Genomic DNA, 144,179 nt, shown 5'->3' with positions numbered 1-144,179 from the left:
GGCACTAGTATCTCCTCGGAGAGGGTCTTCTCTACCGCCGGAGATATCGTCACTGCTCAGAGAAGTGCACTTCTCCCAGACCACGTTGATCAGATTATATTCCTGAACAAAAATCTGAAGAGAATGTAGATGCAGTTATGTAGAGAGGAGCCTTTCTGTTTAGTGGTTTTGGCTTAAATGTTACTCCTTTGGACTTGTATTATTGGCAGTTACATTTTACATTAAATGTTGTTCTTAGTGACTTGAATTATTGGCTACCTCATATTCTGTGTTAAGCTAAAAATGCTGTAAAATAATCTGTTCAGAACAGGCCACCTGCTGCACCTTTTAATTCTCCATTGTCCATTGTGATACTGCACTTTTACGGACCACTATTGCGGTAAGCATGTTGTAACTTCCGGTTGTTGTTGTTGTTGTTGTTGTTGTTGTTGTTGTTGTCATCTCCGGGTATCCCGTGTGCCTGTTCTGTTGCTGATAGCTTATTAATAGTGTTGTCAAAATTATCGCGTTAACGGCGCTAATTAATTTTTTGAATTAATTGCGTTAAAATATTTAACGCATTTAACGCATGTGCAGAATGGCCCGCCCCATACGTGACACCGGTGGCAGCGCCAGGGTATGGCTGGGGTAGGCTACACCCATACCAAGAAATGGCTTAGCCCCACCATGAAAAATGATGTTAAAGTAAGCAAAATAAAGTCTGCCAACTCGCGCGGAGTAAATTGCACAGACAGCAGTTAGTAAGATTGATTTCAGTCGCCACGGTTTTGAAAACTTTTGTCACGTAGTGATCGTCTTCTCAATAGAACATCTTTGATAACGGCGTGGTGTTGTTGCAGGAAGTCCCGACGCAGAATACTTTTGCTGTAGTACAGGGCAGAGCCATATAATAGTAATAATATGGCTCTGGTACAGGGGTGCACATAACTGGTACGCAGGTTATGTGCGTAGTCTGAAATGCGTACCGTCACTTGTGTCACAAAGCGCATTTGCGTACCGACGTACTTGTGAAGCTTTTCCAGAAGGCGGTTATCACCGGACGACAGAGTCGGTCTCCGTGTGCACAGACAGGGCTGCTGTTAACGTCGGTCTGTACAACGGAACTGTGCCAAAACTACGCCAACCGGCTGCGGAGGGAGACTCCCCCCATCACTGGAGAACTGCGCTAAAACAGCTGATCACAACGTTCACAGTAGGCTTGTTTGAGACACATTGCGGCTCGCCTCGAAAGTAGACGAGAGTAGCCGATCGCAGCCGGGGGAGGTGTCAAAAAGCTCGCCTGAAGTTGGACAGGTCCGAGTCGGCTTCTTCTTCTTCATCTTCTTCTTCGCATTCTTCTTCTTCTTCTCTCGGTTTTTTGGCGGATTGCAAACAACTTTAAGGTGCATACCGCCACCTCCGGAGTCGGCTTGACTCGGTTTGCATTTATAAAGAATGCACACATGTGTTTAATCCTTAATGTCAGATATGTACTAAGTAAATACATTTGTTCCTGCTCAAGATTAGATTCAACTTTATTGTTATTGCACAGATTACAGGTACTGAGACAACGAAATGCAGTTTAGCTTCTAACCAGGTGCAACAAGCAGTGAAGTGGAAAGTAATGTACACAATCTACAGAATAACATATAGAATGAATTGAATGATGAATAAACAGTGGGGTATGAATACACTAGATATCAGCCTGTGAGCAGTATGAACAGTGGGGTATGAATACACTAGATATCAGCCTGTGAGCAGTATGAACAGTGTGTATGAATATGCTAAGATATATAAAGTATGAAAACGGTAAGCAGTATAGTATAAAATATATAGATATTAATTTCATGATGATAAACATTGTGGAACAATGATGAAAAATGGGAATGGATGTGGCGACGTAAAACTGACACAAAACAACAACACACTTTTGCCAGCCAATTGGAGAGTTTCATCAGCAGCACGTGGTAAAAACCACCAATGAGCGCTCAGCTCGAGATACCAGCGAGCCGTTTCCCATCAAGCATTTCGCTTCCGCAGCTCGTGGAGAGCAACTGCGCCAACTCGCCTCGCCTCGCTCTCAAGGCTGCGGGCGTCTTTGTCCCGCGAGATTTCAAAGTCTCATGTGGGCGAGCCTCCAGAGCAAGTCGGACAAAATGACTAACCATCATGCAACGCACTAGCAAGACGTTGATCGCAACTGCGCAGGTCTTGCTTGTCTCAAACAAGCCTACTCTGTGGTCACGAAGTACTCCACTAGCCCCCCCCCCCCCTCTGTCGACTTTCCTGAAGTACTCCCCCGTTGATAGAAATCAACACGTAATGAATTAAGACCCCACGGTTTGATGATTGATAGGTGTGTGGGTTGTCTTTCATTTTGACATGCAGAAAAATGTTATAATAAACATAGATACTGTATGTTAAATTGATATATCCGTCTTCTTTCATTTATCTTTCCATTCCCACAACAATATACATAAATAAATGGCATATTTTGGACGTAGTTCGAATGGTGATTAATCATGATTAATTAATTTTTAAGCTGTGATTAATCTGATTAAAAATGTTAATCGTTTGACAGCCCTACTTATTAACTTAACTTAATCGATCGTTTTAAAACTCTTGATCACGGCAACTGCCTGACGTTGTAATCACACGTTACTACAGCTTAAGCACTCACAACTCTCCTTCTCTTAGCGACTGTAACTCCACAGTTGCCTACACTCTTTTTGGGGTTGCTAACGGTAGCTACTTTAGCTTGATAGCTAGCCATGGCTCTTTCCCCACCCTCGGGTGTTATTTCCTGCTCTTCCTGTCTCATGTTTGGTTACTTCCCTACCTCCTTTACTGGTACCGATACATGTGTTAAACGTAGTATAGTTGTTAGGTTGGAGGCGGGAATCATAGCCATAGAAGCCCGGCTCCGCATCTTAGAAAGTAACTCAGCTACAGTAAAGCCCATGTTAGCCGGTGCGGACCGGCCAAAGGTAGCTCCTCTTAGCCGTCCCCCGGGAACTCCCGAGCAGCAGGGAGACTGGGTGACTGTTCAGAAGGGGCATAACACGAAACCCGCAGGTCCCCACCAACCCGTTCACGTATCTAACAGATATTCCCCACTCAGCGAGACACCCGCTGAGAAGCCAACTCTGGTTATTGGTAGCTCTATTATGAGACACGTGAATTTAGAGACCGAAGCCTCCACAGTCACATGCATTCCGGGGGCCAGAGCGGGCGACGTTGAGGCGCATCTTAAACTGCTGGCTAAAAATAAACGTAAATACAGTAGGATTGTTATTCACGTCGGTGGTAATGATGTTCGTTTACGCCAATCAGAATGCACCAAACTTAATGTGGAGTCGGTGTGTAGTTATGCTAAAACAATGTCGGACACCGTAATCTTCTCTGGTCCCCTCCCCGATCTGATCAATGATGACATGTATAGCCGCATGTCATCATTTCAGCACTGGTTGTCTTGGTGGTGCCCAGCAAACAATGTGGGCTTCGTAAATAATTGGACAGCCTTCTGGGGAAAACCTGGTCTGATTAAGAGAGACGGCATTCATCCTACTTTGGAATGTGCAGATCTCCTTTCGGCAAACATTTCAGGGCTTTGTGGACTTAATCCATGACAAACTGGAGTTGAGACCAGGAGGCGGAGTCGCAGTCTTACACACTTCTCTGCGCTCTCTCCTAGGCAGTCATCCATAGGAATCCCGAACCCAATAAAATACCTAATATTAGCGGTGTGTGTGTCTGCCCAAGGACAATTTAAGGTAAAACCTAATAGAGGTGTCATACATAATAACTAGGGCCGGGACTTTAACGCGTTAATTAAGATTAATTAATTACACAAAAATTAACGCGTTAAAAAAATTAACGCATTTTAATCGCACTTATTTTTGCACAGCGGAACGTTTCTCACTGGATGAGTTTCAGGCGGACCGATTATACTGGAGCACCAACTAACGTTCATGACTTCAGCATGGGACTTCAAACAACAACAAACCCCGGTGAACAATAGTCAAACATGAACGAACAAGCTGATGAGACCGCTTTGGTCGGCCCCGTGGATGGGACATTTTGTTTTAAAAAACGGACGGATGGAAGCGTCGATAAGAGCACGGCTGTGTGCAAATTATGCAAAAAAGAATTTGCATATCACCGCAGCACATCAAGCCTAAAGTATCACCTAAATGCAAAGCATGTAGCAGCTAGCGTGGACGTTAGCCCGACTCCGAGTGCAAGGAACCACACCCTGACCCAACCCACACTCAACCAGATGACTGGTTTCAGGGCCAGGATAAGTAAGTCCACGTCTGAGAAAATAACCAACTCCCTGGCTCACTGGATTTCACTCGACTGTAGACCACTTGGAGTAAAATCCATGTGAAAATTGCTTCTCACTGTTCTCAGGTCAAATATGTATATTTGATTAAAAATGCGATTAATTTCGATTAATTAATTACAACGCCTCTAATTAATTATATTAATTGTTTTAATCGAGTCCCGGCTCTAATAATAACCTAATAAAAGTAAATGTAACAACTACTACAGTGCAACAAAACAGGAAGATTAAATGTGGTCTCTTAAACATAAGATCTCTAGCATCTAAAGCAATATTGGTAAATGATTTAATATCAGATTATAATATTGATATATGCTGTCTCACTGAAACTTGGTTGAGACATGAAGAATATGTCAGCATAAATGAGGCCACTCCACCCAGCCATATCAACACTCATATTGCTCGAGGCACGGGCCGAGGAGGTGGAGTTGCAGCAATCTTTGACTCAAGTTTACTTATCAATGCTAAACCAAAATTAAATTATACCTCCTTTGAAAGCCTCGTTGTTAGTCTTACGCATCCGACCTGGAAAACTTTGCAGCCAATCTTATTTGTTACAGTGTATCGTGCAACAGGTCCTTATTCAGAATTCTTATCAGAATTCTCTGAGTTCTTATCAACTTTGGTTCTTAAAACAGATAAAGTAATTATCGTAGGTGACTTTAATATTCATGTTGACGATGATAACAATAGCCTTACTGTTGCATTTAACTCTATATTAGATTCTGTTGGTTTCTGTCAGAGTGTAAATAAACCAACCCACTGCTATAATCACACTCTCGACCTTGTTCTGACTTATGGTATTAAAATTGAGCAACTATTAGTCGAACCGCATAATCCTGCTTTATCCGACCATTTCTTAGTAACTTTTGAAGTACTATTACGAGACTACAAAGCATTAGTCAAAAGCTCTTGCAGAAGAAACCTATCTGTTAGTGCTATAGCCACATTTAAGGAAGAGATTCCACCAATACTCAACTCGATAGCATGTCTGCATGTAGGGGAGGAAACTTATACAAAATGTACACCACCCCAAATTGATCATGTTGTTGATAGTGCTACAGATGCGCTGTGAATAAAATTAGACTCTGTTGCTCCTTTGAAAAAGAAGAAAATAAAACAACATAGACTAGCTCCATAGCATAATGCCGAAACCCGCAAAATAAAGCAAAAGTCGAGACAACTTGAAAGGATATGGCGTTCCACTAAACTTGAATAATCTCGTTTAATTTGGCATATTACTCAATGAATATAAGAAAGCACTGCGTAAAGCGAGAGCAGCCTACTACTCTTCATTAATAGATGAGAATAAGAATAATGCAATATTTCTTTTCAGCACTGTAGCCAGGCTGACAGAGAGCCACAGCTCCATTGAGCCTTCTATTCCCATAGCACTCAGTAGTAATGATTTTATGTGCTTTTTTAACGATAAAATTAGAAACAAAATTAATGACCTCTTGCCTTTGACCAGTATAGTGTTATCAACAGCTCCCGGAAACGTAAGTTCTAATATTACACTAGATAGTAAACTAGAATGCTTTTCAGCCATAAACCTTGAACAATTACATTCAATGATTCTCTCTTCTAAACCATCAACGTGTATGTTAGACCCAATTCCAGCTAAGCTGTTGAAGGAAGTTTTTCCATTAATTAGCACTTCTTTATTAAATATTATGAATATGTCTTTATTATCAGGCTATGTTCCACAATCATTCAAAGTAGCAGTGATAAAACCGCTTCTTAAAAAACACAACCTCGATCCAGAGGTTTTAGCCAACTATAGACCTATTTTTAATCTTCCGTTCCTCTCAAAAATTCTTGAGAAAGCGGTCGCAAAACAGCTGTGTGATTACTTAAAAAACAATGATTTATTTGAAGATTTTCAGTCTGGCTTTAGAACACATCATAGCACAGAGACAGCTCTGGTTAAAGTCACAAATGACATTCTAATAGCCTCAGACAAGGGACTTGTCTCTATTCTTGTTTTGCTCAATCTCAGTGCTGCATTTGATACTATCGACCACGATATCCTATTGCAAAGACTAGAGCACTTAGTTGGCATACAGGGAACTGCTTTAGGCTGGTTTAGGTCCTATCTATCTGAACGCTCTCAGTTTGTATGTGTTAACGAGGAATATTCCACGCAAACCAAAGTTAGCCATGGAGTGCCACAGGGCTCAGTGCTCGGACCTATTTTGTTCACATTATATATGCTTCCGTAATATTATAAGGAATCATTCTGTAAACTTTCATTGTTATGCGGATGATACTCAACTATATTTATCAATCAAGCCTGATGAAATTAATCATCTAAATAAAATTCAAGACTGCCTTAAGGACTTAAAAACGTGGATGACCTTAAACTTTTTGATGTTAAACACGACCAAAAGTGAAGTTATTGTACTTGGCCCGAAGAATCTACGAAACAAATTATCTAAAGATATACTAACTATGGATGGCATTAATTTGGCCTCCAGTGAGACTGTAAGGAATCTTGGTGTTATATTTGATCAGGATTTATCCTTTAACGCCCACATAAAATCAATTTCAAGGACCGCCTACTTCCATCTACGTAACATTGCAAAAATCAGGCATATCTTGCCTCAAAACGATGCAGAGAAACTAGTCCATGCATTTGTTACTTCTAGGCTAGATTATTGTAACTCTTTATTATCAGGGAGTACCAAGAAGTCAGTCAAGTCGCTTCAGCTGATTCAAAATGCTGCAGCTCGTGTACTAACCAGAGTTAGGAAAAGGGACCACATTACTCCTGTTCTGGCTGCCTTACACTGGCTCCCTATAGAACACAGGATAGAATTTAAAATTCTTCTTCTCGCCTACAAAGCCCTTAATGGGCAGGCGCCATCTTACCTTAAAGCACTATACCCTACTGTGCTACTAGGGCATTGCGTTCCAAGAATGCAGGGTTGTTGGTTGTTCCTAGAGTCTCTAAAAGTACAATGGGAGCCAGAGCCTTTTATTATCAAGCTCCACATTTGTGGAATCAGCTTCCAGTTCGTGTTCGGGCGGCAGACACCCTATCCGTTTTTAAGAGTGCGCTTAAGACCTTCCTTTTTGATAAAGCTTATAGTTAGGGCTGATTAGATTCAGCCCCTAGTTTTGCTGATATAGGCTTAGTTTGTCGGGGGACATCTTACTTCTTCCCTCTCTCTGTCTATACCTGTGTACTCTCATGTTCCGATTAACCCAGCTTCCCCAAATGTCTTTCTTTTTGGTGTCTATATACGCCGGGATCCGGAGTCATGGATGATCCTGCGGTCCTGTGTCCTGGATCGCGATCCCTGGATCGCGAGTCGTGGCTGTGGTCCTGGATCATCGGTCCTGGATGGATATCCTCGTGGATTCATCTTCCTATTATACACACATGCATTTCCAAACATTTGGACTACCTATGTTGCAAATGTATTATCTTTTCAATTTACACACGGCATCTATTGCACGTCTGTCCGTCCTGGGAGAGGGATCCCTCCTCTGTACTCTCATGTTCCGATTAACCCAGCCTCCCCCAAATTTATTTTTGGTGTCTATATCCACACCGGGATCCTGAGTCGTGGCTGATCCTGTTGCTGTGGTCGTGTGTACTGGATCCTCTATCCTGAGTACTGGATCTGAGTCCTGGACTTCGAGTCGTGGCTGAACCTGTCTCTGTGGTCCTCCCTGACTCTCATCATACTACTTCCCTGATGGCTCCCACAGGATTGCTGACATCCTCGTGGATTCATCTTCTTATTATAGACACATGCATTTCCAAACAATTGGTCTACCTACACTGTAAAATGTATTATCTCTTCGATTTACACACGGCATCTATTGCACGTCTGTCCGTCCTGGGAGAGGGATCCCTCCTCTGTTGCTCTCCCTGAGGTTTCTCCCATGTTCCCCTTTAAACTGTGGGTTTTCTCCGGAAGTTTTTCCTTGTACGGTGTGAGGGTCTAAGGACAGAGGGTCTAAGGACAGAGGGTGTCGTATTGTCATACTGATATTCTGTACAAACTGTGAAGTCCACTGAGACAAATGTAACATTTGTGATATTGGGCTATATAAATAAACATTGATTAGCACTGTAAAGAGGACTGTAAAGAGGACGACCAATCATTTTAGCCGGCCCGGCTAAAATAACTGGATGGCCTACCTGCCTGTCAGCCTTCCATCTGTGCACAAACTTATCTTGTGCCCTCATTGGTCATGTGCGCGTTCGTGTGTGTTGGAGGAGGGGCTCTGTAAGGAAGTGGCAGATTTTTTCCGGTTGCGTATTTTCAAATTCTAGCTCACTCGAGCTGGTTTCTCTAAAATTGCCTACCCCAAGTGTAATTTGGCTTGGCTTCCTATTTTATATGGACATGCTTTTATTTTTGAAGGAGAGTTTACGCTGTTGACAGGAAATTGTTGTTGCTATGGAAATCTTGACCCGTTGTTATAACCAAGCGGCAAACTCTGGGGCAGAGCCGGGACGCCAATAAGGAAGTGCCATAAACTGCAGTTCATCGATTGGCCGATAGGCGATGACAGCAGAAATAAACATGTTTCGTCCCCTGGATTCAATAAAAATTATTCGGGATATAGTTAGATTCCACCTTAAGGATTATTAATTGTTGAATGAATTGTTTTATAACGCAACCCTTTTATTTATATTAGGTCTTGACGTTTTTGCATAAATTAGGGCGTGGTCACTTTGATGGACAGTTACGTGATGATGATAATACATGTTAACCCCGTTAGCAGGTGTTTGTGTGCCTGTTAGCTTAGCTTGTTATATAGCTTATTAGCCATCTAAGGACGTAACCCTTTACACATATATACATATACAGTGTAGTTTATGATTCAGCCTTGGGTAAGACTTTTATAGTCTATGGCAGGTGTGGGGAACTTTCGGCCCCCGGGTCGTATACGGCCCGCGAGACCTTTTAGTACGCCCTCGAGGTAATTTATAAACACACGCAAAAAAGAAAAAAATTAAAGAAATCTAGACCGCAACAAAATTAAACAAGTGAGTACCTGTTTTTCCTGGCCAAGGTCAGGGTCATTGAACACAACACGAGCCTAACGTGTCATCACGTGGTATATGTCTCGTCTGACAGGGATGCAGTTCGGCTCCGGGCCAGGACTTTTCAAATTGCAGTATCCATAAGGAGCCATACACATGCCGCAGTTTTTGCGTGACTGTGTCTTTAGTTGAGAGCCCAGTGTTCATCTGTCATACTGATCATACAGTCAATAACTTTGTTGTTATTAGCATCTGGTTAACCAGCTATGCTAACGAATATAAGAAGCTTTTTCTACAACCAGTGAGGTAAAGGCACATCTTTATATGATCATTATAGTTCTAAAAAAAATAAGAGACTAAAGGAAAAACAGGTATAAAATACTATATGACAGTAAAAAAAAGTTGTTATTAATAAACAAGAATACAGTTTGAAAGGGGAGTGATTTGTAAAATATCCAAGAATAAAAATAAATCTGCTTCCAGTTCTGTCTCATGGGTGTTGAGAGATGATGTATCCATAGATCTCTTAATTTTGCTCTCAAAGTGCACTAGATTGGTGCTTTTAACTTCAACATTTTAAAAGAAAATCTTCCCGGGGGAGCATCACCCCGGACCCCCCTAGAGGAGGTGAGGACCCCCCCCCCCCCACCCACTTAAATCATGTCTACATTGATAGGAAAGTCATGGTAAGATATCTGAGTAGTAGTACACATGTTCCTCTCGTCAAAAAAGTGACAGGTGGTGTGACAGTTCATACCTCTCCCTACTTATGCAAATGAGCTAAGTCCTTTGATGTCAGATTGGCGTGAAAGACCCCCCGGAGTGATTATTTTATTGTAGCAATTAAGATAGTTAAGGTATTTGACCCCTGACCCCAAGAGTGGAGTAATTGCCCCCAATTAGATTAGCCCCAGGCACCCCCTTTGTGTATAGGCCTTTTATTGTATCAATTAAGATAGTTAAGGTATTTGACCCCTGACCCCAAGAGTGGAGTAATTGCCCCTCAATTAGATTAGCCCCAGGCACCCCCTTTGTGTATAGGTATTTTATTGTATCAATTAAGATAGCTAAGGTATCTGACCCCTGACCCCGAGAGTGGAGTAATTGCCCCGCAATTAGATTAGCCCCAGGCACCCCTTTGTGTAGAGGTCTTTTGTTGTATTGATTAAGATAGTCTCTTTGACCCCTCCCCCTCAGAGCCCTTTGTTGTCTAATCTAATTAGCCTTTGATGCCTCCCCCTTTGATGTGGAATTTCACACTGATGAAAGCCTCTGTATAAATGACTAGGATAAGACCATATAGAGATATGCTCAAAAATAAATTTTAAAAAAAGACAGACAATTCAGCTTACCAAGTCAACCGTCTGAAGCGCCAGTCAAGAAACGAATGCGACGTAGGGGTGGGGTGGGTTCAGAGTACAGCCTCTTTCTGGTCACGTGTGTTGGAGGAGGGGCTCTGTAAGGAAGGTTGAAGGAACGAGCAGGATTTCTCCGCCGGTTTGACTGCAAAAGACTCTGACTTTTCTCCAAGGGGATCCGCCTACCCCTCAACATAACAAGCCCCACCTTTCCTCATCAGATCATTTAAAAATCGAGAACCCTACAAGGACATTACAGTTTTCCAGCATACTCTTTAATTGTAGGTTTGTGAACTAATGTATAATTACTTTTATTAACTATAGGTTATGCATCCATTAAAGTGTATCTTACAGTTCCTTTGTGAGTGAATTACACACAAATCTGCAGAGTTTTATGTTTTGGCTATAGGGGGTGGTAGGTTAAGAGACAGATTCTTAACTAAATCTTTACACATAAATCTGCCGAATGTCTGTAAAAAAAGTCTTTAAATCAAAAAAACTTGCTTAGAGTCAGAAGCCTAACGAAATCTCATCAAACAGAGTACTTTATGTTAGTGATCCTCCTTCTGCTGTAGGGGTGTACTATTAGATTTTGTTGTACCCGTAAAGAATCTGGTTTCTGCCCCAATTCACTCCATACGGCTCCAGGCCGATCTGAACAAAAGTGTTCATAGCAGACACACTACGGGGGGGCGAGAAAAGACACATAGATAGCTACATTGATAAGGAATCATTGATAGCTTTTTTTTGAGGTAAGACCTGACATTGTATCTGAGGGGTTTATAAGACAGGCTCATGTTGGCAGTTAGTGAAAAACAGACGATGAGTTATCCTGACGTCCCTGCTATACGCTTTATTGATCTGGACCTCATCACAAACCAATGTGGTGAGTACTTTTTTATAATATCATGTATATTATGGGTATGGTATATTATTAGATACTTTAAATGTTATGTTTTTTTGTATTTTGCAGTAGAGAATCTATGTGCTGAAAACCCCAATGTGAGGGGTCATAGGATTATTGAAATACTAGGTGAGTTTCTGGTTTTATTTTATTTTACTTCTTTAACATGTTTTACTAAAAAGTATAAAATAATGTGGTGTAGATTCTAATCAAATATTTTTTTGTGTGTCTCAGCTCAGGACACTGAGTCAAATAGAACCTCTGGTAATAGAAAGGATCGGAGCCTACCTTGATTCATACCCTGCAGAGAGTGAGTATATTAAAACTATTTTGTATTTTATTTTTATGAAATCAAATATGTTTTATGTGTAAAATGCCCTCAAATAACGTTTTTTATCTTTTGGTTGAAAATGTATTGAAATCGCCAGCACAGATATTCAACCACGATCTCCATACCCTACAGATAGTGAGTATATTTAAACTAGTTGTATTTTATTTTTATGAAATCAAATATGGTTTATGTGTAAAGTACCCTCTAATAACGTTTTTTATCTTTTGGTTGAAAAGGTGGTGTATTCGTCAGCACAGATATCCAACCAGGATCCCAAGGCCTCTCCTATGAATCCGGCCGCACTCTACTTTTTGAGATAACTGCCGAACCCCAGGGGGCACCAGTCAGACACACCATCCCCCGTGACTCAGATGACCAGGCAGACTGGAATATTTCCAATGCTATCCATCAGAACCAGCAATACGATCAGCAGCGGCAGCAGCATACATCTGAAACCGTCCTACTACAGATCCCCCCAGAATTGCAGGCCGAATTTGATGTGTACAGTGTATTTCTAGACAATTACGAGTTGCAATCCGTCCCAGACACACTCCTAACGAGTCAGACAGACTCACCCCGTAATCAAGCAGCGGGGGAATTATCCGCCCAAACGCATCGTAATATACAGAGCGATATCCTGCTCCTGACAGATCCCTTACTGACGAGATATCATACAGGTGAATAAGTTGTATGGTTATTTTACAAGATGTTTTGATAAATTAATAGTTGTTAAATGTATAATCATGTGTTTTAAAAATACTTATCCTTCTTTTTCTCTGTCTTTTTTTATATACAGATCAGACAAGCCATTATCGAGAGGAACCCCACTGCTGCTACTGCGAACTTTTCTGGACACACCAATGAATAAATTGGAAGGGTCTCATGTAAATTGATGCTGATGTAACCGTACGGTATGTTTCTTCAACTGTGTCAATTGTACTTGTGATTTTGTTTTTTCATAAACGGTCAAACATGGGTGATTTAGCAGATAGAGAAATCTCTTCAGTCTATAAACGACATAAATGAACTAAACAGTGATGAGGAATTTGTGTACGGAGATATGCCATTTCCTCAGTGTTTGGGCAATATCAGTGAGTTAAACGACGAAGAACCTTTCATCTCATCACAAACAAATTCAATCAATCCAACAACATTAGACAGCACTCTAGACTGGGTGATAGATTTCTATAAAAACTCTGACACCTACCCGGGTCTGGGGCTTTTAAATCAGCTCGCGGATGGAGTGCGCCAACTGCATGGAGTAAGTAGCCTAGCTCTACCCGTAGTCGAGTCCCCAGTTTCTGCAGTCCAGAATGGTGAATGTGTTAATGCCAGCAGGGGTTACTCTGAATTACCAGTTTGCTCCAGGCAAAATGGTGGTGGTAGACATTTTGAACAGAATGCTTCAGAAACCGCAGGACCCTCCATACAACACGGAGGGGGGGCTAATCGAAATGCCACACCGAGTGTTTTGTCTCGACCTGTATTCAATAACACAGAATTGCGTCAGTCTCTAGCCCTAACTCCTCCTAACGATGAAGCAGACTTTACAGCCTATTATAGGGTTCTGATGAACAATGTCCAGGATATGGTAAATGAGGCTTTTTCACTGGCAGAGAGGGAAGATATTGTCCAGATTGAACTCCGGGGCGAGCAACTACAGGCTAATGTGTCTGCTATTTTAAATGTAAACGGGGATGATAATTTGAGCGATTTTGAAGATGCGTTATTCAATGCAGTGCAGTCAAATTTGGAGGTAATGGCAGACAGCAACCTTGAGTTAATGGTGCAGATTGTAAAATCCCCCGTGGCGGTACTAAAAGATTGGCTGTTAAAATGTTGGACAATGAGATTGTTAAAAAGAAGAGGCGTTTTCTTTACGTTGTACAGAACCCCTCCAACCAGCTGTGTTTTGCTATTAATTTAGCACTGTTGTTGCATGACAACCTCACTGATAACGAAGGTTTAGAACGTGGCAAAGAGATTCAAAGGAGGGTGGGTTTGACAGACCAGACAGCTGTGACATTCAACGACATTGCTAAATTCGAAGAGAGTTTAAAATGCAAAATTGTGGTATTTTACAGAGGCAATGAAGAACGTACTCATTGTAAATTCCAGACAGACGGTCCCAAACGAGACAAAACTGTGTTTTTGTTTCTCCTCAATAACCATTACTATGGGATTAAAAACTTGAAGGGGTTTTTAGGCTCTCCATTTGTATGTGAACATTGTTACAAGGGCTACAGCTCTCAATGGAGTCATTCCTGTACCGGTCATTGTTATGTCTGCCTTGACCCCTCATGTACTCTGGATGAGTTTAAACCCATCTTTTGCAAAGACTGTAACAAAACGTGCCGTACACTCGGCTGTCACTCTCGACATAAAAAACAGACACAGAGATCTTCAAATGTTGCCAGCAATTGTGATTTACACAAAAAGTGTGTAGATTCTAAATTGTCATACTACACTCCCAAGAATAGTGTAGATATAACACACAAGTGTGCGGTGAAAAAATGTAAGACATGCGGGGGAAAACTACCCTCTGCTTCTACAACCGATGCTGAAAAACATCTGTGTTACATCGGAGTCCTGCCCAAAGAGACGGAACACAATGACAATATTGTGTTTTATGATTTTGAAACAATGGCGGAGGGGGCAGGGGGTGTACATGTCCCCTTTATGGTGTGCACAAAAACCCTTGCGGGTGAAATATGGGTCGCGGAGGGCACCGACTGTGCATTGCAGTTTCTGGCACACTTTAGGCGTCCAAAGTTCAAAAATGCAACCTTCATCGCTCACAATGCCAAGGGTTTTGACAGCTATCTCATTATCAATGCCATGATAGAGCAGGGATTAAAACCCTATTTGATAATGCAGGGAAGTAAAGTGATCTCTTTTACTGACCAGGATTTTGGGCAAAAGTACATAGACTCATTGTCTTATCTCTCGATGCGCTTAGCAGCAATGCCTAAAGCTTTGGGATTTGAAGATAAAATCAAGGGGTACTTTCCCCACGGTTTCAGCTCTAAGGCCAATTTGAAATATATAGGCCCTTATCCTTCAGCCCACTACTATGGGATTGAACGAATGAGAACTGATGAAAAAAGTGACTTTTTGACTTGGTATGAGACGGTATGCACTGGCACTTTTGATTTTCGAAAGCAGGCATTGCTTTACTGTAAAAACGATGTGGACATTCTGGCCCAGGGCGCCAATTTATTTCGAAAAGGGTTCCTAACAGAGACTGGAGTAGATCCTTTTAGCCGTGCGACCATAGCTTCTGCGTGTATGAAAGTTTTTACCACCAACTTTCTACCGCCTAAAACCCTGGCAATACCCCCGCCCGACGACTATCGCCGTGAAAACAAGACGTACTCAGATGCAGGTGTCCAATGGTTGGAGTGGCGAGCTCAAACAGAAGGTGTATTTATTCAACATGCGTTGAACGAAGGAGAAAAACGAGTGGGGCGTTTTGCCGAAGTAGCAGGGACCAAGATTGTTTGGGAATTTCTCGGCTGTTTCTATCACGGCTGTCCATCTTGTTACAAGGGACACGAGAAAAACCCCTTGACAGGTGATACATTTGAGCGGCTCAATGCTGTTAGTGAGGAAAAGCTGCATGAGCTACAGTCTGTTCACGGGGCCAAAGTGATTGTCATGCGTGAACATACCTGGGTTGAGATGAAAAAAACCAACCAAGATTTAGAGGCTTTCCTCAGGGAGTACAAAGCACCGGAACCATTGACCCCCCGCGATTCTCTTTACGGAGGAAGGACTTGTGCTGTAAAGTTGAGGCACACGTCAGCTGCAGATGAATTGGTTCATTATTGTGATTTCACATCCTTGTATCCATATGTCAACTGCACAGGCTTATACCCACTTGGACACCCCCAGATCATATTCCGAGATTTCAAAGACCCTCGCAGTTATTTTGGGTTAATCAGAGCCACAGTGGATCCGCCCCGAGGACTTTACTTTCCTGTCCTGCCCTACCGAACTGCAGGGGGTAAGCTAGTGTTCACCCTATGCCGTACATGCGCAGAGCTTAACAACCAACAAGGGGCCTGCCTGCATAGCAAGGAGGAAAGAGCATTAACAGGCGTTTGGGTGACCACAGAATTCACCAAAGCCCTGGACCTGGAGTACAAGATGACTCGGATCAAGATGAAAGGCATCACACAAACGCACGAATGTTGCAAACGAGTGAACTTTGACAGTCTGACAGATCTGGTAGAGGGTTACGTCCAAAACTCTGAGAGGGGGAGGGTAATTGTGACTCCGCAGCACAATATTGTACGTAATAAGAAGGGGTTCGTTTTGAGAAATGTGTCATTCATCAAAAAGTTCCGAGTTGTGTTTGATAAGAGACGTCTGCTAGCTAGACGGAGGAAATACTTTACCTTTTGGGTATTGAGAAATAATAAGAAGAGACAAAATGTTTTCACCCCGTCAAATTGATTTTGAGCCCAGACTACGAGTTCCTTTTTCCTGTTTAGTAGTGGGCCCTAGCGGGTGTGGTAAAACTTTTTTTGTCAAGAATGTATTGCAAAATTGTATTCACGTGATGGATGTACAGCCTCAGAATATTGTATGGATTTATACTTCTTTTCAGCCACTATATACAGAAATGCAGGAAAAGAATAAAAATATAAAGTTCATCAAAGATTTGCCTGAGTCATTTCAAGACGAATCCCTGTTTCCGCCTGATCAAAGTCATTTGATTATACTGGACGATGTTATATTTCAGGCCTCGGAGCATCCTGAAGTAGTCAGACTTTTCACCCAGTACCGTCATCATAGAAATATGAGCGTTATGATGCTTACTCAAAATGTTTTTCATCAAGGGAAAAACAGTCGTACCATTAGTTTGAATACTAATTACATGGTATTGTTTAAAAAACATACTTGCTCAGCAAATACACCCGGGTAATAAATCATTTTTCCTACAAAGTTTTGAGGACGCTACCAACGAACCTCACGGTTATTTAATCGTAGACATGACCCCCAGCTGTCCAGACATCTACAGACTTAGGTCGGGGGCACTACCTAATCAATGGCCAGTTGTTTATGTACCAAAAACGAAAACTTGAAACAGTATGTCCGCCCGTTTAAAAAGAAACATGCCTCTGCTGAAGGCCTTGTGTCACGCCAAGCCGTCGAAGCGCAAGGATATTCTCAATAACTGCTCCCCGGATTTTCTTCAATCACTCTGTGAGCTGTCTTTAAATCTTTTAAAAGGTAACATCCCCCTGTCTGGCGTTCAGTATAAGAAGCTCAAAAAGAATAAGACATTTTTCAAACTCTTGGCCAATAAAAAGAACAACTTAAAAACTAAATTCAAGGCCTTAAGAAAGCAATCTGGAGGTTTTCTTTTGCCTCTGCTTGGGGCTATTATCCCCATTTTAGGGCAGCTTTTAGGAGGACTCGCTCGATCATGAGTCAAAAGATGTTTTTGTTATCACCTCATCAGTTTAATCAGCTCAATCAGAATGGTGTAACTAAACCCCATAGTAAGGAATCAATGAGACGCACTGCCGAAGACGTTCTGGATGAAAAAATGAGAGCAGTGCTAAACGAAACAGGATTACCCCCTTATGAAAAAATTTAAAAATACAACACCTTGCTACAGAGATATCTCGCCTTACTCAAACAAGACGGGGAGGAGGAACGACATATTACTTTAACTCTACCTGAAGACACGGGTTTGGTAAAAGGAGAAGAAAAGGATGGCACGTCCGATGATAAAATAAAGAACGAGGTACTTCATAATCTCCCTACGCGCAGCCGTAAGAATGCCGAGTACATTATGAGTAAATTAATAACGAGTACAGCTGGATGGACACCAGCGGGGGAATTTGTAGAAAAGGGGATAGTTGTAAAAGGTTCTCATATGCTAGATTTATTAAAACATTTATCCTGTTCGTATAAAACAGATGCCCGGGAGCCTAAAGGCTGGCGGGTTTTTTTAAATAGTCTGAATGAGCTCAACATTTCTTTAACAGCCTTTCAAAACTTGCACGCTCGTGAACAATATCGTATAATCAAAGAGGGTGAACCATATGGAGAAAATATGCTCAGAAAAAGAAGAGGAATTAATAAATCATCTCCTCCGATCCTCAGCTGGGAGGTGGCAGGAACCCCAGCCCCTTCAAAAGAACCTTTGAGTGCCCCGCTTAAGAAGAAAAGGATAAGGAAAGACAGAATATTAAGTCCTAGCTGCTTACAAATTACCCCCTAAATTGTATTATATTTTATTCTCCTAATAAAGACAGAGTCATATGAATTAATTTTGTCTTCAGACCTTTTTTATTTTCTACATGTTATAACAATCTTTAAAGGAATGGTCCACTCATTAGATAATTAATCAAAACTTCAGTATTTAGTGAAACGTTATGTTTAAACCATACCCTGAAGAAATCAGCGATATTCCCCGGTAAATAATGATTTTATAGCTCTTTTTTATCAAGACCTGTATATTCCGTCTGGCCGCCGCCATGTTTGCCATTTTCAGTAGTCACGTGATGGTCATGACGTCATCCATGCGTTCACTTTGTCAACACACGGAAATATGGTGGAGTATCTCAGTTCGGACTCGTCAGCAGAGGAACAAGTTTTGACCAATGTGAAGAGATTGGATGGGGGAATTCATCCATACATATCAGTATGACAATACGACACCCACTGTCCTTAGACCCTCACATCGTACAAGGAAAAACTTCCGAAGAAAACCCACAGTTTAAAGGGAACATGGGAGAAACCTCAGGGAGACGTGCAATAGATGCCGTGTGTAAATTGAAAAGATAATACATTTGCAACATAGGTAGTCCAAATGTTTGGAAATGCATGTGTGTATAATGGGAAGATGATATAAGATACTATATGTATGCATGTAGTACCACCCTTGCTAGCGATTCCCTCTCTAATTTAGCATACTCAGCTTCGTTGTCCCTGGCCATAGAATCACGATTTTATGGGGCCGGAAAAACTGGGGGGAAATACACACTAGCCGGTACTACGCTATATGGAAAGGCCACCAAAAACTGTCCTGGCCTGGACGCTAAAGGACGTTAAAACGGGGCTAGCCGCTGCAATGGAAATGCGCTATAACATACCTTATTCTTACTCCGAGCACTACATCTGCTCCTCCGTCGCTTCACACTTGCAGAGGGCGATTTCTCTCCTGGCCGAACTGGTGTCCTGGTCGGTGATGACACCAGAAAGACCGATGGTACTGCATCTCCATTGAGTAATGGTTGTTCTTTAAATCCCATGTTATGTTTGATCATACTCTCAGAGTAGTCGTCCGGAAATGTGAAATGTTCGCTGCATACATGAGCCTGTAAATCTCTCGGTTCGGGCCGGCCACATTTCGCTAGCCACTGCCTCCGAATGTACTTCTTATGCTTACCTTTTGGCAACAGATGGAACCGAGCATTCCGTGGATTGTTCCTATCCGAATTATGGCAATATTTCGCGATACAGTGAGGCATATTTGAATAGAGAAACTACAGTAAATAACATGGAGATCAACGTGTCTTCGAAAACCAAACGCATGGATTACGTCACGTCCGGGAAATGGCGGCGCCCACAGTGTTGATGTTATTTCGGTATATAATCAGTTTAAAATCACTGATAATGTCATTGGATTAAAAAAAAAAAAAAAAGAGAGAGAGAGACTGGCAGAGACTGGTCTGTTTTATCGGATGATAATTTTTAAAAAATGAGTGTCATGAGCATACCATTCCTTTAAACATTTGTAGAGAGCAGACACTGTGATTAAAATGAGTGTCTTTATGGCCTCTTTCACACCGTTGGTATTTTCTCACAAAATTAGTAACGGCAGCATCGTTTTTTATCACATCATCTTGATATAGAGATAGCACATCTTGGTAAGACAAGCCCGACGCTCTTTTACATAGATAAAAAATGCAATGTTGACCACAGGCTGTAGACATGACATTCTGAAGTTGTCGATTATGGTATAAAATAGTTTTACATTGTTTTTCTAGAAAATGTAATATGGTTTTTGGATAATAATCAAGATATGGAGGAAGCCCAAATGAATCAAAAAAGGTTCCAACCCCTCCCTCTTTCTCCAAAGTCAATGCTAGCCAGTGTTCTCCGGGCATGTGGGAGGGGTGGGTGTTTACAATAATGTATACAGGATATCTAAATATTTGTTTTACTCGGGGGAGCTGGTCTGAGGCCCATACCCCCCCAAAAGAGTCCCCCACCATATGACGCAGGAGACTGTCCAATTGATGATTATTCATGTTGTAGTCTTCTTAGTAATAATCTACCAACACTTGACGTTTTGAATTAATCTCCAGAATCGAATCAAAACAAGAATATACGATTAAAGTGGTAGTCTGGGGCAGCGGTACTCTGAATCTCATTTCCAGTCTTAAACTACCGCTTGTAATGGGAGACAGGGCTTCAGCGTCTTCCGCCGCAGTTAAATTAAACACAAATAATGAGTATCCTTGTTCGAAATCATCTCTGTCAATACTCAGAGGTAAGTCTTTCATGTGTCTCCCTGTAGCAGTGAGCATGTTGTAAAACTCTCTGACTGACGACCCCCGGTTAAATTGAGGCTGAAATGCTTTGGCCGGTACCTGCCTACCATCTTGACACAGAGCCATGTATTCCATATCATTATGAAGAAAATTAAAAGGTGAAAGCGTTCTCCTTCCAGTGAAGGCTTCGTGATTTACCATACCCAAAACTAAATATTTTGGCATATTACCCAAAAAGAGATTTTCTTGGTTGCATATTCTGGAATTCACGGGCATACTATAGGTTTTGATATTCACCCTTGATAAGGGGTAGAGGGCGTTACCTCTCATCAGAGCTGCAGCGTGTCCCAACCGCACGGCAGGGGAGATGGTGGCTTTCTTGATAAAAAGTGAAGCCCCCAGTATTTTTAGACGGTATGTAGAATCATTAGCACACATGAGAGTAAAGGCATCGCTAGATCTGGTGAGCTTGATTCTCAAATCAACAGAGTTCAGGAGAAGCCTCTCGCTGAAAAATATATCCGTGTGTAAAGCTCCCATCAGATGAAGCTCTCGAGATTCTGATGTGAATGTAGATCTCTTTACCAAACCCTTGTTTGGTCCATCGGCGATCACTACAGAGTCCATAGCCCCCGCGGTGTCTTTATAAAATAAGCCGGCAGTGAACTGAGTTTTTAAAGTAGAATCAGAGTAATTCAATAGCGTTTCAATCATAGCTCTGTAAGGATGAGTCGAACTGGATTGAGAAATTAGCCTGTCCCCTAGAATAACGTCGCATTGACTAAAAATGGTATTCAGAGGATAATTAACCAGGGCCACGGGGGCATCAGCGGCCAGATTAGACCCGTCGGCGTTGGTTATTTTGATCCTGAGATGTATCAATGTGTCATTCATATCTAGGTATTTATCCCGTCCCCGGGAATAAAAAATTCAATCGGTCCGTCCCCCGTAATGGCAGACAACGGAAGGACCTCTGTATAGTGTTTTTCGTCGATAGAAAGTTGTGTCATGGGGGCAGAAAATAAATCTAGCTCTGCCATGCTGCATTCAGCAGATTTGTGATGTAAAAGAGCCATATTTAACACTCTAAAATATATCTCCCCCAAATACGTTCCTTCTCCGAGGGTGTTTTTTCCCTAATGATTTTTTTAACTGAGTGCTTTCCTTTTTTAACACCCCGCGGAATCCTTCTGCCTGGAGGTCTCTTCCGGGGCCTTCTGGCCAAAACCATCAGACCACCTGCTCCTTCTTGAGATCCGGGGTCTGACTGGCGGCCAAATGTATGTACAGCCTTACTGATAACATCTGAGGCAATATTTTTGGCCGCCGATTTCAGATGAGGTTTAGCTATGGCGAACCCTTTTCTCACCAGGGGTGCTACAAAACGAAATAATCTCGAAAATATAGAGCCAATGCCTCGCCCGTACATCACCGGGGCTCCATAAAAACCTGGCAGGGATCCCCCCGCTTGATTTTCATAATAACTCACAAAACGCTGGGGGTCGTGATCAATCATCGTTTTGTAAAAGATTGTCCTGCTTTTGACGGTCGGAAATGAAGTTTCACTATACTCTTTCCGTAGGTGAAATTTACTGGTTTGTTCTGATCGTTTTTTATTTCTATCTGTATATTCTCGATGTGCGTTTTGGTTACCGGTAAGTAATACGCAGGATTAAAATACTGAGTTACGGTATCGCCGAATGATCCTCTTATATCTACGGTTCTCAATAGAGGAGCAAAAGCGTCGCCAACCCTCTGATGACTGACCACATTGGTATAACAGTACAGATGTGTTGAGCCAGCATTTATATCCGCGGGGTAGGCTGCTGATTTATCATCAAATTTGAGCCACTGGTCTGGTTGTATTCCAAGCATGTAAGCGAGGGTTTTTGGAAAGCGGAAACGATATTGGGCCCCTCCTAGAAATTCGATTTTCCTGTGAATCGGACTATAGTATAAACTGACATCAGAGTCAATTTTTTTGAAGCAGGACTCGAGTTCCTCCATGAGTTGAGTTATGCTACTATAGTAACCAGCTCTAAACATATGAAGCCTTAACTTGCCAATCGGGGACATGTCGGGGGGTTTTGATTTCTTTATCCATTCAAACCAAGCTACTTCCAAAGGTAAGTTATACCAGGTGTGTGGGTATGACATTTCTGTCAGGGCAACCTGCCACGAACCATCCAAGTGTAAAGGTTGTGCCAGGTGTACCTGATAACTAGAGCTTGTATTGTTTTGAAATACATCAATGCTGGCATTGGACGGCAGCGTAATGTAGAACCCTTCATTTATCTCCATGGCTGTAATGAAGAACTGAGCGTTGATTCTGTTTGCTTTTATACATCTTTTATCTCGCCTGCATCAACCCAGCTGTTGAATTTTTCGGGCCAATTATGCCAAGATACAAACATTTGTTTTTTCCCTCTCACCACACACCTTTCTAGAATTTTCTCAACTTGAAAAGCCTTGTCATTGGCTATCTTCACTTTTTGTAACTCTTTCTCATAAAAAGTCCCCTTGATCTCTTCTCCATCATAATCTTTGAGTTTGTAAACAGGTGGCTGCCGAGGTAAGCCTTCAGACACCGTAAATAGTTCGTCAGTATAACTCTGCTCATATTTTTTATCAAATACCCCTCTCAATTTGGATATCCTTACAAGTTCGCCCTCCTTAAAGCTCATTTTGGCAGCAGCTTTTTTACGCTGGCTAGAGGGGGTATACAGGTTCCGAAATACTTGAGCCGCATTTTCCTTTGTCACCTGCATTGGCGTCATTTTAATACTTCGGTGATAACTATTATTGTAACTTTCAATTAGTTCAGGTAAGACGTCTATATATCTATGAGTGTTTTTAGCTGTAAAATACCTCCACATTTTAGTTTTCAGCGTACGGTTAAATCTCTCTACCACACAGGCCTTCATGTCACTGGCTGTTGCATAGTGTGCAATACCTCTTTTCTTCAACAAGTTTTGAAAAACTTTATTAAAGAACTCTTTCCCCGCGTCTGTTTGTATCTTTTTAGGAATCTCGCTGTGTGTTAAAATTGTATCAAAAGCCTTGGTAACCTCAATTCCCGACTTCTTTTTTAATGCTTGAGCATAGGCTTTTTTCGAAAATACGTCAACGACTGTTAACAAATAATTAAAACCATCATTATATTCGGACAGCGACTGCATATTGCAGAGATCTGCTTGAAATTGTTGTAGCGGTCTGAGTACAAAAACTCTGTTTCTTACAAAATGCACTCGTGCCGGTTTATGCAAAGTATATGCATCCTGCTCCGATAAATATTCTCTGACTTTCTCTACATTTACTTGTTTACCCATTTCATTCTGTACAGCTCTATGGAGTTTATCCACACCTCCTAAACTCCCTGGATTAGATGGAGTGTAATACACCCTATGCATAACACGTTTCTCAGACATGTTTCCTGTTACAGCCCGATGAGGTAATGAGTACAACAGTTTTTCTTACAATGCATTTTATTGATATGTATATACAACATTTCTCCAAGCAGAGAATAATAGAAAGGAAGGACATACTATATCAAGTAAAATAAAAAATAAAACATACTTTAACGAAAAAGTATCAAAAAAAAAAAAAAAACTCTTCCTAATGCTGCCAGAAGGCCCAAGCTGCTCTTGTAATCTTCATTTGGGTCTCGTCGTTCTCTACAAGCTGTTCGTATAGCTTCTCGATTTTAGCCTCAAAGAGTCTGGTGTTTCTGAGGTTGTGCAGAATCGCCACGGTAGCTCCAAAGACTCTCCTCTCCGACACATGAAGGTGGTTCTGGTTCAGAGCGTCCCGAATGGCTGGAATGAAACGAACGGTCCACAGTCTCTTTACCACTTCATCATAGTTTCGATCCAGATAGTATTCACCGGTAGGGAATAAACACTCGTGCTGCATCTGACTGGGGTGATTGATTTGACATCCATTACATGTTTCCTTTCTGTAAAGGTATACGACTCTATCCAACAGATGAACTACAACTGCTTTTACCGTATTCAGGAATGCCGATGCCCTAACACGTTCTGTAGCATCACCCTCGGGAGCCCAAGGAAAGCATGGCGAATCAATGCCTACTTCTGTTGATTCCTCTGGAGAGTCGTGAGTAGATGGAGGTTGAGGCATATTCAACCATCCTGTAATATCAATACCAGCCATAGCGCTGTCCAGATCTGGTGTCCAAATTGTAGGTGAGGATGGAGGTCCTCCAGACGTTTGCTCCAGGCTGCAGATCGTGGGGAGAGACTTGGTTTTTCTCAGATCCATAGTTGCTGCTCTCTAAAATGTCCTTGAAGGGTTCTCGTTTTTAAATGATCTGATGAGGAAAGGTGGGGGTTGTTATGTTGAGGGGTAGGCGGATCCCCTTGGAGAAAAGTCAGAGTCTTTTGCAGTCAAACCGGGGGAGAAATCCTGCTCGTTCCTTCAACCTTCCTTACAGAGCCCCTCCTCCAACACACGTGACCAGAAAGAGGCTGTACTCTGAACCCACCCCCCCCCTACATCGCATTCGTTTCTTGACTGGCGCTTCAGACAGTTGACTTGGTAAGCTGAATTGTCTGTCTTTTTTTTTTATTTATTTTTGAGCATATCTCTATATGGTTGTAGCCTATTCATTTATACAGAGGCTTTCATCAGTGTGAAATTGCACATCAAAGGGGGAGGCATCAAAGGCTAATTAGATTAGACAACAAAGGGCTCTGAGGGGGAGGGGTCAAAGAGACTATCTTAATCAATACAACAAAATACCTCTACACAAAGGGGTGCCTGGGGTTAATCTAATTGCGGGGCAATTACTCCACTCTCGGGGTCAGGGGGTCAGATACCTTAACTATCTTAATTGATACAATAAAAGGCTATACACAAAGGGGTGCCTGGGGCTAATCTAATTGGGGGCAATTACTCCACTCTTGGGGTCAGGGGTCAAATACCTTAACTATCTTAATTGCTACAATAAAAGAATCACTCCGGGGGGTCTTTCACGCCAATCTGACATCAAAGGACTTAGCTCATTTGCATAAGTAGGGAGAGGTATGACCTGTCACACCACCTGTCACTTTTTTGACGAGAGGAACATGTGTACTACTACTTATCTGGATTAGGAGGTTGCTTTTTCTTTGCACAGCATGAAATAAAGGCTAATGGGCTGTGATTTTAGTATTTTTAAGCAGAGGTCAATAATTTGTACCGCCCTCGGAGGATGTTGAAAAAATTGAAATGGCCCTTGAGAGGAAAAAGGTTCCCCACCCCTGGTCTATGGCTATGACACCCATAATGCTAAACGGGAGCAAATGTTAAAAGGGGACCCAATTATCCCAGTGGTGGCAGCCGGAGCTAACGGAGCCGCAGGGGGCTAGCTCCAGCCCGCGTCCCGGAGCTAGCCTCCTGTGGCTCCGTTAGCTCCGGGCGGCGGAGTCCGGCATTATAACTGGAGATCAAGGAAATGTAGCGAAATGTGGACTTGGATCGCCTGCAGCCCACTGTAGTATTAGCTAAATGAATGATGTTGAACAAGGCTTATTAAAGAGCAACTTGCAGTTTTTTTTTTTACTAGATTTATGCTTAACCTTGCCTGAAAATTACAATTAAAAAAGTTAATGCAGGATTTGTTATTTTTTACAAGACATAAGGGCAGGAATTCAGAGGGAAAGGAGCCGTTTTGAGCTCTGCTACTAAAAACTGCTTTTTTTAACGTCATATTACATCACATGGGGGAGCAACTTTCTCAGACTCGTTCTCTGCCCAATCTGCGGTAGCAGTTTGTAGTTGGTTAGAGCGGTTGTGATTTAGTGAGCTGGGATTTTTTCGGTAATTTTACATTGCATTTCACCATCTGTAACCATGGTGAGCTGGAGTTTGTGCAGGTTGTCAGGACATCGAGTCCACAGTTTCAGGAAAAGGACCGGAGCTAGCTTTCGTTCCTGGGTGCATCCAGCCGATCAAACAAAACGTTTATCAGGAAACCATATTATATCTCTCTCCCCCCTTCGCTCCTCTCTCTCTCCCCTCCGGTACACAGCAAGACGTAGTGTGGAGTTGCATTAGCCTAGGTAACGCGAGATACGGCTGATACTTGCGCATTCGTTTCTGCTATGGATCAGTATCAACAGTCCTGCCAGTAACGTTACTATATTATCAATACTACTTTAGTTATAGCCTGATATATGATAGCTAACTTTACAATGTTGTGATGTGACGTTAGCTAACATTAACTGTAGCTAACGCTAAACGCCGGTGTTCCGGATCAACTGGTTTACAGAGGTGGGGGGCGTGGCCTTCGACTGAAATACACATTTCGATCGCCTCTTCTGTCGTTTACATAAATCTTTTGGTATATTTGGCTCGGTAGGAACACTTTGATGCACATTCAGTACCAGTGTGTGAGGTTGTGGTTACGATGGCGATATCCGGACGCGAACAGCGGGGACTACAAAAAGAAAAACGAGTTGACTGGGGATGTCTGTTCAAAACATTGCGAACTCCAATAAATCATTTAAACCAGCTATTGTTGCCAGACTAATGACTGAATATCGTTCTTAATGTGATGCCAAGTCCATCTGAGACCTGTGTACACCTTCAGACAGCCTCCAAGTGAAGGGTACGTACTTTGTTTACTCACAGTTTGAAAGCAGCGTGGAGAAGTCTTCAGCTGTGGTAAACTGTGATCCTCTCAGGTAAACTGCGATCCGCCAAGGGAAAAATGGGTTCCGCCAAGGTTAAACCCTTAGAGATTTTCTCTCATAAATGTCCGATGAGCCACAACTTTTCTTTCAGAACAACGATGCCAACTGGGGTGGCAGCTGGGGTGGCAGCTGGGGTGGCAGCTGGGGTGGCAAGGCTATTTTTTAGGGTGGCAGTTGCCCGCCCGGTAGATCCACCCCTGATTTGTTGACCAATAAACCAAGAAAAGACCAAGACCAAGAATATCCGTCTCCTTTAAGCTCATGAAGCCCTTCTTCTTTCCTACAGCTGAGGGAGCTGGTCAGCACGTGCATCAACCCGGAGCCAGACCAGCGGCCGGACATCGTCTTCGTGCTGCAGATCGCCAAACAGATGCACGTTTGGACTTCCAGCAACTGAGCCCCCCCCCTCCTTCTTCTTAATCTGAGGACTGTCTCATGTGCACAGGAGCACCATGGCAGCGTCACCCCCTCTCCTCTCCTGTCATGGAGGATGTGAAGAGCCCAGTTCAAAGTGGACTTTCTGAAAGCAAAGGAGACTTTTCTGCAGCTCAGGATGAAGAGCTGTCTCAGTCTGATCAGATTTCTTCGAGGGTGCATTCCATACAGACGGGGACTTTGAGTATTGATCATCTGTCGTTGTAATCTATTTTATATTGTCAATTTAAGTACATTCTGTAGGGGTCAAATGAGCCATCTGTGTATTAGCAATTACTGAGTCAAATTTGTCGTTTACATGCAGTGTGTATTCATTGTATTTCCTGTTTAGAGCCCATTGTGACTGCTTCCTTATCATATAACTTCTCTGGGCCTGGTGTTGTTATTTAGTTGCTGGCACCTCTCTCTCTCTCTCTCTCTCTCTCTTCTCTCTCTCTCTCCTCTCTCCTATTCTCTCTCTCTCTCTCTCTCTATCTCTCTCTCCTTCTCTCTCTCTTCTCTCTCTCTCTCTTCTCTCTTCTCTCTTCTCTCTTCTCTCTCTCTCTATTCTCTCTCTCTCTCTCTCTCTCTCTGGTGTGCCGTGAGGCAAGTCCGGGTGTGCCGTGGGATTTTGTGACAACCATACATTATTATTGCAATATACAACTACACAAAAATAATTATTTTTTAATTTACTATATCAGTACTTTGTAGGTTTATATGTACGTAATCTGCACGACTTGCGCGTCCACATCTCCACGTGCAGTGCTGCATAAACATGGCTGAGTCAGCGATAACTCTCGGGTGGAGGTGTGCCCATTATTTTGAGTTCATCCGAAGAATAGACAGGAATGTGACGGTGAGGTGCAAACTGTGTCCAGGCCAGAAGCTGTTATCCACTGCTGTAAACACCACGTCAAACCTCAACAAGCACCTGCAAAGAACACTTGCTAAGGTGGAGCTACCGCACACGCCATTTGTTGTTTATATCACAGTCTGTTCTTCTTCTCTGTCTTCCGGTTGTTGCCTGTTTTGAATGACGAATACACACTCCCGCCACCTGCTGGTAAGGAGAGTTATTGTACGTGCTCGGCTGAAGTCTTTGCGGTGTCTGGTTCCAGTGCAACACATGGCCAACACGCAGGAGAACACGCCGACGCAATAGCGTGAGCAGAGATAGATAGACTGCGCAAAATATACAGATAGCAGGAGACAGAGAACAGCCATGGTCAGATAGGAAAACATTCAGGATCTGGATCAGTCTTATGCGACAATGGAAACTGAACTAAAGAGAACATTTGAAACTTTAGCAGTCTGCGTGATCTGCCTGCAGGGAGCGGCGGGCCGGCCCTGCGAGTAAAGTAACGAGTAAAGTAACGAGTTACTTTATGTAGAGAGTAACGAAGTAGTGTAATATATTACTTTTTTTTAAAGTAATATGTAATATATTACTTTTTTTTTAGTAACGACCCCATCTCTGCTGAAATGTTACATTTATAATTTGTAGTTCAGGACCATGGACAATGCAGCTTCCTTGCATTGACAGTTCTCTGTGCTGAATGTCCTTTGTCTCATGTTTAATGTTGTGACCTGTCTGGTTTAAATGAGTGTGTTGCTGCTTTGATGAAGCCTAATTTGATAACGTTTCAAATTAATTTCTGAAATATTTCGTTAATAAATATTTCATGAGTAATATAGTTGTCTTTGTCACATTTTATTTGGCATTAGTAAATAATTATGCACATAATACAGATATTTTACATGATATGAGTGATAACACGTGTTATAAGGGCTATTTTGCACAATAGGTGTGCCTTGAGATTTTTACTTGTCCTTTGGTGTGCCTTGGGCACAAAAAGTTTGGGAACCACTGCTCTAGTGTCATGATGAGGTTCAGGTAAAGCACGGTTAATGTATTATATTATTGAGGGAGAATTGTCCGGGGCTAAAGAAAAAACATTCGGGGCTAACTGCTGTAGCATATTATTTTCTAATCAATCATTTTTCAAATTATGGATTTCACACATAAAATAAAAGACACATACTGTACATTTATTGGGGTGCTTAGGGGGTGCTATGACTATCCTGGGGGAGCTGCAGCACCCCCTAGCGCCCCGAAAAGTACTTTAGCTAAGTTTACCTGTCTTTCTAGGACTTTTTTGGTATCCTTCCGCGAACCAGGGGGTTGAAACCAAAACGATTCCTGTATTGACGTTCTCTCCTCTCCTCTCCAGCGAAACCTGGCCCCCCTATTTACCAAGTTGTTTCTTTGTAAATTAAACAAGGCAGGGGTCTTTTTCTAAGAGTCCTCGACTCCTTGTGCACAGTGTCAGGCTCGTTTGTCTGGAGAAAAAAGGAGGTCCTGGATCCGGCTCGAAGGACCAATTATGTTAGGAAAATATCACTCGACACCAGGTTGAGAATCAATAATCGGGTCCTAATTTATTCTTGCAAGAAGGAGCAGAGTTAAATCACATACAAAGGATATGGGTTAACTCACACACATGGGGTATGTTGCTCAACGGAGCAGGAAAAAACATCAGGCTTATATATTAGAAATACGGAGATAACAACAAAGTCGTAAAATTGAGGTGGCGCTAATATCATCAGCAGGTGTCGGAAAGGTGACAGGGACATCTGCGACGTCTTCTTGAAAGAGTCACGTACTTCTTTCACGCCTCATAGAAGTGGGATATTTAGGAGACAACAAGTATGTGTCTTATAAATATCACCAACCTGAAATGCCCTGCCTCCTCCTATCATTAGAAGAGACAAGGTCATACACAGTGCAGAGTCACACATAGTATCAATGCATTAAAACAACCCAAAGAGGAGACAACTTGTGTTTTCTCCAACAGTGTGTGTGTGTGTGTGTGTGTGTGTGTGTGTGTGTGTGTGTGTGTGTGTGTGTGTGTGTGTGTGTGTGTGTGTGTGTGTGTGTGTGTGTGTGTGTGGTGTGTGTGTGTGTGTGTGTGTGTGGTGTGTGTGTGTGTGTGTGTGTGTGTGTGTGTGTGTGTGTGTGTGTGTGTGTGTGTGTGTGTGTGTGTGTGTGTGTGTGTGTGTGTGTGTGTGTGTGTGTGTGTATTTGAGAGTTTTAAAGACCCCCATATGTCAGATTTGGGGAAAATAGGACCCAGGTGCAGTTCAAAATATAAAAAGGTTTGGTAACAAAAAGCGAGCAACAGTGCACTTTCACCCTGACTGTTATTGGTTGTTGTTTGTTACTGTCTCCATTTCCCCTACACTTTATTAGGGATGTAACAAACACATGAATATATCGAAAATGAAATAATCCTAAAATGGGACAATACGCACAATAAGTAGTGAGTAGTGGTTGATGCCAGATCTGGAGGGGCGCTGTGCTGAGAGAAAAAAATAATAATAAAAAAAATATATATTAAAATTAATTTGTTTTTAATTAATGTTCTGCCCTTGATGTAATACATTTACATTAATAATTGAATAAAGTAAACACCCTTTGCACCCCGGGCCGGCAATATTTGCCCTGTAAGATGGGCGCTCTAAGTGATGAAAGTGGGGATGTTGACTTATCAGGCGCCCATAGCTCACAGCCAAAGTGCGAGCAAGAGAGAGAGAGAGAGAGAGAGGGCGCGCAACGGTACCACGGATTGTTGTTGGATTGAGGCTGACAACTACAGCTCAGTGAGGTAAAGGACTCTGAGTGTTTAGATAGTTCACTTTAGTCTAGTTATCTCAGTGGGTCTCAAACGGTTTGGTCACAATTTATGTAAACAAATATTTCTAAGGCACTCCTTTATAATTATTAGGATAAATAAAAACAGGTTTGAAATCATTCCAATGTAAACTATAGGACAGTAACCAAAAATATCGTTTAACACTGGAGATATTAAAAAATATGCATAGATAAATAAATGTTAACTGGTCAAATAAGATATGAATGAACAAAAATAAAATACGTTAAATATTTGTTATTGGCTATGGTAGGTTATTGGTTATCTTCACATACTTATTTGATTATTAAAATGTAAACCGATCTTTTTCATATGGCTGCTTTAGAGTTGTACCCCCTAGATTTAGTCTCTAATAATTCTGCTCAAAGTGCACCAGATTGAAGCATTTTACTTTAAAATGTTAAAACAAATCTTTCCAGGGGGGCATACCCCCGGACCCCCCTGGAGGATGTGACGTCCACCCCCCAATTAAAACATGTTCATACAATAATGAATACATTTGAAACCTTCTTTATGTATATAACCAACATGTCAACACGTTTCAGTTGTTGTAGTGTATTTGTCTTTTGTAGAGATTTTTCATTTATTCTTTATATATTCTATTGTGTATATTGTGTATTGCTTGGAGGGGGGGGGGGGGTTATTCCAATCAGCTCTTCATATACTAACTGTGATAACACACATCAATAATCATTATAGTAACCCAGTAACTCAATATATATAGGATTCTGAAAAGGGCCTTTATGCATAAGGAGTACTTTTGGTATTTTAAGTATATTTAAGTAAGTATATTTTGATACCAATGTTTTTGTACTTTTACTTTTAGTGTAGAGTTGTGTGCTACAAAAGCCTGCATTTCAAAAAAATATTTTACAGCTGAAGACTGTTTTCAAATGTAGAGCAGGTTGTCAGTGAGGCTCCGTTTGTAAATGAGGAAACAGTTCAGAGCGTCTGCTCCTCCTCCTGGAATGAATCAGCGTTTTATGAGCCCTCCCTCTTCTTCCTGCTCTCAGACACAGCCAGCTCCACTCTGTATTTCCTCCTTCCTCCCCTCCCGTGAAATGGCGCAGAAAGGAATTCAGCTGGACCGGGAGACCTTCTCTTGTCCCATCTGTCTGGATCTACTGAAGGATCCGGTCACTATTCCCTGTGGACACAGCTACTGCATGGACTGTATCAAACACCACTGGGATGGAGAGCTAATCCACAGCTGCCCTCAGTGCAGGCAGAGCTTCACACCGAGGCCTGTCCTGCTGAAAAGCACCATGTTAGCAGCTTTAGTGGAGGAGCTGAAGAAGACTGGACTCCAAGCTGCTCCTGCTGATCTCTGCTATGCTGGAGCTGGAGACGTGGCCTGTGATGTCTGCACTGGGAGGAAGCTGAGAGCCTGTAAGTCCTGCCTCGTGTGTCTCGTATCTTACTGTGACCAACACCTCCAGCTTCATTATGACGTAGCTCCATTAAAGAAACACAAGCTGGTGGAGCCCTCCAAGAAGCTCCAGGAGAACATCTGCTCTCATCACGACACGGTGTCAGCTGCAGCAGAGAGGACTGAGAGGCAGAGAGAGCTGGAAGGGAGTCGACTCAACATTCAGCAGAGGATCCAGGACGGAGAGAAGGAGGTGAAGCTGCTTCAGCAGGAGGTGGAGGCCATCAACGGCTCTGCTGATAAAGCAATGGAGGACAGTGAGAAGACGTTCACTGAGCTGATCCGTCTCGTGGAGAAGAGAAGCTCTGATGTGAAGCAGCAGCTCAGATCCCAGCAGGAGAGAGAAGTGTGTCGAGTCAGAGAGCTCCAGGAGAAGCTGGAGCAGGAGATCTCTGAGCTGAAGAGGAGAGACGCTGAGCTGAAGCTGCTGTCTCACACAGAGGACCACAACCAGTTTCTGCTCAGCTACCCCTCCTCACTGCCAGCCCCCCTCAGTGAAGCTACACACTCCTCCAGCACCAACATCCGTCCTCTGAGCTACTTTGAGGACGTGACGGCGGCCCTGTCAGCAGTCAGAGACAAACTACAGGACGTCCTGAGAGAGGAATGGACACACGTCTCATCGACTGAAGTGGATGTTTTACTGCCAGCAGCAGAGCCCGCCACCAGAGCTGGGTTCTTAAAATATTCACAGGAAGTCACTCTGGATCCAAATACAGCAGGCACACATCTGGTATTATCTGAGGGGAGCAGAAAAGCAACATACATGGGACAAGAACAGTCTTATTCCAGTCACCCAGACAGATTCACTGGTTATTATCCTCAGGTCCTGAGCAGAGAGAGTCTGACTGGACGGTGTTACTGGGAGATGGAGCGGAGAGGGGGAAGAGTTTTTGTAGCAGTCGCATACAAGAATATCAGCAGAGCAGAGGGTGAAACTCGATTTGGATTCAATGACAAATCTTGGTCCTTAGATTGTAACCAAAACTGTTATATATTTCATTACAACAGTATCCTCACTCCCGTCTCAGGTCCTCCGTCCTCCAGAGTAGGAGTGTACCTGGATCACAGAGCAGGTGTTCTGTCCTTCTACAGCATCGTTTCTGAAACCATGACTCTCCTCCACAGAGTGCAGACCACATTCACTCAGCCGCTACATGCTGGAGTTCGGTTTTATGGACTTTTTCATCGTGGAGCCACAGCTGAGTTTTGTAAACTGAAATAGCCTGAAGTCACTTGAGGACCTCTTGTACTTCTTAAACTCACCGTGTGTCCTTCAGAGCTGATGGCTCATGTCTTCACTGCACAGAGATCAGCTGTCAATCAAACATGATGGGATGCGCTTTAACATATTTTCACGAGTTGTTCTGTGTCGTGTGAAATTATCATATAATCATTTAAAACATATATTCTTATCCTCTGATTGCCTTTTACTCTGCTCAATTGTATTTGTAGTCTTGTATGTGTTTAACAGAGACGTGTGTTAATGATTTACATTTCAGGAGGGCAAAGGAAGTCAAAGGTGGATTTGCAAACGGTTAATGACGAGGGGGTTTGATGGTTTAATGGTGGGGGGTAGGACCAGTTTCTCTTCATGAATATATATTAGAAAAGCTAACGGGTCGAGTGCCACATGTCTGTATATTTTTTACTGTTTGGGTTTTTCTTGTTAATAAAATAACTAAGACGACAAAAGTGAAAATCTCTGTCTTTTGCTTTTTTTTTCATTATAAATATATATTTAAATTATTTTTCTGAAACAAGTTATTTACCAGAAGCATCAAAGGTGCATTGTTACATGAATAAAGACTTGTTAATAAATTATTTATCAGTTTCTCTTAAAGGAAAATCACACAGACGTCAGCAATCCTTCTGAAATGTCACATGCATGCACTTCTCATGATCGATAGCACACTGAATATGTCAGATCAGTAACACCGAAGAAACTGTCTCTCAAAACATGTATCTGTAAAACATTTTAATGACCGAACTCGCAGGATTCCTGTAAATGGCGGTGTTTCTATTTAGCTAACACCCTTCATGTGGACCTTATGCTTGATGCTTATTATTTGATTTAGGGGACGAGGCTCAATCAAGATCAGAAGTTAATTATTACTTTTGAATGATTAGTTACAGGCAGTGGCGTGCACAGACAAAAAAAGGGCACCTTCTGAGTCGTCGTGGCGGTCGCGCCGAAATTGTGCGCTCCGAAATTGTGCGCAAATATTTGCCGGATAATGGCGGATTTTGTTAGTTTATTTTCGGTTTTTGGTTACTTTATTTCGGTTTTAGGGTTATGGTACGTTCACACAGCAGCTTCAGAAGAATCTTCCACCGCTTCCAACGCTTCTCTGCCCATTGACTTTGAATGGGGATGACGTCACTTTGCCTCGCTTTTCGCCGAACTGCATTGTGGGGGAGCGAAGCGAAGATGTCCAGGATGTCCAGGATTTCCAGGATTCCAAAGTTGAGCAATGTTCAACTTTTGAAGCTGAGCAGGAAGCGCCAGCCAATCAAACACGTGTATGCAAATCTGACAGTAGAAGCGCTAGCCAATCAAACCGCGTGTAAACAGGAAGAACCAGACCGCAGTTCATTTCCTCATATTCCAAACGAGAAATTACGGTAGCAAATCACCCGGTTCTTTACGACCAGAACTATTAACGGGATACAAACCGGAGGAACCAGGCATGGAGGGAGATGGCAGAGACAGTGTAGGAAACTGGTAGGTTTTCGCCTGTTTGGGGAGTTTATATATATATATATTGCTCGCATAAAATCCCCGGGGTTTTTTGCTTTGTATATCGGGGGTGGGAGATTCATGTGATTGGTTGTTGGTCGCATTCCTCGCAAAAAATCCCCAAGCTGACAGACACGCCCAGCTCCAAGATTTTCAAGATTTTAGGTTAGGTTAGTGTTATGTTATTTAATTCTTATTTTTGCCTGATTTTACTGATTTATTATCAAAAAATTAATTATTTTAACATTTATTTTTATTATTCTAAATGACTTAGGGGAGTCCAATCTGAAGCTAGGGGGGGACGAACCCCCCCCCCCGGTTATTGACGCCCCTGGTGGAACCGCCGGCTGCCTTGTGAGATTTATTAAAGGCACATCTTGTATGTCGTAATTGCATATATATTTATTTCAATAACCATATGCTGTCTGATGCCTATCTAAAACAAATCAAATAGTAGGCTTACTAGCTTCTACACGCTCAAGCAACTGTAGTCAGGGATGCAAACTCATCAGGTATGAAAAAGGTGACAAGGATCCGAGCCCCACGGAATACTAAAGCAGCAGGTAATAATAACAGAAACGCCAAAGAGTCACATCTAATATAAATATATAAAAGCATTTATTTTAATTGTGTAGCAGTCAATTTTGGCAGCACTGTTGAGCATTTTGAAAATGTATTTTCATGCCTCTTAGTATTTGTATAATACTTTTCTACTTTCACTTGAGGAATATTTTGAATGCAGGACTTTTACTGTAACACAGTATTCCTACACTCTGGTACTTCTACTTTTACTCAAGTACGAGTACTTCTACTTTTATTAAGTACAAGATCTGAGTACTTCTACTAAAGTACAAGATCTGAGTACTTCTACTAAAGTACTTCTATTTTTACTCTAGTACAATCTCTATACTTATACCACCTCTGTGTATAGCCTATGAAAAAAACTATTAGAAAACGAAGGCTAAAGCTAACTTTAGCAGATAGTGACAAACAATGTATGCTAGATAGCGACCATAGCATTGCGACAGAAAAACGTTTCAGTTCACATCACGCTCTGCCGCTCTGCCGCTCTGCTCTGAACACCGGAACGGCCCGTTCTAACAGCTGTTCACCAGCGGCTCAGTCTGTGCCACAGTGACTCCGCACAGTTAACGAACGCACCGTAGATAATGTAGCTGACCCTCATCCCGGAGCAGCAGAGTTCAGCCGTTCCGACAGGCAAGAAGACTCGAGCACACAGATCGCGCTTCATATAGGGTGACCAGATGTTCCGCTTTGCGCGGGACTGCACAGCATTTTCCCAACTTTTGGTGCGTCCCGCAAATTGAGACGATGTCCCGCATATTTCATTTTGATTGGCCAAAACGCTTTTCTTTAAAATCAGATTCATCCAATGGCTGTTGAGAAAGCAGGGAAGGCTATCATCAGGGGGCTGTGTTTGCTGTCAATCAAACTGTAACACACGGCGGGTACTGGTCAAGTGTTAACCAATGAGAGTAACTCACTCACACACCCCCCCCCCCCCCCCCCCGCGCCAAACAACAACAACGAACGCAGGCGACGCAGCAGGTTATGGAAAATGGAGGAAACTGAAACTACAGCTAAGAAGATGCACATACAACAAAGACTGGGAAGACACTTACCCGTGGGTGCAGCCAGTGCAGGGCGACTCTCAGAGTTTTGCAATCTTTGCAAGAGTAATTTTTAAATTTCACATGGTGGTGAATACGACGTCAAAAGACACAGAGAATGCGATTCTCACAAGAAACGTGTCGCTCAAAAAGAGACATCCCACTCTATGGAGACATTCCTACTCAAACCAAAACATGATGGTCACTCAGACAAGGTAACAGCAGCAGAAATAACCAGTGTTTACCATACAGTGCAACACTCCCATTCATACCGGTCAAATGACTGGTAACAAGCTAGCGCCGACCATGTTTCCAGACTCTGAGATAGTAAAGAAAATGTCATGTGGTCGTACAAAAGCAGCGTCCATAATAACAGATGTGCTTGCCCCTGCCTCTGTGGAGAGTTGTTTGACAGAGTCAAAGACACCAGTGGTTCTAGGTGACAAAATAGCCCACACACTGTGTGTGGGGGCCCACCTTCTGTTGCTGTGATGGACAAAACTGAAAGCTATTTTATTTTATGTATTATAATTTATTATGTTTCTGTTCCCTCCTGGCCAGTGTTGGTCTTATTCTATCTATTAATTTATGTTGTGCCTACTTGTACAGGTAATACACTAGTTGAATTAAGAAGATGCATTTCTAAACACTTGAAGTGAATAATGCCTGCTGCCTTAGTTTACTGTTCTTTATTAAAAAACTGCATTTTGACTTCACTTTCTGCTCAGTTGTTATATATTTGTTCCGTTTTTTTTCTTCCGGGAGTTGGGGGGTGCTGTTGAGAGGGTGTCCCACATTGTCCCACACAACCATACTCCTTGTCCCACATTTGGTTTGTTGGGATCTGGTCACCCTAGCTTCATATATTAAAAAAGAACACCATGCGCGTCATGATGGCACATAACAGCTCGCGACCGCAGATTATTTCGGCGATTAGATAAAATGTAAATTATATTTGACGCAACTTTAGTTACATTTCCATGACTTTTCCAAAACTTTGGGAAAAATATTGTTTTCCAGAACATTTCCAGGGCCTGGAATTTGCATTTTGAATTTCCATGACTTTTCCAAGTTTTCAATGACCGTACGAACCCTGTATAGTTTGGCATCTGATTTAGGGGATTAAACAATACACTCGTTGTATTTGTTACCTGGTGGTTACTTACTTGGTCGTCACTAGGGCACTTTTAATCGTGCTGCTGCACCACACACCCGCCGTGGCCTGTCTGACTGACTGTCAGCTCTGCGCGCTGCGCGTTCACGTTGAGAGCAGGGAAGGGAGGGGCTGCAGCTAGGGCATGTACGGGAGTGCCGCGGGGCACGTCTGACAAAATTACAACGCGCATTTGGGGCATTGTTGTATATATTAGAAGTTTTTAATCCAGAATTGATCTATGTTACCATGAGCCACATACAGTACACTGTAAAAAAATAAATAAAAAAACTGTAAAAAATGAACTTTCAAAAGGGCACATTGCTGTCCAGAGAGCAAAATGGGCAGGTGCTCAAGCACTACCTAGAGTCTATGTGCACGTCTCTGTGTCCACCGTTTCCCCGCAGCGAGGCTGCTAGCGGTACCACTCACGTTATACTGCAACAGGTGTTGCAGTATAACGTGAGTCATGACAACTGGCGACATTCTATTATTTTCGTCATAGGAATCCGGGGCGTGTACATTGAGGACCCATTGTTGATTTACCATGTCGATCGCCTCGTTTGTCGTTTACGTTCATCTTTTGCTATATCTGCCTTCCTAAGATCACTTTGATGCACATTCAGTACTCGTATGTGAGGTTGTGGGTGAGAGGTGGATATCGTGACGCTTACAGGGAGGTATCGAACATTACAAAGTAGGTGACTGTGTGGATGCCTGTTCAAAATATTGCAAACTTGAATAAATCATTGAAATTATATAATTGTGTCCGACTTTCATTTGTACATCGTTCTTAATGTGATGTATAGTAGCTCTGATAGCTGTCCATACCTTCAGACAGCCTCAAAGTAAAACACAAGTCGTTTATTCACAGCCCGAGCGCTCATCGAGATGACTGGATCACTCATGACAGGTTGTGATCAGCTCCGATTAAATTGTGATATCAATGCTGTAGCCTACCTATTCTCCAGGGATCACGTTTTTTATGAAATACCTGTATCCCTCTCATCACAACAAGACTCTACACTGTGCAGGAAAAACAATTACATACATGAAAATAACCTTGATGCATGGGAATGAATCACACAAACTATCTTCCGTGGCTATACTGATATGTCACAGCGGTCAACCACAGAAACATAAGTCCAGCGGGGCACACGTTGAATACATATAAAACATGTTTACATCGTTCTTATTGTGATGTATAGTTGCTCTGATAGCTGTCCATACCTTCAGACAGCCTAAAAGTAAAACACAAGTTGTTTATTCACAGCCCGAAAGCAGCATCGAGATGACTGGATCATCTGCAGTGTTGGGCAAGTTACTTCCAAAATGTAATACAGTAGCTACATTACTTATTACTGTCTTTTTAAAGTGATAGGCTACGTTACATTACAATATTACTGTCTCTGAAATGTAATGACTTACACTACATCCAGTGAAGGACAATGTGGTATAGCATAACAACTGTGTAGGCCCTTAAGGCTACTAACAACTTGTATTACACGGCTTAGTTGAATACTCCAACATGTGACACGTTGTTAATACAGTAGTAGCCTACAGACCACTGTCAAGGACTACAATGAAGGTTGCTAAGGAGGATCAAGAAAGAGAAAGCAAAAGAGGTTAAAAGACGGAGCGCTGAACGTCAGATAAATCACCAGAAGAAGGCAGAGAGGAAGTAAACAATAACAGGAACACGGAATGGGCTCTGTTTGTTTAGTATGGCCGTGTAATAAGCGGGATATTTATGCAGCGAGGCGGTCATGGGGGAAAGAACATCCGACAGCCTGGATCTTGATGAGCCTGAAGGGTAAACGCCAGGTTTACTAATCTACCCGCACAATTTGTCTCTGGTGTCAGAATATCTTGCGATGTTGGTAAATGGTTCAAAAACAAAATACCATTTAATTTCGGGTTAAAATGTGTTGTAACTGCGTTACTGAGAATTGTAACGGGTAATATATTACCCACATTTCATTAGAAATGCATTACATTACTTCGTTACAGCAAAAGGTTATACATTACTGTAACTCCGTTACTTTTGTAACGGAAAACTGTAACTGAAGCACATGTTCATCACACGGATCGATCACAGCTGACCACCTGGGACAAACTGTGATCTGCTCCTTGATTGTCTCTAGGGCTATATAAACTGGTGGAAATTACACAACTGCATGAGGATAGCGAGAGAGACATAGCGAGAGAGACATTTAGAGTTAGAGCGAGAGATACAGCGAGAGAGACATTTTGAGAGAGACATTGAGAGCGAGAGAGACATTTAGAGTTAGAGCGAGAGAGACATTTTGAGAGAGACATTGAGAGCGAGAGAGACATTTAGAGTTAGAGCGAGAGATACAGCGAGAGAGACATTTAGAGTTAGAGCGAGAGAGACAGCGAGAGAGACATTTAGAGTTAGAGCGAGAGAGACATTTAGAGAGAGAGACAGATACATAGCGATATAATAGTGAGATTCGACAGAGAAAGATTGATTGTGCGTGAGTACTGAATGTGATTGTTTGTTTGTCCTTGTTTGTTGTGTGGTAATTTAGTGAGTAGTTGTTTGCCTGTGTGTGTTGGAGGGACAGCATTTGTGTAGGGCTTCATATTAGAGAGGGCCAGCAAACCATGGATGCAAACATGGTGAAAGAACTGTTGGATTTCCATATCCGTCATATATATCCTGAAGGCTTGACTAGCAAACAAAGGTTTGGTATCAAGAGAAGAGCTGAGTCCTTCAGGATTAAAGGTAACCATTTCAGACATGTGGTCTTCAGAACATCATCTGCTTTGATAACACTGTTAATATGTATAATTATCACATTTCAATACCAGACGGAGACCTGCACTACATATGCAGGAGGAAAAAAAACGGGAGTATGCACCTTGCAAAAGTGGTCTTATCAAGTGAAGAAGCCAACGAGCTCTTCATAGAGTTCCACTGCAGCCTAATTGGTGGACATGCTGGAATGGAGAAAACTCATCTGGCCATCATTCAGCGGTTCTATTGGCCTGGCATGACGGAGGACATCCGCAAGTGGGTGAGTTCAAAATAATGAGGTAAATTACACATTATGGTACAAAAGTGCAACACATAAAAGTGTATCGTGTGTTTTTTTGTTCAGATTGCTCAGTGTCCCCAGTGCCAGTCAAAGAGGGCCTTTATCAAAGAGAAGAAAGAGTACACTCCTATTGAAGTACAGGACACATTTGCAGACAGTTTCAGCTTTCAAACATGCCAACAGTAATGTACTGCAATGCTCATGTGTATTTTCTTCTTCTCAGGTAACAGAGCCTCTGGAGCTTGTCGGCATGGACCTAGTGGGTAAACTCACAGTAACCGATGGTGGCAATCAGTACATTTGTGTAATGGTTGATTATTTCACCAAATGGGCAGAGGCATACCCACTTAAAAATAAAACAGCAGATGAGGTGACCAAGTGTATTCTTGATTTTTTTTACAAATTTGGTGCACCCAAAAGACTGCTAACAGATCAAGGCAGTGAATTTTGCAATAAGGTACTACTTTGAAGAATTATGACTCCCCATTATGTAACTGTGCTGTGCTAACAAACTTATTTCCTGTTTGTCCCAATGTTCACTTGAAGGTGAACCCACAAACAAATGGTTTGGTGGAAAAACTAAATGGCACAATACAAAGGTATATTTGTTCATAGAATAACAAACATTACTGTTCCTATATTAACTAATCAGAATTGATAGCTAAAAATACAACAAAAGTCAATAAATCAGCTGCTTTATCATATATTAGAAACCAATTTCTGTTTTACCTTCTTGTGTTTGTACTTTACCTGAATTTAGGTCCCTGAACAAACTGGTGGAGGGTGAGCCCAAACGGTGGGACCAACTCCTCCAAGGGACGATGTTTGCTCTGAGAACAAAAACTCAGCTGACCACCAAGTTCAGCCCTTATTTTCTTATGTTTGGGAGGGAGGCGAGGTACCCGTCAGAGGTGCCCAAGGAGTATGAAGTAAGATCTGATAATGTCCTCATCCTTTTTAATTATTCATAGTATTTCAAACATCTATGTTTTCTCAACATTCTAACGCTTTTCTGTGGCAGATAACGGAAGAGAAAGTTAGCAGCTTGGTGCAAATGGAGGAAGTCTTCGAGGGACTCAAAAAACAGGAGGCAGTTTTCGCGGAGGTGAAAAGTAACATAACAAAAAGCCAGAACAAGATCCGCAAAAAGAAAGAAGGTGGGCAAGTGGACAATTTTCAAGTGGGGGATTTGGTTTTACAACGCAACAAAAGGTCGGAACAGAGGAAAGGAGGAAAGCTAGACGCAGACATGTTGGGACCATTCAGGATCCTAAACATTGAGGGGAAGGTAGCGGACCTTGCTACAAAAAAAGGAAAGAAGACAAGGAGAGTGAACATTGATCATTTGAAACACTATATCCAGCCAGAGGAGAGGATCCCTGCTAAATTACAAAAAGTGTTGGATCCTTCTCCTCTGGCTGCTCCACTGCCCTCCACACCCACCTCCACACCCACCTCCACAACAGAGTGCCAGGCACGAGGAGCATCCTCTGATGTAGAGACTTGTAAGTAAACTGAAACAAAGTACACCTTAAAGTATGCATTTCATTCATAACTAACATGCCTTTCTTTATAGTAATCCGAGACATATGGTCAGGGAGGAGACGAGAGACACTGTGGGCCAAATATGGCCCATACAAAATATACAGTCACAATCTGTTGGTCTTGGCCCCGGGAGAGGAGTTGGAGGGAGAGGTAAGCGTACTGTATATGAAAAATGTAAGGGCAAACTGATCATTCTGAAAATGAGTTCAAAAGATACTGGTGTTTTCATAGATTGTGAATGCCTATCTGGCATGGGTTGGGGCCAAAGCTGGCGTCTTCATTCTGGACTCCTACCTGATGACTTCCCTCTGGAAGGGAACCCACAAGGGAAGCTTAAGAAAGGTGAGTAGAGTAATAGAAATAAGTGTATATATGAACATATGTATGTACTGATGTATGTACAAATATTTTTCAGTTGGACTTGTCAAAACATGAGGTGGCAGCCGGAGCTGTCTGTGACGGGGCACATTGGACCCTCATTGTAAGTAATCTAAAAGGTTAATGGGTCAAGACATTTTTATTTATTTAATAATATGTGATAGCAATACATTTTTTTTTATTTAACACTAAACACTTTAATAATTTCTTTTCACTTCCATAGATCATGTATCTGAACGAGAACAGGTCGCTGTTCTTGAACCCATTGGGGGCCACGGAAGAGCAGTTAATCAGATGCAAAGATGTAACAAGGTGAATAAAATATAAGCTCCAATGTGTTTACTAGACATATTCAGGATTTTGGATTATATTAAGGGGGAGCAACACAAAGCCACATAAATCATGTTCCTGATTACTACGGTTTTACTTGAATACCATTAGATTGTCCTGTGTGAACATGCAGCTCTTCTTGACTTCTAAAAGGATCTGAATTGGGCTTATATACAAAACCCAATCTATCTGTTTCCTATGTAGATCGCTGGTCCGGAAACACATACCTTCAGTTGGGAGATGGGCCTGCACGACAATCGCTCATCCCAAACAGATGGATTCTACGTCCTGCGGTGTTTTGGTTCTGAAGGTAACATTTAGTAATGTGTGTGTATATATATAACCATCTGTAATTAAGAAATATTACAAAGATACTTATGACAGACCTTTTAAGCTTGCAGAGCAAATACTGCAAAAACAACAGGTCCAGTACCCAGTGGACCAGGAAGGAGTGGCCTCAATGAGGTTCCACATGGCAATGGCTCTGGTGAACAACTCAGGTATACAGGACTAGACAGGGGAAACAGAAATATTGTATCTTATTTGGCATTTCACTTCCTTAATGCCTGTATTTCTGAATTATGTTTTTACAGATGACCTATCCGAGCTGTGTCGGGCCTGTGGGGAACATAGCATAGGGCCTAAGGTTGACCAGTGGGTAAGAAGTTGTATTAATTTCCTGACCAACATTTGGCTGGAAGACTGGGATACACCCTGGATTGGTTACCTCTACATCACTGGGTGAACACTCTCTATAACAGATATTATAAATGTTTACTTTAATTCACCACACTTGCATGTCTTTGCACTTTGGGAGGACACTGGAGCAGTTGAAGAAACTTCTGAGCATGGACTCTAAACAGAAAAGAAAACAGCTAAGATCTAAACTATACATTGCTTTCTTAATGAAATGAAACAACTTCATTACTGCTTACTCTGGATGAGTGATGTAAAATGTTTGTCAATATTCTAACATGTCTTTTTTCTGTTTATTTTAAGATCGAGTGCACTGGGTGCGCTATGTGGTACCACACGTACTGTGTTGGGGAGCCCTCTGTCAATGCAGATTTCTTTTGTAAAGGCTGCACTTCTTAGACACACACACACACACACACACACACACACACACACACACACACACACACACACACACACACACACACACACACACACACACACACACACACACACACACACACACACACACACACACACACACACACACACACACACACACACACACACACACACACACACACACACACACACACACACACACACACACAGTTTATTATTTCTGTTGGCAATATCCTGAATGTCCTCTTCCAGCATGAGAGCAACATGATAACAGAGGCATCAACTGCAGCTGTGAACATGACAGGATGTATGAGGACCCAGAAGAGCATCAGGACTGCTTGAGGCAGATGATAGCTATGTGATGAACATGATGACTCAGCCTCTATGGAGAGAGACATCAAGCATGCTCATTTCTGACGTGGAGCTAATCTGAAGTAAACATTGAATACTGCTTTCTACTCCTCCATCTTGTGACTGTGTGACTCCCTCTCTTGATATCAGCATGTGAAGGACACTGTGAAGGAACTAGTCTCTGTATGTGATGACTACTTCCCTTCAGAGAGGATCACAGACACATGGGTCCTGAGACTGAAGCTCAAGCCGGGGACCAGGGAGATTGTTCTAACAATTTCCAATAAATGTTATTCTGAAACATAACTATCACTGTTGTCTTTCCTTCTATAAATGAATCCAAAAAGATGTGAAGCTGGCGCTTAGCCCTCCACAAAGTGCATGGTTGCAACTTAGACAGTTAAGCATTTTATATCAGTGGGTCCTCATGGTGCAACACGGAAGGCAGACAGAATTGCTTAGACACAGGTGTCACATGAACTTTAAATGTTCTGGAAAGTTCCTTATACAGCTTTAGCCTTTTTGATCTCATGAAGTCCCTAAGTGACACACCCTGAACAGTCTGGTGGGTCATGGTCCTTGTCATTTGGTTTTGTGTTCCCATAACAACATGTCCAAGATGTCCATGTGCCAGGCTAACACATGTGACAGAACTAGCTACATCTGGAAAGGTTTTTTGTTGCTAAAGTTAACATTCAAGCCATTTAAGAATACAAATGCTTACATGACATGTCATTTGTTAAACATTAAGCTGTCTTGGGCTCTTTTCTGATTCTGATTACATATAACCTGTTGTAGAAACATTTATTGATGAAATTGATATGAAACAAATGCCATAAATATTGCTGTGACACTGATGTCACATCGGGACATTAACCCTAAACATTCACAGTGAACCCGGAGTGACATAGATGCACATTTACAAATATGATTATGATCTGCTCAGTTCATTTAGCTGATTCAATTATATTTAGTTAACATATTCTTTATTATTCAATTCAAAGTATGTTCAAACAAATGTAAACCAAAAAATCATCCTCATTAATGAAGTTATACATAAGAGTTACTTTACCATGAAAGCCCAATGTGACACTAGGGGGGGTTACTTGTCAGAAATGTGTTCTAGGTGGTCTATTTAGTCTAAATGACGTTCCCCTTAATTTCCCCAAAAGTAGAAATGGGTCCGGGTTCTTAAGGGTTAAACGTATAGGCTTAAAGGCATAATATAACTACTGTATTATATGTATTCAACGTGTGCCCCGCTGGACTTATGTTTCTGTGGTTGACCGCTGTGACATATCAGTATAGCCACGGAAGATAGTTTGTGTGATTCATTCCCATGCATCAAGGTTATTTTCATGTATGTAATTGTTTTTCCTGCACAGTGTAGAGTCTTGTTGTGATGAGAGGGATACAGGTATTTCATAAAAAACGTGATACCTGGAGAATAGGTAGGCTACAGCATTGATATCACAATTTAATCGGAGCTGATCACAACCTGTCATGAGTGATCCAGTCATCTCGATGAGCGCTCGGGCTGTGAATAAACGACTTGTGTTTTACTTTGAGGCTGTCTGAAGGTATGGACAGCTATCAGAGCAACTATACATCACATTAAGAACGATGTACAAATGAAAGTCGGACACAAATATATAATTTCAATGATTTATTCAAGTTTGCAATATTTTGAACAGGCATCCACACAGTCACCTACTTTGTAATGTTCGATACCTCCCTGTAAGCGTCACGATATCCACCTCTCACCCACAACCTCACATACGAGTACTGAATGTGCATCAAAGTGATCTTAGGAAGGCAGATATAGCAAAAGATGAACGTAAACGACAAACGAGGCGATCGACATGGTAAATCAACAATGGGTCCTCAATGTACACGCCCCGGATTCCTATGACGAAAATAATAGAATGTCGCCAGTTGTCATGACTCACGTTATACTGCAACACCGGCCACATTTCGCTAGCCACTGCCTCCGAATGTACTTCTTATGCTTACCTTTTGGCAACAGATGGAACCGAGCATTCCGTGGATTGTTCCTATCCGAATTATGGCAATATTTCGCGATACAGTGAGGCATATTTGAATAGAGAAACTACAGTAAATAACATGGAGATCAACGTGTCTTCGAAAACCAAACGCATGGATTACGTCACGTCCGGGAAATGGCGGCGCCCACAGTGTTGATGTTATTTCGGTATATAATCAGTTTAAAATCACTGATAATGTCATCGGATTAAAAAAAAAAAGAGAGAGAGAGAGAGAGACTGGCAGAGACTGGTCTGTTTTATCGGATGATAATTTTTAAAAAATGAGTGTCATGAGCATACCATTCCTTTAAATTATGTTGAAAAGAAAGAGCAGTTCTGCCTCTCCCACTGGTGTAAAGTTGCTGGGTGAACTTTGTAATACTAGGTCTCACTGACAGCCTCTTGTTATTAGCCAGCTAATAAATACAACCACATACACAGAGAAAAGCTGCAATTTCAACATGTCCAAGCATCCTGTATCATAGCCATGCTAATAATGTTTATAATAAACCAAACCGTTTGTAAATCAGTCAAGATTTCAGCGAGTTAAGAGTATTTTTGTGCAGATCACTCACCTTACAACAGCTACCATAACGCGAATCAGAGTAACTGTTGACTGTAGCAAGATGGCGGCCAGTCAGCTACGCTGGAAAATCTCCCATGAGCCATCTAGTGTTTATATATATCTATGGCTGTGTGCGCCATCGTGCGTTTACATGCAGATGCTGGGATGCTGAACGGTGCAGCTGGAGCGCTGTGCCCGCAATTGTCACACATAATTTGGCGGGACTTGAAGGATCCCCGAGAAGATCCAGAATATGGTCAACATTGAAGGGCAGATCAAAGTACAAATATCCAAAATCAGTTCAGTAACGATTTTCAAGGGGACAATATTTACTCAAATTGATGGGTTTGGATGATGGGGGAAACTCGTGTCACAGGCTCTTTAATTTAACCCTTCACATTCCAACAGAAACTGAATAGGCAGATTTGAAGGATTTATTTCATTGGAAATGTTATTTTAAATACAAATAAATCAAGTTATTTTGGTAAAACTAATGAAAAATATTACTAAAAAAATACTTTTTAAATAAAATGTTTTTAAAAAAAATGTTTTTAAATATTCTTTTTTTGAATATTTTAGGCACACAGAGAGGGCCTAGACGTCCCTGACGGCTCACCACTGGCGCAGATGTTCAGATGGAGGAGAGCTTTCTTATTCGGGGTGGACCCGGGATCGTGAATTGTAATCTGAAGTCTGATGCTAAACTCTGCAGCTTTACCTATTGATACGTGTTGGCTTTTGTAAAGAACTTGCTTGTAGGCCTACTTTGTACCAAGTTACACGACGTGTAGAGAGAACATCAAGGGGAGAGTGGCCCCCCCTGTGGCGCCGTGCAGAACTCCAACGCACCGAGGTGTGTAGACGTCATCAGTCCGCGCTGCACAGGGGAAACGTGGGTAGGAGAGCGAACCTTTGGAAAGGAGAGGAGAAAAGAAGAGTCCTCTCGAGAATCTGTGTGAACATGGCAACGCTTCAAGAGCCAGAGGTCCAGCTCGCACAACGACTAGCCTCAAATGAGAAGCCTATCCGGACCAAGGCTTTGAAGAAACTGCGAAAGTACATCAGTATCCGCTCTCACAGCGACACAGGTAAGCTAGCATGTCCGCGATTGCAGTTAGCTCTAACACAAGCTAGCACGAGCTCCGAAACATACTGCGACTAAGCTTTCCTTAACTTTGCTTAAAACGCATAAACATGGTGACTACTCACGAATGGTTCAACTCGACGGGTTGCTTCTGAACAAAGGGAACTGTTCTAACGGCGACTCGTGTGCGGTAGCTAGTGCACACGTGTGAAGGCTCCTGTGTGTGTAGCTAGTGTTACCTTTTTATTTAAGTTATAGTTTGAACCATATTACAAAAACTAGATAGACAACGCCTAATACTCAAATCACTACCTAAATACATAGATGGCAAAAGAACAGTTGTTTTAAGTGCAGGGCGGAAAGTGCATTGTCCATTGAAGTAGGTCTGCATTCAGTCCAATAACACTCGGCACGTGCCACGCAGAGTCTGGTTTCTACCAAGGCTTCTCCTAAGGTCCCCAAGAACATGTTTTATAATCATGTCACAGTTTATGATGGCTTGGTTAATGCCCATAGTGCATATCGTTTTTCAGATTTCCACACATGCGATTAAAATGGTTAATTGAAAGAACTCTTTGCGTCCATATTTTTCTTTGAATAAGCAGTAGGCTACATGACAGAATTATAATTTATATTAAATGGTAATCCAAGGCCTTGCATGACCGACCATTCCTCCTGATCTTTATAACAATCAATGAGATGCATTGAGACAATGCAGTCTCATCTTCCTCACAGTAGATCGTAGGACATTTTTAGTTTTTGCAAAGTAGATCCAAGATCCTACAGCTCTGACCACCAGTCTGTCCAGAGTAATGAGCCACATCGAATCGCTCATTCTCTCTGAAAGGTGTTTATGTTAGAACAGCTGCCCGCCAGTCACTGTACCATAGCAACAATAACCAGAACAGTAACCATATCCCTTTACCGGCTGCAACTTGTTATAAGCATATGGTAAAACAGTAGTACACCAAGTTTCTCATAATACACCAATTTAGTGCTCGACTTGTCTATAAATTGTTAGTAGTTCTAGTTTCTATGCAGTTACTTGTGTACTAGACAGGGGACATGTTTTCTCACAGTCTCGTGTCCTTGGCAGGTGGATTCTCAGGCGATGAGCTTCTCAAACTGTGGAAGGGTCTGTTCTACTGTCTGTGGATGCAGGACAAACCACTGCTACAGGTATGTACAATGTACATTGGGAGTCTTACTAGTACCATTATCGTACCACTTTCAATGCATCAAAACCGTCTATAATCCCGTCAGGTAACAAAGGCTGCTGCATAACTTGCTGCCCCAAAATTAGTCGACTAAACGTCACTTCATTCTGAGCTGAGCCTGGTCATTTAGTTAATTTTGTCGGTCAGGAAATCTGAAGTGAGGGATCTTTCTGAGCATCGAAATGCAGCTTCCTGAATGCCGGCATCATAACAAAACACAGAGCTTAATTATCCCTCACAATGTGTGTTCCCTTCACATTATTGGAGGAAAACAGCAGCAGAAAGCCAAGCAGCAGCCTAACCTCGTCTCAACATATATACAGTCTAAAACATAACAAATGTAGCTGTGTCTCTTTAAAAATAAGACATATTTGGGGTTCCTATATGATGTAATGTTCCAGCAACTATGATTGATCAGTAACCAATGAAACATGTCAATACTGATTTAATTTTCTTATTAAAATTATGAAAGGCCATGTTGTTAAAATGAGTACACCCTCCTGAAAGGTTAAACATCTAACTTACTAATGTTTTCTGGTGCTGATTAAGGGCCATCACACTCAAACAGATTAAAAGTGGTACTAAACCCACTGAATCTCTCAGACTTGAGACTGACAACAATGGCTCCACATTTGAGAATTGTCTGGAGACTTGAGAAAGACAATCTGATGGCATCAAAAATGTATGGCGTCACAGGGGGGAAGGGTACAGTGAAAATTGCATGGTTGGTGCCTACTGCCTAATTTCCAGATGTACTGCAAAATCTTGAAAGATAAGATCCTACCCTCTCCCCCTCATCCTGGATCGGCCGGCACTCTTTCAATGTGACAATGACCCTAGACGAGTGCTACATTTTTATTTATTTTTTTATCTAGGGCAGTGATTCTCAAATGGGTGTACGCAGACCCCTAAGGGTACGTTGGGCTAATGCAGGGGGTACGTGAGATAAAAAATAAATAAAAAGGTTAATTAAAAAAATACCATGCATGATTACAAAAATAATCTTAGTACAATAAGTTAAATAGAAAACACAATTTTATATAAAATATTCCTAGAACCACTATCCTCATATAAACAAATTTGTGTATTTTATTGTTTTTCATAATATATCATCTTGTTCATTGGTTTGTTAAACATATATTAATTCAATTGAAAAACTCGACATTAAGGACTGCCCGATGGCTCGGGGCCATCTAGTATTTAGCTCAGGCAATGAAGCCTCACCTGCTGGTTGCCCGATCGGACAATCTATTATGCCAGTATCATGCAGCTCGCGGATCCAGTAATGAGTGACCCGACAGTAAAGCTAAACATATCTATAACTAGTTTAGGTAGTTTGAGAGGTAATTAAAATAGCTACGTGTGATATTCTACCCTGAAGTGTGTGTTTTGTCCGCCCACCGCTGCATGTGGTTATGCAGAGCTGCGTGTCGAGTCTCGACTCGTCAGCAGCAGCTGATCTCTCTCTCCCGTCAGATTAGACTTCACTCGCGTTTATGTCCATATCGATCAGATCCAGCTAGTTCTAGCTAATGATATGACTACCTGCTTATTAAAAGACAACTACACAATCGGTGTCGCTATGCAACTGGGTGAGGCCACAAAGTATAGCGCAGCATTGTGCATTTGTTTACATGCCCACCGGAACCCCGAGGCATTACCAACAGATCAACGCACAATCAAACCATCCAGGACATCTCTTTCTCCACATTACGTGTTAGACATTAGAGTTGACTATTCTTGTCTGTCACATACTCTTCTTGTCTGTCACATAAGTGGCGCAACTGAAGCGGTATTGCTCTAAAGGGAAATTATTTTGACCGAAGATATTTCGATTTGCCGGCTAACGGGAACTCTGAGTCACCATGTTGTGTGCTTTGCGGATGCGCTCGGGTCTGCTCGTTCAGCTTCCGGATGAGGAGGCATTCGTTCGACCAACTTACAGTAGTTAACATTACAAATATTTTTAACAGGGGCCATAATAGTGTAAATAATGTTTGTTTTGGCAGTTATAACTGAATGTAATGTTTTCTACTTGTTTCCATCTGGGAAGGCATTTGCCTTCATCAGATGGAAAGTGTTTTGACCAACAACTTAAGTATTTCTTATAGCTATGCAGGGCATGCAAGCGAGCAAACACAAACAAGAACAAACAAACAAGTGAAATGAAGAATACAATTGAAATTGTACAATATAATATTGTGGTGGTTCATCTTATAATTCAGTCTAGACACCAGACAGCATCTAAGACCTACACAAATCTAAATTTTCTTTGGGTATCGGAGGCCCCCCAAACCCTTCGTGCCATTTCGTCCGCGTGCATTTTTCAGGGCAATCTCTATTGGGCTCAGGGCCATCTGTAAATTAGCTTAGATCAGGGGTCACTAGGGGTGTAACGGTTCACAAACATTTCGGTTCGGTACGTACCTCGGTTTTTAGGTCACGGTTCGGTTCGGTACGTTTTCGGTACAGCAGAAAAAATTATCACAAAACATAACATATTTTTTTAAAATTATTATTAAACTGTGAGTAATGTATTCACCCAAATAAATGCAAAATATAATAAAATAAACATTACGGTGCAGCATTTCGATGAACTGAAATAATCTGAATTTGAACTTTACTGTACGAGTACTCACAAAACATAAACTATTAGTTTTGGGTTTTTAATTATTATTAAACTGTGAATATTCACTCAAATAAATATAAAATATAATAAAATAAACATTAAGGTGCAGCATTTTGATGAAATGAAATAATCTGTATTTGAACTGTACTGTACTAGTACCTAAGCAGCCAGCTTGACATTATGACTTGCTTGTCATTGTATTTTCATGTTCTAAAGAAAGATGTACTTGTCCACATTGCTTGCCGAAAGGGCAGATCTGCTGGCACTAGCAATGTCTCCTGCTGTGGAGAACACACCCTCTCACTAGGGACAGAGGTAGTAGCAGATACAGCCAGGTAGCGCTTTGCTAACATGGCAACATAAGGATATTTGCCGTTTGTAATAGCTTTGGCTCGGTCTGAAGTTTTTGCGAGTGGTGGAGGCTTAAATGCTAGCGGGAGTTGGGTTTGCACTTCAGTCTTTTGGTACCGGTGATATTCACGTTCGGGTGATGCCTTTTCAAATGAGTGTGCAGGTTTGATGTATTGCCAGCCGCGTAACCAATGTTAGTTGAACAATGCCGACAAACAGCTTTGGTTCGGTCCACCTGTCTTTGTCCGTCATCCTTGTACGTAACTGCGAAACCAAAATGTTCCCAAACCGGAGACTTCAATGATGCTGGAGGATTTTCGAGCTCAACTTTATCTGCGTTCGCCATTTCGACAGTTCCTCAAATTACTGACTACATTTGAACGCATCCCTCTGACCAGCTCGTCCAATGAAATGACTTTCTCGCTCTGACGCGTTGAACACAATGGGAGCAAATGACTCTGAATGCTGCGACGCAGCACCTGAGATTACTTCCAAGAAGTTGTTCACGTTCTCAATTTTTTACGTTTAACGTTATATTCGTTCGGTACACTTCGGTACACACGTGTACCGAACCGAAGGGCCCGTACCGAATAATTTCGGTACGTGTACCGTTACACCCCTAGGGGTCACCAACCTTTTTTAGGGTGAGGGCTACTTTCAAAAAATAAAACAAGTCGAGGGCTACTTTTACTCTTTTGTTTTTTGCAGTGTATATATTTAGCACATTTTAACATTATTATATGCTGACCTTTAACCTTTGTGTGCTGTTTGGGTCTGTGGGACCCGTTTGCAGTGTTTACTAAAAGAAAATGTTTGCAATTTAATTAATTTAACCTGCTTTATTTGGGGGTGGATCTCACCACCTCTAGGGGGGTCCTCACCGCCTCATGAGCATGCATGGAAGATTTTTTTTAAATGTTGAAGTGAAATGCATCAATCTGGTGCACTTTGAGCACAACATGAATTAATGGATACAACACTCACATGAAAGGGAGCTGTATTTTCAATAATCCAAACATCTTTAGAATATGATCACAACCAATAACAAATCATTTAAACTTGTTTATTCTTATCTTATGTTACCTATTAGCATTCTTTCTTTTTCTTTATGCATATTTTACTAACCACTCCCCTTTTAAACTGTTTTTTTTACTGTCCTATAGTACACATTGGAATTATTTCTTACTTTATCTATATTAAATAGATAACGGTGTGCTCTCTTTCTCTCCGTCTGTCTGTCTCTCTCCCTCCCTCCCTAGCTCGCTCGCTCACTCTCTGTCTCGCTCGCTCACAAAGGCTGTGTGCTCCTCCGTGGCGATGACGGATTGCGTTAAAAAAAAAAAAAAATTATAATAATAAACATATTTGTAAAGTGGGGACACAAAGGTGATTTCGAAAAGTGCGGGGGACATGTCCCCAGTGGAAATTACGCCATATATAAGTTACAACACACAGAGTAAAACTCTGCCCCTCATGTGTTGTATAGGCTGGCATGATGCGCTGTTCAATGGGGCTGATGTTTAGTGTAGATTCTGCCAGAAGGAAAATCAGCGGGGAGGTGCCACATTGGTTTTCTTCCCGACTGCAACGCTGGTCCCGCAAATCAAGCAAGAACGTGATTGGTCGATATTCATTGTGGGGGGAGGGGTGTTATAGAGTTGTAGTAAGTAGATAGAGTTCGCTATGATTTAGGTTTCGTTTATGCATAGGGTAGATTCTTTTAATTACATTTCCTTTTTTGTTTTGTGTATTTTATACATTTTGGATTTGCTTGGCGAGCTATTTTTAGAACATGCCCGGCGGGCGACTCACGTTGCCCCTGCGGGCGACTAAGTGCCCGCGGGCACCGTGTTGGCTACCCCTGGCTTAGATGGTCCACAGGGCCATCTCCAAAAATCCTTAATGTCATGCACTGCTGTTTTTAATTTGTTTCGTTATATTCTTTTTTTTCATGCATAAAGATGAAAATATCCTTAGTTTGTTGTAATTCATGCATGGAGTTAATAAATCAAACACTGATGTCGTAGTCAAAGTGCAAAAATACTGTAAATATTATTTAGTAAATTTACTGTAAAAAAAAAGAGGAAATAAATGTTATTTGTTGTTGTCAAAATACTTAAAATAATGTTTTGGGTTGTTAATTTATAGTTAATATCTGTCATTTTACAGGATTTTGCAAGTTATTTAAAAAAACATGATAATTACTATAAAAATGTACAGTCATTTCCTGTATTTCTCCATAGGATTTTGGAATATTGTCAAAAATAAGATCTGTGGAAATCGAACCCGTTTTATAAATGTACGTTTTGTTCAGCCGGATAATCTCCACATGTCTACCCTACTTTTATAATTTTCTAATCGTAGAAGCAACATGCTAGGGTCGCACGACTTCAACATCACAACAACTTAAGATCGTTTCAACTTGTATTTGAATTTACATATTCAAAATTGTATAAGTTGAAACATTTGTTTTAACAGTGGGCAGGAGGCAGGTACTTGCTTTCAAGCAGAACCGGGCAAACAATGGAAAGGCTCTCCTTTCACTGCACATCTCCATGGTAACCTTTGATCTCAAGACACAGGTGTTATGATCAGGTGCTCAGCACAGACTAGAGTTTGACAGACTCAGCCTGTTCTATACGGTCTGATGGAAACTCCATAAACTCTTTAACATTTTCCTCTTTTATACATTTGGTGACATGGTTTTAGTTGAAAAGTTTGCAGTTAAAATGCTGTGCTGCTTTTCCATGTGTTTTAGCTTTTTTATTACACATTCAAGCGCCCACTAATTATGTACCCTTAAATCCAGCCAGTAACACCACCAGGTTCAACTGTGGCACTGCGTTAGTGTGTTAGTCTTTCAAGCTGGAGGTTGCGGGTTCAATTTCAGCTCTTGCAGTCAACAAGAGTTCCACCCGAAAATAATAGAAACCAGGAAATACAAACACTGCAATACACTGTCTTTAACAGAAAAGGCAAATACCAATCGGCTTAAATTGCGGCCCTTTAAAGTGGTGCTGCCCCCATGTGGTAAAAGGATGAATTACATTTTAAAGATTTATGCTGTTTGAGAGAGCTAGCGGGCCATAAATAATACATTATGAGACAGAAGCTGCGCGCTGTATTAAATCTAGCCGGACTGTGGACATGCCTTTCACTACAGTGTCCCACATTTATATACCCAATGTGTATTCACTTTTATTTCGGTAGCCATTACTAGTTCCTGGATAAAATATTGTCTTGATATCAGTCACAACATTCCAGTACAGTGTCTTCATGGAGTGACTCAAAGTCCAATACAGAAATATTTGAATGTGTTCATGTCATACATCCTCAAATGTGATTATGATCCAGTTGTCACCCGTCCTCCCTGTGTCGATGTTTCTGTTCATGCAGTCTCATTTTTCTCTTTAAGGAGGAGCTGTCAAAACAGATCTCCGCCCTGATCCACAGCTTCCACCACATCGATGGACGTAAGTTTCCATGTCAGGTTTCATAATACCATGTGATGTAATATGATGCATGATGATGATGATGATGATGATGATGATGATGCTGTACCCTGCAGAGCTGTTGTACCTGGAGAGCTTCCTGCAGACGTTGAAGAGGGAGTGGACAGGTATCGACAGGCTGCGGATGGACAAGTTCTTCCAGGTTGGTGTTAGGAGATACTCGATGACTTTCACATGTGTGTGGTGGGGGGGGGGGGCGGGCGGGCTGTGGGTTTGTGCCCATTAGTCCTGTGCCAGCTGAGAGCTGCGGGTCGGCAGTCCCTCAATCAGGTTTGAGTCAGTGATGAGAACGGTTGAGATGTTGGGTGTGATGGGCTGTTAATAAAAACATGGGCATGTCAGTTATTCCTCATATAAGGCTTGTGTCAACATCAAGTCCTAAGGCGAAATCACATCTGGTAGCCAGCTGAAACACCTTCTCGGAAAACCCAGAAAAACTAAACAAAAATCAATCTGGAGTGCTGCAGGAAACAACAGCTGATAAAGGAAGCAAGTCAACAGCAAATATCAGTTTCCCACTGAGCTTCCCCACAGCTACATGTGTGACCTGTTTTCATTTTCTCACATTATCATCTCCAAACTGACGTGATGTATTCATATAATGTAATTCCTCCACTAGATGTTATTGCTCATTAACAAAGGTTGCATCAACACTGATATCTGACATGTGTTCTAAAGATTGTGGATGTGTTAATTTCTTCCTAATATTAATGATTGTTTTCCTCTTGTTAACAGCTGGTTCGCTTCATGTTCAGACAAACCTTTGAGATGCTGAAGAGGAAAAACTGGGAGAGCAGGTAATATGTTAAAACTAACAATTAAACTGTGATTACATTGTGAATAATCATGATAATTAGGTTTAAAATAATAGTAAATATGTTTTGGAGGGATAAAACAAATAACCATGTGGTATTGTAATAAAGAAATACACGACAAACTGGTGAGAGAAATCACGTTTTTGATGATTTCTGAATTATGGGCATTAAGTCTGACCATTTTCGGACATTTAGCTAACCTCCTTTAGGGGGGTCCGGGGGCATGCTCCCCCAGGAAGATTTTTAAAAAAAAATGTTAAAGTTAAAAGCATCAATCTGGTGCACTTTGAGAGCAACATTAGGAGCTCTATGGATACATCTCTCAACATCCATATGAAACAGAACTGTAAACAGATTCCTCTTTTTCTTTATGGATATTTTACAAATCACTCCCCTTTCAAACTCTATTCTTGTTTATTAATAACGACTTTCTTTTACTGTCATATAGTATTTTAGACCGGTTTACTTTAGTCTCTTATCTTTTTAGAACTATAATGATCATATAAAGATGTGCCTTTATCTCACTCAGTGCATGACATTAAGGATTTGATTAGAATTTAAGACCTATTTCACGGCAAGAAAGTATGAAGGAAAATTGCTATGAAAGAAGAAATACGTCCCATAATTACTTACAAAGTAAATGTATTCATGTTCAACATAAGAACAATGACTGAACATAACAGCATAACAGTACAGAACTGTGTTAGCGTGTTAGACAAAAAGTGTGTGTGTTAGGGCTGTGCAATTCATCGTATTTTAATCGCAATTCCGATTTTGGCCTGCCACAATTACGAAAACATTATTTTGCTTTGCTCGGTTGTGACTGTGCACTAGAACCGGAGGTTGCGTTAACAAAATATTTTCCGTCTATGGCGGATTTTTTTTAACAATGACGGAAAAATCTGAAAGCAGTCCGTCATTTTGACGGATTAGAACAAACTCAGAACGGCGCCAAAGTTTCCCCGCAGCAAGGCTCCGGTGTTATGCATGCCTGCCAAAAAGGAAATGATACCGTTTCCAAACCCAAATCATTGAAATGTCTGAGTTTTGGCTTTACGCTGTGCGCACTCCTGCGAGGTGCAGTGGGCATGCATAACACAGCGCTAACGAGCGTGCGCCCCGCCGTTAACGGTTCACGACCGTGCTCTTCTCCCCCCCTCCCCCCCCCCAGAGTGTAAAGGCCGGCGGGTAACACTGCATTTTGACGGATATTTTACGATCCTGTCTGTCAAAATGACGGGCAGTGAAAAAGTCTAGCGCAACCTCTGACTAGAACATATTTGATCTAATTAATTTTAGTCTCATTTATTTTTATTTATCATAGTAGCTTGTGGAAATGCGCTCCAATATATTTGTTGATCTTGTTTATTGGTTTTTATTATTTTGATATTATTTATTTAAAATGTGTCATTTATTTTTGTATTGGTTTTTCAGTTGAATTATACGTTCAGGGTAATCAACAGTTAAAAAGATACTGTTCGAATTATTATTCGTTTTAAAGTTCAATAAATGGATGTTTTCAAAGTCAATGAATAATCGTATTTAATAATCGTGATATCAATTATTGACAAAAATAATCGTGATTATGATTTTTTTTCATAATCGAGCAGTGTGTGTGTGTGTAGAGCTATATTCAGAGCTCTGCTGCGTTGGCTACAATCTTTCATCGTTGCTGTTGTATGATTGGTGTTTAGCTACGGTATTTAGTAGGGGTGTAACGGTACACGTGTGTACCAAAGTGTACCGAACGAATATAGCGTTAAACGTAAAAAATTGAGAACGTGAACAACTTCCATGTAATAATGTTTTTTAATGGACGTTGTCTGATTATATAATCATATGTCTGTTGATCTCCAGACTAATAGCAGCATGAGAATAACCTGCCGAAAGTGCCGATGCTCCATGGCGGAGGCTCCGCTAGAAATTGCCGGGATTTGCGTTTGTACCCCCTTAATGTCTGACCAATGGTTGAACAGCATTTCCGAGCACATGACTTGTGTTTAAAGTTTATAGTCCGTTTGAGTTTTGCCCGTGTGAACGCAAACCGAACCTTCTGAAAAATGAAACAATGTAACCTACTGTCATGTGGTGCGCACCAGAGAGCGGACTATTAGGTGTGAATGCACCCTTGAATTCAGATGATCAAATTTAAGACTTTTTATGACCCCGCGGGAACCCTGCATAATAGATAGCCCGATCGGGCAACCAGCAGGTGAGGCTTCATTGCCTGTGCTAAATACTAGATTGCCTTCGGGCCATCGGGCAGTCGTTAATGTCGAGCCCTGCTCACTGGTTGTAGAAAAAGCTTCTTATATTCGTTAGCATAGCTAGCTAACCAGATGCTAATAACAACAAAGTTATTGACTGTATGATGGATGAACAGATCGCCACTGGGCTTTCAAATAAAGACACAGCCACGCAAAAACTGCAGCTTACTCCTTATGGGTACTGCACTTTTTGAAGTGCCGGAGCGACGTTCTGGTGCTCTCCAGAAGAACTACACCCCTGTCAGACCAGACATATACCACGTGATGACACATTAGGCTCGTGTTGTGTTCAAGGACCCTGACCTTGGCCAGGAAAAACAGGCACTCGCTTATTTAATTATTTTGCAGTCTAGATTGCTTTAATTTTTAAATTGTTTGCGTGTGTTCATACATTTCCTCGAGGGCCATACCAAATGGTCTCGCGGTCCGTATACGGCCCGGAGATTCCCCACCCCTGTCCTAGGTGAATAACTGTGTGTGTGTGTGTGTGTGTGTGTGTGTGTGTGTGTGTGTGTGTGTGTGTGTGTGTGTGTGTGTGTGTGTGTGTGTGTGTGTGTGTGTGTGTGTGTGTGTGTGTGTGTGTGTGTGTGTGTGTGTGTGTGTGTGTGTGTGTGTGTGTGTGTGTGTGTGTGTGTGTGTGTGTGTGTGTGTGTGTGTGTGTGTGTGTGTGTGTGTGTGTGTGTGTGTGTCCTCAGTGCGGTCGGCAGGTTCCTGGAGTTGCTGACAGCACAGCTCCTGCAGAGCAGCAGCGGGGCCCCCTGTGGCCTGCAGTTCCACATCCTGGACCTGTATCTGAGCGAGCTGGCAGCAGTGGGCGCAGCAGAGGTACAGCTGGTCCCTGGCTTGAGATGAATAACTGGGATGGGGCTAAAATGGTGCAAGAGTTAATTTGAAGCTGGTTGGCCACTGTTGCCATTGTTGGTTTCTTCAATTACCCTCTCAGATAACCCCCTGCTTATCTTAAAGTAGCAAAATGTCTGGTACTTAAGTTTGTTTTTCAGCTTTTTCGTGTTCTGATTATGAACTGAACTGCTGTTTTGGGTATTTTTATTTAGTTTTGCTATTGTTGAGAAATGGGATGTGATTATTGCCCAAGGCATCCCGTGTCATTTTTTTCAGACTGTTGAATTCTTTGTTTGGTTTTGTTTTCCAACAAGAAGATCTTAAACCAGTTGCAGCACTTTGTTCTGAGGAACTAATGGATGTATGGTGTATGTAATGGTCCTCACATGGTTTTTTTCTTTTCACAGCTCACTGCTGACCAGAACTTGATTTTCATTGAGCCATTCTGCAAAACATCAGCCAAAACCAAAGAGTGAGTCCACATCAGCATGTGTTGTGATGCTGTCTTACTAACATGTGATCAGAGGATTTCAGAATAGGAAAGGCTAATGTCATTAGGACCAGGGCACTACAACTGTATTCAAAGTCAACTTGGTGCTGTTGTGTTTAGTGCCGACTCCCTTCCCTCCGCTCATCTTTGCTTGTGTCTGTCTCTAAAGCCGGGCTCTGTTCGGGGCCATCTGCAACAGCATCCTCTGCACTATCATCGACCAGGCCCCCTTTGCTATCGACGATTTGATGAAGGAGGTGAAGGCAGCGGAGGCCTCAGACTCAGACTCAGGACAGGCTTCAGAAGAAGACGACGGTGACGAGCAGCCGGAAGAGAGGAAGAGCAAAGCTGTCTGTGAGATAGAGAGGAAGCAGATCAACGGTATGGCTCACTGGATCAACTCCCGACAGGTTACTGCGCGAGTGATTCATTATTCTGCCCAGATCTTCTGTCATTTTCCGATTTGTGTTCTCTAAGTAATTACTAGTTCATGTTTGTGTATAGCATAAAAAGGATTACCTATGTATGCTACTGGACAACTTATCTGTGTTCTGAAATAATACTTTGTGTGACATTTAATACAATTTTGAGATATTGAAATTTGAAATGTAACTGGTCAACTCCGCAGCTGCTAAGCCTAAAATAGAATGCAGGACTAACAAGAAGTGAAGTAATGGATACTTGAGTATTTTAGTTTTTCTTTTTTTTCAGGCAATAAATCAAATGAAGAAGAGGAGGAGGAGGATGATGATGATGATGATGATGATGATGATGATGATGATGATGAGCTTCTTCACCTGGAGGAGGATTCTGAAACAGAAGAGCCATGTGATGAAGTGGTCGGCCCAGTGCTACAGGTGAAGGCTTTCTCTCTTTTAATGGTGTTTTCCTTTTGAGAGGAAATCTGCTATGGTTTAACATTTCAATCCAATGCATGCCACTTGTTTTAAACTATACTGTTCTATATTATTCTCTCCTTATTATAAGCTTAATTAACTTGTTAAACTAAAGGAAACTATAGCAGCTGAAAATCAGTAATATTTTTAAATGAATCTGTCAACTCATCTCAGAGCAGTTTGTTTCTGGGTGGGGAAACATTTGTAGCCAATATGTTTCGTTGAACTCATCAGTTTGTCCCAGACTGTGGACATCTGTAATGGAGATGACCTGGTTTGTCTTCTGACGAGCTCTCTGTGTATTGTGCAGTTTGCCTACACGGCCCTTGCAGACAAGCTGTTTGGGTTGGCCAGTCGCAGCAGCACCCCCAGCCAGAACAGACAGAGGCTGTACAAAATCATCAGAGTGTGAGTAAAACCATAACAATACTGTGTGTATGTGTCCTTTGTGATCAACGTTTACATTTATCCTTTCTGGGATTTAAATTCAAAGGCCATATTAATAATAGGATTGTTTCACATTCTTACTTACATACTTACTGTTTCAGCTAAATACAGCATGGTCAATACCACAAGACTAAAACAAATATTTTCAGAGATTGCATACCAATCCATGTCACTACTCTTTAAGTTATTCCTCAGTAAATTCCTGAATGTATTTAAATGTTTCTTAGCAGTAGCTGTGCATTTCACCCCTATGCCTTCAGTAGTTTCCTACCTGAATAAATACACCTCTTGATACCATCATTATGACGCCACGGCTATAGAAAGCATTAATATTATACAGAAACGCAGAATAACAGGGCGTTGCATCACAGATAGATGTCTAATGTAGCGAGAATGAATGCCGTTACTAAAGCAGGAAACCCAGATAACACAATTCACCAAGTCTCCTTTCACTGCAGCTACAGCTGCGCCACATACGTCATCTCTAGCAGAAGCATCAATATTTACTTCATAAGATGACAAGAAAAATATCAACAACAAAAAAAGTAATTTAAGCGTTTGATTATTTGTACTCAAAATCCATCCTCCTTTCTTCCCTCAAGAGTTGAATTGGTCTGTGGTAATTTAATTCTTCTTGTAAGTCTCGCCGCTGCCTTGGTTAGACAACTCAAGTTTGCAAACTTATATGGCTCCAAACACCAAGTGGATCAGTTGAGAATATCAGGCATTCAATCAATCAATCAATCAATGTTTATTTATATAGCCCAATATCACAAATGTTACATTTGTCTCAGTGGTCTTCACAGTGTGTACAGAATATCAGTATGACAATACGACACCCTCTGTCCTTAGACCCTCACATCGTACAAGGAAAAACCTCCAAAGAAAACCCAGTTTAAAGGGAAAAATGGGAGAAACCTCAGGGAGAGCAACAGAGGAGGGATCCCTCTCCCAGGACGGACAGACGTGCAATAGATGCCGTGTGTAAATTGAAAAGATAATACATTTGCAACATAGGTAGTCCAAATGTTTGGAAATGCATGTGTGTATAATAGGAAGATGAATCCACGAGGATATCCATCCAGGACCGATGATCCAGGACCACAGCCACGACTCAAGATCCAGCGCTCGCGATCCAGGACACAGGACCGCAGGATCATCCATGACTCCGGATCCCAGCGTATATAGACACCAAAAAGAAAGACATTTGGGGAAGCTGGGTTAATCGGAACATGAGAGTACACAGGTATAGACAGAGAGAAGGAAGAAGTAAGATGTCCCCCGACAAACTAAGCCTATATCAGCAAAACTAGGGGCTGAATCTAATCAGCCCTAACTATAAGCTTTATCAAAAAGGAAGGTCTTAAGCGCACTCTTAAAAACGGATAGGGTGTCTGCCGCCCGAACACAAACTGGAAGCTGATTCCACAAATGTGGAGCTTGATAAGAAAAGGCTCTGGCTCCCATTGTACTTTTAGAGACTCTAGGAACAACCAACAACCCTGCATTCTTGGAACGCAATGCCCTAGTAGGACAGTAGGGTATAATGAGTTATTTAAGGTAAGATGGCGCCTGCCCATTAAGGGCTTTGTAGGCGAGAAGAAGAATTTTAAATTCTATCCTGTGTTCTATAGGGAGCCAGTGTAAGGCAGCCAGAACAGGAGTAATGTGGTCCCTTTTCCTAACTCTGGTTAGTACACGAGCCGCAGCATTTTGAATCAGCTGAAGCGACTTGACTGACTTCTTGGTACTCCCTGATAATAAAGAGTTACAATAATCCAGCCTAGAAGTAACAAATAGCATGGACTAGTTTCTCTGCATCGTTTTGAGGCAAGATATGCCTGATTTTTGCAATGTTACGTAGATGGAAGTAGGCGGTCCTTGAAATTGATTTTATGTGGGCGTTAAAGGATAAATCCTGATCAAATATAACACCAAGATTCCTTACAGTCTCACTGGAGGCCAAATTAATGCCATCCATAGTTAGTATATCTTTAGATAATTTGTTTCGTAGATTCTTCGGGCCAAGTACAATAACTTCAGTTTTGGTCGTGTTTAACATCAAAAAATGTAAGGTCATCCACGTTTTTAAGTCCTTAAGGCAGTCTTGAATTTTATTTAGATGATTAATTTCATCAGGCTTGATTGATAAATATAGTTGAGTATCATCCGCATAACAATGAAAGTTTACAGAATGATTCCTTATAATATTGCCTAACGGAAGCATATATAATGTGAACAAAATAGGTCCGAGCACTGCATTCCCATTAATGCAGTGCTCCTCGTAGGCTGTGAGGTACCACTGTAGTTAGTGAGTTGGAAGTGGTGGACAAACCCTTCCCCCGGCTGCGACTGGCTTGCTAGCTTCACCAAATCCATTTCTCCTCCACTGTCAGCCATTGTGGTCTGAAGAAACAGCTTTAACATCTAAACACAAATATGTTACCTTGAGCAGGTTGCTTAGGACGCTACAGATGCTGTGTGCCAGCAGGTCGCTACCGGTAACTACCGCTACACACGCTAGTATTTGCTAGTCCTGACAATCCTCTCAAAGGACATAAAAATGGACCTCAGGCCGGAATCGAACCTGGGTCCTCGCGGGTGGTAGTGGACTGTTGCAGCCGTAGACTCGCAACGGCGGTGGACTTTAACTGCGCCGGAGCCTCGCAACGGTACCGGTGCAGCGGCGTTGTGAAAGTCCACGGACCACCTATGCCAGAGGCAGCAGCCCATCCCGAATCTCTCGATGGCCAATCCGAGCCTGCTCACACACACACACAACTGAAACCAAAATCATTTACAGACGTATGTAAAAAATCTCTCATACACACACACAACAGCGTTGCAGTCGGGAAGAAAAGCAATGTGGAGCGGCATCTCACCACTTCATAAGGAGTTTAACCGTGACACTTTTCAAAATCCCGTTTGTGTCCCCCCACTTTACAAATAGGCCTATGTTTATTATTTTTTAACGCAAGCCGTCATCGGAGCACACAGCCTCTGTGAGCGAGCGAGACAGACAGAGCAAGAGAGTGCACACCTTTATCTATTTAATATAGCCTAGTTGTACAAAATAAAGTAAGAAATCATTCCAATGTGTACTATAACAGGGGTTCCCAAAGTGGGGGTCACACATTAAATCATCAATACAACTACAGATTATATAAGCCTTTCGTTCAAATGCGATTTAAAATGCTCAGGTTTTACACCTCTTATGCAATGTAGACTACATTTATTACGGAGTTTATGTCTGAGCCAACAGACTCACAGATCGTTGGCTACTGAGAGATATGCAAAACACCGCATAGTACGACACAAAGGCCCAAGTTTAACTCTCAGAGGCCTGCATGGTCTGCCTAGAAAATAAAAATTAAAAAACATTTATGCAGCCCCAACAACAGACTTCATGCAATGCTTCATCGGATGCATATATTGAAAGTAGCTCTCATCCTAAAAACAGGTTGGAGACCCCCGTTATACATTTGACAATTTTAAGCTTGGCCTACCATTTTATTGGAGCAATGAGTAACAGGTGGGGCTTGAAAAGGCCCACCTGTTCAAAGTAGGGAATGAAAGAAAAAGTTTGAGAACCACTGGTGTTGCAATAATACATATGACATATATTTTAGATGTCTCCAGTATCGATAAAAAGACCGATAACGTCGGAGCTTAACGGTACCACGGTCTTAATAATTCAGCCCCGGGGCCCGTTCAATACCGGGGCTCGGTACCCATCCCTAGTCCTGACATCCACAGCACTCGCCTCTGACCAGGAGGCTGTTGTATTTTGATGAGCTGTGTGGTCTACAGGCTGTACTCTGGTCAGTTTCCATTGCTCTGTCCATCTTATCCATTCTTGTGCTTGTATAAACATGCCTATCACTAAACAGCTGGTTGTCAGTGTGTGGGTGTCATCAATACATTACACACAGAGCAGATGAGAACGATTGACTGCAGACTGAACGACCAGCAACATGTCAGACAAGTTTACAAGTTGTGAAACATTCGTCCGAGTGGAGAAGTCGAAAAGACTGTCTGAATGTAGGATTTCATTTACCGATTGTGAAGACGCTGCACAGAGGAGATCCTGCAGCAGCTGCTCCTCACACAGAGGAGAGGAGGCCACATTACTTTACAGCTGATGTGCCGAGGAAGAGAAATGTGGCGAAAATCGTCCGGAAATGATGCCAATGCATCAGTGCATCCCTATACATCTGGGTGATTACAGCTGCCAAAGAGATGGAAAATGACTGAGGTTATTTAGCCCAGCTCCTCAGGAGCCGCACAGCGGTGTGTGAGGCTGTTAACTCCTGAACCTGCACACCCTTACAAACTCTTGGGCGTACTTAGTTGAGTTATGGTCCTGGAGTCTTTATCCTGCAACATGAATGATCTCTGCTTAAACCCAAACTAATGATTTCTTCTTCTCTCACCTGGTTTTCTGTTGAATGGCAGCCTGCGTGACCTGCATGAAGGTAGGAGCTGATGATCACACGTTCTTTCTTCTCTTAGTTTAATATTTATGAAAGCAACATATTTGTTCCTGCTCTCTGCCCAGTCTCACTCTGTCTCATTGGCATTCCTCTCAGGCATCTTCCCTCAGGATGAGTATCCAGATGAGGTCTCCACAGATGAGGATGATGACATGTTCGGTACCAGGAAGAGAATGAAGAGAGGACGAAGCCGGGTGGAGGATGAGGACGAGGGTGTGCCAGCAGCCAAGAAAACTAAAGGTATCTCCTGCACTTTACCCTCCGCAAATGCAATATTTTTATTTCCTGCTGTGGGATTACTTTTGCCCTGAAAACCGACATGGGCAGTTAAAGGTTATCAGAATAATACTTAACCTGTTTAGCCCGAGAGCCCCCGGTGGAGGGGGCTGCAGGTTTTTCTTCTTCACGAAACTGTGTTTTAGGGCTTCTTAATATTTTTAAAAACCTATTAATGTGTTATAGCAGATTAACGGGAAGAAACTCAGCTAACTGACGATATGAACCATTTTTACCAAAACAAAACACAACTCTCATAAGAAGCGTCTAAATTAACCCTGAGCGAAAAAATGCTAACGCGCTTGGCACAGAACTCAAGGTAAAGATACCCTTATTACTTATCGTAACTGCACATACAAGATATCCGATTAAAACTGAGATTATACAGATTATACAGGTACTAGTATCATCACTGAGCGATCAGAACTCGTGACAGGGGAAGGAAACACAGACATCGCAACACGTAGCTTTATGGCGCAAACACGGAGATATGCTCATTTTAGCTGTTATTCTGATCGAAAGTCGTGTTCAATGGCATTATCTGCTGGTGGACTACCTGAGAGATATACAGCAGGAGAACACGCCGTCCACCGCGGAGAATAAACAGAAGGGCAACCATGCTCCAGGGTCTTCTTCACTGCTGTTGGTGTATTTTGTGGCGGCAGCAGCGCCACTTACAAGCCTGGCATATGTACAACAGCGTGTCCAGCATTTCCAGCGGTCTAGTGTGAACGGACACGTTAATGAATCGAATGCGCTTGAACGGAAGACTTTTTTGCGTTTGCGTATGTGTTTTACTGTATGCGTCCTCGTGGGGCCGGGGTCTAAGCCAAACTATATCCGGTCACAGAGATCTGCTTTTTTAAAGTAAGGTCAACACATATCGACCATAAATATAGTCTATATTAAGAACGAGAAAAGTCTTAACATATATATCGTTTTTTGTAAACATGACAAATGTGTGAGGGGGGTGACGTTAGAGCATCGTCCTATGTGCCGGGCTTAGCCCCGGACAGCCCCAGCCCAATTTAACACCTGGGTATTTGTGAGGGAGCTCCTATATGGCATTGCCGCTGAAGCTCACCAACGTTTAATATATTTCATAGTTCAAAGTTTTGTCAATTGTTTTGTTTATTGGTCAAATACTGGTTTCTACTGGTTTCTACTGGTTCTACTGGAATGAAAGAGCACAGAGTACAGAAGCAACAAAGCAGCATGCTGCATTAAACCTGACCTTCACAGAGAGGTTGAAGTTCATGTGGAGAGGAGGCTTCAGTAGTCTGTCTGCACTCTGTTTAGTTGTGCTATCTTACAATCAATATAGTAAATGTGAGGTCAAGTGTGTCGCCAATGTAACCGGTTAGAACTCGAAGTTGCGATGAGGTCTTAAAATGTATGGAAAGGGTCTTAAAAGGTATTACATTTGACTTCAGGATTCCTGCATATACCCTGAATAAGGTTTTGTGAGTCCATTTCGGTGTAGTAATCTCGTTGCTAATTCAGAGGCTCAGCGTTAGCATTGTGGTTTTTTTTTTTTTGAAAATAAAATAAAAATGATCAGTTAGATGAGTTTCTTCCCGTTACATGGATATAAAACATTCTTAGTTTATTAAATGAACATGCCCTCAGACACTGTCAGACAGATGTTGCAGGAGTGCCCCGGTACCGGGGTCTCTCGGGCTTAATAGGTTAACATGTTCTAATGAGATCGACATGTTGACGTCCAGGGCAGCGGTTGGTCAGGTGTCTGTGTGGAACGCTGTGGTGAAAGAACATTGTAGCTAGGCAACCTAACAAAGAATGATGTTAATGCACAGGTAAACATTGATCAGACTGAATTCTCTTTTGATATTTCACTAACCTACTCTGTTTGACATTGCTGTTTGTGTAGGGTAAACTTGCCCTTAACTTACAGAACATTCTTGTTCTTGAGGCAGGTCATTAAACACAAACTGGTTTAAGTGTTTTTATAGAAACCTTTCCCCTTTTCAAATCTTTATTTTGAATGATTTCAATATATTAAACTGGTCTGTGTCTCTTACTTAAGGAAAGAAAAAGGCGGCCTCCAAACTCGACAAGCAAAGCAAGGAGGAGTCAGGGAAAGAAGATAAGAAGCCAGCTGACCTTGATGCAAGTAATGAAAACAAAAAGAAGAAGAAGAAGAGGAGGAAGAAGAAAAAGAAAGTGGGACAGGGAGGAAGTGCAGGAGGTGAGGGAGATGCAGACATGCCTGAACACTCAGTGGCTCCAGCTGAAGGAGAAGAGACTGCAGGAGGGCCGCAGTGTGCACCAGCACCACACTTAGAAGAGGCAGCACAGACGCAAGACACTGTGCTCCTTACTGAAGAAAACAAACAGCCTACAGTCACAGCAGAAAGCAGCCTTCCAGCTCCCTGCACCTCTGACAACAAGGATAGCTCTGAAACGCTTGCACAGAAGAAAGAGGTGGAGACTTGTGATGTCAGAGCCAACGTGACGGTGGCCGAGGAGCAGCAGACTCCTGTTGTAACGGAGAGTTCCTCTGAAGGCCCTGCAACTGTCTCTGGGAAGAAGAAAAAGAAGAAGAAGAATCTGAAAGCAAAGTTACCAACTGATGAGATCGCTGATGAATCCCTGGACACCGCTGAGGCAGAGATCACACCAGCAACTAGTGAGGAGTCTGCTGAAAGAAATGAAACGACATCATCTGACACTGAGGGTAATGCTGTGAGCACAGGTGCAGATCTCCCAGCAGACTGTCAGCCTTCAAGGCAAGAGGGCCCGACTACTTCAGTGGAGACGCCAACTGATTCTACAACCCAGATTAACAAGAAGAAGAGTAAGAAAAAGAACCGCAAGGCTGTTGAAGTACCAGATGTTGAGACTGAGGCACATTTGGAGGTAGAGGAAAAACACTCTGAAGTTTCACAAGATGCCTCCGCACAGCAGCTTAAAAAAAATAAAGATGCCAACCAAGTGGACACAGTTTCACCTGCTGCAGATGAAAGCATTGTAAAACCGCTGAAAAAGACTCCAAAGGAACCTCAGACTTCAGAGGAAAAGGATGCAGCGGAGGGAAACCCTCAGGCTAAAGATGCTGAGTTTAAGATCACCATGACAACACCAGCAAAGAAGAAAAATAAGTTGGCAGCAGCCAAGATGGATGAGCTGGATGAAACCCATTTACAGGTGGATGGCTGTGTCAATGAGCTCCCACTGGAAGGAACTGGAGCTGTGTCTTCCTCTGTGAAAGGTGTGAAGAAGAAGAAGAAGAAGAGAAAGATCCCAGTGACGTTTGAGTACGAGGCCGATGAACTGGAGGCTGCATCCACCAATGGCCTGGCAGAGAAACCAACTGTCGCCAAGAAGCCCAAAGCAGGCACTGTGAGTATTTGGTGATAAGAGACTGTGATTACACTGAGATAACACAGAGGTGACTTCTGAACTGGTTTTCTGTTTCAGCCATCCATATCTAAAAAGTCACAAAAGAAGGCAAAGACTTCCTCAGGCTCTGCGTCTGACCTAATCACCTTCCAGATGAACGCTGCAGCCCCCCCGGCTCTGTTCTGCAGCAAGCCGCTGTCCGGCAAGAAGGTAAAGAACAACAGAAGAACTGAACATCTCACAGAACGCAACAAAACGCTTTTTCAAGACAGAGAAATTACTCAGTAAGAGTGACAATGTCAAAGAAAATTATTTTTGGGTGAACCGTTCTCTTTTGATTTGGCTATTTCAGCTCTTGTCTATTAACCGCCGGTCCGTAAACTCCAGTCCAAAGTTTGTCCTGATAATATATTTTTCAAAGCTAGGAATTAGGACTGCACGATATTGAAAGAAACTGACATTGCGTTTTTTTATTCCCCTGCGATATATATTGCGGGTTTTTTTACCTGTTAAACCCCAAGGTCCCGGCGGGTACTTTACTTTTTTTTTTCACGACACTGTGTCTCAGGGGATCTTAATATTTAAGAACCTATTAATGTGTTAGACCAGATTAACGGAAATAATCTCAGCTAACTGACGATACAAACCATTTTTACCAAAACAAAACACAAGTCTCATAAGAAGCATCTAAATTACCCCTGAGCGAAAAATGCTAACTGAATTTGGCACAGAACAAATATAAAAGTACCCTTATTACTTATCGTAGCTGCACTTACAAGATATCCGATTAAAGCTGAGACTCCACAGATTATGTAGGTATATAGTATCATCACTGAGTGATCCGGACTCGCGACAGGGGAAGCAAACTCAGACATCACAACACGTACCTTTACGTAGCTTCTAGGGGAGATGTCTCACCGTAGCTGTCAATCTGATCAAAAGACGTGTTCAATGGCATTACAACAAGAAAAAACGTGGCTGAATCGGTTGATCCATAGGTTTTTAACGTCTCTGTATAAAAAATGTATTTCATTTATAATCCATAATTCCATTTTTATGTAAATATCGCAGAGCAAAAGTTAGCTGCTAATGGGAGCCACCAGAGTGGCTGCTGCTTCCGGTCTTTGCTATGCGGCAGTCCAGCGCAGTCTAACACACACACATTACCAAATAAGGAGTGAGAGTGAGCGTAGCCAAAACCGGAAGGTGGCTACCATCAGCAGCTAACTGTTGTGCTCCGATTTTTACATAAAAATGGAATTATGGATTATAAACAATTGCTTCAAAGCCACAGATATATTATCAACCTATGGATCAACCGATTCAGCCGCGTTTTTTCTTTCTCGTTTTAATGCCATTGAACACGTCTTTTGATCAGATTGACAGCTACGGTGAGACGATCTCTCGTAAAAGCTCCGTAAAGGTACGTGTTGTGATGTCTGTTTGCTTCCCCTGTCGCGAGATCGGATCGCTTAGATACTATACTTAAATAATCTGTGGAGTCTCAGCTTTAATCGGATATATTGTGCAGTTTCGATAAGTAATAAGGGTATCTTTATTTTGACACGGTATATCGTTCAGTCCTACTAGGAATGCACGTCCACATTCATGAGTAGGTGATGACCTGACAGATTGAAGAGAATCTTTAGGTGTACATTCCCTGAGGCACTAACCCCTGTAGCTCACCGCTAGCTAGTGTGTGGCAGCAGTACAGAAGCTCTTCATGATGAACAGCTGCAGGAGCACCATGATGCCAATATTTCACAAGTAATTCATATTGGCTGCTCATTTTAGTTTTGTTCTTCTGAAAGCTGATATTTAAATGACTTAAAATTAAAAACATTGTTATTAGGGCTGCCTCTTGCTATAGATTTTTCTAGTCGACTAGTAGTTGTCAATTCTGACTAATCGTTGCTCGTATATGATATATTAAATATATCACCACTATTTGGAATATGGTACGTTGTGCTAATATAAAATGAAACTGTAATAATGAACCTTGGAAATATAAATTAAATGTTACATGATCTAAAAACGCATGAGTCACACAGCGCACCAATGGACGGAGCGGTCCAAAAAGAAATATTTGCAGTTCACAGCAGGGGGCGTAAACATGTGTTTTTTACGGTCTCAAGCCCACTGATGTCAATGTACGCGTGCCGATTGGCTGTGCACAGATTCTCCCATTGGTCTGGATATTATTCCTTAATTGACTCGGATGATGCTCTCACCAGGTCCTCCATTGTTAGGACATATTTCTGAGATCATTGAATGGATTAAAGAGAGCCGGTCTTTTCTGCCTTCTGAATCTCTAGTAAACTAGTCTGTTGCATTACAATTATATAATCTTATCCCTTAAAAAAAACTAAACGTGGACTTCCGATTGAGTGGCCTGATGGCAAGGCCCTTATTTCTGTGGTTAAAACAGTCTAGGAGACACATATTATTAACATGTGAAAAACCGCCGGTTTGTAGACGGTTCCCAAGAGACTAATTAATGAAGCTGTCACAGGAGGGCTCTCTGAAACCCTGAAGGCTGCAGAGACCATCCCTCCAAGCCATTACAATATCTTGGCTCAGACAAGAGGCGCTTTCACACCGCAGTGCTTTTCCCACTTTAGTTCGGAAATGTCGCGTTCACACCAAAAAAATCCGGAACTAAAAATGAGTTAATCAGAACCTTTTTGTACCCCCTTCTGCTAGAGAGCAGTGACTTTCGTGGGAGAAAAAGGTTCCTATTTCTGGCAGTGTACGCCGTGAAGTTGTTTGCGGCCTGCCAGTAAACCCAAAGAAGAAGTGATGTCAGCGGCTTAATTTGCCTAATCCTTCCTCAGGAACTTATTTCAGTCTGAACGCGATCTGTACTTAGTTCATGAGAACTAAAGAGTTCTCATGAACCTTTTGTGGGGAAAGTACTGCCGTGTGAATGCGCCTAAGGTCACAAACATGACCTCTCTATGAACATTTTTGTTTCGGAAAGTTGATGTTCTCAGTCCCAATAACGTTCTTTGTTTTGTCCTGTTTTTGTTCCCATTGAGTTGGAGTAGCATTGGGGAAAGCCTGAGGTTAAAAGTGATCCCAATTTTAAATAAGATATGGAAGATAATTTAGCACCGGTGATCTGGGGTGCTTCTTCCTTCAATGGCACACATAGCTTTAAATGGCTCTGTGGAGATGTTGCAGCGGGCACCCTCTCTACTGAGGGCCCTCGTCTGTGAGGTGATGACTGGGTCTATCAGCAGGACAACGCCCGCCTGACGAAGGACTTCTTCCAGGAGAACAACGTTGCTCTTTTGGGCCATCCTGTGTGTTCCCCTGATCTAAATCCCTAATGTCTTATCAAAGTTGCAGGTTGATACTCTTAGACGGAGTCAAACACGTGATAATATCAGACGTACTCTTCATGTAATCAACCACATCAAACAAGACTATGGAAGCTCTTGTACTGGGACTAGATGCCAAGAGGTCCTTCAGTAGACGGGTGTTTTTCTATAGAGTGCTGTTCAGGTTTCCATGAGAAACGTATTAAAACAATGGAAACATTATACAACAGTCTATCCACTGATGTAACCATGTGTGACTCATCTTCTATGTTTTTATTCTACAGAAGATCCAAACTCCCCTGTCAGAATCCAAAAAGGTGACGTTCGGCCTCAAGAACAACAAGACAGCTGGTAAGAAATCAGATGCAATTAGATGGTTAATGATCAGCGCCAAGGCTGTCATCAATGTAACGTTTTGATCACAACCATCATCAAGACACATGTCAGAAAGTTTACGCACAGGCTGGAGTCACACCTAGAAGACACGCATGATGTGGGTCCTTAAGGATAACTGATATTTGAGCGTTATACACTTTGGGCTCTGTTCATTTTAGGCTTTTTCTTATGTTTTCAACCAAGAGATTAATCGGTTAATTGAAAACATCAATTTTTGGATGAATTGGTAATGAACAAAATATGCATTTGCAGCCCTATTACCAGTTTAAAAGCTAAACCAGAATACCATCTGTGAAGTGATTATGCATCTTATTAAGTAACCATAGTAACACGTCTACATGTCAGCATTGAGAGAGATTAGATTAAAGAAACACAGCCTCCATACAGCCAATAACCCGTTGGTAATATCATAGAACGTCTTCTTTTTCATCCTGTTAGTTTGACAGGACTTATCTGCTCTTCTCCACCACAGAAGATCTACTGTCAGCCACTGTTGTTTTTCTCCGTAAAAGGGATACCCAAAACCTAATCCGTCCAATAAATTAGCCACCTATTAGTTTGCATCACGATGACAAAAATACATTAATTTATAAAGTACTTTTCACACTACACAAAGATACTTTACATTTACGGGTTAAAATGAGATATAGAAAGACAAAATGCATAACTACGAATGTCAGTGGGAGTATGTACTGAACCAGATATAAAGGCATGTTCTGCTGTAGTGGGACTTGAGTCACAGTGCTATTCTAAAAGAGCTGCAGCTCTGCCTGAGAACATCCAATCAGGAGACAGTTAGTCAGACCTGTCACAGATGCAGACCTCCATCCTCTTAATGGTGGAGGAGCACAGCGTCCATTTAGTAGCCGTTTTGAAAAAAGATCTCCAGCAGCATATGGAGGTTTACCAGTTGGCATTGTATGTTCAAGAATGCCTTTGACCTGGGGGGTATACTATGGAGGGAGTTCAAAAGTCAGAGTTTATTTGACTTTGCTGGACCAAACTGAAACTCCTGATCAGAGAAAACGGGTACCATGAAGGTGGTTCAGTGCGCGCTCCGATAAAGAGGCATTTGAGCGTCATGTCACTCATGTGATGACGAAATGGGTCAATATTGACGTTTTATTAGAATATATTATGAAAAAAAGGTATTCGTATAAATTCGCAAGCATGCTATGTAAATAACCACTCGATGCAATCCGTGCCTCCCGTTTATTTCTTATTTGACAAATTCACATTCTGCAGCTCTTGAACTGTAAACGTGACAACAATACCCTCCTTAAAAATAACGAGGACACAACAGTTTTCTTGCTTTGTTGTTCTGCATCACTAATAAATAATGAGATGCATATAGTTTGAGCTACTGTAACTGCACGGCCTTGTTCTGTGGCATTCTATTTAATATTGAATAATCCATTCTTGCACAATAATATCCTGCATTATATTTTTTACTGGAGATTTATATTTCCACATGTATATTTTCCACATGTGTGTGTGTGTGTATGTATATATATATATATATATATATATATTTTACTTTCTAATGCTATTTTATTTCTATTTCTGAAATATATTGGACCGTTTATTTCTGTATCTTAGTTTCTCTTATGTATATTGCCTTGTGTTTTATTATGCTGCTGCAATGCAAACATTTCCCAAATTGCGATCAATAAAGTACCTATCGATCCATCTATCTAATGAAACATGACTGCTTCAGTTTACACAAAGTATTCCCCTAACTGATCATCATCAAGTGACGCTATGTTCAGAGGAACTAGTTAGTGAACAGCAGTATTTGCTCATTTCAAGATATAACTCTGAACATAACCATAAAAGTCTGCACGCAGACTTTCCCATTGGTCGGGTTTTATATATAAATCCCTGCTTGGGATGGTTCCCTCTTATATAAGTCTATATGGCCTGCGCTCCCAAGATTGTATTCAGATGCTGGTTCCTAAGGTGAGAACAGAACTGGGTAAAAAAGCTTTTAAATATGCTGCTTGGAATAATGTACAGAAGGAGCTGAAACTCACATTGTATCACTACGGGGGAGTTCAAGTCCGTCAGCGAACAACAATTGCTATATCCCATAATTGACGTTTTAAATTGCGCCAGTTTTAATGTTTTCTAATTTCTTTTATTTGCATATTGGCTGGTTAATGTGCCATTTAATTTACGTGTTACGATCGCTGTATTCATCTACATGTATTGTCTGTGTTTTATCTGTTGTAGCTTTGCCTTTAATTTCAAACCTTTATTTATCCAGGTGAATCCCTTGAGATATTTGATCTCTTTTTCAAGGGAGACATGCTCAAGTAGGTTCCACATGAAAGAGCAACAGCATCATTACAGGGATTACAATTTCTAATAACTATCCACACGAACAGGTACCAACACCATCCGGTTGTGTAGCATCCAACCGAGCTTTCTTGGCCAGGTCGCTCTTGGAAAAGAGATTTTAATCTCAATGAGACTTTTTCCCGGTTAAATAAAGGATATATATATATATAAAAAAATAACCTGGTCCAGAGCCGGTTATGTCTGCAGCATAAGTTGTCATGGTGATGTAGTCCGGTTAGAGAGCCATAGCAATTGTACGGCAAATTTGGACTTTCGTCTCCAAATACCTTGCTAACCCACTAATCTGGCTTCGTGGTACACCCCTCTGCAACAAGCACACCAAACATTGCTCAGGGAAAAAACAAATGACACTTTTGTAGATGTTCAAATATGTCAAGAGGTTCTGAAAGACAAATAACATGTGTTTCAATCAGTAAGTGCCTTCTTACTGTAGTAACAGTGTTGCTTGTTTCCTGTGTCCTGGTGCAGAGTTCAAGAAGACGGACCGCAGCCTGCTGCTGAGTCCAGACGGGTCATCGAGAGTGCCCTTTGACCCAAAGCAGAAACCCAAGTTTGGGGTCTTAAAGTCTCCGCCCACAGCACTCTCTGCCAGAAAGACCCCGAAGGCCAACAGGAAGAGCGGCCTCAATACTCCAAAGGAGACTGCTAAACGCCGGCCTTCAGCAGCGGACTTCTTCTAACCCCCCCTTACAGACTGTAGATACAGACCCCCTGCTCTCTGTGAACTGACCAGACTGACTTCACTTTTGATATATATTTAGAAGTATTTCTGTGTTTCTATCAGTGTTGCTTTTGCCTCTTTAAGGGATTGAACGTTTTAATAAATGTTAAGCTCACACGTTCATCCATTTCATTTTAGGACTTCTATTGTGAGTCAAATATCTGAAGTGTACTTGATAACTTTTGATAACAACATGGAATGGTGACACATCTGTCCTGTGTGCAGGGACATCAGAAGAGCAAACTGTTGTTTTCCCTATAGGGCAGTGTTTCTCAAACGTTTTCATACCAAGGACACTTAACCAATAAAGAAACACTTGCGGACCACCCAACTCCACAAATATCCAAAATCACATAGTTTTTCTAGAACGGATTACAAATTACATGAAAATGGTACAAACACGTGGTGACATGTGTGACGAAGGTGTTGCTGAAACTTAAGCTCGCTCCATTGCGGAGATAACGCGTTACTGTAATAATATTACTTTAGTCGGTAACGGAGTAGTGTAACGCGCTACTTTTATAATTCAGTAATCACACTACAGTTACTAACATTGCCCCGACACGCGTTACTTCGTTACTTTTATAAAATAATCACACTCACCGACAAGAGGGGTTTCCGCCGCAGGTTTATATACATGTAGGCCGATGTAATCTGCGAGACCACATCTCCACGTGCAGTGCTGCATAAACATGGCTGAGTCTTCTCACCTGTAAACTCCCTCAACGGGCCGCTCGCTCTCTTTTGTTGATCGCCCTCTCACGGGTGAACAGTTCAATGTCCCGCGTCATTGTAGGAATTCTGCCATGTCTCTACCACTTTAGTATGACCATCTCCGTTACTAAGTTATGGAATACTAAATAAGTAATTAGATACCTTACCGTTACTGCGCTCATAAAGAATGATAAGGATAATGCGTCTTGAACTGGTTTCATTAATTAGTGTCTTGACGTTTCACAGACTGTTAGCTTGTTGTGGTAGGCTGGTAGCCTATTTTAGAGCATATCAAAAGAAAGACTTGTGTTATGTCTTCCTTAATGCAATAGTAATTGGGGGTGCAAGTGGAGTCTCGCAGAGGCAAAACTGTGGCGCGCTTACACTGTAGGTGCGCCGCAGTCTGCGTGATCTGCCTGTAGGGAGGGGCGGGCCAGCCCTGCGAGTAAAGTAACGAGTTTTTATACCTCAGATTATTCAGTTGAGTACTGGGTTTTGACTAGGGTATTCCAAGTTGCTCTAGCTATATGCTTTGGCTCACTGTCCTGCTGGAAGGTGAACCCCCAGTCCCACCCTCAGATCTCTGGAAGACTGCTACACATTTTGCTCAGGAATTAAACCGTATTGGCCCCATTTATCATTCCTTTAAATCTGCTCAGTTTCCCATTCGCTGCTGATGAAAAACTCCCACATGATGGTGCCTTCACAAGGCTTCACTGAGGAGGGGCTTCTCAGGGGGTTGAGTGTGTTTTCCGTGAAGGCGGGAAAGTTAATAATTTGAACATTTATTTAAACTGTTTATAGAGAAGTCAATGTTTCCCTAACCCGGGAACACAACACACAGCTTCACCTTTCAGATTAATACGGCTAAACATCCAGCAGCCATGGAGCGAAATTATCATTTATTTGGAGTCCAACTCCATTATATATTTATATGTATATTAATACAAGACAGTCTCTTATATGCTTGCAAATCACTCCTTGCTTGTTCCTTCAGTGTTGTTAACCGCTTGTAGCTGCTTTTACAACTCGGTTGCTGAATTTGTGTGAAAGGCATTTTTTATTTTTATTTAAACCAAATACAGGTGTTTAGTAAATACATGCATGACAAACTGATGAGAGGAGTTTTTTTTAACTTTATAACAGCATTACTGAATAATTGGCATGAAGTCGGACAATAATCTGACGGCTATCTAAAGCAGTGGTTCTCAAATGGGGGTACGTGGTCCCCTATGGGTACGTTGGAGTACTGCAGGGGGTATGTGAAATTATTTTATGTTAATGAAAAAAACAAAACCTCAGTAATGCATTTAAACAAACTAATAGTAGATGAACTACTTTATTCAAAAGGTTTACAGTAATTCTGGATAATAAAATGGGAAAAATAAACGGGGTGCTCTCTTTTCCTCTCCTGACAGCCCGTCAGTCTCGTGCAGCTCGCTGAACCTGTAATAAGTGACCCGACAGTAAAGAATAAATATATTTATAGCTAGTATAGCTAGTTCCAGAGTAGATAAACTAAGTTTGTTAGGTCTAACTCGGTGGTCCGTCAGCAGCCGCTGATCTGATCTCTCTCGCGTTTAGGTCCAAATCTATCAGATCTAGCTAGTTCTATTTAATTATATGACTGCCTGCTTATCAAAGGACACCTAAACAATAAGCGTTGCTTGGCAACGGCATGTGGCTGCAAAGCATTATGCATATGTTTATATGAGGGGTCAAAATCCCATGTTCATAAAGTGCTCAAAATTTGGTGACTTTTAAACCTGCCATCTTCGGCTGGCTTGGGTACCACACTGGATCGACTGGTGGAGGTTGATCTGACTCACGTGTTACTGCTTAAGTCATCATTACTTACCTTACCATTACTTAGGCAGATTGGGTATATGGTCAACTCAAGTAACGCATACAAAAAGAGTAGTTACCCATTACCTAATGATTACCTTACCGTTCCTTAAGCTGTTTGTGTCCCCTCAAGTAAAGTAATGCATTAAAGACAGTAGTTACCCATTACCTAATGATTACCTTACCGTTACTTAAGCTGTTTGTGTCCCCTCAAGTAAAGTAATGCATTAAAGACAGTAGTTACCCATTACCTAATGATTACCTTACCGTTACTTAAGCCGTTTGTGTCCCCTCAAGTAAAGTAATGCATTAAAGACAGTAGTTACCCATTAACTAATACATTCCTCACCATTATCTTACCATTAGTTAAGCAGTTTAACAAACAAACAAACCCTGTGCACTCAAGTTTACATTTTTATTTAAACAACAATCCAAATGAGACTAATAACGAAAACGAGGTTGCATCAGAACTTGTGAAAGTGGCGTATGTCATGCAGCAATAAGCCTAAGGGACCATCTTTGTGTTCATTTGCCAGCCAATGTGTCCACTCGATGAAAGCAAGATGACTCTTCAGAGTCTTCACTGTGCGGTTTCCTCGCAGTCTCCAGACCTGGGACTTGTACGTTGACCAAGCCCGCTCAATGTTTTGGGTGTGGGCTCCTGTGGCTGGGTTCACAGAGAAATGGACAAAGCCACTTTCTGCGATTGCAGTGGTGTATGCCCTCCACATTCACCGTTATCACCGTGGTCTCTTGGCGAATGTATTTTGTGACCAGAGGAATTAAGTGGCCCCTTGATCTTTGTTTCACCAGCCTCAGGATAGGTCTTCTCCTTGTTCCTCTGATGCCCAAAGACCCATTTTCTCCTCCTCCACGTAGGACCGAATCTTCCCCTACCATACTGTAATAAAGCAGTGAAAAAGGAGAACACAATTATATAAAAATAAACATCAGGAGTTTCAATTGATAAACAAAGTCAAATGTGTTTGTTATTTGCGTTCTTTTACAATTTAAAAATATTCACTTCCTTTCTCAAAAAAGAAGAGAAAACAATTCAAATGTAGTGGTACAAACAAAAGGCTGTTTCATTTCATTAAGTTAAAGTTTGCTTATTTTGCTGCAAGATACATGAAAAGGTAAGATATATATTAGAATTAGATGATATATAAATAGTTTATGCACTATTAAAATGTTAGTAATAAAAAGTAAGAAAAGGGATTTATGTCCTTATTGATTAATGATCTGATTGGGTGGGATACTTCTTAGCTTCTAAATTCTTTTTTTCTGTTATTTGACTGTACACACTGGAGCTGGCTCTCTCTAATGTATACTGTCTTGGAAGCCTAAGCACACCATTCATAAGGGTGTGAATGACACAATTATAAAATTACATTTGCCTTAGCTGCAGTCCCTGGGAAAATCTGTTAAAGATCAATATAAAATTACTAAATATGAACAAAAATATATGAAGACGAACGCATTCAGCACCAGTGGCAAATGTATTAATTATATAAATCACATTAGACATTTGTTATTACTCAAAATGAAACAGAATATTTTAATGTTGCTAATTAATTTTATCTATCGAGTTTCCCTATATCCGAGCATCTACGCATGCATTTTTAAGCTATTAGAATAATCACACATTGATACATTCTGAAACCATTTTTTTCACTGTAGGGATGGAATATATATAATATTTCTTGCAAAAAAACAAAACAATCTCAAGTAAATCATTTAGATTTATAATAATTTGGTGTCTGGATACTCCCTCCCAGCTATATCCTTCTTACTGCATATAAATAGCCGCTTTCAGACCAAGTTCTTTGCCGTACTTAGTGCCCAGCACTTAGTGGGGTGGAGTACAGATCGCGTTCACACCGGAAAAAGTTCCCTGAAGGGAAATTAAGCAAATGAAGCCGCTGACGTCACTTCTTCTTCTGCTTTGGGTTTGCCTGCCAAATGTAAACATTCAGCCACGTGACTTGCAAACTCTCGCGAGAGTTTTACACAATACGGATCCGCCGTGAAGTTAGGCTTGTTTGAGACACATTGCGGCTCGCCTCGAAAGTAGACGAGAGTAGCCGATCGCAGCCGGGGGAGGTGTCAAAAAGCTCGCCTGAAGTCGGACAGCTCCGAGTCGGCTTCTTCTTCTTCATCTTCTTCTTCGCATTCTTCTTCTTCTTCTCTCGGTTTTTTGGCGGATTGCAAACAACTTTAAGGTGCATACCGCCACCTCCGGAGTCGGCTTGACTCGGTTTGCATTTATAAAGAATGCACACATGTGTTTAATCGTTAATGTCAGATATGTACTAAGTAAATACATTTGTTCCTGCTCAAGATTAGATTCAACTTTATTGTTATTGCACAGATTACAGGTACTGAGACAACGACATGCAGTTTAGCTTCTAACCAGGTGCAACAAGCAGTAAAGTGAAAAGTAATGTACACAATCTACAGAATAACATCTAGAATGAATTGAATGATGAATAAACAGTGGGGTATGAATACACTAGATATCAGCCTGTGAGCAGTATGAACAGTGTGTATGAATATGCTAAGATATATAAAGTATGAAAACGGTAAGCAGTATAGTATAAAATATATAGATATTAATTTCGTGATGATAAACATTGTGGAACAATGATGAAAAATGGGAATGGATGTGGCGATGTAAAACCGACACAAAACAACAACAAACTTTTGCCAGCCAATTGGAGAGTTTCATCAGCAGCACGTGGTAAAAACCACCAATAAGCGCTCAGCTCGAGATACCAGCGAGCCGTTTCCCATCAAGCATTTCGCTTCCGCAGCTTGTGGAGAGCAACTGCGCCAACTCGCCTCGCCTCGCTCTCAAGGCTGCGGGCGTCTTTGTTCCGCGAGATTTCAAAGTCTCATGTGGGCGGGCCTCCAGAGCAAGTCGGACAAAATGACTAACCATCATGCAACGCACTAGCAAGACGTTGATCGCAACTGCGCAGGTCTTGCTTGTCTCAAACAAGCCTGTTGTCTTGTTTGAGACGAGCTGCGGCTCGCCTCGAAAGTAGACGAGAGTAGCCGATCGCAGCCCGGGGAGGTCTCAAAAAGCTCGCCTGAAGTCGGACAGCTCGGAGTCGGCTTCTACTTCTTTTTCTTCTTCTCTCGGTTTTTTGGCGGATTGCAAACCACTGGTGCATACTGCCACCTCCGGAGTCGGCTTGACTCGGTTTGCATTTATAAAGAATGCACACATGTGTTTAATCGTTAATGTCAGATATGTACTAAGTAAATACATTTGTTCCTGCTCAAGATTAGATTCAACTTTATTGTTATTGCACATATCACAGGTACTGAGACAACGAAATGCAGTTTAGCTTCTAACCAGGTGCAACAAGCAGTGAAGTGAAAAGTAATGTACACCATCTACAGAATAACATCTAGAATGAATTGAATGATGAATAAACAGTGAGGGGTATGAATACACTAGATATACACAGCAGCCTGTGAGCAGTATGAACAGTGTGTATGAATACACTAGATACACACAGCAGCATGAATATGCTAAGATATATAAAGTATGAAAACGGTAAGCAGTGCAAGTATAGTATAAAATATATAGATATTAATTTCATGATGATAAACATTGTGGAACAATGATGAAAAATGTGAATGGAAGTAGTGACGTAAACTGACACAAAACCACAACAAACTTTTGCCGAGCCAATTGGAGAGCTTCATCCGCAGCGGGGTAAAAACCACCAATGAACGCTCAGCTCGAGATACCAGCGAGTCGTTTCCAGTGTTGCCAACTTGGCGACTTTGGCATTACATTTGGCGGATTTCCAAACCCTCCGGCGACTTATTTGTGTCAAAAGCGACTAACGACTATTCTAACGATTTATTAGCGACTTTTCTGGTGTTTGGCGACTCACGTATTGTTCTGCAGTTAACGAGCTGCCGTGAGCCCCGCCTCCCTCCCATAGTACTCACAGGCGCCCTTGGTCAAGCCCTTTTGACCCCCCCAGCCTGGTTCTCGTAAAAGTTTTTCGCTCAAATGACACGAGTGCCAATTTTCGGACACTTTTTTTCACTTTTCTCCGGTTTTATTATTATTTTTTGGCTATTTCACGGGGACATTGCCCGGTCTCGGGTGTCCCCCCACGGCCTGTGTCCAGCGCCCCCCCCCCCACACACTCATCCATATATTGACGGATTTTGACAATTTTTGAGGGATTTAAATGTAAAATGTAAATGTTTCTTCACTCACTTTCACACTATAATACATTCTGAGTTATGTTCTTCTTAAGACGGGAAAGCAAAAAAGTAATTTTACATTGCAGAATAGACATTTCTGATCTACTGTCGTCTGGATTTAACTCCGGTGGTTTCAAGTTTTGATCCTTGAAGGGTTGGGAACGTTTTTTGTACTCCCCTCTACCATGCTCTCTTCTACAGCCGCCATTACATGATATGCAAATTAGGCGATGACGTCATTTAGCCTGCTGAAGAAGAAGAAGAAGAAGAAGAAGAAGAAGAAGAAGAAGAAGAAGAAGAAGAAGAAGAAGAAGAAGAAGAAGAAGAAATCGAAATCTTCATTTGTCTAATCCTCCCTCAGGGACTATTCCATTGTGAACGTGATGTACTAGTTCCAACTAGGAAAAGTACTTGGTGTGAAAGCGCCGCTAATGTGCCCCGCCACACCTCCAAGCAGCCTGCGTCATTTAGATATCGGTAATGTTAAACAACAGTCAACATGCTTAAAATAAACGTAATACTTACAGGCATTCATTTCCTGTGCTCTGAGGAAATGACTGATATTATTGGTGAATTAATATTACCTGTAAATGTATTTTATCCAGCTGAACAAGGATAATTTGCTCCTCTCAAAAAGGGACTAACACCTCACTGACTTCTTCGTCGTTTTCCCTCGGTGTTTTTTACGTCGGCACTTCCTACAAAGGACAAATCGGAAATTCCTAGTCCTTTTTTCCTGATAAAGAACTTATCTTTGTAACATTACATATCAGTAAACAGAGGAAGTCATCGTTAAAACCCGTGCTAAAAATGTAAGACTTGCCACTGCAGTCCGTCAACGTTTGAGTGTTTCTCCAGTTTCATCCTCTTTTTGCAGAGTTTGCATTTCATTTTTCCTTGAAGCAATTCCTTTTTCATTAGCCATTCAATAAATATTTTCTTTTTTTTAAAAGTGTCTTCCGTCAATAAGACTGAGTACTTTGGTGTGCAGTGTCATGATAACCTAAAACCATAGACTACTGCGGCGTTACTTCTGCGGCGTTATTTCTGCGGCGTTACTTCTGCGGCGTTACTACTGCGGCGTTATTTCTGCGGCGTTACTACTGCGGCGTTATTTCTGCGGCGTTACTTCTGCGGCGTTATTTCTGCGGCGTTACTTCTGCGGCATTACTTCTGCGGCGTTATTTCTGCGGCGTTACTACTGCGGCGTTATTTCTGCGGCGTTACTTCTGCGGCGTTATTTCTGCGGCGTTACTTCTGCGGCATTACTTCTGCGGCGTTACTTCTGCGGCGTTACTTCTGCGTTACTTCTGCGGCGTTACTTCTGCGGCGTTACTTCTGCGGCGTTATTTTGCGGCGTTATTTCTGCGGCGTTATTCTGCGGCGTTACTTCTGCGGCGTTATTTCTGCGGCGTTACTTCTGCGGCGTTATTTCTGCGGCGTTACTTCTGCGGCGTTACTTCTGCGGCGTTATTTCTGCGGCGTTACTTCTGCGGCGTTACTTCTGCGGCGTTATTTCTGCGGCGTTATTTCTGCGGCGTTACTTCTGCGGCGTTATTTCTGCGGCGTTATTTCTGCGGCGTTACTTCTGCGGCGTTACTTCTGCGGCGTTATTTCTGCGGCGTTACTTCTGCGGCGTTACTACTGCGGCGTTACTTCTGCGGCGTTATTTCTGCGGCGTTATTTCTGCGGCGTTACTTCTGCGGCGTTATTTCTGCGGCGTTACTTCTGCGGCGTTACTACTGCGGCGTTACTTCTGCGGCGTTATTTCTGCGTTACTTCTGCGGCGTTACTTCTGCGGCGTTACTACTGCGGCGTTATTTCTGCGGCGTTATTTCTGCGGCGTTATTTCTGCGGCGTTATTTCTGCGGCGTTACTACTGCGGCGTTACTTCTGCGGCGTTATTTCTGCGTTACTTCTGCGGCGTTACTTCTGCGGCGTTACTACTGCGGCGTTATTTCTGCGGCGTTATTTCTGCGGCGTTACTTCTGCGGCGTTATTTCTGCGGCGTTACTTCTGCGGCGTTATTTCTGCGGCGTTATTTCTGCGGCGTTACTTCTGCGGCGTTACTTCTGCGGCGTTATTTCTGCGGCGTTACTTCTGCGGCGTTACTTCTGCGGCGTTACTACTGCGGCGTTATTTCTGCGGCGTTATTTCTGCGGCGTTACTTCTGCGGCGTTATTTCTGCGGCGTTACTTCTGCGGCGTTATTTCTGCGGCGTTATTTCTGCGGCGTTACTTCTGCGGCGTTATTTCTGCGGCGTTACTTCTGCGGCGTTACTTCTGCGGCGTTACTTCTGCGGCGTTACTACTGCGGCGTTACTTCTGCGGCGTTATTTCTGCGTTACTTCTGCGGCGTTACTTCTGCGGCGTTACTACTGCGGCGTTATTTCTGCGGCGTTATTTCTGCGGCGTTATTTCTGCGGCGTTACTTCTGCGGCGTTACTTCTGCGGCGTTATTACTGCGGCGTTATTTCTGCGGCGTTATTTCTGCGGCGTTATTTCTGCGGCGTTATTTCTGCGGCGTTATTTCTGCGGCGTTATTTCTGCGGCGTTATTTCTGCGGCGTTACTTCTGCGGCGTTACTTCTGCGGCGTTACTACTGCGGCGTTATTTCTGCGGCGTTACTTCTGCGGCGTTATTTCTGCGGCGTTACTTCTGCGGCGTTATTTCTGCGGCGTTACTTCTGCGGCGTTACTACTGCGGCGTTACTTCTGCGGCGTTATTTCTGCGTTACTTCTGCGGCGTTACTACTGCGGCGTTACTTCTGCGTTACTTCTGCGGCGTTACTTCTGCGGCGTTATTTCTGCGGCGTTACTTCTGCGGCGTTATTTCTGCGGCGTTACTTCTGCGGCGTTACTTCTGCGGCGTTATTTCTGCGGCGTTATTTCTGCGGCGTTACTTCTGCGGCGTTATTTCTGCGGCGTTACTTCTGCGGCGTTACTACTGCGGCGTTACTTCTGCGGCGTTACTTCTGCGGCGTTACTTCTGCGGCGTTATTTCTGCGGCGTTATTTCTGCGGCGTTATTTCTGCGGCGTTACTTCTGCGGCGTTATTTCTGCGGCGTTATTTCTGCGGCGTTACTTCTGCGGCGTTATTTCTGCGGCGTTACTTCTCTGCGGCGTTATTTCTGCGGCGTTATTTCTGCGGCGTTACTTCTGCGCGGCGTTACTTCTGCGGCGTTATTTCTGCGGCGTTATTTCTGCGGCGTTACTTCTGCGGCGTTATTTCTGCGGCGTTACTACTGCGGCGTTACTTCTGCGGCGTTATTTCTCGTTACTTCTGCGCGCGTTACTTCTGCGCGGCGTTACTACTACTCTGCGGCGTTATTTCTGCGGCGTTATTTCTGCGGCGTTACTTCTGCGGCGTTACTTCTGCGGCGTTACTACTGCGGCGTTATTTCTGCGGCGTTACTACTGCGGCGTTATTTCTGCGGCGTTATTTCTGCGGCGTTATTTCTGCGGCATTACTTCTGCGGCGTTATTTCTGCGGCGTTACTACTGCGGCGTTATTTCTGCGGCGTTACTTCTGCGGCATTATTTCTGCGGCGTTATTTCTGCGGCGTTATTTCTGCGGCGTTACTTCTGCGGCGTTACTTCTGCGGCGTTACTACTGCGGCGTTATTTCTGCGGCGTTATTTCTGCGGCGTTACTTCTGCGGCGTTATTTCTGCGGCGTTACTTCTGCGGCGTTATTTCTGCGGCGTTATTTCTGCGGCGTTACTTCTGCGGCGTTACTTCTGCGGCGTTATTTCTGCGGCGTTACTTCTGCGGCGTTACTTCTGCGGCGTTATTTCTGCGTTACTTCTGCGGCGTTACTACTGCGGCGTACTTTCTGCGGCGTTACTTCTGCGGCGTTCTTTCTGCGGCGTTACTTCTGCGGCGTTATTTCTGCGGCGTTACTTCTGCGGCGTTACTTACTGCGGCGTTATTTCTGCGGCGTTACTTCTGCGGCGTTATTTCTGCGTTACTTCTGCGGCGTTACTTCTGCGGCGTTACTACTGCGGCGTTATTTCTGCGGCGTTATTTCTGCGGCGTTACTTTCTGCGGCGTTACTTCTGCGGCGTTACTTCTGCGGCGTTATTTCTGCGGCGTTATTTCTGCGGCGTTATTTCTGCGGCGTTATTTCTGCGGCGTTACTTCTGCGGCGTTACTTCTGCGGCGTTACTACTGCGGCGTTATTTCTGCGGCGTTATTTCTGCGGCGTTATTTCTGCGGCGTTATTTCTGCGGCGTTACTTCTGCGGCGTTATTTCTGCGGCGTTATTTCTGCGGCGTTATTCTGCGGCGTTACTTCTGCGGCGTTACTACTGCGGCGTTATTTCTGCGGCGTTATTTCTGCGGCGTTATTTCTGCGGCGTTATTTCTGCGGCGTTACTTCTGCGGCGTTACTTCTGCGGCGTTACTTCTGCGGCGTTATTTCTGCGGCGTTACTTCTGCGGCGTTACTACTGCGGCGTTATTTCTGCGGCGTTATTTCTGCGGCGTTATTTCTGCGGCGTTATTTCTGCGGCGTTACTTCTGCGGCGTTATTTCTGCGGCGTTATTTCTGCGGCGTTACTTCTGCGGCGTTACTACTGCGGCGTTACTTCTGCGGCGTTATTTCTGCGGCGTTATTTCTGCGGCGTTATTTCTGCGGCGTTATTTCTGCGTTACTTCTGCGGCGTTACTTCTGCGGCGTTACTACTGCGGCGTTATTTCTGCGGCGTTATTCTGCGGCGTTATTTCTGCGGCGTTATTTCTGCGGCGTTACTTCTGCGGCGTTATTTCTGCGGCGTTATTTCTGCGGCGTTATTTCTGCGGCGTTACTTCTGCGGCGTTACTACTGCGGCGTTATTTCTGCGGCGTTATTTCTGCGGCGTTATTTCTGCGGCGTTACTTCTGCGGCGTTACTTCTGCTGCGGCGTTACTTCTGCGGCGTTATTTCTGCGGCGTTACTTCTGCGGCGTTACTACTGCGGCGTTATTTCTGCGGCGTTATTTCTGCGGCGTTATTTCTGCGGCGTTATTTCTGCGGCGTTACTTCTGCGGCGTTATTTCTGCGGCGTTATTTCTGCGGCGTTATTTCTGCGGCGTTACTTCTGCGGCATTATTTCTGCGGCGTTATTTCTGCGGCGTTATTCTGCGGCGTTACTTCTGCGGCGTTACTTTCTGCGGCGTTACTCTACTGCGGCGTTATTTCTGCGGCGTTACTACTGCGGCGTTATTTCTGCGGCGTTACTTCTGCGGCGTTATTTCTGCGGCGTTACTACTGCGGCGTTATTTCTGCGGCGTTACTTCTGCGGCATTATTTCTGCGGCGTTATTTCTGCGGCGTTATTTCTGCGGCGTTACTTCTGCGGCGTTACTACTGCGGCGTTACTTCTGCGGCATTATTTCTGCGGCGTTATTTCTGCGGCGTTACTTCTGCGGCGTTATTTCTGCGGCGTTATTTCTGCGGCGTTACTACTGCGGCGTTACTTCTGCGGCATTATTTCTGCGGCGTTATTTCTGCGGCGTTACTTCTGCGGCGTTATTTCTGCGGCGTTATTTCTGCGGCGTTATTTCTGCGGCGTTACTTCTGCGGCGTTACTTCTGCGGCGTTATTTCTGCGGCGTTACTTCTGCGGCGTTACTACTGCGGCGTTACTTCTGCGGCGTTACTACTGCGGCGTTACTTCTGCGGCGTTATTTCTGCGGCGTTACTTCTGCGGCGTTATTTCTGCGGCGTTATTTCTGCGGCGTTACTTCTGCGGCGTTATTTCTGCGGCGTTATTTCTGCGGCGTTATTTCTGCGGCGTTACTACTGCGGCGTTACTTCTGCGGCGTTACTTCTGCGGCGTTATTTCTGCGGCGTTACTTCTGCGGCGTTGTTGTTAGCATCTGGTGCTAGCTAGCTGCGCTAACGGATATAAGGAGCTGTTTCAATGAAAACAGAGGAGCGACATTTCGCAACTGCGCCGAGCACTTGACTTTATGCAGGAAGCCAGACAGTGGGACATTGTATGAAAAGTCAGCACACTCAGCACGGATAGTGCGTGCAACACACACACACACACACACACACACACACACACACACACACACACACACACACACACACACACACACACACACACACACACACACACACACTTTGTATTGTATTATTGAATGAGAGGTTCCAGGTTGAATTGAGGCGAATATTTGTCATTGTTCAAATGATAATAAACATTTGCATAAAGCATATGTGTCCACTCATATGTTGATAAGAGTATTAAAAACTTGAAAAATATTCCTCTAAGGTACATTTAGAACAGATACAAAATGTGTGATTAATTTGACTCAGGTTTACTTATCAATACTAAACCAAAATTAAATTATACCTCCTTTGAAAGCCTCGCTTTTAGTCTTACGCATCCGATCTGGAAAACTTTGCAGCCAATCTTATTTGTTACAGTGTACCGTGCACCAGGTCCTTATTCAGAGTTCTTATCAGAATTCTCTGAGTTCTTATCAACTTTGGTTCTTAAAACAGATAAAGTAATTATCGTAGGTGACTTTAATATTCATGTTGACGATGATAAAAATAGCCTTACTGTTGCATTTAACTCTATATTTGTCACAGTCTTAAGGAGAACCCAAATGCAGCACTCGAGAAACCAAGGAGAATTGGTAATATCCTTTATTGGAGATTCCACTGGATCGGAGGAATACCAACCGGGCAGTATAACGCACCGGAGGACAGCGGGCAGAAGGTGAGTCAGGGACAGGCAGAGGGTCAGGGAGTAAGCGAGGCGGTCAGCGTGGATACAGGCAGGGTCGGATAACAGGCCAGGCAGGATAGTCGAGGGACAGGCAGGATCAGGAAACAGGCAGAGCAGGCAGGTCGGGGACAGGCAGGGTCGGAACCGGGTAGGCAATCTAGTGTTGAACGCGGGAGAGACAAGCATGAGGCAAAGTACAATCTGGCAAAGAGTGTGTGTCAGGTGCGAGTTTAAATACTGGCAGAAGCTAATGGGTGCAGAAGAGAAAGAGAGTGAGTTAACGAGTGGGTGTGGAAAACAGGTGAGACAGGTGAATGGAAAACTACTGGTGAATGATGGAGCAGACTATGACAGAACCCCCCCCTTAATGGACGGCTCCTGACGTCCCTAAATGCTAATCTACAGATGAAGGTGGGAGGTGGGATTAGTACTCATCTGAAAAAGTTCTTTCCGCCTCCCTCTCCTGCCCCCTGTGGGAATCTGCATCTTCATCAGAAGCCTGCCCCTCGCTGTCCTCCTCTGACGAGCTGACGGTAAGAGGAGAGACTCTCCCTGTGTCTCTGCCCGTCAACGTGACGGTCTTAGACGGTTGCTCGGGATTACGCCGATGGAACTCCCTGATGAGCCGGGGGTCCAACACATGACGAGCTGGAACCCAACACCTCTCCTCAGGGCCGTAACCCTTCCAGTCCACCAGGTACTGGACTCCTCTTCCTCTGCGACGGGAACGAAGAAGTCGTCGGAGAGTGTACGTAGGCCCGCCGTCAATCATCCGGGGGGGTGGTGGGGGAGGGATCGCAGGAACCAAGGCACTCTCTCGGACAGGTTTGATCCTGGAAACGTGGAAGGTGGGATGGATCCGCAGAGTCCGAGGCAGTCTTAGCGTTACTGCTGCGGGATTGATTATTCTGACAATCTCAAACGGTCCAATGAATTTAGGTGCAAGTTTCTTTGAATCCACCCGTAAAGGAATATCCCGGGAGGAAAGCCATACCTTTTGGCCCACCTGGTAGACAGGTGCTTCAGAACGTCGGCGGTTGGCAGAGGAGGCGTACCGGTTGGCCGAACAGACGAGAGTTCTCCGGGCTTGATTCCAGGTCTGTCGACAACGACGGATGAAAGCCTGGACGGACGGACAGGTAACCTCCCTCTCCAGGGCCGGAAACAGAGGGGGTTGAAGCCCGTAAGCACACTGAAATGGAGACAGCTTGGTGGCCGAACTGACCAGAGTGTTGTGGGCGTACTCGACCCAGAGCAGCTGTTTAGCCCAGGCCGCTGGGTTCTTGGAGACTATACATCGTAAGGTTGTCTCCATCTCCTGGTTCTTTCTTTCTGTCTGACCGTTGGACTGCGGATGGAAACCGGATGACAGACTGACCGTGGCCCCAAGGAGCGTGCAGAATTCCCTCCAGAACACCGAGGTAAATTGAGGACCACGATCGGAAACCACATCAGTAGGCAGCCCATGGAGCCGGAACACATGGAGCAGGACCAGCTCTGCCGTCTCTTTAGCTGAGGGGAGCTTGGGTATCGGCACAAAATGAGCCATCTTACTGAATCGGTCTACCACCGTCAAGATGGCAGTGTGTCCGTTGGACGGTGGCAGACCAGTAACAAAGTCCAAAGAAATGTGAGACCAGGGGCGATGAGGGATAGGCAGAGGTCGTAGGAGACCAGCAGGAGCTTGGTGAGAAGACTTGTTCTGATTGCAAACGGGGCAGGCATTAACAAATTCCCTGGTGTCCTCCTTAAGTGTTGCCCACCAGAACCTTTGCTGGACTACCTCCCATGTGCGTTGGATCCCAGGATGGCAGGTGAGTCTGGAGTTATGAGCCAACTGGAGAACATCAGACCTCAACGTCTGCGGAACGAACAGGCGGTTCGGAGGACAGGCACTGGGTCCCGGCTGGTCCTGCTGGGCAGCCTTGACCCTCTCCTCCACCTCCCAGATGAGGGCGGCGACGAGCTGAGAAGTCGGAAGGATGGTGTCCAAGCCCCCTGGGAATGTTACCTCCCTCTCCAAACTGACGAGAAAGAGCGTCAGCCTTAATGTTACGAGAACCAGGGTGGTAGGAGAGGGAGAAATTGAACCTAGTGAAGAAAAGGGCCCATCTAGCCTGTCGGGAATTCAGTCTGCGGGCCGACCGGATGTACTCCAAATTCTTGTGGTCGGTCCACACCAGGAAAGGTTGACTGGTCCCCTCGAGCCAGTGACGCCACTCCTCCAGAGCCAACTTCACTGCTAGCAGCTCCCGGTTTCCCACATCATAATTCCTTTCCGCTGGAGTCAAACGCTTTGAAAAGAAAGCACAGGGATGGAGTTTTTGGCTGTCCATTGCTCGCTGAGACAGGATGGCTCCCACCCCCATATCAGAAGCATCCACCTTCAAAACAAACTGTCTTACAGGATCGGGTACTCGGAGGATGGGGCCGGAGGATGGGGCCGGAGGTGAACCTCGCCTTAAGGTTCTGGAATGCCTCCTCAGCCGAGGAGGACCACTGGAACATGACCTTAGAGGAGGTCAGGGCTGTGAGAGGAGCGGCCAAGGTACTGTATCCACGAATGAACCTCCGGTAGAAGTTGGCGAACCCGAGGAACTGTTGTAGCCGCTTCCGGGAATCTGGAACCGGCCAGGAAGTGACTGCATCAACCTTGGCAGGATCCATCTCGATGCTCCCTTGTCCCACGATGTATCCCAGAAAAGAGACAGAGGATGTGTGAAACTCGCACTTCTCCGTTTTAACAAACAGCGAGTTCTCGAGTAATCTCCTGAGAACCGCCTGGACGTGGTGCACGTGTTCTTTCAGTGTCTTGGAAAAGATCAGGATGTCATCCAAGTAAACAAACACGTGTCGGTCCAACATGTCTCGGAGCACATCATTTACCAACGCCTGGAATACTGCAGGGGCGTTGGTAAGCCCAAAAGGCATGACTAGGTACTCGTAGTGCCCCGAGGTGGTGTTGAAGGCGGTCTTCCACTCATCCCCCTCGCGAATACGTACCAAGTGGTACGCGTTACGCAAGTCCAGCTTCGTGAATATGGTTACTCCCTGCAACAACTCAAATGCAGAAGACATAAGAGGCAGTGGGTATCGATTCTTGATTGTAATGTTATTAAGACCCCGAAAGTCGATACAGGGCCTTAGGGTCTTGTCTTTCTTCTCTACAAAGAAGAACCCTGCGCCAGCAGGTGATGAGGACGGGCGAATAATCCCAGCCGCCAGAGCGTCATTGATATAAGTCTCCATGGAAACTCTTTCCGGAGCAGACAGGGAGTACAATCGACCCCTGGGAGGGCTGGTGCCGGGATGCAGGTCGATGGCACAGTCGTAGGGCCGGTGTGGTGGTAGGGAAGTAGCCCTCGACTTGCTGAATACTTCCTTGAAGTCCAGATATTCCGGTGGAACTCCTGTAACATCCAGAACTTGGCTGGGGTTCCCCGAGCGTTGAGGCGCGGCAGCCTGTTTCAGACAGATCTGATGACAAGAGGGGCTCCATCCCAAAATGGCTCCCGTCTCCCAGTCAATGTTAGGGTTGTGGCGGCGGAGCCATGGGTAACCCAGGATAAGCGGGATATGTGGAGACCGGAGAACATGAAACTGAATAGTCTCGTGATGGTTCCCAGACAGGAGCATGTGAACGGGTACAGTCTGATGAGTCACTGTCCCCAGCAGGTGACCGTCTAAGGCGTTGGCTGGAACTGGGCGAGATAAGGGAACCCGGTCTATACCCAACTGCAGCATAAGCTCTTCATCCATAATACTCGCGTCCGAACCAGAGTCAATAAAAACTGCAAGAGCCTGAGAGCTATCCGGCAATAGCAACCTGGCGTGGCTCAATGGTCTCTGAGTGGGAACAAATCCAGGGGTTTGGCTCACCAGTATGTTCCCCATTACTGCTGAGCCTTGCCTTTTACCGGGCAGTGAGAAACGAAATGGCCGGCCCGGCCGCAGTAGAGACACAGGTTACGACGTCTGCGATGCTCACGTTCCTCCAAAGTGAGGTTGGTGCGACCCACCTGCATGGGCTCATCCCCCCCTGGTTGCAGCTCTGGAGTGAGGTGAGGAGTCGCAGCCAAACTCGGACGTCGGGGCGCCCAGGCATGTTGATCTTCCGCCGATCGTCGCTCCCGTCTCCGTGTCTGGATGCGCCGATCCATGCGGGAAGTCAGTTCAATCAACCCATCCAGTGAATTGGGCAAATCAAACGACACAAGCTCATCTTTGATGTAATCCGCCAACCCACGCAGATAGGCGTCACACTGGGCTGCAGAATTCCAGTTGCTGAGGCGGCTCCGGGTGCGAAACTCAATGGCATAATCCACTATAGATCCATTGCCCTGGCTCAGGTTCAATAGTCCTCCTGCAGCGTCTGGACCCACAGACACGGGTCCAAACACCTTGCGCAGCTCCGCAGAAAAAGCGGGGAACGAAGAGCAGGCGGGTGTTTGTTGCTCCCATTCCGCTGTGCCCCACAGTCGGGCTTTCCCAGTCAAATGATTGACCGTGAACGCCACACGAGCAGCTTCAGAAGCGAAAGTGTGTGGCTGCAGTGCAAACAGGATAGAACAGTTCGTAAGAAACGGGCTGCAGCCCTCCGGTTCCCCGGCGTAGCGCTCCGGAGTTCCCACCCGAGGCTCCGGGGTAAATCCCATCAGAGGTGATGCAGAAGCGGGTGTCGACGGCATAGGAAGAGGCGCTGGAGCGGCCACTCCTGCCACTAGCTGCTGCACAGTAGCCGTTAGCTGCTGTAGCTGCGCAGCTAAATAGGTTAGCGTCTGGTCATGTGAAGATGTAGCATGATGAGCCTCGGTGGCCAGGGCGGCTATCGAGGCTTCCTGCCTCTGGAGAGCGTCCTCAACTCTCTCGAAACGGTCTCTTGGTGAAGAGGAGTGCGCTGGGTCCATGTTCTGGCCAGATTGTTCTGTCACAGTCTTAAGGAGAACCCAAATGCAGCACTCGAGAAACCAAGGAGAATTGGTAATATCCTTTATTGGAGATTCCACTGGATCGGAGGAATACCAACCGGGCAGTATAACGCACCGGAGGACAGCGGGCAGAAGGTGAGTCAGGGACAGGCAGAGGGTCAGGGAGTAAGCGAGGCGGTCAGCGTGGATACAGGCAGGGTCGGATAACAGGCCAGGCAGGATAGTCGAGGGACAGGCAGGATCAGGAAACAGGCAGAGCAGGCAGGTCGGGGACAGGCAGGGTCGGAACCGGGTAGGCAATCTAGTGTTGAACGCGGGAGAGACAAGCATGAGGCAAAGTACAATCTGGCAAAGAGTGTGTGTCAGGTGCGAGTTTAAATACTGGCAGAAGCTAATGGGTGCAGAAGAGAAAGAGAGTGAGTTAACGAGTGGGTGTGGAAAACAGGTGAGACAGGTGAATGGAAAACTACTGGTGAATGATGGAGCAGACTATGACAGAATTAGATTCTGTTGGTTTCTGTCAGAGTGTAAATAAACCAACCCACTGCTATAATCACACTCTCGACCTTGTTCTGACTTATGGTATTGAAATTGAGCAACTATTAGTCGAACCGCATAATCCTGCTTTATCCGACCATTTCTTAGTAACTTTTTAAGTACTATTACGAGACTACAAAGCATTAGTCAAAAGCTCTTGCAGCAGAAACCTATCTGTTAGTGCTATAGCCAAATTTAAGGAAGAGATTCCACCAATACTTAAAGAGCCTGTGACAGCATCCCAACAACTGTTGTGCAATGAAATATTGGGCTACTAGTAATCTCGAACCGTCAGTTTAAAAAAGAAAAAGCGATACCGTTCCGTTAAATATCAATAATTTCGAACATCGCGGGGAAATTCCTTCGACTCATTTTGAAGTTTTGGGGGAAGCCGGAAGTGACGTCAATGCGGGAACGCTTCGAGAGCCAAACACGGACAAAGTGTGTTGTCATGCGTAGAAATGGTGAATTACTGAGATTAGGCACGTTAATAACGTTTTAATGAAGTTGACTACAGTATATTCATATTTGTCAGTGCTTTCATGTCAATTCGGCGACATAAACATAGATGATCGTGGTGAAGATGATGATTACATTAGGATTAAAAATCGGAGTGAGAGCTGCTGAATTTCCTCCCGTCGGATGTGATATACAAACAAATCGATTATTTTTGTGGTTGTAAACTCAAGTGGATGAAACTACATTTATTAGTGCTTTCATGTCAATTCGGCGAACATATGATACATTAAATGATCTTGAGGATGATGATTAAAAATCGTTTGTTTGAGCCGGTCTGCATTTCCTGATGAGAAAACAAACCGATGCTTTTTGTAGTTGTAGTACACCAACAACATGGATTAAACGTGTGTTTTTTTACCACAATGTTGGGGAAATTAATGGATAAAATGCACGGATTATTATTATTATTCCCACTCCGATCGGGACACTAGGTCCACCGTTTCCCCGCAGCGAGGCTCCCCCCGTTGACAGTTTACGTGGGCTGGGTGCAGTGGCGGACTGGCCATCGGGACGAATCCCGATGGGCCGTTACCGAAGTGGGCCGGTCGGATAAGTAACTAGCACATCCCCCATAGGCGGCGCGTGAGGCTCAGGTTTGAGAAGGCTAAATAACTTCTTTTACCTGACGCTGCCCGCCTCCGGCGTCTATAGAAAAGAGATCAACTCAGTGTGCGGAGTTTAAATCTCTCAAGTCATATTACAGGATAAAGAAAATACAGTTTAAACTGCCGTATGCAGAGAAGACGCCGACGTGTCGCACTTATCATTCATATTACATCATCAATCAGATCATCGATCATATAATATCATAATATATCATATATTTCCTTATCTGAGTCAGCTTCTCCAGCCTCATCTGGCCATGCAACACTCACAGTGTCACAGACTGTATGCAGAAGTATTATTTAACACATTATGTTGACGAAACACTCGAGACAAATGCAATTAAAGTCAGATCCACTCGTGTCTTAGACGTGAACGCGCTCTCAGCTGGAGAGAGAAACCCTGGCTTGATTTACCGAGTTGATAACCAGCGTCGTAGGACCGCTTAGCGAGATCTCGTTTGTTAGTTTGTTGTTGTTAGTTTGTTTGTTACTCAAACATATCCAGGGTCTGTTGAACTGGCTTCGTAGTACAGGGCACAGGTGGCTAGCAGCGCTAATGTCAAAGACACAGACATTATACATTATATTTGTATTTTACCAGGATGCAGTGACACAAATATTTACATATTTACATTTACTATTGCAGCATCTGATATTTAAGAAGTGTGTTACATTTGAAATGGCAGAAAGTCTTGTTGCAATTTCCAGATATTAAAAGAGGTCCCTTGAGTTTCTCTGGTAATTATCAATAGTAGCAGTTAAGTGAATACTGTTCAAACAATACTTGTGTTTGTGTTTTATATTGATTTCTCTGTTTTATCCTTACATAAAGGTGAGGACTAAAATGGCTCTAAACAAAGGCTGTTTAGAGTAAACAGGGATGTATTGCCCTGTGGGGGAGGTGTATGTATGCAGGACATGGTGCTAGGTGGGGGAAGAGTATATTCTGCTTAAGATCTCTAGCATGTCATGTTTCAGGGAAGTCTACATATCTTGAATAGTATATGTGTGGGTTTAATTACTTTATATTCTGTGTAACCAGAAGTTGGAGATATGAGAGGTGAAATATTTGTGTTATCTTTGGAAGCAAAGAAATATCCTTTAAGACACATCTGAGGTCTCTGGAATGTGGGGGGGGGGTGGGGGTGTGTGTGTGGAGGTTGAGTAAACTCCACCCCTTCCTGTATCTGTTGGTATGAAAGCCTATTCAGCTTTTTGTTCTGCTCTCTCTCTCTCGCGCCGCCCGGACCGGAAGGTCGTGGCGGCCCGTGAACAAGGGCCAGGAGTAGGCATACTCCTGACATTACGCATATGATATGTTATGGCTTTGTATGGTAATGTATTGATTGTATTGCATTGTTATATTACCATTAAAATATATTATTGTTTTAACGGATACTTGTATGTTCTGGACTCCTTCCTGTATGATAACCAACTTGTTAGGGACGCGCAGAGATTTGGAAAGCGGACCAGTTGTCCCATAAAATCTCTATCAAATGGTGACCCGACGTGCCTGGTAAACAAGGCTGTGGAAGAATCCGGACGACCGGAATGGGTCGGGAACAAACGCTTTTAAACATCTCAGACAATCAGCAGGGCCCTGCAACTACAAGACAAAAGGTACGCAGACGCCTGTTAAGAAAATCTACTGTCTGTAATTGGATATATCTAAAACATTAGGATTGTCTGTAGGCGTTTCACAGTGTTTTTGAAGTTTAAATGGAATATACAATGCATATTTTACTATGTTAGGAAAGTTATATACAACACGTGAACGTTGATCGCAAGGTAGACAGAAAGTCCGGCGTAACGTAAATAGAGCAGTTTGGCGTGGACCTCAGGTATACTTATTCCTGAGTGGCGTGGAAACGGTGCAGTTTGTGGGTTGCGAGGTTATATTCCTGCACGACAAAACCTGGAAACTCGATATTTTAGATCGGGTCGCCGTTTAAAACTGGGGTTAAATAGCAGACCAAGGCTAAAAGCTAAATGCCAGCGGTCTGTTATATGTTGAATCGGGGGAAAGAGAACGCGGACCTCACCGAAATTGTGACGGGACCGGCTCTCGTTTCCCTTTGTCTGTAAACTTAATTTGAAAAGCTAACGTGTGATAAAGGGCTCGCTACGACCTGGGTTTTAGGCCCCATGGAATGGTCACATTCTTTATGAGTGTCGAAGCGAGGTCTTGTTTGTCTGTTGAAATAAACATCACATTATCAAGCTGGACAAACTGTACGGGGAATAAATCTGTGTGATTTTTACCTAAAATACCTGTGTGAGCGATTGTCTGTGGAACTCAGACAATGCACTCAGAACAGTGAAGCTCATTTGTGCTCTGCTGCTGCCATCTAGTGGCTGAAAGGGGGGGGGGAAGCACGTTAACAACGACAATAGCCCAGTATATTAATACAAGTGAACACATATTAATTAAGTCAGATAAATAAAAGCGAAGTGAATATGGAACGTCAGAATGGTTAAGACAATTCTGAAATTCCAGGGAGTTACCGGGAGCAATGGGAACAGATTAAGAGATTGATTTTAAGTGGAATCAAACAGGGGGCTAAAGAAAAGGCTTGTATATTTAAATAAATAAGAATTTCGTACTATTCGTCATTAACTGATCATTTTACTCAAATATATTTCAGAGGAACTTAATTGCATACAGTAACGTTGAGGGAAAGGAGAAAGTAGTACATGCAGGTTAAAGTTTGATTCAAATTGAATATAATAGTGGATTATTCCACCTGCATTACACATAGAAAGATGAGAATTTGTTAAACATTAGATAACGAACTCACTGTAAGAAATATATATTGTAATGTTATTTAGGAGTTGTATTGATCTGTTTCTTGATTGTTCTGTCTGTTGGTTGTCATTGTTGATTGGTAAAGACCTTGTTTTATGTTGGTAAATGTTTTGGTATACCAATAGTTTGTTGTTAGTTGTTGAAAGAAGCCCCCTTCTCTTGAAAAGGCTGAGAGCTCCAGCCGGAGCCAGTATTTGTACTTTCGGATTCTGTAGAAGAGTAGACCCTTTGTTTCAATCAGAAAAAGAGCAAGCTATTCATCACAATTGTATTTTTAGGTTATGAATACAACAAAAAGTGGTAGCCTAAGTGATAAGCAGAAGGGTTTTTGAACGCTTGTCAGTCAGAAGGAATCTATTAATGTTTATATGACAGGGGTGCTTATGCCCGCTTCGGTTTTCAATGTGCGCCATCACGTTAAAACAGAGGATTGGTGGCATTTTCAGTTTATTGCTTGCTTCCACACGCCTTTCCCCCTCCTTGTCTCTTTCATGACTTTAGTTAATGCATTAGAACGATTGTTATCGTAACTTTCCGTGTTTCTAGAAGTCAAACTCACTGTTCATATTACGGTGTATATTTCCGGAACGGCCTTTCAAAATAAAAGCCAAAGGCCGCTGTTCGCCAGAGATGCCTTCACAATAAAACAGTAATTAACTTAACAATATATTTAACTTATATTACGTCTTTAAATATTGATTTTAATTCATTACAGATCTAACCTGCTTGTAACACAACTTAGATAAACAGTTAAAGAATAGAATAAGCAAGTGGTTAAAGGGGGTTTCCTCTTTGGCTCATTTGATTTACAACTGAAGTAAGGAAGAATAGTGTTTTATGAGAACTGTCATTCCTCATGGTTTCTAAAGATAAATCATCAGTTTGTATGGACTTTGATGTAGAGATAGGATCATGGTGGAGAAGGAAGACCTTTTTTGGTTTCAAATTAAAGAAGATTTTAAAGATGAAGTTTATTTTTTCTGACTAGAATTTTAGGAGCAGGACTTCAAGTAAAGTAAAGAATCTGAGTAGACTACTGCCATTGATTTGTTTTAACATTCACATGTTTCAGCATTCCTGACCATATAGACACTCAGCCGTTTTATTTTGTAACCCTTTGGGGGAGAGATTTAAGATGAGTTTATCTCCAGTTGCTGATTTATTGTGATTACAGCGGTACTGGAAAGTTGTGCGCCACCTTTGGGTTGTACTCTGAATCAGTGTGTTGGTGAAGAGTTGCTCACTACAGAAACAGAAGAACTGTGCAAAGAACGCATCTCTGAGGAGGGTTTGAAATTTTGCGTGTACCTCGTTGCCGGGGCAACAGTGGTGTGAAGAGGTACTGCGGTTTCGGGGGATTTCTGCCGTACAGAGGACAACGTGTGTCTGCCAAGTGATTCCTTCCCTCATCTCAAAGCCAGGGAGAGTTTCCTTGGAGCCCACTGACCAGGGCCGGTCCTAGCTTTTTTGGGGACCCTGCCACTGACTACAGCTGCATCACTGACTGTGCTCATTATGACAAGATCTTGAGACATGCTTGTCTCAGATTGTTCTGGAGGAATGATGCAATCATTTTACAGCATAATTGTGCAAGAGTTTCCCAGTTGGTGGTGTAGAAACCTTAATGCTTAGTGTTTAGATAAGAGGCTGCTTGTTTATATGATGGTCTGGAATGCTGAACAGATTAAAGTTTAATATTCTTGGTTAGCAAACAAGACATCTGATTATTATGTCACACATAATATTCTTGTTATAGAAACTAGCTATGGGTAAAACGTGTGGTTGTTATACCATTGTTATCATGAACAAAAGATAAATAAGGAAATAGTATCTGCTTAAAGATGAATGGATTTCATATCCTAGAGGGGATTAGTTATTGTGAATACTTCACAAGGTATCTACTAATGTATTGTAAAGAACTTGAATTGACTTGATAAATAAGTGAAGATAAGAAGATGTATTGACCATAAATTAGTCAATTGGTAAATAAAAAATAGCGGTAAAGAGGAAAACTATTAAAGTGAAGTGAAAAATCTTCCTAAAACACACTGATGGAAAAGGGGGAAGGCATGATGGAAGTATGCACTAGACTTTTTATTCATGTGTGAATTTGGTAGTGTTTTAATTTGTTACAGTATTGATCAGTTCAAAGGGAGAGTTTTAGTAACAGCTCTATAAGATCAGACAAATATTTATTTATATAGGTCATGTTGAAGGGAAAGCTGGTTCTAAACAAAATATAGTATTTCAATTTGAGGTACTGGTTCCACCATTGTGGCATAGTTATTACCATAGGAGGGCTTTCGGATGGACATACGAAATGACTTCTATTTTTAAATCCTTGATGAAATAGGGAGTAATTGTTGCATGTTCGGACACCCAGGGTTCCACGCACTGTTAAAGAGGGTAACATTGTTCTTTAAGTGCACCAGAATTGAAGATAAATTAATAGAATGAGTTATGGAATACATAGCAGAGCTTTACAGATCCTAGTAATGTTTTGACACAAGATAATAGTGATGTACACAAGTTTAATACTAATTAGGTGTAAATGAATTGCAGTAGTAGTAGTAGTACTCTAAGGAAGTGACCTTTTTTTTGGATAGACACTTTTCAGGGAATGTGGGAAACAGCAATGAGGGGTTGGAGATATCTTGAACATTATAGTTGTAATTGTGAATTAATAAATGATGGCGCTCCATATATACAGATTTGTATAGACGGAGGATGCTGGCCTGTGCTGGAACATCTCTGCAGAGCACGACACATGGCCAAAAAGACTGAGACCAACTGACCTTTGACCCTGACCGACAGGGTAACTTGGGAAGGCACTGTCAATGACTGACTCTGAGGTGTGCCTGACCAAACCTGACTTTACAACCTGACAGTGTGAGTGTGAGTGAGTGTATGTCTGCATCTGATCAGTGCAACTGCATGATTTAAAACAATGACTAATCAAGCATGTTTTTGGACTAACACATTATTTTGGAGCTCCAAGGGAAATGAGAGTTTTCCTAAAAATTCCACAAAAGGGGAAACGCACATGTTTCTACCCGTTTCTAACCTACTTGATATTTCACTCCCACAGGAGGTGGCAGTTTTCAGAATGTGAAACGCAAACTATGACATTTGAGGATTCTGTTTCTTTTAGGACTGAAAGAGGGAGAGAAACACTTCATTTCACTGAAGTGTTTACTGTGGAAATAATGGATGTACATTTGGGAAAAATGTTTGGTATTGTCTTATAATCCATTATGACCTGAAGGTTTTCTTCCCATACAGGATTTTATTTACACATGAGTTAATGTGTAAAAAAGGGGGAGTGTAAACTTCACAATGTACATTTTTCATTTAGGGACACCTGCTGCCCCAACTCGATTGTTCAATCTGACCATTGATTGACAATTTTAGAATTGACCTGCTCCATATCTGGGGATAAGACACTGTTTGATGAATGTTGACATGTCTCTAATATTGATTGAGTTATAGCAGGTAACACAGATAAAGAATCAGTGGCCAAGGGGCTGCTGTGAGAGATGTAAGTCCAGAATGGAATACTGAAGAAGCTGACCTGTGAGTAATGTTTCAACTAATGTTTCAACAGGTATTAAAGTAACTGAGGTTTGAAATGTAGAAAGAACATATTTACAGTTAAGCTAAAACATAGTAATGTAATGAGACACAATGTAATTTAAACAACATCATGTAACTAGTCTGGTAAAGAAGTAAGAGCCATACACTTTATTGTTTAGGTCATTATGGGGATATACATTTCATCTACATTTATAATAGAAAGACATTTGATGACAGTTTGTTGGAATTCTGTATTCATTTTTTCAACGGGATAATATCTAAGCACTGACGGGTAGAAGCAGTATCACCAGGAAGCCATTCACTTTGTTAGTATCGTGATTTTGGTTGTTTTTGAATCCATAACATTAGTGTGATTTTTAATGGGATCTCAAGGATTTCATTTAAAAATAAACACAGATGCTTGTCAGAAATTCAGAGCTATTGAAATATGTTATTTAGTTTACCTAAAGATGTTGGGGTTCTCATTTAGTTGGCACAGTCCAAGTATTAAGATTCTGAAGCTGCACAATTAATTTAGAAAACCTGTTCACAGACGTCTGTTGTTTTAAGACACCCCACCAACAGGCTCCAAGTTGCCTACGCAGTGGTGGGTCAAACGGCTGAGGGCCCCAGAGCCCAGAGCGTAAGCTTGAGGGATTTTGTATCAGATTTCTCCACACAGGTTGTTGATGCCAAAAGGGGGACCCGAGACGCAGGAGGCTGAATGTCATCGGGACAAAGTGGATCAACCCCAGGCTCTCCGGCCCCGACCGAGTGACCCAGCGGATCTCACAGGCCGTCCGCATAGGAGGAAAGGGGGACAGCTCGTACCACAGGAGCCAGTGTGCGGCGGGGAAACCACCTGCTAGGACCAGGGGACGACATCAAGACGGATCTGGGTCTCGTCATGGAGGTCGACACGAATGCTGTCATCAGCGGACTGGAGGAGAAGGACCTCGAGGACATCCATGATGATGATGATTCACCACCAGGAGACTGCTTCTTAGCACTCAGCTGCCCCCTCATGGTTCCTTCACTGCCATGGGAAGTGATGTTCTGTTCCTTCACGATTTCAAATACTTTGGATCTCAGTTTCTGATGGATTTATACGATATTGGAGAGGAATGACAATAGTTATGTTTCAAGTGCCTTGTGTAAGTTGCACTCTTTTAAAAGAGTGCAAAAGGGGGATTGCAGCATCTGATATTTAAGAAGTGTGTTACATTTGAAATGGCAGAAAGTCTTGTTGCAATTTCCAGATATTAAAAGAGGTCCCTTGAGTTTCTCTGGTAATTATCAATAGTAGCAGTTAAGTGAATACTGTTCAAACAATACTTGTGTTTGTGTTTTATATTGATTTCTCTGTTTTATCCTTACATAAAGGTGAGGACTAAAATGGCTCTAAACAAAGGCTGTTTAGAGTAAACAGGGTTGTATTGCCCTGTGGGGGAGGTGTATGTATGCAGGACATGGTGCTAGGTGGGGGAAGAGTATATTCTGCTTAAGATCTCTAGCATGTCATGTTTCAGGGAAGTCTACATATCTTGAATAGTATATGTGTGGGTTTAATTACTTTATATTCTGTGTAACCAGAAGTTGGAGATATGAGAGGTGAAATATTTGTGTTATCTTTGGAAGCAAAGAAATATCCTTTAAGACACATCTGAGGTCTCTGGAATGTGGGGGGGGGGGGGGGGGGGTGTGTGTGGAGGTTGAGTAAACTCCACCCCTTCCTGTATCTGTTGGTATGAAAGCCTATTCAGCTTTTTGTTCTGTCTCTCTCTTCTGGCGCCGCCGGACCGGAAGGTCGTGGCGGCCCGTGAACAAGGGCCAGGAGTAGGCATACTCCTGACATTACGCATATGATATGGCTTTGTATGGTAATGTATTGATTGTATTGCATTGTTATATTGTTATATATATATATAGATTATTGTTTTAACGGATACTTGTATGTTCTGGACTCCTTCCTGTATGATAACCAGCTTGTTAGGGACGCGCAGAGATTTGGAAAGCGGACCAGTTGTCCCATAAAATCTCTATCACTATCTACAGCACCCGCCGCCCCTGACATCCCCCACTCCCCCCGTTGACAATTTACTAGCGGTACCGACGTGGGCCGGTCGAGAGTCCCGGGATGATTTTTAGTCCCATTCCACCACTGGCTACATGACCGTATGATCGCCCATATTGACGCACCTCATTCCTAAACTTCTAACAGATACAACATAAACCGATCCTTCAGACTCATATGAGCTCTCAGACACGTTCAACATTAACCTGTCATCGCTGTCTGAGCTTGCTGCTGTGTGCGCCGTCGTGCGTTTACATCTGACTGTATTTATACGCAGATGCTGGGATCCTGGACGGTGCAGCTGGAGCGCTGTGCCCGCAATGACGTCACCCATCATTTGGCGGGACTTGAAGAATCCGCGAGAAGATCCAGAAAATTGTCAACATTGAAGGGCAGATTAATGGTTATCAAAGTACAAATATCCAAAATCAGTTCAGTAACGGTTTTCAAGGGGACAATATGTACTCAAATTGATGGGTTTGGATGATGGGGGAAAACCGTGTCACAGGCTCTTTAACTCGATAGCATGTATGCATGTAAGGGAGGAAACTTATACATCATCATCATCATCATCTTTATTTAAAGAGACTCTTGGTCCATTATTACAAAACATACAACACTCAAATACAAACTAAAAAAAGGCAGCCATACCAATGTTTCCACAGAGGTGACTGGTATCGTACAGCACTGAGACACGGATTTGAAAGCAGCATAATGACAGAGTTATGAGAAACATTCAATCGACAGATGAATTTGTACATCAGACCTCTCAAAAGAGCATGGAACGTGTTGACTCGTGCATTACAGAACATTTCACTTGCACTGCACCACCTTGGTTTTCTAAGCAGTATACGCAAACAGTCATTATATGCAACCTGGAGCTTCCGGAGGCTCGCCTTCTTATACTTGACCCACAAGGGGGCAGTATAGAGAGGAGTGCAATACGCTCTAAAGAGGTTCACCTTAACCTCATCTGAACACCAAGAGAATTTTCTAGCCAACATGTTGGCTTGTATATATAAGACACGCCGCTGTCTATACATATCATCATCATCATCAGCCATTTCATCTGTGATGATGTGTCCCAGATACTTCGTGTTACAGCAAACAGACAGCACCTGTCCTGACAGATAGAATGTTGGAAAACAAAGGTTCTTATCCCCTTTTGCTCTACAGATCATTACAGCGCTCTTCTTAGCATTGTATTTAACGTCAAATTTGACTCCGTAATCAGAACAAACATTTAGCAACTGTTGAAAACCAGCACTGCTCGGAGAAACAATTGCCAGATCATCGGCATACATAAGATAGTTTACAATCACATTACCAATCACACACCCTGTTTTACAGACACTTAAATCATCTGATAGATCATTCATATAGATATTAAAAAGGCTCGGTGAGAGGAGCCCCCCCTGGCGGACTCCATTACCAACACCAAATGGCGCCGAGACTGCATTCCCCCATTTGATCCGCATGCTCTGGTTGGCATACCAATAAGCCAGGATCCTAATTATACTGTTAGGCACACCTCTTTGTCTCAATTTTAAAAACAGTTTATGATGGTTAACTCGGTCAAAAGCCTTAGAGGCATCAATGAAACCAATCAGAACAGTGGAATTCTGTCTTCTATATGTTTCTACCATTTCCTTCAAAGCATAGATGCATAGCTCAGTACCATGCTTAGCCTTGAAGCCAAACTGGTTATCTGAGGTACATAAATAAGAACATAGTCTATCCAACAAAATTCTTTCCAGGACTTTGGATAACACACTGGCCAGAGCAATTGGTCTATAGTTATCCAAGCTCCCTACCTTGCCCGCTTTGTCCTTAATGACAGGGACCAAGGTAACCGTCAACATGGAGTCTGGCAACATACCATGAGTCATGAGGCCGGTAAAACAAATGGCAAGAAGAACTGCAACCTTCGGGCTTGCCAGTTTAAGGTGCTCTGCAGTGATTCGGTCAGAGCCGCATGCTTTGTTATCAGCTAGCTGTTCAATTGCTCGATAAACCTCTTTAGCTGTGATTCCCACTGTGTCACTTTTCACAACACTACCAACTTTGTAGGGGTCACTTTTAACACAATTAAGTATAGTAGAGTAATGTTGCCTCCACAACTCGGCTATGTTATCGGCTCCAGATACTCCCTCTATGGTACACGGTAATGACGTACTGGCCCTGTTCAGAGCTCTCACCTCCTTCCAGAAGCCAGTCACATCATTATGAAGGAGCTTTTCAGCCATCGAGTCCGCTCTCAATGTTTCTGTGTGTTTGTTGACATAACGAACTGCATATTTATATCTAGCATGTGTACGCTTTTTGAGATCCAGGACAGGCCCCTCTCTGGGCCTTCCTGCCTGGACCCAGGCCCCAAAAGCATTCTTGGCTTCAGCGTATTGATCAGCCACATGTGTATTCCACCCTGGCTTGACGTTGTGTCTCTTCCTAGAGTAGGTACAGCACGGTATACTGGTATAGCTCCCACAATACAATCATACATGTTACAGAGGTCTTCACGGTGAGAGCTTTCATTACAACCCACATCAACACACAGAGTTGCCACTTTGGGTAGATATACATCACTTAATAGGACATCAGTTCTCCCATAGTACAATAGCCTATCCTCATTTGTGAGCTTGGACCTGTCCACTTTAGTGGTACAGGCATGTTTAGCCTCCTGAGACATCTCAGGGAGACTATCACAATCTAGTGACATTATAAAAGGAATGTGATCTGACATTGATGCCTCATACACAATCTCAATTGATCTTACAATGTCATGGGCATTAGCAGTGCTTATGCAATGGTCAAGCCATGAAGTTGTATGCCAGGCCTCGCTTATATATGAATAGCTATCTGTAGGCAGAAGTATTTGGCTTGATAATATAAGATTGTTATCATCACAAAACTGTAGCATATGCTTAGCAAACAAGGACCTTTTGTCTGATATGTCAGCATTCATATCACCCACTACATAAACACTGGAGGAATGATTATCAACAATAAAAGAATGTATAAAAGCAAGTCTGTTCAGGTATTCATCTTCATTATGCTGTGACTCATATGGTGTATATACATTGAGAATGCTAAACTCCTTGTTATTCATTTTGATCTGTACAGCAATACACCAGTCAACTGATGCCTGATGACATTAATGACAGCGTCCAGCTTTTTGTGCCACAGGATAGCCACGCCCCCTGCTATCCTTCCTCTCACTATTCCCAGAGATAGGTCCGTAGTGGACTCACCAGCCCCGTGAAAATTGTCATTAAGAGAGTTCAACTTTCCCAAGTCCTGCTTAGGTAAGAAAGTTTCTTGCAAGCATAAAATGTCACATTTTTGTAGCAAGTTGTCCACCACTACACGTCGGATCCTATCAGCAGCGCTGTTGCCCAGGCGCAGCCCGCGACAGTTAAATGATCCAACCCGCATAACGTTTAGCTAAGCAGCTCAGCCGTGGCCCCATTCAGTACCCTCGCACCAGCAAAAGGTCTAGCTCTGCTAGCCCCTATCACCTCCGCTTTACGTGGTTCATAGTATCGCCTCACAACTGAGCCTTCAGGCCAGAGTTCTGGGTTAAACATCTCCGCAACTTCATTGCACTCAGCACACACTTTAAACGAGCTATATCTGCTGCTCGCAGTGTCAATACGGTGACAGTTAACATCACGGCCGAGTTGTTCAGTTAGATATTCGGACAGTGTCTCAGCGTCAAGGTCTGGCGAGAATTTGGTAGCAAAAACACTCACCAACTTCGTACGGATCACTTTTATATTCCCTTGTGCAGCAGTGCCAACAATAGGCTTAGGCATCCTCCGTTCAGGTTTCCCAACAAACTGTTTAGATAAGGCAGACTGGCCCTCGGCCCTATTCCTCCGACCTCGGCCCTGTTTCACAACTTGACTCCATACCTGCGAATTTACCGCAGTTCCTCCAGGGCTCACACAGGCACTCACGGTCCCTGACGCAGCGAGCGGGTCAACACAGTTGGGATGTACATCAGTAGAAGAGCCGGGGGGGCTCGCATCCTTCACCGACACCGCACCATCCTGGCCATCACCCTGAGCGCTCCCACAGGTAATTTCAGCGTCACTTGGTACAGCCAGTCCTCCACCATGACTCGGCTCCAACTGGCGTTCTACGGCATCAACTCTGCTGTCCATGGTCGCAGCCACAGCACGCAGGTTCTGACCGATATCTGCCTGAACTTCCACTACGTGTCTTAATGCGCAAACCTCGCTGTGCAGTCGCTCCATCTTGCTCAGCAGGTTGGACACATCCAGGTTGTTAAACGTAACCGGCGGCAGCTCATCCAGGTAGTGGGAGAACAAAATACATACAAAATGTACACCACCCCACATTGATCATGTTGTTGATAGTGCTACAGATGCGCTGCGAATAAAATTAGACTCTGTTGCTCCTTTGAAAAAGAAGAAAATAAAACAACATAGATTAGCTCCATGGCATAATGCCGAAACCCGCAAAATAAAGCAAAAGTCTAGACAACTTGAAAGGATATGGCGTTCCACTAAACTTGAAGAATCTCGTTTAATTTGGCATATTACTCTCAATGAATATAAGAAAGCACTGCGTAAAGCGAGAGCAGCCTACTACTCTTCATTAATAGATGAGAATAAGAATAATGCAAGATTTCTTTTTCAGCACTGTAGCCAGGCTGACAGAGAGCCACAGCTCCATTGAGCCTTCTATTCCCATAGCACTCAGTAGTAATGATTTTATGTGCTTTTTTAACGATAAAATTGTTACTCTTAGAAACAAAATTAATGACCTCTTGCCTTTGACCAGTATAGTATTATCAACAGCTCCCGGAAACATAAGTTCTAATATTACACTAGATAGTAAACTAGAATGCTTTTCAGCCATAAACCTTGAACAATTAAATTCAATGATTATCTCTTCTCAACCATCAACGTGCATGTTAGACCCAATTCCAACTAAGCTGTTGAAGGAAGTTTTTCCATTAATTAGCACTTCTTTATTAAATATTATGAATATGTCTTTATTATCAGGCTATGTTCCACAATCATTCAAAGTAGCAGTGATAAAACCGCTTCTTAAAAATCACAACAGGTTTTAGCCAACTATAGACCTATTTCTAATCTTCCATTCCTCTCAAACATTCTTGAGAAAGCGGTCGCAAAACAGCTGTGTGATTACTTAAAAAAGAATGATTTATTTGAAGATTTTCAGTCTGGCTTTAGAACACATCATAGCACAGAGACAGCTCTGGTTAAAGTCACAAATGACATTCTAATAGCCTCAGACAAGGGACTTGTCTCTATTATTTTCTTGCTCGATCTCAGTGCTGCATTTGATACTATCGACCATGATATCCTATTGCAAAGACTAGAGCACTTAGTTGGCATACAGGGAACTGCTTTAGGCTGGTGTAGGTCCTATCTATCTGAACGCTCTCAGTTTGTATGTGTTAACGATGAATCTTCCACGCAAACCAAAGTTAGCCATGGAGTGCCACAGGGCTCAGTGCTCGGACCTATTTTGTTCACATTATATATGCTTCCGTTAGGCAATATTATAAGGAATCATTCTGTAAACTGTCATTGTTATGCGGATGATACTCAACTATATTTATCAATCAAGCCTGATGAAATTAATCATCTAAATAAAATTCAAGACTGCCTCAATGACTTAAAAACGTGGATGACCTTACATTTTTTTATGTTAAACACGACCAAAACTGAAGTTATTGTACTTGGCCCGAAGAATCTACGAAACAAATTATCTAAAGATATACTAACTATGGATGGCATTAATTTGGCCTCCAGTTAGACTGTAAGGAATCTTGGTGTTATATTTGATCAGGATTTATCCTTTAACGCCCACATAAAATCAATTTCAAGGACCACCTACTTCCATCTACGTAACATTGCAAAGATCAGGCATATCTTGCCTCAAAACGATGCAGAGAAACTAGTCCATGCATTTGTTACTTCAAGGCTGGATTATTGTAACTCTTTATTATCAGGGAGTACCAAGAAGTCAGTCAAGTCGCTTCAGCTGATTCAAAATGCTGCAGCTCGTGTACTAACTAGAGTTAGGAAAAGGGACCACATTACTCCTGTTCTGGCTGCCTTACACTGGCTCCCTATAGAACACAGGATAGAATTTAAAATTCTTCTTCTCGCCTACAAAGCCCTTAATGGGCAGGCGCCATCTTACCTTAAATAACTCATTATACCCTACTGTCCTACTAGGGCATTGCGTTCCAAGAATGCAGGGTTGTTGGTTGTTCCTAGAGTCTCTAAAAGTACAATGGGAGCCAGAGCCTTTTCTTATCAAGCTCCACATTTGTGGAATCAGCTTCCAGTTCGTGTTCGGGCGGCAGACACCCTATCCGTTTTTAAGAGTGCGCTTAAGACCTTCCTTTTTGATAAAGCTTATATTTAGGGCTGACTAGATTCAGCCCCTAGTTTTGCTGATATAGGCTTAGTTTGTCGGGGGACATCTTACTTCTTCCTTCTCTCTGTCTATACCTGTGTCCTCTCATGTTCCGATTAACCCAGCTTCCCCAAATCTCTTTCTTTTTGGTGTCTATATACGCCGGGATCCGGAGTCATGGATGATCCTGCGGTCCTGTGTCCTGGATTGTGAGCCCTGGATCGCGAGTCGTGGCTGTGGTCCTGGATCATCGGTCCTGGATGGATATCCTCGTAGATTCATCTTCCTATTATACACACATGCATTTCCAAACATTTGGACTACCTATGTTGCAAATGTATTATCTTTTCAATTTACACACGGCATCTATTGCACGTCTGTCCGTCCTGGGAGAGGGATCCCTCCTCTGTTGCTCTCCCTGAGGTTTCTCCCATGTTCCCTTTAAACTGTGGGTTTTCTCCGGAAGTTTTTCCTTGTACGATGTGAGGGTCTAAGGACAGAGGGTGTCGTATTGTCATACTGATATTCTGTACACACTGTGAAGACCACTGAGACAAATGTAACATTTGTGACATTGGGCTATAAATAAATATTGATTGATTGATTGATTAACCATGGATAATCATGCGATTAATCGCGATTAAATATTTGAATCGACTGACAGCCCTAATACATATACATTTTAGTTTATGATTCAGCCTTGGGTAAGACTTTTATAGTCTATGGCTATGATGCCCATAATCCTAAACGGGAGAAAATGTTAATAGGGGACCCAATTATCCCAGTGGTGGCCGCCGGAGCTAACGGAGCCACAGGGGGCTAGCTCCAGCCGGCGTCCCGGAGCTAGCCCACTGCGGCTCCGGGCGGTGGAGTCCGTCGTTATAACTGGAGACAAGGAATGCAGCGAAACGCAGACTTGGTTCGCCTGCTGTTGTATTAGCTAAATACATTATGTTGAACAAGGCTTATTAAGCTGAACATCGCCACAATTGTTCTGCTATCGGTACTTGTTTTCTTAACGTGTGAATGACAAGCATTAAGAATAACAAAATATAGCTAATTCTCTTGCAGATTGTCTCATTTTATTATGAATGTAACGTTTATATAGGGGAACTACACTGTTAGCAGTAACTTGGTATGCATGTATTTCATGTTAGCTTAGCTTCTTAGCCTGAGCTAGCTCTGTTTACTTCCAGTTTGGAGGCAGCAGGTCCCGCCTCGGCTCCGCCTCTTTTCCCTTATTTGGAGTAGGCGGGATTAGACTCCGACGTCAGTCGAGCCGTTAGTGGCCGACTCCGCCTACTAAGGGCTTCTCGGCAACTCTGCAGAATCCTATGGGTGACGTCACGGACACTACGTCCATTTATATATACAGTCTATGGTTCAAACTAATAATTATGAGACATATCTAAGCCCATAGTAAATAGGCTAAAAGAAAAACATGTTTTCACACAGAATAACGCATCTCTTGAATGTCAATATGCCTGCGCTGCACCTCCAAGGTGCGCAATACATTCTTGCGCAATCTATGCCAGTGAGTGTGCTGCGCGAGCCGAGATGATGTGTGTGCAGTTGAACCTTTTCATACTTAAATTTGTAGCAAGTAGAGGGCTGCTGTGTGTGTGTGTGTGTGTGTGTGTGTGTGTGTCACAATATTGTAGAGCGAGAAACACAGAAATAACTCAAGAATTTTGGTATTTTTTACTGTAAAGTGTTACAGTTACAGGGAAAAAGAACAGGCCAATGAATAAATGACTTGGTGCAGCTTTATCAGCAGAGTATTTAATAATTATCTGGACTGATCCGTTCCTCTGCTGGGGAATTGGTGATCAGGCTTTCATTCTCTCTGCCAACTCAGACTGCTCTCTCCACTGGATGGAGGACGAGCGGGAAAGTGAACCGAGAGCTGGAAGCAGGTGGGAATTCAATGAGGGTTAGAGTTTATTTGTCATGTTTTTTTTAGGAATGGTGGTGTCAGTGTTTGCGTGGTGAGACTGGGGAGGGCGCACACAAATAATTGTGCATGTCAGTGCAATAAATGAACCTATACATTTCATGGCAGAGATTATATTTGAAAAAGAAATCAGCAATTTAGCATTTCATTATATTTGAAAAGTCGAGTAGAAGAAGAGCATCTACCAGGATGTGCTTGTTTCTCTGTGTGTGTTTCTGTGTGGTGTATTTGTTTGTCTCCTCATTATAGTCCGTCCACACTACACTCCGGCTCTGGGTTTACTTTCAGGATCCACACTCTTCCTTCTGCAGGACCGCCCCACTCTGTGTCGGGTTTGGGATCAAGGCAGATCCATCCCGACTCATCCTGCTGTCCATTTGTCCTGCAGACAAACAGAGGCAGACATACAGACGGGGTGAGATGAAGAGGTAAAAAAGCTGGCATGATTGTTGTCCAGGCTAAATCCTCTCTCGATACATCAGAAAGATGGCTGAACTGAACCTCAAAAGTTCCTCTGAACAGGCTTGTTTAGGATATTGGTTTGGTTTTAAGGACAAGTTTTATCTCACAATCCATTGTGTTTGTGAGAAATAATAAGGGTGTGTAGATATAATGTATTTTGAGTGTGGTGAAATTCTATATTTTTCTTACTTTTATCACATCCCATTAAAAGACTAAAACCAGCATACACAAGAGTGTTCATTACGCAAAGCTGCATGTCTCATTCAAGTATTGTTTCTGTTTAAGAAATATAGGAGGCACATTGGTCTTTTGTAGGACTTACACGTACTGTAATAATATGATGGAAAGTGTCAAATGTAAGTTGGACAAGCAACACTCAGTTAGATATAAGTATATCATTGTATTTTTAAACACTATATTTTTCACTTTAAAGTTCATGAGAAAAGGCAAGCTGTGTTTGACATATCCCATTATCTCAGGTAACAGAGCATTTTGGGGTTCATGTGTCACCGAGCAACTTTCATATGAACGGGGCCCGTCCTGCAACACTGTACCCAGTTCTATTTATACATCCATACTGCGAACAGCCAACCACAGAGAAACAGGTGGCAATGTTGTCAGACAGGAACAACTTAAAGTCCTGGATATTCAACAATATTCAGATCTGGAGTCAGTTACATTTCAGTACTGTATGCAACTTGTTTAGGTGAAAATGCTGGATGTGACACCCGAGTAGAAATCGACAGTTAGGTCAACCACCAAGAGTCACACAAAGTTATGAGGTTAACACTTGTTGATTTCTTTTTTCAGCTTGGAATCACATGTTAAATGTTACATTTCATCAATTAAAATCACTGTTTCAATGTGATCACATTGGGTTGAGGACTTGATTTTGACCTTGAGTTTTGCACATAAAGTGAGTCAAAGGAGATGAAAAAGAATAAAGAAACCTGCGAGGAAACAAAGTCCTGAGCCCCGTGATCCACTATCAGTCAGAGTCGACTTTGTGAAAAACAGACAGTTGTCTTTCATGGGCTAATAGTTTGCTAAATAATGTCTTTCATCTGTAATGTTGAAGCTTAATAAAACAAGTATCACATATAAAAATCATAATGGTGCCAAATTCTAGACCAGAAAGTGATGTGTTAAGTAGGAAACATACATTCTCTATAATAACTGCTTCATGTTTTGGTGAATGCCAGTGGGAAGGGCCGGCCCTTCCCACTGGCGAACTAGGCTGAAGACAGAGCCCCCCCCCCCCCCCCCCCCCCCCCCGGAGCAGAGCAAGGCAAAGAAACAGAAACGAAACAGCATTTTTACGTCGCGCTATGCATGGGGCCACCTTGAGGGGGTTTCCCGACATGTAGTTGCAGTAAATTAAAGGGTGTTTCATGTTGTCATTGCTGTGGACCTTCTTAACCTACTTTCTTTGGGGGCCCCCTTCTGGTCCGGCGCCCTAGCAGTTGCCTGCCTTGCCTGGCTGCATGTGGTGCTGCGTTTCTCCGTCTGCGGCTCACCTCTCACTGCAGCCCGGATCTTCAGCACCACGTACCTGCAGGCTGGAAACAGGGTTCAACAGGGTTCTACAATTCATAGTTTGTCATTGAAAACACTTTTTAGGGGTTTGAATAAGGTAGTTCAATAGGCAAAAAAAATTACTTTTTAAATTATGGAGTCTAAACTGGAGAAGAACAACAAAGCCTTTGTTGTATTTTTTATTAAAAAGTTGAACTTGTCTGAGCCAAAGGCCCAATGGAAGTTACAACACACACATTGTCATACAAATGTTCTATTTATTTTTGTTGACTAACCCTAAAGCCTTTCTTTCGCTCGTTTGCGAGCCAAGAGAAGAGATCCCTGTACTTCCTGACTGAAAAATGCTGAGTCACCCTGACAGACAACAAAAGCAAAGCTCTCTTTGAGTCTACTCGGTTTCTGTAAAGCTGATTCTGAATACTGGTTGGTGTGAGTCAACTTTTTGATATGACGCAGCAGGATATAAGTTCAACCCAACAGTGTCATCAAGTCTGAAAACCATCACAATGAATTCTAACCCACAACCTATGTCCCAAACTCGCTGTAAAATCCAGTAAGCACTCACCGTTGATGATCAATCACACCATCTCTCTCAGAATGGTTGATCTACACTTTAAAGTGTATCTCAGTATTTTAGGAGCTGTTTCTGTCTTTCTGTGTCAGCTGTCTGCTGCAACTGGATCTCTTCCTCAATAACAACGCGTAAGCTACCCTGACAAACCTGAAAAAAATACCAAACAGATCATGCATTTTAGACAGGGCCGGCCCTAAACTTTCGGGGGCCTCCCATACTCTTCGCACGTTCTCACTACACACAACACGGAACCAACTTTTGTCTTATGATGTTAGCATAAGCAAAGATATTTTGTATAAATAAGCATGTAAACACCGTGGACCTAACATCCTCTAGGGGGGTCTGGGGGCACGCTCCCCCTGGAAGATTTTTTTTTTAAATATTGAAGTTAAAAGCATCAATCTGGTGCATGTTGAGAACAAAATTAAGAGATCTATGGATACATCTCTCAACACCAGGGCCGGCCCTTCCCACTGGCGAACTAGGCGGTCGCCTAGGGCAGTGGTTCCCAAACTTTTTGTGCCCAAGGCACACCAAAGGACAAGTAAAAATCTCAAGGCACACCTATTGTGCAAAATAGCCCTTATAACACGTGTTATCACTCATATCATGTAAAATATCTGTAAATGTGCATAATTATTTACTAATGCCAAATAAAATGTGACAAAGACAACTATATTACTCAATAAATATTTATTAACGAAATATTTCAGAAATTAATTTGAAACGTTATCAAATTAGGCTTCATCAAAGCAGCAACACACTCATTTAAACCAGACAGGTCACAACATTAAAAATGAGACAAAGGAAATTCAGCACAGAGAACTGTCAATGCAAGGAAGCTGCATTGTCCATGGTCCTGAACTACAAATTATAAATGTAACATTTCAGCAGAGATGGGGTCGTTACTAAAAAAAAGTAATATATTACATATTACGTATTACTTTTTAAAAAAGTAATATATTACACAACTTCGTTACTCTCTACATAAAGTAACTCGTTACTTTACTCGTTACTTTACTCGCAGGGCCGGCCCGCCCCTCCCTGCTGGCAGATCACGCAGACTGCTAAAGTTTCAAATGTTCTCTTTAGTTCAGTTTCCATTGTCGCATAAGACTGATCCAGATCCTGAATGTTTTCCTATCTGACCGTGGCTGTCCTCTGTCTCCTGCTATCTGACCGTGGCTGTTCTCTGTCTCCTACTATCTGTATATTTTGCGCAGTCTATATCTGATCACTCTGTTGCGTCGGCGTGTTCTCCTGCGTGTTGGCCATGTGTTGCACTGGAACCAGACACCGCAAAGACTTCAGCTGAGCACGTACGAACTGCGCATGCGTGAGTGTCAATAACTCTCCTTACCAGCAGGCGGCGGTAGTGTGTATTCGTCATTCAAAACAGGCAACAACCGGAAGACAGAGAAGAAGAACAGACTGTGATATAAACAAACAACAAATAGCGTGTGCGGTAGCTCCACCTTAGCATGTGTTCTTTGCAGGTGCTTGTTGAGGTTTGACGTGGTGTTTACAGCAGTATATAACAGCTTCTGGCCCGGACACAGTTTGCACCTCACCGTCACATTCCTGTCTATTCTTCGGATGAACTCAAAATAATGGACATACCTCCACCCCTCGAGAGTTATCGCTGACTCAGCCATGTTTATGCAGCACTGCACGTGGAGATGTGGACGCGCAAATCGCGCAGATTACGTACATATAAACCTACAAAGTACTGATATAGTAAATTAAAAAATAATTATTTTTGTGTAGTTGTATATTGCAATAATAACGTATGGTTGTCACAAAATCCCACGGCACACCCGGACTTGCCTCACGGCACACCAGTGTGCCACGGCACACCGTTTGGGAACCACTGGCCTAGGGCACCAGATCTGGATGCACAATTTAAATTTTTTTTTTTTTTTTTAATTCTACCTAATTGTATGCCCTTGATGTAATACGTTTACATTAATAATTGAATAAAGTAAACACCCCGGGCCGGCGTTTTGCACATTTTGCACTGTAAGTGATGAAAGGGGGGGATGGTCGCTTATCTGGCACCCATGGGCCGCGGCTCACAGCCAAAGTGACGCGGCAGCTCCAGCTGAAAGTGTCGGAGATTGCAACGATGCAACAGCAAGAGGCAAACAATTAGCATTATGAAAAGGTCCAAGCCTTCAGGGGCAACGGGAAGGAAACGGAAAAAAGAACAGGAGGAATCGAAAGTCAAAGACAGAGGTACGTCGGCTTGTGTAAAAAAGAAAAAAGTCAGTATGTACTGTACCGTTAGACATTTGATTTAAAGCTAGCTAGCTAGCTAAGGAGGTAGCCTGCCCATGATACAGCTTTGATGCCATGCTAGCCGCGAGCCTCTGATACAGAATGATAAATACAAATGTAGTGACCACGATATCTATTTGTTTTGTGCCCTTTGTTTGTGGCTCACTCGTGGGGCTGACCGACGAATAGACGCTTGTAGTTTGAGAGAAAAAATATAAATGTCCAGATGCGATTGAAAAGTAAGATAGTGTCACAAACGAGCTGTGGACCAACATGCAGAACACGGGGAACCAGGGATAGTCGGTAACCAGCTTTATTGATGGCAATAGGCTGGTAGGAGACAAAACGGCAGATAGTAGGCAAAGGGCTGGTCGGGGACAGGCGAGGGTTCCAGGAGAAAGCAGGACGGGAGTCGCAGGTAAAGAACGGGTCAGGGAGCAGGCGAGGCAGGCTGGTCAGGGACAGGCAGGGTCGAAACCGGGAGAGCAATCTGAAGGGTAATGCGGGAAAGACTGGCATGCTGCAAAGTACGATCTGGCACTGAGGTGAAAGTGAAGTGGGCCTAAATACTAATGGAGCTGATGGGTGCAACAGAGTGAGAGAGAGACAGGGTGTGACTACCAGGTGACTAAGGAAAGTTAATGCAGAAAATAGGTGAGTGAGAAAGCAGAACTGTGACAGATAGTTTATTCCAAAAAAGGCAAAAATAAAGAAACGTTTTTAACAAACTATTTGTCATATAAACTGATATTTCAATGTTAAAGGCAGAAGAACCAAGCTGTGACGCTCCCAGCCAGCAAGGTCTAAAAACGGTTTGCTTCAGTCAGCCACCCCAGCAGGCTGCAGCACCTCTCCTTTTAGGCTGCAGCATCTCGACCTGCAGAGTAACGCACTCAAATAATAAATACATAATATACACCACAGAATCTCAGGTTATACTCTAAAAAGATAAGATACTATAATCTAAGGAAATGGCTCCTACAACAAATGATTCAAAGTTTTTATTTATGTGTTATTATTCTTATATAATCTTTTTGTAAATAACATACTACTTTTCTATTGTGATAGCTGTACATTGATCCTCCAATAGTGTTTAATTTGTCAGATAGTTTATTTTCACGGTCAATTTGTGTGTATATAAATATATATATATATTTATTTTTCTGTTTATTTTCTATTATATTTTAGAATTTGTTTATTTTCTGCTCTTTTTAATTTCTAATTATTGTGCAATGCTTTGTTTTATATGCTTCTGTAACGAAACAATGTGAATGTTAGCCAGAAGAAAGCTATCTGGATAACTGCTCCTTTGTATAAAGTGAGGCTGACCAACCAATGGGCATGTGCTATTATTTACATGACGTGTCATGTGTTAGACGCTTTTATCCAAAGCAACTCCCATACATTCAGTACTGTGGACCCTCCCCACAGGACACTTTGGGGTGAAGTGTCTCAGGGACACAACGACATGCTGACTGCAGGGACTCGAACTTGCCACCCCCTGATTCAAAGTCCACCTAACTTTTATATAGGCCAGTTGTGAACTTGCATACAGCTGAGGCAGATTGCAGCAGTTATTTTTGCCTGACTGCATATACATGCTTTTGCTTGTAATGTGCTAATATCTACCCTATCATGTTCCAGCTGCACTTGAGAAATACCTCAAAAAGCCCCCAGTTGCTGGAGAAGGAACATCTGATCTCCCATGTACATCACACTCTGAAGAATGTAAGTTTTGCCAAACATTTATGGTCTCTGTGTAATCGTTAATACACTACTTTTTTGTCATTATTATTAGGGCCTGAGCACGTAGTGCAAAGACCTATTGAAATCGTCAGTATTATTATTCTTCTGTTACCGGTTCTGCACTTTCGACCTGTTTTTGAGGGGGTTACGACACTATTCATGTAGCGACAGGACCGGTGAAAATGTTAACATTCTGGATTCGATGGGAGAACATTTTTCAACTTGCTCTCTAGCGCCACCTGTGTAAATTCAGTGTTTCGAAAAATGTACAAAGTCGCAGCGTAAGTCTGACGGACCTGAGATTTTGCACACTTATCCGGGTGGAGCAGCTCTACATATTATCCTGTCATATCCCGAAGCTCCGCCTACTTTGATTTTTTTTTAATTAGCATAATGTGAAAAACATTGAAATATTAACTTAAATTCCAATTTCTTGATTTTCCAAACCAAACTTAGTGCACAGCATCAATGGAGGGGCAGACACATTACCGTACAAAATGAACACGAGGTGTGGAAAAATGTGGCCGACATCAATCAAAACGTATTAGCAAAAGGGTGTGGCCTACACATAAATGCTCACAATTCATCCAAAATGTATCCAAATATCACAGATTTCGGTGGATAGGTTCAGTGTGTCTTGGGGAATAGGCACAACAAACAATGTTCATTTCGAACAATAGGGGGCGCCAAAAACACAACTAATTTATATCTCAAGAACCGATGGACTAAAAAAATATATATCGTCATAGACATACTGGCAGGGTGAGTATAAACTGAGATTTAAAGGGTCGCAACCAATGAAAAATGTGGGCGTGTCCTATTCAGTTTTTTCTCGAAATCGAAGGGTTAAAAAATGTACCGAGCCATAAGTAGGGGAGAAAATGAGTTACCGCCTTTAAATTCGGAACGCATGTCACAGCCCACAACCTTTTCCAGACTGTAGAAATAAATCAGACGTTTTAGCAAATATGTCTCAGTAGCGCCCCCTATTGTGCGGTAGTCAAATATAGTTTCTTCGAACTACCCGAAACTTGGCACAGAGATTCCTCATGGAAATGCGGACATATTTCAAAATGGCTTCCATTATCTCCGCCCCCCATGAAGTCGGCCATTTTGAAATATGTCCATTTTAAGCGCATTTTCGCATACTTGTCCTAGGAAAATGATCGGAAAAATTTCAAACCAGGACAAGACCAGCCCATATCCAATGTGATGCTAAATTGCGCATGAATAGTCGACTGCTCAAACGGGGAGCTCGTAAGCTAACGGAACATGTACCAATTTTGACGATTTAAATGCCACAAAATCGTTAAAATGATTTTCGGACGCAAAACTTGGAACACACGTCACAACCCACGTCTTTTTCCAGACTGTACAAAAAAAATGTACATTTTTGTACACCAGCTCAGTAGCGCCCCCTATTGTGCGATAGTCACATATAGTTTCTCCAAACTACCCCAATCTTGCCACAGACATTACTGATGGAATTGCGGACATATTTCAAAATAGCTTCCATTAGCCCCGCCCCCCAGAAAGTCGGCCATTTTGAAAAATCTGTGTTATTCATGCATTTTAAGCGCTTTTTCGCAAACACCTCCTCGGGAAAAGATCGGGAAAATTCCAGTCCAGGACAAGTTAAGCCCATATCCAATATCATGTTAAATTGCGAATAAAATAGTTGCTAGCTCAATCGGGGCGAACGTAAGCTAACAGAGAATGTACCATTTATGACGATTTACATGTCTCAAATGACTCCAAACTACCCGCATATAGTTTTCCAGATATTCACGAAACGCTGTATACACATTGCAATTATGATGGAACACATATTTCAAAGGGCTTTTGATTAGCCCCGCCCCCCACAAAAATGGCAATTTCCAAAGATGGCCCGTTTCATGCATTTTGCGCACATTTCCCCACACTATCAAGCTCCACATTTGTGGAATCAACTTCCAATTTGTGTTCGGGCGGCAGACACCCTATCAGTTTTTAAGAGTGCGCTTAAGACCTTCCTTTTTGATAAAGCTTATAGTTAGGGCTGATTAGATTCAGCCCCTAGTTTTGCTGATAGGCTTAGTTTGTCGGGGGACATCTTCCTTCTTCCTTGTCTCTGTCTATACCTGTGTACTCTCATGTTCCGATTAACCCAGCTTCCCCAAATGTCTTTCTTTTTGGTGTCTATATATACGCCGAGATCCGGAGACATGGATGATCCTGCGGTCCTGTGTCCTGGATCGCGAGCCCTGGATCTTGAGTCGTGGCTGTGGTCCTGGATCATAGGTCCTGGATGGATATCCTCGTGGATTCATCTTCCTATTATACACACATGCATTTCCACACATTTTGACTACCTATGTTGCAAATGAATTATCTTTTCAATTTACACACCGCATCTATTGCACGTCTGTCCGTCCTGGGAGAGGGATCCCTCCTCTGTTGCTCTCCCTGAGGTTTCTCCCATTTTTCCCTTTAAACTGTGGGTTTTCTCCAGAAGTTTTTCCTTGTACGATGTGAGAGTCTAAGGACAGAGGGTGTCGTATTGTTATACTGATATTCTGTACACACTGTGAAGACCACTGAGACAAATGTAACATTTGTGATATTGGGCTATATAAATAAACATTGATTGACTGCTCTTAGGGAAATTATCGGAAAAATTCCATTCCTGGACCAGTTCAGACCATATCCAAGGCGATGCTACATTGCGAAGGAATAGTCAGTCGCTCAAACAGGGAGCTCACAGCCTACAATGTACAATTTTCCAACATTTACATGTCAGATAAGTAGTGTTACAAATGCCATATCAATCTCATTAGTATGCAGAAAAAGTGACAGGTCGCCCCGCCCCTTTTCGGCCAGAAGTCCCGCCTTATTTGACCGGAAGTCCCGCCTTTTTATTTTGAAAACCGGAAGTTCCGCCTCGTTCGACTGGAAGTCACGCCTCGTTCGACCGGATGTCCCGCCCCCGCTTCCGGCGGATGTCCCGCCCCCGCTTCACAAAATTAAATTAAAATTAAATTAAAATTAAAAAAATGAGAAAAATAAAATGCCGTTGTTTTCAATCAATTAATATGCCTAGGATATATGTCCCGCCTCCTAACCACTTCCTGTGTGGTTAATCCTGTATACAGTATCGAATGTAACTTACAAATACTTGCAAATAACATGAAATTAATCAAAAGTAAAAGCATCTAAAAACCTCTCTGTTTTTGCAAACAGGACATGACAGGACATGAGGGGAGAAAACATATGGTGAAGGAGGGGGAACACACACACACACACACACACACACACACACACACACACACACACACACACACACACACACACACACACACACACACACACACACACACACACACACACACACACACACACACACACACACACACACACACACACACACACACACACACACACACACACACACACACACACACACACACACACACACACACACACACACACTTTCCCCGCCCCTCACCCCTCTCGCTTTAGGGCTGTCTAGATAAAAAGCCAGCGTCACTCATTTTTTCAAGTCGAGAGAAAATGGCCAAGAGACGTCTTGATATGAATTTAATCAGCGAGACACCGGTGACAACTTACAGCCATCCATTGGGTGCTCCAAATCAAAGTAAAGCATATAAAAAACAGATATTTTAAAAAGTCAGCCTTTTGAACTACATTTCTACAATCTGAAGAATGGAGAAACGTATGGACCTCGTAGTGTTAAAGCGACACTGACCTCAACAGATTGGGCTGTGTTAACTCTGGTGTCTTCCCGAGATCTACACGCAACCATGAAGGGAGAGAGCATATGGTGGTCGGGGGAGGAACACACACACACACACACACACACTTTCCTCACCCCTCACCCCTCACCCCTCCCCCGTTAGAGGTTGGTTAAATAAAAAAGCCAGCGTCACTCTTAAATATTTTTCAAGTCGAGAGAAAATGGCCAAGAGACGTCTTGATATGAGTTTAATCAGCGAGACACCGGTGACAACTTACAGACATCCGTTGGGTGCTCCAATCAAGAAACGAATGAAGTTTGTATGCCGGGTTACAGCCGAAGAACTTCACGAAGAATGGACTCTAAAAAATGGCGATGTTTGGGGTTATATATTCAACTATATGGCTAATGAACTACATTTCTACAATCTGAAGAATGGAGAAACGTATGGACCTCGTAGTGTTAAAGCGACACTGACCTCAACAGATTGGGCTGTGTTAACTCTGGTGTCTTTCCGAGATCTACACGCAACCATTGTATCGGAAGAAGTAGTGCATCAAGAAACCATCGTGGAACCAGAGGTGTACAAGATATTTGCAAAGAAAAACAAAGAAACACAAACAGCATGCGAGATTAAAGAAGAGCCTACATCCTTACCCCTCAATGTGGAGGAAGAAGAAGGAGATATTCCCACACAACCAGAGGGGAGAAGAGTCCTGACAGGCACCGTCTGGGAAACTAAAAGCGGACCCTCTGGGCGTTGGTATTACCGCTCAAGCCGTTTGGTGACGTTGGGTAAGGACTCCTCTGATGATTTTGTTTTGGAGTATTTTAATTCTACCTGCGGGGTATTTCAAACGTCCTTGAGGGTGCCTCTGACTGCATGGATGGAAATGATTGATGGAAAAGCTACAAAGCTTAAAGGGGAAAGGAAACACCAATTACAGTTATAATATTCCGGTAGTTTATTCATTTTACAATGGATATTGATCGTAATATTTATTGTATATGATATTACTCGCCAAAAGAAAATTAATTATCCGCCGGCCGGGTGGGGAATTCCGGGACCAGGCCGCCGCCATTAGGGGAGTCCCAAATGGTGACGTCACTGGCTGTGTTTTCGCTCCACCAGAAGTCAACACAACGTAGCAGATATGGCAGCGATGGAGGAATTTTGCAATGAGATCGACGTTTTGAACGATGAATTTGACTATTCGTCGGGAGATGACATTGATGTGGAAGCATCTACAGTTACCAGGCATCCCATGGCCTATGCTTATGAACCGATTCGGTCGAATAGAGTGGCATACGATCCGGAATAAAAAAATTAAAAAAACACAATGCTAACAGTGAGCCTCTGAATTAGCCCCGAGCGAAAATGCTAACCTACTGCACCGATAGCTCCCTTCTTACTTATCCTAGCCGCACATCCAACACATCGTTTATGATCGCAAGGAGACACAGAATCTAACGGTGCCCACCTCAACACTGAAAGATACAAACTCGCGAGGTTATCCACAAAAACGTACATCAAAACAAGTGGCGCTAGGTACTAACATACGCCAGGCTAACGGCTTACCTTCCTCATTGTCTGGTCTAAACTGGTCTTCAATGGCATTACAACGATAAAAACGATGATGTAGTTAATCCATAGGTTAATATCCAATGGGGCTGTGTCCCCTTTGAAATGTTCTGATAATCTATAAGCAATACAACTGCAATTCCGTTATCTGCTGTCCGCTCTGTGCTCCGTGCGCTCTGGGTCCTGCAATACCATCCATCAATAGCAATACTAGCCTTTTTAGGGCTGTTTTCGACAGATGAGCGTGTGTATGCCAGTTTAATTAGTTGAGCTATAGAACACCCCCAATTCTCTATTGTACGTCATAATAATAGCTACCATTTAGTTTGGACGCGATTGCGTTAATTAATAAGGTCACACTGTGTCAGTAAATACATGTGTGAGCTAGTAATCTGGTAGTGCTGCAATATTTACCTCTCTCTCGGCAGCTGAAGCAACTCGTTTGGTGGCTCGAACTTCACGTTTGTTGACACTGTCATTGTCTTGCGCGGCCGACGTGCTGGGACGGTCGGTGTTCCCGACTGCATACGTTGAGAAATCGAATATTGTGGGAACAGATCCTGGCTTCAAATCCAATGTTTTGTATTGAACCAGGCATCCAGACTGGACTTTGAGCAGCTTCTCATCCTTTAGTGGCAGCCTATGGAAATGTACTTCTTCCTTCTTTGTATAAAATCCATTTGTGCAGCCTGGGGCAATACAATAAACTCCTGACGACGACCGTTTTCTTGTAATGTAAACTACTGGTGCATTGCACGCCATGTTGTTTGTTATTGAGCTTTGGCCCAGGAAGCCGTACACAGTCAGTGACGTCACTGGAAAAGTCCCGGAGCAATGGAAGCGCCCATGGTCATTAGGCACGTATTTCAAAAAGTAAATTCGCGTATCTCGATCGTTTACATTGGAAATAGACTAGATAAATACATTTCCTAATGGTAATATTGTCGCATGGAAAGCAGTTTGAAAAGTGTTTCCATTTCCCTTTAAAGAACTTTTTAAACAAAGTCAGACATCGATGGACATTATACTGGTGAAAAAGACCCTCACGTTTGCAGAGGACTCCGCCCCCCAGTCAACATAACAAGTCCCACCCACCTCAGCAGATCATTTAAAAAGTAAGGACCCCGCAAGGACATTTTTAGAGAGCAGCAACCATGGATCTGAGAAAAACCAAGTCTCTCCCCACGATCTGCAGCCTGGATCAAACGCCTACAGGACCGCCATCCTCACCAACATTTTGGACACCAGATCTGGACAGCGCTATGGCTGACATTGATATCACGGGGTGGCTGGATATGCCTCAACCTCCATGTGAATTACACACACATCTGCAGAGTGTCACTAATATATATATATATATATATATATATTCTTTATTTAACAGGTAAAAAAAACCTCTTTTCCAAGAGTGACCTGGCCAAGAAGGGCAGCATGTACAAAGTTACAACATATAAAACACAGACATGAAAGGCAGACAAATACAGCTGTAAAACACAAATAAAATGGCACATTAGCCAGTCAATATAAAACCTTTATTTAACCAGATTGGTCCCATTGAGATCATAGATCTCTTTTTCAAGGGAGACCTGCAGAAATATGCAAAGTAAAACAAACTATTAAAATCATTCAAAAACTGGCAACATTTTTAAAACGATTTCAAGATATACGAGCACTCACATCGACCAAAACTAAAAAAGTGTTACACAGTGACTGACATTCTGTACGGGAGTTCACACCCCAGCTGCTGTAGGGAGTTGAAATATGTTATGGCTCTCGGGGGATGGTGGTTAAGAGACAGATTCTTAGTTTTTGGACTGCCTCAGGGGGTTAACGACATCTACTAAAAAACAAAGTACTTCATTATCTACTTTTTTCAGCTTTTATACACAAAAGTGCAGGGAAGGTAGGCAGATTTAGAACACTATCTATGCGATAGTGTTAGTGTTCCCTGCCCTTATCCATTTTATTTTTTCTTTATTCAGCAATCGGCAATTGTGTCACCTTGTTTTTCTTGTTAATTAGGAAAGTGCTTGCTTAAATGTATGTATTTTAAGTGCATATTATAGAACAGGTATAGGGCAATATCAAAATTAGCCCAAACTTTTTTTTTATTCACAATGTTTACTGATAATCATCAAAATATATTTAGAACACTATCTGTGCGATAGTGTTAGTGTTCCCTGTCCTTATCCATTTATTTTTCTTTATTCAGCAATCGGCAATTGTGTCACCTTGTTTTTCTTGTTAATTAGGAAAGTGCTTGCTTAAATGTTTGTATTTTAAGTGCATATTATAGAACAGGTATAGGGCAATATCAAAATTAGCCCAAACTTTTTTTTATTCACAATGTTTACTGATAATCATCAAAATATGCAGGGGGTCCAATTCTTAACTTTTCCCTAAAACATTCTAGAATTTCTTTATCTAACACAAAAAAAACATGAATTTTAAAAACATTTGACAACAATAGATACGTTGTTCCTGTTTTTATTACGATTATCAGATACAAAATGATAAGTATAAATAAATCTATGCTTTCAAATGCATTATTCAGAGATATTAGGCCTGTCAAATCAAAACTGGAGCATGTGAATAAGAGAGAGCAGAGTCCTAACCAGCTGATCCAAACCAAACTCTGAGCAGCAGGCGGCTGAGACGGAGCCAACCAGCATGCGGACCAAACTGCTGCTAAGAACTCATGTTTAAATGAAATAGCAAGCAATGAATTCAAAGTGTGTATTTACTACACTAAGAGGAAAAGGAGATTTATCTGAGTTCTGTTGTGAGAGATTCGTGAGTAGAGAAGCGGCATCAGGTTTACAATCCCTCCTGCTAGGACGAAAACACAACTGCAGGTAAATGTGATGATGATGTGTGACAGGTTGAATGCAGCACAATAATCATTTTATTTCTGAAATCTTCGGTATCGTAATCGTTTAACCAACATTGTAGTTCAAAATAAAATTTGAATAATCACCCTGTGCTCCAACCAAACAAAAGAGAATACAAAATACACTCATGTAATAACAAAAAATAAGTTAATTTGTCATTTTAAAGCAAATAAGACAAACTCTACGAATACAGACTTTACATTTCCCAACATCGACATAATACAATTGAAATGTAACCATTTAACATATAAAATCGCTCATGTTTTCATCAAGGGTATCTACAGCATTACTATACTTTAGAGAAGATTGGTACAGTATATGATGATGTACATTATATATATATATATATATATATATATATATAAAGCTTATGTGGGATACACAAATAAATATCACCCAATGGATGTTATCTACATCTCATCACATTTAACTCCTCAGAGTGATTGTGTCTTGATATTTGTCTATATTGATGTTAAACATGGAGCTGCTGTGATGCAAGTCAAATTTGATCTGACTATTAAAGTATTATCGTATCGTATTTCTGCAGGAGATCTACACATAGACAACTCAACATCACAAAGAGGTCAAAAACTTCACAACAGCCCCATTTCAATTGCGACAAAATGTATCGACAGTCATTTAAAAATGACCCCTCTCACAACTAAGAAGAAGTTAAGAAAATGGACACTGCAAATATAGCCAGGTAAAATGCCAAGTGGGTACAGATCATTACAAATGTTGATCTTGGGTTTGCTTTCACTCGATGAAGCTCAGTGCAAGTTCTTTCATGAAGTGCAGGGTCTTTCATGAAGACTTTCACCTTTCCTAGTCGGATTCTCGTCCCCCTAAATCTATCACAGCACGATGGAGTCTAATCGCCAAAGTTTAATATATATTGCCCTTTGTATACACAGCAATAAATATGTTTATCGCACTAAACAAACTTCAACTGTCAATCATTCCAAACACTCTTTAAACCGAGGAGGAGGGGCACACTTAAAATAGTGTAACGCAATTTAATCACATTACAAAGTTTGACCCAAAGTTGCTCCCACGCGGATGTTCCCCATAGATAAATTGGCAAGAGCTACAAGTATTGCACATATAGTGTTCGCAATATGATAGCAGAAGAGATAATATGCATATTAGACTGACACAGTGAGTGAAAAGAGGAAGAAAAAGGTTTGATTAGCAGCATTATATTTGTTATTCAGACAACATTTTAGAGGGTTTAATTCCAAATTATGCAAGTTAACTGATGATGGCAGGAAATAGTTCAAATAAAAAAAAATTTCTCGCTTTTTTCCTTATATATTACACCTAAATATGGAAAGGTTATATGTTGTATGTTGTCTCTGAAATACCGAATTTGTTATACCAATTAAAAGAAAAAAGGCCTATCATATAGACTCTTCCTTCCATAAAATATTTGGCAACATTTGCAAAATATTTGGAAAAATTCTGAATCATTCGGTACAGCTTTGTATGTGGTTTCACTTACATTCATTCGGTACAGCTTTGTATGTGGTTTCACTTACATTTTCTCTTAACATGGTCTTCAATATTTGAAAGTCAACTACAAGACAAACATGCCCATTTAAAGACAAATAAAATAAAATGGGAAACTACTATGCAAAACACTCTGTATATATTGATCAGAATGTAGTCATTACCCGTTTAATAAGTGTGATGATGGGGACGATTGAAAACAGAACGAGTAGTGACCCCCGTGTAAAAAGAATGGCCGAAGTTTGTAAACTGGAAGACATTTTGGATATCGTTCGTTATGGCAGTACTATTCCGGGTCATTGGGAAACGATTGTAAACGAAACATTTAAAGTGGTCCTGCAATCTTCATTTTCCGAAACATTCTGTAACATTATCTCAGAAATGAAACAAACATCAAAAGTGTATCATGTGCTCTCATTGTATGCTCTGATTGTAGATGTAATGCATCTTTGCGTCGAAAACAGCATACACGTGAATATTTTGACTGAAGTGAAAAAACTCCATCAGGATATATCCAGTAATATGGGGAATTCTGAGCTGGAGACGGTCCTGGGGATGCTACAATCAGTATAACTATTGATTTTGTGTGTGAAAAAAATAAAAAAAAGTGTTTTTTACAACTAAAAACTTTTTCTTTTCACCTTCCTTCTTTTTGTCTTTTTAGTTTTCCGTCCTCTGGTCCCTTTTCTTTTCATTCGCATTCTGCGTTTGTTTTTAATTTTTCTTCTCCTTTTCATGTTGTTTTTTCTTTTTCTTCGTTTTTCTTTACTTTTTCTATTCTTTTCTGCTAATTGTCGTTTGCGATCTTGGCGAGTGGCATGAGATATACTGTTTCTATAAAGGTTATCTATAATACCATCTTTTAAAGAAAGATATTCTTCATATGTCATGTTATCATGGTCCTCTTTTGTCCTAAAGACCTTACATGGATATGATATAGACGAGAGCTCTTCTTCGGGAACATCCTCTCCCCTACTTTGTAACATCCAGTCATTAAGCCCATATCCATTATCCTGGTTATAATAAGGGTAGGCTACATCAGACTTGGTTTTTCTCAGATCCATGGCTAGTTTTTAACGGTCGTCCTTAGTTTTATATGATTTGCTGAGTGGGTGGGACATATTGCGTTGAGTGGGAAGGCTTCATCTGTAGAAAGTACTCTGTTTGAGGAGATTTCGTAATAATGGCAGTTTGTCATTTTGAGGGTATTTCAGTGAAACAAGGCTGTTTTGAACATTTGACAGATTTATGCTTAAATTCTCTGGTAAAGTTACTGAAAGATACACTTTGTGTATAAAAGCTGAAAAGTAGATAAACCCTCTAAAATGTTGTCTGAATAACAAATATAATGCTGCTAATCAAACCTTTTTCTTCCTCTTTTCACTCACTGTGTCAGTCTAATATGCATATTATCTCTTCTGCTATCATATTGCGAACACTATATGTGCAATACTTGTAGCTCTTGCCAATTTATCTGCCACCTTTGCTCTTCCAAAACCATTCAATTCATGGGGAACATCCGCGTGGGAGCAACTTTGGGTCAAACTTTGTAATGTGATTAAATTGCGTTACACTATTTTAAGTGTGCCCCTCCTCCTCGGTTTAAAGAGTGTTTGGAATGGTTGACAGTTGAAGTTTGTTTAGTGCGATAAACATATTTATTGCTGTGTATACAAAGGGCAATATATATTAAACTTTGGCGATTAGACTCCATCCTGCTGTGATAGATTTAGGGGGACGAGAATCCGACTAGGAAAGGTGAAAGTCTTCATGAAAGACCCTGCACTTCATGAAAGAACTTGCACTGAGCTTCATCGAGTGAAAGCAAACCCAAGATTAACATTTGTAATGATCTGTACCCACTTGGCATTTTACCTGGCTATATTTGCAGTGTCCATTTTCTTAACTTCTTCTTAGTTGTGAGAGGGGTCATTTTTAAATGACTGTCGATACATTTTGTCCCAATTGAAATGGGGCTGTTGTGAAGTTTTTGACCTCTTTGTGATGTTGAGTTGTCTATGTGTAGATCTCCTGCAGAAATACGATACGATAATACTTTAATGGTCAGATCAAATTTGACTTGCATCATAGCAGCTCCATGTTTAACATCAATATAGACAAATATCAAGACACAATCACTCTGAGGAGTTAAATGTGATGAGATGTAGATAACATCCATTGGGTGATATTTATTTGTGTATCCCACATAAGCTTTATATATATATATATATATATATATATATATATATAATGTACATCATCATATACTGTACCAATCTTCTCTAAAGTATAGTAATGCTGTAGATACCCTTGATGAAAACATGAGCGATTTTATATGTTAAATGGTTACATTTCAATTGTATTATGTCGATGTTGGAAAATGTAAAGTCTGTATTCGTAGAGTTTGTCTTATTTGCTTTAAAATGACAAATTAACTTATTTTTTGTTATTACATGAGTGTATTTTGTATTCTCTTTTGTTTGGTTGGAGCACAGGGTGATTATTCAAATTTTATTTTGAACTACAATGTTGGTTAAACGATTACGATACCGAAGATTTCAGAAATAAAATGATTATTGTGCTGCATTCAACCTGTCACACATCATCATCACATTTACCTGCAGTTGTGTTTTCGTCCTAGCAGGAGGGATTGTAAACCTGATGCCGCTTCTCTACTCACGAATCTCTCACAACAGAACTCAGATAAATCTCCTTTTCCTCTTAGTGTAGTAAATACACACTTTGAATTCATTGCTTGCTATTTCATTTAAACATGAGTTCTTAGCAGCAGTTTGGTCCGCATGCTGGTTGGCTCCGTCTCAGCCGCCTGCTGCTCAGAGTTTGGTTTGGATCAGCTGGTTAGGACTCTGCTCTCTCTTATTCACATGCTCCAGTTTTGATTTGACAGGCCTAATATCTCTGAATAATGCATTTGAAAGCATAGATTTATTTATACTTATCATTTTGTATCTGATAATCGTAATAAAAACAGGAACAACGTATCTATTGTTGTCAAATGTTTTTAAAATTCATGTTTTTTTTGTGTTAGATAAAGAAATTCTAGAATGTTTTAGGGAAAAGTTAAGAATTGGACCCCCTGCATATTTTGATGATTATCAGTAAACATTGTGAATAAAAAAAAGTTTGGGCTAATTTTGATATTGCCCTATACCTGTTCTATAATATGCACTTAAAATACAAACATTTAAGCAAGCACTTTCCTAATTAACAAGAAAAACAAGGTGACACAATTGCCGATTGCTGAATAAAGAAAAATAAATGGATAAGGACAGGGAACACTAACACTATCGCACAGATAGTGTTCTAAATATATTTTGATGATTATCAGTAAACATTGTGAATAAAAAAAAAGTTTGGGCTAATTTTGATATTGCCCTATACCTGTTCTATAATATGCACTTAAAATACATACATTTAAGCAAGCACTTTCCTAATTAACAAGAAAAACAAGGTGACACAATTGCCGATTGCTGAATAAAGAAAAAATAAAATGGATAAGGGCAGGGAACACTAACACTATCGCATAGATAGTGTTCTAAATCTGCCTACCTTCCTTGCACTTTTGTGTATAAAAGCTGAAAAAAGTAGATAATGAAGTACTTTGTTTTTTAGTAGATGTCGTTAACCCCCTGAGGCAGTCCAAAAACTAAGAATCTGTCTCTTAACCACCATCCCCCGAGAGCCATAACATATTTCAACTCCCTACAGCAGCTGGGGTGTGAACTCCCGTACAGAATGTCAGTCACTGTGTAACACTTTTTTAGTTTTGGTCGATGTGAGTGCTCGTATATCTTGAAATCGTTTTAAAAATGTTGCCAGTTTTTGAATGATTTTAATAGTTTGTTTTACTTTGCATATTTCTGCAGGTCTCCCTTGAAAAAGAGATCTATGATCTCAATGGGACCAATCTGGTTAAATAAAGGTTTTATATTGACTGGCTAATGTGCCATTTTATTTGTGTTTTACAGCTGTATTTGTCTGCCTTTCATGTCTGTGTTTTATATGTTGTAACTTTGTACATGCTGCCCTTCTTGGCCAGGTCACTCTTGGAAAAGAGGTTTTTTTTACCTGTTAAATAAAGAATATATATATATATATATATATATATATATTAGTGACACTCTGCAGATGTGTGTGTAATTCACATGGAGGTTGAGGCATATCCAGCCACCCCGTGATATCAATGTCAGCCATAGCGCTGTCCAGATCTGGTGTCCAAAATGTTGGTGAGGATGGCGGTCCTGTAGGCGTTTGATCCAGGCTGCAGATCGTGGGGAGAGACTTGGTTTTTCTCAGATCCATGGTTGCTGCTCTCTAAAAATGTCCTTGCGGGGTCCTTACTTTTTAAATGATCTGCTGAGGTGGGTGGGACTTGTTATGTTGACTGGGGGGCGGAGTCCTCTGCAAACGTGAGGGTCTTTTTCACCAGTATAATGTCCATCGATGTCTGACTTTGTTTAAAAAGTTCTTTAAAGGGAAATGGAAACACTTTTCAAACGGCTTTCCATGCGACAATATTACCATTAGGAAATGTATTTATCTAGTCTATTTCCAATGTAAACGATCGAGATACGCGAATTTACTTTTTGAAATACGTGCCTAATGACCATGGGCGCTTCCATTGCTCCGGGACTTTTCCAGTGACGTCACTGACTGTGTACGGCTTCCTGGGCCAAAGCTCAATAACAAACAACATGGCGTGCAATGCACCAGTAGTTTACATTACAAGAAAACGGTCGTCGTCAGGAGTTTATTGTATTGCCCCAGGCTGCACAAATGGATTTTATACAAAGAAGGAAGAAGTACATTTCCATAGGCTGCCACTAAAGGATGAGAAGCTGCTCAAAGTCCAGTCTGGATGCCTGGTTCAATACAAAACATTGGATTTGAAGCCAGGATCTGTTCCCACAATATTCGATTTCTCAACGTATGCAGTCGGGAACACCGACCGTCCCAGCACGTCGGCCGCGCAAGACAATGACAGTGTCAACAAACGTGAAGTTCGAGCCACCAAACGAGTTGCTTCAGCTGCCGAGAGAGAGGTAAATATTGCAGCACTACCAGATTACTAGCTCACACATGTATTTACTGACACAGTGTGACCTTATTAATTAACGCAATCGCGTCCAAACTAAATGGTAGCTATTATTATGACGTACAATAGAGAATTGGGGGTGTTCTATAGCTCAACTAATTAAACTGGCATACACACGCTCATCTGTCGAAAACAGCCCTAAAAAGGCTAGTATTGCTATTGATGGATGGTATTGCAGGACCCAGAGCGCACGGAGCACAGAGCGGACAGCAGATAACGGAATTGCAGTTGTATTGCTTATAGATTATCAGAACATTTCAAAGGGGACACAGCCCCATTGGATATTAACCTATGGATTAACTACATCATCGTTTTTATCGTTGTAATGCCATTGAAGACCAGTTTAGACCAGACAATGAGGAAGGTAAGCCGTTAGCCTGGCGTATGTTAGTACCTAGCGCCACTTGTTTTGATGTACGTTTTTGTGGATAACCTCGCGAGTTTGTATCTTTCAGTGTTGAGGTGGGCACCGTTAGATTCTGTGTCTCCTTGCGATCATAAACGATGTGTTGGATGTGCGGCTAGGATAAGTAAGAAGGGAGCTATCGGTGCAGTAGGTTAGCATTTTCGCTCGGGGCTAATTCAGAGGCTCACTGTTAGCATTGTGTTTTTTTAATTTTTTTATTCCGGATCATATGCCACTCTATTCGACCGAATCGGTTCATAAGCATAGGCCATGGGATGCCTGGTAACTGTAGATGCTTCCACATCAATGTCATCTCCCGACGAATAGTCAAATTCATCGTTCAAAACGTCGATCTCATTGCAAAATTCCTCCATCGCTGCCATATCTGCTACGTTGTGTTGACTTCTGGTGGAGCGAAAACACAGCCAGTGACGTCACCATTTGGGACTCCCCTAATGGCGGCGGCCTGGTCCCGGAATTCCCCACCCGGCCGGCGGATAATTAATTTTCTTTTGGCGAGTAATATCATATACAATAAATATTACGATCAATATCCATTGTAAAATGAATAAACTACCGGAATATTATAACTGTAATTGGTGTTTCCTTTCCCCTTTAAGCTTTGTAGCTTTTCCATCAATCATTTCCATCCATGCAGTCAGAGGCACCCTCAAGGACGTTTGAAATACCCCGCAGGTAGAATTAAAATACTCCAAAACAAAATCATCAGAGGAGTCCTTACCCAACGTCACCAAACGGCTTGAGCGGTAATACCAATGCCCAGAGGGTCCGCTTTTAGTTTCCCAGACGGTGCCTGTCAGGACTCTTCTCCCCTCTGGTTGTGTGGGAATATCTCCTTCTTCTTCCTCCACATTGAGGGGTAAGGATGTAGGCTCTTCTTTAATCTCGCATGCTGTTTGTGTTTCTTTGTTTTTCTTTGCAAATATCTTGTACACCTCTGGTTCCACGATGGTTTCTTGATGCACTACTTCTTCCGATACAATGGTTGCGTGTAGATCTCGGAAAGACACCAGAGTTAACACAGCCCAATCTGTTGAGGTCAGTGTCGCTTTAACACTACGAGGTCCATACGTTTCTCCATTCTTCAGATTGTAGAAATGTAGTTCATTAGCCATATAGTTGAATATATAACCCCAAACATCGCCATTTTTTAGAGTCCATTCTTCGTGAAGTTCTTCGGCTGTAACCCGGCATACAAACTTCATTCGTTTCTTGATTGGAGCACCCAACGGATGTCTGTAAGTTGTCACCGGTGTCTCGCTGATTAAACTCATATCAAGACGTCTCTTGGCCATTTTCTCTCGACTTGAAAAATATTTAAGAGTGACGCTGGCTTTTTTATTTAACCAACCTCTAACGGGGAGGGGTGAGGGGTGAGGAAAGTGTGTGTGTGTGTGTGTGTGTGTGTGTGTGTTCCTCCCCCGACCACCATATGCTCTCTCCCTTCATGGTTGCGTGTAGATCTCGGGAAGACACCAGAGTTAACACAGCCCAATCTGTTGAGGTCAGTGTCGCTTTAACACTACGAGGTCCATACGTTTCTCCATTCTTCAGATTGTAGAAATGTAGTTCAAAAGGCTGACTTTTTAAAATATCTGTTTTTTATATGCTTTACTTTGATTTGGAGCACCCAATGGATGGCTGTAAGTTGTCACCGGTGTCTCGCTGATTAAATTCATATCAAGACGTCTCTTGGCCATTTTCTCTCGACTTGAAAAAATGAGTGACGCTGGCTTTTTATCTAGACAGCCCTAAAGCGAGAGGGGTGAGGGGCGGGGAAAGTGTGTGTGTGTGTGTGTGTGTGTGTGTGTGTGTGTTCCCCCTCCTTCACCATATGTTTTCTCCCCTCATGTCCTGTCATGTCCTGTTTGCAAAAACAGAGAGGTTTAAATATATGTTTTTAGATGCTTTTACTTTTGATTAATTTCATGTTATTTGCAAGTATTTGTAAGTTACATTCGATACTGTATACAGGATTAACCACACAGGAAGTGGTTAGGAGGCGGGACATATATCCTAGGCATATTAATTGATTGAAAACAACGGCATTTTATTTTTCTCATTTTTTTAATTTTAATTTTATTTTGTAAACCGGAAGCGGGGGCGGGACATCCGCCGGAAGCGGGGGCGGGACATCCGGTCGAACGAAGCGGGACTTCCGGTCGAACGAGGCGGGACTTCCGGTTTTCAAAATAAAAATAAAAAGGCGGGACTTCCGGTCAGATAAGGCGGGACTTCCGGCCGAAAAGGGGCGGGGCGACCTGTCACTTTTTCTGCATACTAATGAGATTGATATGGCATTTGTAACACTACTCAGATACGCTACTCTGTCTTCCACATCATCTGTCACACACACACACACACACACACACACACACACACACACACACACACACACACACACACACACACACACACACACACACACACACACACACACACACACACACACACACACACACACACACACACACACACACACACACACACACACACACACACACACACACACACACACACACACACACACACACACACACACACACACACACACACACACACACACACGCTCACACACTGCTAGCAATGATGTTGAGCAACTAACAAGCATGTTTTGTCTTGACTATATTTCAACTATATGATAATAAAATAATATAGTATTTATTATATTGAATTGATTGTCATTATTAGTCGAAGTGGTTTATTTATTTACCATTTACCTCACTGTATACAAAAGTCACTGTGTTGACAACAGTGTTGTGCTAGTTACTGAAAACCAGTAACTTGTTACCATTACTAGTTACTTCATTTCAAAAGTAACTCAGTGACTTTACTGATTACTTACACCAAAAAGTAATGTGTTACTGTGAAAAGTAACTTCTTAGTTACTTAAAAAAGGGCTCCCATTAATGCCCTTATACAGTAGCCTTCATTTCAGTACTGTTATTGCATTGGAGAATAATACAATCTGTTGATCAACTTGACATGCATTATATGCAATCTGGATAGCCTCGATATTAGCTGGCTTTCCATGTTTGTATATTCTTTCTCCAGGTAGTTGGAAAAAAAAATCCGTCCCATATGCTGTGTGCCGCCCGGACATGGTATCATGCTAACTAGCTCCCTGAAAGCGGGTGACTCCACTGTGGCAATAGCCTGCATGTGTTCTACAACATACCGTGCAATGGCTTTAACGACTTTTCCCTGGCTAGCAGTCCCTTGGTTAAAATCCAGCCGCTGTTGCTTAGGTGCAGATGGAGGTGGAGTGGCGTTGGATGAGTCTGGGTCTGTGGTCTTAGCTACTAGCTTCGTCCCAGCATGTGTTAAGAGATTTGAATGACTGGTTTGGGCAGTAGATAGGCTCTTTGACCCGCCAGGACACAACTTACATTTAACAGAAACGTTCTTTTCTTTGTGCTCGACAAAAGTGAAATAGTGAGAATATCTCCAGGTGGAGAAACTAGACTTGAGCTCCACCGCCGCCATGACAGTCTTGTTAGTAAACAACACAAACACAGCCCGTCTCAGCATGTGACACAGGAAGTATTTAAGTACATTTACTCAAGTACTGTCACTCCTGTCGGTGGGGGGGGTCACAATGTGGCTTGGGGCCCCAAGTTGGCCAGGGATGGCCCTGCATACTGTCCAGGGCTGACAACTTCGCAGTGCAGCTTTTTAGGGAGGATGTACATTGCCTTGTTGGTTTCATTGAGTCAGTTTATAGTGTTTTGTTTGGTGCTGCACCTCTGTCAATTACTCTATATTGTTTGGAGTAGAGTTATTATAATGTCTGCAGTTGCTAGTATGTATACATTAACTGCTAATGGCACGAAGCTGTCACTGAAATACGTCTCGTGAGGTATCTGGTAATGACTGACGTGATATTGTAATGTATTACCATTGACGTGGTGTTAGACCGGATTATTATCAGACAGACTGTTATCAGCTGTAGGCTGTTTGGAATATAGTTCTTTTTTAATGTATAGCCAAGTTCCATATGGGTCACTGGTCATTACTACCGTAGATATATAAACACTAGATGGCTCAAGGGGGAGTTGCCAGCGTAGGTCACTGGCGGCCATCTTGACACAGTCAACAACTACATTACAGCTGTTGTAAGGTGAGTGATCTGCACGAAAACACTCTTATGTTGCGTAAATCTTCACTGATTTACTAACGGATGGGCCTGAGCACGTAGTGCAAAGACCTATTGAAATCGTCAGTATTATTATTCTTCTGTTACCGGTTCTGCACTTTCGACCTGTTTTTGAGGGGGTTACGACACTATTCATGTAGCGACATTTGGCAACGCCACCAGGACCGGTGAAAATGTTAACATTCTGGATTCGTTGGGAGAAAACGTTTCAACTTGCTCTCTAGCGCCACCTGTGTAACTTCAGTGTTTCGAAAAATTTACAAAGTCGCAGCGTAAGTCTGACGGACCTGAAATTTTGCACACTTATCCGGGTGGAGCAGCTCTATATATATTATCCTCTCATATCCCGAAGCTCCGCCTACTTTGGTTTTTTTTAAATTAGCATAATGTGAAAAACATTGAAATATTAACTTAAATTCCAATTTCTTGATTTTCCAAACCAAACTTAGTGCACAGCATCAATGGAGGGGCAGACACATTACCGTACAAAATGAGCACGAGGTGTGGAAAAATGTGGCCGACATCAATCAAAACGTATTAGCAAAAGGGTGTGGCCTACACATAAATGCTCACAATTCATCCAAAATGTATCCAAATATCACAGATTTCGGTGGATAGGCACAACAAACAATGTTCATTTCGGACAATAGGGGGCGCCAAAAACACAACTAATTTATATCTCAAGAACCGATGGACTAAAAAAATATATATTGTCATAGACATACTGGCAGGGTGAGTATAAACTGAGATTTAAAGGGTCGCAACCAACGAAAAATGTGGGCGTGTCCTATTCAGTTTTTTCTCGAAATCGAAGGGTTAAAAAATGTACCGAGCCATAAGTAAGGGAGAAAATGAGTTACGGCCTTTAAATTCGGAACGCATGTCACAGCCCACAACCTTTTCCAGACTGTAGAAAAAAATCGGACGTTTTAGCAAATATGTCTCAGTAGCGCCCCCTATTATGCGGTAGTCAAATATAGTTTCTTCGAACTACCCGAAACTTGGCACAGAGATTCCTCATGGAAATGCGGACATATTTCAAAAGGGCTTCCATTATCTCCGCCCCCCATGAAGTCAGCCATTTTGAAATATGTCCATTTTAAGCGCATTTTCGCATACTTGTCCTAGGAAAATGATCGGAAAAATTTCAAACCAGGACAAGATCAGCCCATATCCAATGTGATGCTGAATTGCGAATGAATAGTCGACTGCTCAAACGGGGAGCTCGTAAGCTAACGGAACATGTACCAATTTTGACGATTTAAATGCCACAAAATCGTTAAAATGACTTTCGGACGCAAAACTTGGAACACACGTCACAACCCACGTCTTTTTCCAGACTGTACAAAAAAATGTACATTTTTGTACACCAGCTCAGTAGCGCCCCCTATTGTGCGATAGTCACATATAGTTTCTCCAAACTACCCCAATCTTGCCACAGACATTACTGATGGAATTGCAGACATATTTCAAAATAGCTTCCATTAGCCCCGCCCCCAGAAAGTCGGCCATTTTGACAAATCTGTGTTATTCATGCATTTTAAGCGCTTTTTCGCAAACACCTCCTCGGGAAAAGATCGGGAAAATTCCAGTCCAGGACAAGTTCATATCCAATATCATGTTAAATTGCGAATAAAATAGTTGCTAGCTCAATCGGGCGAACGTAGGCTAACAGAGAATGTACCATTTCTGTACCAGTCTCAAATTACTTTTTTTTTTTATATTTTTCCAGATATTCACGAAACGCTGTATACACATTACTATTATGATGGCACACAAATTTACCAGCAACAGCTCTGCTTATTAATTTCCCACATTAACCATAAACACCCAATACATATAAAACTCCTAAACAATATATGGTGAAATGTTTTCCATCTTTGTTTTTCTATCTACGACTACAAACAGTATTTCCACTACAAGCAGAACAGTAACACATCTTTCTATGTAATACAATAGAACAGTATGTGTTCACAGCCAATCCATGATTTGATGAGTATTTCTTTTGTGCCAAGAGCTGATTTAGTATATTGCATCAACGACCTTTTCAATTAAATTGACAATTATGTTAATTTCCACTATGCCAAAGCAGTTTACAGTTGCAGTTGCTGACGGTGTAAGGTAATATATATTGTCCTAAGTAATTGTAGCTGTGTTCAAAGGAGTACACGTTACAAGGCCGTGCGGGGGGAGCTGCCAGACCCAGATGTCCTCAAAGTCAGCGAGGTATACAAGGACCTCTCAGCAGACATCTCACCATGAAAAAAAACGAATGGCTCACTACTCAACTCAATCTTGTGCACAGAGCCTATAGAACACATAATTTAAACCAGCAGGATGTAAACAGAGGAGAACAGCCGGTCTGATTTAGTGCCATGTGATTATCCTGTAATGAGTAACATACACAGTGTTGATCGACTATATAAACAGTTCATTTATTGTCTCGATACATGTGTTGTGTAAGACATTTTAATCAATTTGATACGTCAATATTAAATGTACCTTTATTTTGAACAACTTTATTGTGAAGGACAAACCGGATGTCACATTTCTGGTATTGCCGGTTTAGGGAGAGACTTAATTCAGGTAGCTTGCCTTGGCTGTCTGTGTGCGCAGAGGTTTTGTCGTCAACAGACTCATTAAACTACCCACTTCTCGGTACATAGAAACCCTGCTCCACGGTGTCAAACGTGAGTAATATCGCAATTGGTGTGTTATACTGAAATGTGTTGACCTATACTTTATTTATATATATGTATGCTTTTCATTGGAACACGCCGTGGTTGTGTGCAGTGCTAATGCTAATACCTAGCGCCACTTGTTTTGATGTACGTTTTTGTTGGTAACCTCGCTAGTTTGTATCTTTTAGTGTTGAGGTGGGCACCGTTAGATTCTGTGTCTCCTTGCGGTCATAAACAATGTGTTGGATGTTGAGCTAGGATAAGTAATAAGGGAGTTAGGAGTGATTTTCGGTGCAGTAATAGGTTAGCATTTTTCGCTCGGGGCTAATTCAGAGGCTCACTGTTAGCATTGTGTGTTTTTTGTGAAAAAATAAATGAAAAAGATCAGTTAAATTAGTTTTTTCCCCGTTCTATGGATATAAAATATTCATAGTTTATTAAATATTAAGCTTCCTTAGACGTTGTTTCCTGAAAATGACGCGATGTCGGGTCCGTGGGGCCTAAGAGGATAACAGATTTTTTATTATTTTTTTTTTTTTTTCACAACAGTTGTATTTGGATGGAATGAATACCTATAGTGATAATTCAAAGTAATAAAATGATTTTTACAGTGAAAACGTTCAAATGGAACTAGGGATGTCCCGATCACCTTTTTTTGCTCCCGATCCGATTCCGATCATTTGATTTTGACAATTTGCCGATACCGATTTTTGCCGATCCGATCTTTATGCAATGCATTAAGAAAAAAAAAGGTAACAGATAACGGCTGGTCATCCAATGCGATGAATTCAGCTATCTAGTTATTTGTTTGGCCTTTTCACTGTTCTGGGGCAGTTTCTCTTTCCTTTTAAAAGTCTCTGAAAGTGTCGGTTGTTTCAGTGCCGTTACCTGAGTGGCCGCTGTGTACTCGCCGTGTTGTTGTTGGTGTTTGTTTCTCAGGTAGCGTATTAGATTGGTCGTGTTGAACGTAGCTCTGTTCTTTCCACCACGCGGAACCTCCGCCTTGCAAACATTGCATCTGGCTGTTACACTGCCTTCGCTTTCAATTTTATAATACTTCCAAACTCCTGACATGTTCTCTGTCCCGACTCCCGAGTCACCAGCTGAACGTAGCCTCTCGTTAGCTTACTGCTACTATTAGACACTGCGCCCACTCTGTTGCCAGATTTCAGAGAAATAAGCAACCAGGTCTGAAAACAAGCCCAAAGAAAGCAACACATACATGATGTTGTGTAATTTTAAACCAAAACGAAGTCCTCAGGATAACTTTAAGACGTGAACATGGTAATTTTTGTTTTGTAACATTAAATAAAAAAAAAATATTTCATAAAAATAAAAAAAAATAAAAAAATCCCGATCCCCGATTTTTTTCTCCCGATCCCCGATCTTTTGAAAATCACGTGATCGGCTCCGATCCCCGATCACGTGATCGGATCATCTCGAAATGGAACTGATGGTTCCCAAATTACCCAGAGGTGAGGTGGACTTTATTTTTCTAAACTTCTCTAAAAAGG

General features: G+C 42.3%; 3 protein-coding genes and 1 long non-coding RNA gene across 5 annotated transcripts; 3 read left to right on the top strand and 1 right to left on the bottom strand.

Annotated features, from left to right (window-relative positions):
- The first annotated feature begins 32,298 nt into the window (after nt 1-32,298).
- On the top strand, nt 32,299-34,340 carry LOC117466823 (tripartite motif-containing protein 16-like). Its single transcript, XM_034110297.2, has one exon. It carries the CDS (start codon nt 32,319-32,321, stop codon nt 33,909-33,911), a length of 1,593 nt encoding a protein of 530 aa, XP_033966188.1. The 5' UTR covers nt 32,299-32,318; the 3' UTR covers nt 33,912-34,340.
- Nucleotides 34,341-39,825: 5,485 nt separating this feature from the next.
- On the top strand, nt 39,826-44,663 carry LOC117466938 (uncharacterized). 2 transcript variants are annotated; one of them, XM_034110458.2, is made up of 13 exons: nt 39,826-40,023; nt 41,046-41,251; nt 41,336-41,407; nt 41,496-41,871; nt 42,033-42,201; nt 42,294-42,777; nt 42,849-42,967; nt 43,049-43,159; nt 43,233-43,298; nt 43,419-43,507; nt 43,730-43,835; nt 43,920-44,025; nt 44,119-44,663. In XM_034110458.2, the coding sequence occupies exons 5-13, from the start codon at nt 42,094-42,096 to the stop codon at nt 44,268-44,270; spliced, it is 1,341 nt and encodes a 446-aa protein (XP_033966349.1). In that variant the 5' UTR covers nt 39,826-40,023; nt 41,046-41,251; nt 41,336-41,407; nt 41,496-41,871; nt 42,033-42,093; the 3' UTR covers nt 44,271-44,663. The 2 variants fall into 2 exon arrangements, with proteins under 2 accessions (XP_033966349.1, XP_033966350.1); XM_034110459.2 differs by lacking the exon at nt 39,826-40,023 and adding an exon at nt 40,615-40,959.
- Nucleotides 44,664-48,378: 3,715 nt separating this feature from the next.
- LOC117466639 (ribosomal RNA processing protein 1 homolog B-like) lies at nt 48,379-77,164 on the top strand. Its single transcript, XM_034110011.2, has 16 exons — nt 48,379-48,651; nt 49,744-49,826; nt 56,260-56,317; nt 56,413-56,498; nt 57,092-57,153; nt 60,134-60,263; nt 60,689-60,753; nt 60,941-61,152; nt 61,483-61,628; nt 61,978-62,075; nt 66,570-66,589; nt 66,704-66,847; nt 68,931-70,246; nt 70,325-70,456; nt 73,854-73,920; nt 76,795-77,164. The coding sequence occupies exons 1-16, from the start codon at nt 48,525-48,527 to the stop codon at nt 77,004-77,006; spliced, it is 2,958 nt and encodes a 985-aa protein (XP_033965902.1). The 5' UTR covers nt 48,379-48,524; the 3' UTR covers nt 77,007-77,164.
- A 36,543-nt stretch (nt 77,165-113,707) lies between these two features.
- LOC117466692 (uncharacterized) lies at nt 113,708-116,692 on the bottom strand. The gene is made up of 3 exons (XR_004554299.2): nt 116,539-116,692; nt 115,862-115,996; nt 113,708-114,357 (listed from the first exon to the last, which is right to left on the bottom strand). It is a non-coding gene; the product is annotated as an uncharacterized lncRNA (long non-coding RNA).
- Nucleotides 116,693-144,179: the final 27,487 nt, after the last annotated feature.

This window comes from Pseudochaenichthys georgianus, chromosome 21, assembly GCF_902827115.2.
Source record: "Pseudochaenichthys georgianus chromosome 21, fPseGeo1.2, whole genome shotgun sequence".
NCBI classification, from domain to species: Eukaryota; Metazoa; Chordata; class Actinopteri; order Perciformes; family Channichthyidae; genus Pseudochaenichthys; species Pseudochaenichthys georgianus.
The sequence above is the reverse complement of the archived record's forward strand: the minus strand, read 5'-3'. Positions and strand labels throughout refer to the sequence as shown.

Excerpts from the sequence above, each read along its gene's own strand:
- LOC117466823 (XM_034110297.2), top strand. The coding sequence starts at position 32,319 with ATGGCGCAGAAAGGAATTCAGCTGGACCGGGAGACCTTCTCTTGTCCC.
- LOC117466938 (XM_034110458.2), top strand. The coding sequence starts at position 42,094 with ATGTTTGCTCTGAGAACAAAAACTCAGCTGACCACCAAGTTCAGCCCT. Across the intron at positions 42,968-43,048 it reads GAGAGGAGTTGGAGGGAGAG|ATTGTGAATGCCTATCTGGC; the intron begins GTAAGCGTACTG and ends GTGTTTTCATAG. Across the intron at positions 44,026-44,118 it reads GGCTCTGGTGAACAACTCAG|ATGACCTATCCGAGCTGTGT; the intron begins GTATACAGGACT and ends ATGTTTTTACAG.
- LOC117466639 (XM_034110011.2), top strand. The coding sequence starts at position 48,525 with ATGGCAACGCTTCAAGAGCCAGAGGTCCAGCTCGCACAACGACTAGCC. Across the intron at positions 48,652-49,743 it reads CCGCTCTCACAGCGACACAG|GTGGATTCTCAGGCGATGAG; the intron begins GTAAGCTAGCAT and ends TGTCCTTGGCAG. Across the intron at positions 60,264-60,688 it reads CAGCAGTGGGCGCAGCAGAG|CTCACTGCTGACCAGAACTT; the intron begins GTACAGCTGGTC and ends TTCTTTTCACAG.